This window comes from Andrographis paniculata, unplaced genomic scaffold (assembly GCF_009805555.1).
Source record: "Andrographis paniculata isolate CXL003 unplaced genomic scaffold, ASM980555v1 Contig71END, whole genome shotgun sequence".
Lineage (NCBI taxonomy): Eukaryota > Viridiplantae > Streptophyta > Magnoliopsida > Lamiales > Acanthaceae > Andrographis > Andrographis paniculata.
Genome location: NW_026137608.1, coordinates 3,685,294 through 3,828,574, shown reverse-complemented (window position 1 = coordinate 3,828,574; position 143,281 = coordinate 3,685,294). Strand labels below are relative to the sequence as shown.

Genomic DNA, 143,281 nt, shown 5'->3' with positions numbered 1-143,281 from the left:
CTGACATAGCTCATGTGGTTCATGTTGCTGCTCAATTCATGACTAATCTCCGGAGAGTTCACTATGCTGCTATGTTGCACATCCTTCGTTATGTCAAGGGAACACTCCTATATGGTCTTTCACTTTTATGTTGACTCTCCATTTGTTCTTGCTGGTTTCTCTAATACTGATTGGGCAGGTGATCCGATTGATCGTCGCTCCATCATAGGTTATTGTTTTTTTCTTGGGAGCTCCCTTGTTTCTTGGCACAACAAGAAACAAACTCTCATTTTTCACTTCATTACAGAGTCTGAATATCGTGTTATTGCGGATTCGACTTCAGAACTCATTTGACTTCATCGGCTTCTTTCTGATCTCGGGGTTCCTCAGCCTTCTTCCACTTTCCTCCATTGTAACAACACGAACGCAATCCAGATCTCTCATAATGATGTGTTTCACGAGCGCACTAAACATATTGAGTTGACCGCCACTTTGTTCGTCAGCATGTTCGTGCAAGTACTGTTCATCTATCTCTTGTCTCTTCCGATGATCAAACTACTGATATCTTCACCAAATCTCTCTCCCTAGGCCGGTTCTCCACATTGTTGAACAAACTCAAATTGATTTCTACTTTATCCCTTGAGTTTGAGATGAGCATTAACATATTTTTATATATTGTCATTTGAGGCTCATATATATGCGTGGATATATGCACATTGAAACTTTTTTTTCATTATTATTAATATGCAATTTCTATTTTTCCGTAATATTCAAACAAGAACCAATATAATAGTACAAATATACATTAAATTTTGAAAAATATATATATACATTTTAAAAATATATATTCAATTTTGATACAAAATTTTAAAAATAATAATAGTATTTTAATTGTAGTAGATACTTAAAAATAATACAAAAATAATTTTATTTGCCTTTTAATTTAAAATAATTATGTGATCGTGAAATAAAAATATTTGTATAAAGAAAAATAAAAAAAGCTAGGCTCACGGTTAAAGAAAATTCCCTCCAAAGGGGGAAGAATAGCAATTGGCCCTCCATTCAAAATTGCAACTCCCAACCAACCCAAATCTTAACCTGGAACTGAAATTGCGCGGCAGAATGAACTCAGGCGACAACGGAACGGAAGGATTTAGCGGCGGCATCCACTACAATTGATCGTCTTTACTGGGGTATGCTTGGTATGGTATGGTATGGTATGGTATGGATTTCTTTCTCTAGATTGTCTCTTTTACAGAGTGAGAATTCGCACGCACGCACGCTGGCTAGGACGTTTGTATCCCGTTTAGTTTGGCTGCATTGAAACCTGTTAATTACTACAAACGTACGCCTGCCTGCATCGTTGATCTTTTGTTTTGTTTTCTTTAATCGATCCATGCTGAATTGAATTGATGTTGCTTGGTTTCAAGTCCGTTTCTGTAGAGACCCTTGATATTCTAATCTTTTTATATTGTAACGAACAAATATCCGAAAGGGAAGGAAGAAGGTGGCATTTGAAATGAAATTTACTCATTTTAGGGGATTCCAGTGGCTTTCCTAAACCTCTTAGCTACTATCCAATGATGTTAATGTATTACTACTATTTATTATTAGTCTTGAGTATTGTAGAACCTCAAGATATTCTTCTTGTTGTGCAAACCAAATGGAATGACTACTTTAGCTAGGTTTTAATTTCTCATTAGTTGGACACATTTTGTTCAAGGTTAACATTTGATCCTTTATTATATGTGGATTTGTAATCTATCATTTTTGTGTGATAGGACTGATAGCTGAAATAAATGTCTTCAAGGGTTTAAATTATTGTCAATAAACAAAACTAGCTTAGCTACCTGTGTTCACTAACAGTCAAAGAGAAATGCCAGTAATGGTAAATGAGAAGGTTGATTTGATTGTGGCAGTTGCTCGCATAGACATAGATAGTGGACTTTTCCATTGTATTGTACAAGAGTGCCCTTAGATTTTGAAACTTTGGGAACAAAATTTATACCTTTTAAATGAGATCGAGCAAAATGTGTTTGCATCCAAGACAAATATTATGATGTACACAAGGAACAATTAATGAATATTAAGTTTTTAGCACATTCCAGCACCTTCTCTTTTGTCATATTAAGTCAATCACTATTGTTTTAAATTTAACATTGTTTTTAAGTTGTTGAACTGATCATGTTGTTGGCAATATCACATATCTTAAAGCTGTCGTAGCTAGCTGAAGTTAAACTGTTCTGGCCGGGGTTTGTGGGGACCCTTTCTGTATCATATCGATCTGTCATTTCTTTCAGGAGTGCATGCACACACATACACATGTTCTTTGTATTGCAAGCTTACTCTAAGTTCAAAGTTTTATTATGTGATTCATTTGTTGATTGATTGGTACTTCCTAAATGCACTGGCACTTCATATGCTGGTTTGGAACATTATTAATTGTTTAGAGAGTGATCATCTGACTAATTTAATTTGTTTAGGGATACTATTAAGCGATAATTTTGCTTTCTCTGATACTGAATGGGCTTTTGTCATTTCTAGAAACCAATGGCTGGAACTACAAATCCGAATCAAGAGGGAGTTGACTGTGACAATGACTCTTCATCAAATGAAAATTTAATCGTAGAAGCTGATAATACACTGGGGACGCTGCTCCCAGAAATGCAGAGGAATATAATGTCTCTACTCCCTACAACAGATGCGGCAAAAGTGGGATTAATGTCCAAATCTTTGAGGCAAGCATGGCTTTCAGTTCCTATCCTCATTTTCGACTATTCTAGTGAAACACAGAGGATGAAGGATTGTTATGAAGAGTTCATCAATAACACACTTGCTCGCCACGACGACTCACACGTTAAAATCTTTGAAATCCGTCTTTGGCCCATCCAGCGTTGTCGCATCCCTATTAGGAATGAGTGGATTGGATTTGCCGCGGGGCATCATTCCAGAACTCTTGTCCTTTATGGAATCATGACTAAAGACGAAATTCGTATGCTTCCCAAGTCCATATTTTCATGCGAACATCTTGTTAACTTAGAAGTGGCAGTAATGGATCTTGTGCTGACTTGGCCTGACAAATCCAAACTCCCCAACCTCAGGAAGTTAAACGTGAAATTTGCTGACATTCCCGCGTCATTTATGGATCAGCTATCGTCAACCTTTCCTGCACTGATAAAGCTGTCTATGATCTTCTGCAATATTATCTTTACCGGAGTTATCTCTGTTTCTTCAACTGGATTAACAGAACTCATAATGTGCGATTGCCTTGAGATGGATAAATGCTCGGTTGTGCTTCAGAATGTTCCCAACCTTGCTGCATTTACGTATATACACAGTAACTCAGAAAGAAAGGAGTTGGTCGTGCCTTCTACGGCCGTTCAGTTGGTTATCAACGGCAATAATTCTTATGTGCATGCTCAAACGCTCAATGATTTGAGTCGAGCAGTGATTAAAGTCACAAAGAAGCTTTTATGCAGCGGTTTTCATCCACTGAAAGCATGGCTCGTCGAGGTAAAGTTGGTTAATTAACCACCTTGCCACTTGTAGACAATCATTTGCAAGAGAGGAGCTAATTATTACAAGATTTAGTTACGATTTCTTTCTTTGTTTGGTTCAGCATCTTGCCATGTTTCGAAATCTTCAAGGACTATTGTTTTTACCTAAGTTGGTGGTTTTGGAGATATGTATGTGGCCAGTGACAGAGCATGTTCGAGTGCTGATGCAGCTCATTAGCCAATGTCCGAATATCTCCAGATTGCATGTTCTTATTGAGGTAAAAAGCTACACCTAACACACTGTGATATTTAGCTTCTTTCGGTTCTAGGCTCGACTGTTTTTTTCTTTCTTCTTTTTTGTCAGAGACCGGCACAAAGAGAAGATGCGGAGGTGGGCAATGGTGATCAAGTCTTTCTGAATTGTAAACGCGATGGATTTTTTCAGAACTTAGAACGTGTCCTTATTGATGATTTTAAGGGAGATGAAGCAGATATGCTTCTTGCAAGGTGTTTGCTTGCAAACTCTCCTACATTGCGTGACCTTATGATTTCAGTGAATCGTCTTTCTGAGATGGTTTCGACGTGGATGAGCATTCTTCAGTTCGAGAGTGCTTCTCAGGAAATCGTTGTATGCTTAACCGGGTGGTGAGTTTTTTTTTTTTTTTTTTTTTTTTTTTTTAGTTTGTTTGATAGTTTGAATTTTTTAATTGAAATTTGAATAAATAAAAGTTTTGAATTGAAATAATTAAGCGAAAGTATCAGATCAGACTCTATCCCTTTTATCTCCACATACATAATTTATGTCAGTATAAATAGGTTACACAAATTTATAAATAAGCCAGACTTTGATTTTATAATCTTTTTATTACAAACTAATAGGCCAGGTTCAAGTTTTAGGATGTTTGACAATTATTCAGTTAGTTGGTTTGCCTAACTTAATATATTAGTTGTTTGAGCTAAAATATCTGATAAAATAGCGGTTTTGTATTAGATGTTTATACGTACGAACTTTACATAATAGGTGGGTAGTTTTTATCTGTTAATTGATTCGATTCACGGTTAGTTTTTAACTAACTAATTAAATTAGTTATTTGTATTGACATATTTGATAAAACAACGATTTGTTATTAACTCTTTACAGATAAAATGACAATGGATGGCATTTATTTAAAAATATTCAATTATATTATTTGGAATTTAGAATTTTAATGATTTTTGTTGTTTATTATTGAAAATTGTAAAAATATTATTAATATATTTATTTTTAAAATTTTTTAAGTTATTTTATTTTTAAAAAATAATTTACTTTTACGGAAAAGTATAATAAATTATTTATCGAAAATAATATAAAATATAAAAATATAAATTTCTAGTATATGGATTTTAATTATATTAATTATTAAATAATTTATTATTATAACTTTTAGTAAATTTTATCTATTTATTTTTTAAATATAAAATAGATATAATATATTAATAATATTTTTATTTTTCTTAATTTAATAAATTAAAAAAATATATATATAAAATAATTGATAATTTTAATTACTTAGAAATTTAAAACATAAAATCATAATATACCATAAATATATATTAAAATAATAAATAAAAATATATGTGAAAAAATAATTAATATTTAATGATAAATATGAAATTAAGATAATTAAAGTGAAAATACGGATAAAACAGCTTTTAACTACGCCACTAAGTATCCCTTACTGGACAAAGTCAACCCTTTTTCGCATATACCAAACATAGACAAACAAGACAATTCATATAAACTAAATACTAATAGCATATACAATGATGTAAGTTTAGATGCCATTAATTTTGATATCATATTTCTTTTATAAAACTAAGCACACAATGATATAATAATAGAGATCCAAAAGTAAGGATAGTTTAAGGGTGTGTTTGTTTGGAGGTTTGGATTTTGAGTTGGAATTTGAATAGTAAAAATTTTGAATTTGAATAGTTGTATAATGTGATATAAATAGGTATTGATGTGATGTTTTGAATGTAAAATTGATTTTTTGTATAATATAAAAAATAAAAAATAAGTGTTTAATTTGATATTTTTGTGGAAAAAAAATAAGATAGAATAGTAAATTTAAAATTTAATCTTCCAAACAAACACACCCTAAAAAAACTTGGTTACAGTATGCAATACCCATTGTGTGATTTTATTAAATATATTTAAAAAGAATGTGTCTCGTAACACGTAAGTAAACTCAGGCTATTTAATACATTTGTAATTGTGTATGCTCGAAGACCCAAAATTCAAGAAAATTTTATTTACTTTTCGTAATAAAAATTGTTGGGTGCAAATTCAAGTCTTCTATTAGAAAATATGAGAAAAATTTAACATGTTTCACATGAACTCCACGAGATTTTTTGGAGAAAGTCAAAAAATAAATTCGTACGGACTCAGTCCAAAACGGATAATATCGTAATAGTCTTGAGTTGATCAAATTTCAACAAGTGATATTAGAGCCCGATTTGGATTGGATGCTATTGGGCATTGGTTGCGCAGGGCTGCCTTGCATCAAAAGTCTCATGGCATTGGTTGGTTGGACGGTCGGTCCCGACAGTTGTAATTTGTCAGACATGATGCAAGATAGACAAAGAAGGTCTATGCTATGTTTGATCTATAGACAAAGAAGGTCTATGCTATGTTGATCTTTGATTTGAGTGGAGGACTGTTGATTGAGTATTTAAGATATAAAAAAATAAATAAAAAAGAATATAAAAATAAATTAAAATATAATCAATATTTTAAGTCTTACATTAACTAGTCCACGACCTTTTGGAAGAAGTCAAAAACAAATCCGACTGGCCCTAAGTGAACAATATCTTAAGTTGACCCAATCAAAACAAAAATCATCACAAAATATTTTGTAGAAACGGTAGATGCAAGACGAGGATGAACTGAGTAAAATAAACAGAGTCAATTAGGCTCTGTTTAAAAAAATAAAATTCAAAAAATGAATAAATTAGGCTCCGTTTGTTTGGAAACCGGCAGTTTAAAAGATGAACAAAGATAATAATAATAATAATAATAATAATAATAATAATAATAAAAGACTTAACGGCGGTCCGAGCTGCCGGTTGGAAACCGCATGTCAAGATTGGCGGGTCTTTTGGAGCAGGTCGGGTTTAAATTTGTTTTGTTGGGGCGGGTTCAGATCCCAAATGTGTATATGTAGAGAAACGGTACAATGCGAAGCAATAGGATATAACAGATCCGCAAAGAAAAATGATTTACCGGAAATGGAGTTTGCTGACCGGACCGGTCACCATTCTGGCCGGAATCTGCGGGATTGTAGTTGCTGCTCAGCTTATCCTCTTTGACAACGTCAATTTTTACATCCTATTTTTCTAGTTTTTGGCTCTATTAATAATCGGTTGCTCTATTTCGGTTGCCTAATTTGTTTAAAATTATCGTTTTTATGTTGAGTTTTGTTTATTCGAAATTGAAATCGTGTGATGGCGTAGAGCATTTGGCAAATTTCTTCATGTGTTGATGTATACAAATCTCTATTGGATCTCAAGAAAATAACAGGTGTAGAATTGGCGATCTTACCATGTATACTGTTGGGACTGGGACAACTCAACAGTAGTATGATATTGTCCACTTTGGGCTGAGCCCGCACGGATTTGTTTTTGGATATTCTTCAAAAGGCCTCATACTAGTGAAGTTCACTTGGGACTTATAAGGTGTGGAATTTTCTTCACAACTTCCGATGTGGGACTTGGGTTTGCACCACAACAATTCTCTCCTCAAACCAAGGACCAATCGATGACCTTCCGTGTCCACCTTGTACCGTCTATCACAAAGGGACCCGCTGCCTGACCACCTCAATCGGGATCGACCCAATACCGCCAGGAAACTTTCGACACAAGGTACATCCGCAGGTCACGAGGGCGAGCCCACCCCCACAACCAATGCCCAATGCCACCCAGTCCACTTCACCATCTAACTGGGCTCTGATACCACTGTTGGGACTGGGACAACTCAACACTTGTATGATATTGTCTGCTTTGGGCTGAGCCCGCACGGATTTGTTTTTGAATATTCTCCAAAAGGCATCATACTAGTGAAGTTCACTTGGGACTTATAAGGTGTGGAATTTTCTTCACAACTTCCTATGTGGGACTTGGGTTTGCACCACAACAATTACTGCATATTTGATTAAGGTCTCCCTCTGTGCCACTTAAGGGTAAGTGTCCTGAATCTGTATGGTCGGGTAAGAAACTTGATTTTTCCAATTTAAAAGTATTTGGGTGTACAACATATGCTTTATATAAAGGTGATAAACTTGAACCTAGAGCTGTGAAATGCGTTTTCTTAGGTTATCCTTTAGGAGTAAAAAGATATAGGCTATGGTTAAAAGATGAACCAGGTTTCAAAGTGCTAATTAGTAGAGATGTCACCTTTAATGAAAATGAACCGGGTCGTATTCTGGATCGGGTCGGGTCGGGTCGGGTCGGTTTTGGTACATTCATTTGAAGTCAAATCTATTTCAGTATTTGGTACATTCAGACAGGGCATCTCATTTTCATTAAAGGTGACATCTCTACTAATTAGCACTTTGAAACCTGGTTCATCTTTTAACCATAGCCTATATCCTTTTACTCCTAAAGGATAACCTAAGAAAACGCATTTCACATTTCACAGCTCTAGGTTCAAGTTTAATACTTTTATATAAAGTATATATTTGTATTTAAATTTAAATCTATTTAAAATTGACAATATTGTTATAAACTTATCTATACTATTAGAATTAAAATACAAAAATACATTGTATAGACAACAAATTACATTGATCAAATACAAATTATATGAAATATTAAAATAGACTAATTTAATATGGAATATCAGTATTTTTATCTCCACCAATATCACTTAAATAACGACAAAACATATTTGAAGAAGATTGAAGATATGATTCCTGAAATTTTATTGTTCTTTATAAAGATGTGGAACAACGGGAGATTCGATCTCATAAAGTTCAATTCCCGTTCTCAATCCATGATCGACTGATTCTACCATAGAGGCCAACGATAGACAATAACCTAAAAATAGACAATTCCCGTTCTCAACGATTGAAAAAAATAGGATTTATTTAAAATAATTATTGATCAATTATTTATTTATTTATTTTATTTAAAAAAATTATTAAAAATATTTTATATATTTTTATTTGTATAAATTTGCGATAACGTAAAAATTCTATATTAATACAAAGGTTGTACGCACGGTGTTATATAATTTATTTATTTATTTATTTTTTCTGCGATCAGCTGCTGTGTTCGGATTTCGGACACGTGCTGTTCATGTACGTGCCTCACACGTCGTCGTTTTACGGTACCCTGATGTGGCACCTGAATATTATAGGCTTGTGCGTATGTATGTATATCTGTGTGTAACGCTCGGAGTCGGTCGTTGATCGATTTGACAGAATTTGAAGATAAACTCCTACCGAAGCTGTCCTTGCCTCCTAAGAAACCTGTAGAATTTTGAATTCGTTTGGAGGTTTGATTGGATTTATGATTTTGTTTCGATAATGGCGTTGTTTCGGAAGCTGTTCTACCGGAAGCCGCCTGATGGACTTCTCGAGATCTGTGAGAGAGTTTACGGTGCGCCTTTCACACTCCAGCTTTGTACTATTGGGATTTTTGTTCGTAGATGTTTTCCTTTTTCGCTAGGTGGAGCTGTGTTCCGAGAAATTCTGTGACAGCGTTGAATTTTTTTGAATTGTTGGGGGGAGAAAATTGGTGTAATTGGAGCTACTGGTTGTTGATTAGCTTCTCTGTTTGTAGCTGTGTCTTATCGAAGTTTGTGGCTTTGGGATGAGTTTCGGTTAGTAATATAAACAGGGTGTCGAATTTGTTACCTATTGAAAAAATTTGTTTGCTAGAAAGTGCTGAAATACTTCAAACAGATGGAAGTGTGATGTACAAGGCAATATGTGTTGCTATTGATTTATGGATTGGTGTTCAACAGTTGCAATGGCTGTGTCCACATGATTAGAATAGTTAATTGATGAATCACCTGTTGATATTTCAGTGGAGTTAGCCACAGGCCTTGGGTTTGAAAATTGATAGGCTGATTCTTGAAGTTTATTAAAACAAGCTTGGATGTGGCTGAGGGGATTTGTAAGGATCAAACTTGGTTATATGACAAATTTTGCATCCTTCTTTTTCATCATATAATGGGAATCGAACCTGTCCACCCACAGAGAAGTCGGCATCTTGTTGCCCGTAGTTAAACGTTGTGATACTAATTAGTACAGTTGCTTAAAAGTACCTCAAATTGATTTCCTAATGTGTACATTACTAGAAGAGGAAGCATGGAATTAATTGTCTTAACCTTTAGATGTAAGCACATGTTTATGGGGACATTAGAAGTCAACATTTTGAATATGTGTCTAGTCTAAATAGGTGAGGATTATTAGTATTTTATTTGGATTTTGGGTTAGTTACCCAAGAAGCATTTGTCAAACATTAGAAATTTAATGTTCAGTGGCGTTCTGGATTAGTTTTACTTGAACTTTTAGTGTATCTCAACTTCATATTACATATAGTGTGTGCCCTTATTCATTCTATTGAAGACACGTGATCCTTATTTCTAACAATCATCACTTATGCTTTTTAGAATATATTTACTACTTGTCACAGTATTTTTTTATTAATTAGTTTAGCAACAATAATTGGGGAAGTATAGCAAAGTATCACTAGCTAACTTAGCCAGCTGAACCAATCTAATCAGATTGACTAAGTTGCGTTGACTGTCTTGTGCAAAGTTATTGGTAGTTTTGTTTAAGTTGAACAAAATTATCCAGAGGGCTGGTTTTATTCCTCATCTTTGAGCATGATTAAGTAGTCATCAAGACCATCATTTTTTAATTTCCCTTTCCAAGTTGAATGAGTTCATCCTCCCCAGGTTTATGGGAAGTTGTCTTGGGAACTAGAGTTCATTATATTTATGCATAACATGATATTTAATTGACTTGTTTATATTTAGTAGGATTTCAATTATGTGATGGAAATCTGTTCCCAGCTATTCATCTTAGGATTTTAATTTAATTTCCATGTTTTTTAATGTAATTGTGTTCTATGAAATGAGCGTTGATTTTGTTTGTTCAACTGGAAAGTCATATTCTAATTATGAACACTTCTTATTATGGATTGTTTCATGTCTTTTTTAGATTTAGTTTGATAATTGAATAAAAATAAAAAATAAAAGAAAACCTTGTCCGTAACCTCCTCATATTGATGATAGGCTTGATTATTCTTTATTTCCACAGTCTTTGATAGTTGTTTCACGACTGAGGCCTTTGAAGAACAAGATTGCAAAGGCTATGTGGGACGGATAATATCTCAACTGAAGGAGCACTATCCTGATGCTGCAATATTAGCATTTAATTTCCGAGATGGAGAAATGCAGAGTGAAATGGGAAATGCCTTGACAGAATATGACACAACCATAATGGAGTACCCCCGGCAATACGAAGGATGCCCATTGCTCCCAATGGAAGTGCTACACCATTTCTTAAGATCAAGTGAAAGCTGGCTAACACTTGGGTCACAGAACGTGCTTTTCATGCATTGTGAACGTGGTGGTTGGCCAGTTTTGGCATTCATGTTGGCTGCATTGCTGATCTATCGGAAGTACTACAGCGGAGAGCTAAGGACCTTGGACATGGTTTATAAACAAGCTCCTCGTGAACTTTTGGAATTGTTTTCCCCTCTGAATCCTATTCCTTCTCAATTGAGGTACTTGCAGTATGTATCAAGGAGGAATGTGGCCTCCGAATGGCCCCCAGTAGACAGAGCACTCACTTTGGATTGTGTCATTATTAGAACAATACCTAATTTTGATGGAGAGGGTGGTTGCCAGCCAATATTCCGTATATATGGACAAGATCCTCTACATGTTTCTGATCGCTCACCGAAGGTTCTATTTTCAACTCCAAAGAAAAGTAAAGCAGTTCGAAACTACAAGCAGGTGCATATGTTATAGTGTTTCTCAAAAAATCATCTACTTCATTTGTGCAAGGATTGGTCTTTGTTATATTCTAAGTTTTCCATAATGTCTGTGATTAAGCCACATAACTAGTGCACATGTCATTCGTAAACAACTTTAGGCTCATGTGAGTACTAGAGAATAGCGTTGCTACTGCTTCCTGAAAATTTCTGTACAATACTTGGGTAATGATAGTCTTCTATACTTATATTCCTTAAGGAAGTTATCTTAAACCACTTATAGATTGCTTTCTGCTAAGGGAAAAAAGACATGTCAATGGTGACTACCCTCCATGGATTCACCTATATAAGGTGCAGAGTAATGAAGCCATCACTTGGATTGGAATGTTAATTAAAATAATGCTTGGTACAAAATTTTTGGTGAGGAAAGGTAAAAGAACTTATGATTATTATACAGTTGTTTATTTTGAAATTCACAGAATAATCTTGGATTACCTGCTGATTCACAGATATTCTGTAAAATTTATAAATCAAGGAAAGTTCTACCTGAATTAGCAAGAGAAGATATGTTGCATATGTACCATGACAGACTGCTGGCTGGATTCAGAATATATGAGTGCTTCTTTACATTTCATAATTTTTTTTCATTCAAGAGCGTTGGTTAAAAAGACAAACTATAAATTTCAAGAGTGTTTTCTAGTTTAATGAAATTAATAGGAAATATATGTGGACCTAGAGGTGATAAAATTCTTTCTAAAATTTGATTTATATGTAAATTCAATGTAATGGATTATTATGTGCCCTCTAACTTGTGTTGGGACATGGGTGTTCTCTATATTTTCATTCTGAATAAGCTTCGCGTTTTATTTCCAAAGGTAATGTTCGATGTTCATTTTTGCATTAGGGCATATTGGTGTGATTTTGTCTCCCCACCATTGGATTTTCCCCGAATTAAACCAATTAACCAAGTGCATGCATGAGTATTGATTGTGCTTCTCAATATATAGAAGTCACTAATTTTTAGGTATTAAGCCTGTGTTTTAGATGCCCTGCTGTCCCTATATTAACAGTTTCTGCTGCAATGTTTGTTGGAATATTCAGGCAGAATGCCAGTTACTAAAGATTGACATTAGTTGCCACACTCAAGGTGATGTTGTGATGGAATGTATTGACTTACGTGATGACACAGAGCGGGAACAAATGATATTTCGTGTTATGTTTAACACGGCTTTTATTAGGTCAAATATCCTAATACTCAACCGGGATGAAATTGACATATTATGGGATGCAAAAGATCAATTTCTAAAGGACTTCAGGGCAGAGGTACTTTTGTAAAATTTTTGAGAGGTTTAATATGTTGTTATCACTTTACCGGAGATGTGAGGATAATCACAGAACTGTATATCAATGAAGGTTCTTTTTTCGGAGATGGATACTGCTACTTCTGTAGCTCCTGTGGACTATTTCCACTTCGAAGAGAAGGATGGCCTTCCATTAGAGGCATTTGGTAAAGTTCAGGAAATGTTTAGCGGTGTGGATTGGCTAGTTCCTAAGGGAAATACTGTTGTTGAAGTTAGTGAACAGCCTCATGCTGAGATGTCTCAGAAGAACCAGAGCCCTTCAGCTACAGATGGTAAATGTGTTGATAAGATCCCAGAAGATTTAAATTTTGAGCACGCATCTAATCTCTGACAAATTTTGTCTTCAATACAGATGTGGGTAGGAAGCAGGCTTATGCTGAACCTTCACCTAGTGGAATAGGGGCAATTATATCCCCAGAGAACACACCCAGTCCTACTGATAATCACATTCTATCATCATCAACTTTGCCACCACATCAAAGTTCGGATAGAACAGTTTCTAACTTCTCAACCAAACTACCGTTAGATTCTGATGGTCATTTGGCTAAAGATGATTCCACTCAAAGTGACTCTAACCCATCACATCCTAAAACCTACCCTCCAACACCTCCACCTTTGCCAACAAAAGATACTGTTGATGGCCCTGGACAGCCTCTTACACCTCCTGCAAAGGATAAGATTAGTGCTCAAAGTGGGATCTCTCATGCCTCCCTTCTGCCTGAAGAGACTCCTATTTCTTCAACCTCCTCTTTGATGGATGAAAGTTCTAGGAGTCATGGTAAAATAATCAGGGATAAATATCCTAAGTCAGGAGCTCCTCCTTCGAAAGATATCATGGAAAATTCAGTTTCTACAGGTAGTGTAACTTCATGCATTTCTTCTCCAACCCCCTCCTCTCCTTTAAAAGATAAATCAATTTATGGAGCTGAACCTACTCTTGGCACTTTGCATTCAGAAGATAGTGGAGCTAATAAGTCTGGACCTTATCCAGCTCCACCTCCACCTCCTCCTGACCAAAGTTCATCTGTAACAGAAGTGGGGATTCTTCCCCCAGCGGTGCCAGAACCACCTTCTACTTCTCCTTTAAAGGGGCAATTTAATTCTGAAGCAACACCTCCACCTCCATCAACCCCACCTTTAAGGGATACCTCTGTTACCAAAGATGCACCATCTCCACCTCAACCTCCCCCAGAGTCTCTTAAGAAAAGTTCTAATCAAGAAAATCCTTCGCTTCCTCAAGTTTCTACTTATTATGGGATGAGTGCTCCTCCTCCTCTTCCTCCACCTCCTGTGGATCCACATTTGAGAGATACTTCGGCCATCAGACTTGCTCCACATCCTCCAACACCCCCACCCCAACCTCTACCTCCTCCAATACCCACAAAGTCCTCAACTTCATCACCACCCCCCGCACCTCCTCTGCAACCCATAAATTCCCCAAGTTTAGCACCTCCAGCCCCACCTCCTCCAGCATCCACAAAGTCACCAACCCTAACACCACCACCACCACCACCGCCTCCTCCTGGAACCGGAGAATCAACCACTGTAGCACCACCACCCACACCCCCTCCTGGCCAAACAGCCCCACCTCCACCCCCACCTCCTGCCCTTGCCAATGCCTCCAATACAAGCAGTTCTCCATCTGTTCCTTCAGCCCCCCCTCCTCCATTTCCTTCCACTAAACAACCTGGAAGTCTTCCTGGAGTTCCATCCCCTCCTCCTCCTGCTATCCCTCCACCAGGGGCAAAAGGGAAAAGCGCATTATCTCGTAGTGCTCTTTCGAAGAATAGCCAAACAAAGAAACTAAAGCCATTACATTGGTTAAAAATATCAAGGGCAGTTTCAGGAAGCTTGTGGGCAGAGGCACAAAAATCTGGAGAAGCAGCTAAGTTAGTGCTTTTAAATTAAATTGTTATTACTTCTTATTTTTTTGTAGGTATATTTGTAATTCCTAGGCTTTCATGCAGTTTTATATGCCTTTATTTGTGTCAGGGCACCAGAGATTGACATGTCAGAACTGGAATCTTTGTTCTCTGCTGCAGCTCCGAATGCTGATCAAGGGAGAAAGCCTGGCTCACGAGCTTCAGGGGGTCAAAAATCTGAAAAAGTGCAATTGGTGATTTATTGTGCCTTTTTTTTTTTTTCCGATAAATTAATGCACACATCATTTTAGTTGTAAATTTCATTATTGGACAGTATGCATATAATTGCGCCTATTTTACTCTTTTCCCAAAGAATTCTTATCATATTTAGTTTTTTTTTAGAATTTTGTTATATTTCAGAAAATTGTGTTCAAAGATTAAGCACTTATTTTTATGTTGAAATCTTTATTTTAAGCTTCTCTAATATTGTAGAGTGAAAAAAAAAAAAAATAATTATAATAATAAAGTAGCATTATACTTATATTGATAGGGACCTGCCTTGAGTGCCTTGCCTGGATTGATTTTATGCTAACCTGATTCTATCGTTCAGATATTTGTTGACTTCCAATAAGGAGCCAATGAGTCATCTTGTTTTGATTTCTTGTGTGACCTTTATAGAAAGTTTCATGCAATAGGATTGGGTTGTATTGTGCTGATGGAAAAAGTAAAAATTCATTTCCCCTTCCTTTTGTAGATAGATCACAGGCGTGCATACAATTGTGAAATCATGCTCTCTAAGGTGAAGGTACCATTGCATGAAATGCTGGTGAGTTCATTGTTTATCTATCTTAGTTGTTATAAGAGCTTCCATGTAATTTAGACTTACTGTTCGTGTTAAACCTTTTCAAATTTCAACATACCATAATCTTGCTTTTCTTTTTCTTACCTAAATTTGATTTTTGTTTTGTTTTTATTTTGCACGGTTGAACCTTTACTTTTTTTTTTCTCTCTTTCTTGGAGATTAGAAATATTTTTATTGATAGATAGTAATATTAGATACATGGAGCCTAGAGGAAATAATGGGAGAGATTGATGAATTAAAGTCAAACAGATAGGTTTGCGTTCCCACCCTCTTCCACTACACTTAGCAAAATAATCTACCACCTCTTTTGTAGCATAAGGTATGTGCTAAAAGGTGATAAAAGGGAATATTTTTGACAAAAAGGTTAAGTTTCTTTATGGCTATGTTCAGTTTCCAGGGTGGGGTTAGTACCAATAACCCGAGCAAGAGTGTTTGTTGAGTCTCATTCAATAACAATTCTAGGGAAAGAGGACCACATTGATAGTCTAAGACAGCTTCAAGGGTGCAAGAATCTTGGCTGCATTTGAATCCTTGATGCCGATAGATTTGGAAAGATGAAGAGTAAATAGCATAAGTGACCTCTAATAATTGCTCGAATTTAATCTGTCCTCGTTCACTAAAAACTGATTCATCTGTGTTGACTTTCCGTTAAGATGGATTTAGAAGATTCCAGAAGACAACTGGCTTAGTCTTTGTTGGTTTAGAGTTACCATAGACATACCCTGATGATTGTTTAAGAGATAGGAAAGAGATGCCCATGGCTGGAAATTGAGCTTGTACCATCCGTTAATAACTAGTTTCACTTTGATAATGATCCGTTCTAGTGACTTGTCAAAGAATGGCTTTGCACATTCTCTTCAAACCATGAAGTTTGGTGCGACAAACAATAAGAGTCTTCTGGGAGATGAGTGTTAAGAAGGGATGCAGGCATCCAATCTAAAACCAATTGGTGATAGGTGGAATGGCCCTTCACCTTTATATACTAGGGGAATTCCCACACATTTAGCAATGTGGGACATTATTCAACACTCTCCCCTCGAGATGATAAATCTCGAAAATTTATACAAGATCCAAACCCAATACGGGCACCATGGCTCTGATACTATGTCGGATGTTGAATGACCGTCTCACCTAAAAGCTCGAACTATTAGGGAAACGCAGCCATTAATCATATATCCGCAAACGGGAGTTCCCAACACGTTTGAGTCGGTTTTGTATTGTCTATATATAGGCCCCTTATTTTGATGATTAATAAGACAATTTCATTATTTTCCTTCAAAATTTCTAACAATGAGATCTTGGATCGAAGAACGTTAAACTTAGAAGAACTCCCAAAATGATGATAAAGGGAATCCAAATTTGAGACCCCAATGGAAAATGGCGGAAAAGATTATCTATTCTTGGTCGAGGTGGCAAAGAGGAAACTTTCTTCTAAAATCGAGCAACTCCAATAAGATAACACACATCTGATTGGCAGGTAACCGTAAAGAAGCTTCCAAACATAGGTATGAACTTTGTGAGGTGCATTGAAAAAACAGATAATGTAATAACAGTGCCAAGTTTGATGTTAATTTGAATCAAGAATCCAACAGTATAATCAACAAGAGAAGATTCCTTTTGGATTCGGCTTGTGAATGATCTTAATTAAATTGCAGTTCATAGGAGAATGTGAGTGAATAACCTCAGAAATTGAATCCCTGACTTGGACCTCCCAATTGGAAAGTTACATGTGGAGATTAATATGCCATTTCCAAACTTTTTTGTCCCAGTAACCAAGACTATTGTCTAAGAATCTTTCAATCCGCCTTTGGGAAGTTCTTCAGTTTGTCATAGGTCCACGACAGAGTGGGTTTATTAAAGGCAAACAGACAACAGATGGTATTTTCAGCGGTAATGAAATTGAAAACTCCCTTAAGCATTGTAAAGGAGGTTTGTGCATAAGCTGGACTTTGAAAAAAACCTTTGATAATAACAACTGGTGGGTCTTGCTTCACATCCGGAGCAAAATGGGCTTTCAACATAAATGGATCTCTCACATTTCAGCTTACATTTCTTCAGCTCACTCGCTTGTTCTGATTAATGGTTCTCCCTCTCCCCGAGCGCAACATTTAAAGGATCTTTGGCAGGGGATCCTCTATCACCTTACTTATTCGTAATTATTAGTGAGCTCTTTGGTAAGTTCCTAGAAAGGCTGTTTCTATGGACATTTTGAAAGGGATTATTTGTTGCATTGACGGGCCAAAAATCTCCCATTTACAGTTTGCAGATGACATGATTATTTTTAGCAAACTAACTTGGACTCTCTTTGATCATCAAGCACATTCTTATATAATTCTAGTAGGGATTGGTCTCTAAGTTCATTTTAATAAGTGCTTTATGCGGATTTCAGTTGCTACCTTCTCTTGTTGTGTCAGCAGCCGGCTCTATCATTGCATGGTGGGACAGCTGTGGTTCACTCATCTTGGTGCTCCTATTGGTAGTAGAAGCAATCAAAATTAGGTTTGTTCTCAATTTTGGAAGAAGTGTTGGAAGGGGAAGAACCTCACTTTCAGTGGCCGTGATACCCTGGTCCTTTCTGTTTTAGCAAGTCTTCCACTCCATTTCCTGTACCTTTTTGAGATTCCGCGCCGCATTTTTCACCATCTTGGATTTAAGTTTGAGCTTTCACCTGCGGTGACTCATACCAGGGTCAAAAAATGCAACTTACAAATTTGAATTCTCTGTCTGAGCAAGAAGTTTGGAGGTCTTGTCTCGATTTCCCTCCATTCATTACACAAATCTCTTCTTTCGAAATGGGCTTGGCATTTTCAAGATAACTCAAACCTTTGAAGAAGGTCATATGTGGGAATACGATCTCTCTTCCAATTCAATTTGGCCTGTGATATTTTCAGAGTTCATGCACTACCTGTGCCAAGTTCCGCTAAAACTTAACAGATGTGAAGGATGGATCATTATTTATTTAAATTTTTTAGTGGAAGTAATTTTTAAAAGGCTTAACTAAATAGATTGAACATTGAAGTCCAATTTTGAGAAGAATATAGGCAAAGTTTAACCATTCTAGAGCTTAACGTACCCAAAGTTGTGTTGAGAATTTTGAATTTTGATGAATGAATGCTTGCTTTTTGTCATTATGTATTATTATATTGTGTCCTGTTTTTGTTTTCTGACTTGATTTCATGATTATTGATTGTAGTTTTGAAATTGCTATTAAGATTATTTCTTAGGCTAGGTTGGTTATAATTACTGTCACACTTGTACTTTCTGTCACCTTCAGAGTTCAGTACTTGCCTTGGATGACTCTGCATTAGATGCTGATCAGGTTGATAACCTCATAAAGTTTTGTCCAACAAAAGAAGAGATGGAAATGCTTAAGGTGGGAATGGGATATTGAAAATTTTGCTTTACATTCCTATGCATTCAAGAAACTTAATTTCATGTGATCTATCAAACCATTTTACTAGCTAGTTATTCTGTTAGCAGGGTTACAAAGGGGAGAAAGACAAATTAGGAAAATGTGAACAGGTTTGTGTCACAGATTTTTCTTAGGAACTATGACCAAATCTTTTTTTTATGTTGATGATGATTGGCTCCTCTTAGTTTTAAACAATATGATGTTATTGTTTTGTCTTCCAATCTCAGTTCTTTTTGGAGCTGATGCAAGTACCGAGGATTGAATATAAATTGAGAGTTTTTTCATTTAAGATTCAGTTTCAGTCCCAGGTGAGAGCTTAAAAAATCTTATATGATAAGATTTTGTTCTGCTTTCTTTTTTCATGTTTTTGTTCTCTTTCAGGTTTCTGAACTCAGGAATAGTCTGAATATTGTTACTTCTGCCACAGATCAGGCAAATTTCTTTGTCTGTTTTTAATTTATTGTTTTATTGCATGAGCCTATATAATCAAGACCTTATGATTTTATCAATCTATGTTTTCAATCAGATCAAAGGTTCAGCTAAGTTGAAAAGAGTCATGCAAACAATTCTTTCCCTGGGTAATGCTTTAAACCAGGGAACTGCTAGAGGTAATGTTGAATTTTGACTCTGTATCTAAACATCTTGGTAATCTTCCATCCTTGTTTCCCGTTTCTTGTTCTTTATTATTACTATTATTAGCATTACGGTAGCACTGTAATGTCCAGCCAAGTAAATTAATTTCTGAAAATTACTTGCAGAATAGTAAAGCTTGATTTGGTATATTTTGAGGACCAACAGGGAATGAGGAATATAAGAACATTCAGTTTATGGAAACATATAAATCAGTGTATCAATGATGTGTCACCAGTAACTATTTGAATGACAAGACTAGTTCAGCTCTGGATATATTCTTATGTTTCTCAATTTATTCGTGAGGATTGAATTTCTGAAATTAATATGAAGTTTTTATATACGAGGTTATTTAGCATGTCAGCAGTTTCTGCTCTTGATATCATATGAATGAACCCCATTCTGCAGTTAGAAGTCATATAATTATGCTTTACTCCCTATTCCTGGTGGCAATTTTCCTTGTTTTGGATAGGGAATATAGATATGTGATTCACTGTGGTTGAGAATGTAATTAATATGCTTGAAATATGTTTTCAAGTCATAATAGTAGAATGGAAGATTTAGGATTTGTTCATATATATATATATATTTCCTATCTCTTTTACTATTTAATCTCTCAATTTCCCAAAACATATCACATCCAACATCCATTTACTATACAAAGCTTCACATCCGACAACTGTTTCATCTTAAAAATATCAAAAGATAAACACACACACAAAAAGAGACAGAAAGTAAGCAAGCTTAATTTTCTTAATTTAACAAATATATGTTCTATTATGGAAGTTATGCATTGATTGAAAATCTTTTACATGGTCGATATGCATTTTATAGCTGAATTTGCGGCAATAGTTACTTCAGTTTCTGGCACTACCAATTTTATTCTGCAGTTGGATATGTTCTCCAATTAGAATGTGATGTAATTCCCTAGCTCAGAGGATGCAAAATAAGTTTTTACATTTCCTTTTAATTAATTGTTATATTTGTATTGATAATATGTAAGGAAGTGAACATGAAAGAATACTTGAATCACTTTTCCTTTTCTGTGTTTCACCATTCTAAACTTAAAATCCACAACAAAATGGTTGAATATTGTAAGTTTCTAATGGACAATTGAATAGTTGAATTAACTATATATGCAAAAGGTTTACTTGATAAAGAAGTCTATTGTGACATTGTCAATATTGTTGGTTAACTCTCGTTTGTAGATAAATAAATAAAGGATGCAGTTTAAACTTTTAGGCGAGGGGTCATTTACATCATCTAATATGGTATCAGAGTCATAGGTCTCGTGTTCAAGTCCACCGTCCCCGTTCGTCGCCGTCCACGTGCAAGTTTCGTACGATGGCATATATTCCGCTTGCACGTGAGGGGGCCCGTTTGTAGATAAATTTATTTGACTCTCGTTTGTACATAAATTAATTATTTCTAGTAACTTAAGCTTTTAGGTGAGACAATCATTTACATCATCTAGCAAATGTTAATCACTCAATTAATGTGGTCATCAGTGCGCAATATAACCATAATGGTAACCTTGCTTGTGCACTCAATTTTTCTTATACGGGTAGCATTTGAGATTTGAATACAAGGCTTCTTGTTTGGCATGATAGGGATATTATGTTTAAATGGATGAATGCCAGGAATCTTAAGGTATTTGAGAAGTATATGTTTGGCATGATAGGGATATTATGTTTAAATGGATGAATGACAGGGTCTTAAGGTGTTTGAGAATTATATATCTCCATTTGCTGAGATGACAACACTTTATACATCCACTGATGTTGTTTGTTCGGTATAAACCATTATATATATATATATATTGACTAAATTATAAAATGAAGTTATGTATACAGAAAATGATTTGATTAATATTCTTGCATCTTAATTAAATCAATATGGATATATATGTCTATATATATATGAAGATTTGATACTTATAGTTACTATTTGTTCTTTTGTGATATCAAACTGAAATCATTACTATTCATTATGCACAGTTTCCAATTTGAAGAATATTTTGCCATGTTAAAATAACCATGGGTATTATGCTAGCATATTCACTATTTTGTGTGTGCTACAGTAATGACATATCCTATTTCCAAGATAGTAAATGTTGTAGTTATAATGCATGTTCTATTCTATTGGTACTTAAACCAGAAAATACACATTCCTGATGTTGCTGTGACAGGTTCTGCTGTTGGGTTTCGGTTGGATAGCCTCCTCAAACTTACTGAAACACGTGCCCGAAACAACAAGATGACATTAATGCATTATCTTTGCAAGGTGAGCATCAGGGTTTTTATCTGTTTGTTTCTTCTGAAAGTACAATAATTAAAGTGGATCGGATGTATTGCCAATGATATTGTGGGTGAAAATAACCATGTATGTTGTCTACCCGTGGAATCTTTGCACATCTGCAAATGATTATCTCCACATGCAACAAGTGAACTTGCTGCATATTGCAAACCACCAACTTTTGTTTGTTACATGTGCACACTGCACTTACCTGCACTTATTTCTTCCTCTTACAGTGGGAGCATGTTTGTATTAATATGTGATATCTGGTCAGCATAAAGTCCATGGATGTGATGTATTTCATCAATTTCAATTCTTGTATTAGATGCATCATTCTACAAAAATGTCATATTGCTTTTCAACCAGAATTTATAAATGTATGTCTTCAGTATGCAAAAATTTAAGGATTACTGTTGAATAGTAAGGTCCTGCCTTTCTTTCCATTTTGTCAAATGTCATGGCTTCTTTCCAAAGAGAGTTCCATTTTCTGGCGCCTATCATCTACGATAGATAAGCAAAACAGCTCAGAGATGGCTCACGCAGCTTAGAAGCCTTACAATCCAGGGGGATGGCTCACCGCAGCTTTAATGCGATTTAAAGCCATGTGTTTAGCGGAATTTAAGGATTAAATTGAACTCCTGAAATTTATGACTGTATAATTTTTAATCTCAGGTTCTTAATGATAAATTACCTGAGCTTCTTGACTTTTGGCGAGATCTTTCCAGCTTGGAACCTGCCTCGAAGGTAACTTTAGATTTTTTAATAGTGACCTCACATGGTCCATTTTTGGGAAAAATAATAGTATTTTATACAGTTGGGCCCTTTGAATACAGCGCTTGTTTTTCTTTTTAGGTACAACTGAAATTTTTGGCTGAGGAAATGCAAGCTATTAACAAAGGACTGGAAAAAATCGTCCAAGAATTATCCATGTCTGAAAATGATGGACCTGTGTCTGATAAGTTTCGCACGGTAAATTCTGAATGATAACAAAATGAGCTTGGACATTGCTTCTCCACCCATAGATATATTTCCTCCTTTTTTTATGCTCAATCCCTTGGTTTAAATCTCTAAAATTATTAAGTTAGCTGTTTTTTTTTTTTTTTCCCTCTTCCAACACAAATCTAATAACCTCATGAGGGAGACCTTTTCTTTGGGTGTCAAGTGCACACATGTTGTTTTTGTTTGATTCATGCTTGTGTGTTATGTTTCATGTGTATAGACTATAGATAATATGTTACTTAATGCTTACACTATTTTTTAAAATGTAACTTAATCATTCCCTCCATTTCAATTGTAGATTTCAATCATGTGCATCTTTCGAATTCGGAAAGGAGGCAATGGTTTTATGCATATATTTTATCACAATGGTTTGGAATAATTGAAATCAGAAAAAGTAAATGTTATCGGCAGTAACTGTGATGATGAAAAACTGGTGTTCTCCATCAAACCATTCCATTTCCTATCTTGGCTGACACCTTCTTGTTGATATGATGATAGCCTTCTGTTTCAGGCCTTGAAGGAGTTCCTTTGCTTTGCTGAAGGTGAAGTGAGGTCCTTGGCTTCACTCTATTCAGGAGTTGTACGTACTTATTGTCATTCGAATTGAGTAGCTATTTTTCTGAATATTATTCCATCTGTCATAATTATAGGATGTTTAAATCCAATTATGCAGGGCCGAAATGTAGATTTGTTGATTCTTTATTTTGGGGAAGACCCTGCACGCTGCCCATTTGAGCAAGGTAGTTTGTTACCTTACTATTTGCTGTAATATTAATTTCCCGGCACTATTAGCACTGTGAAACGTGTGTTCTATGTGCATTCAAAGCTATGGAAAATATACTGGTTGAAGATATCACAGTTCTGTATGCAAAGAAATGCATAAATACGCGGAGACATTGTATGTGGTCAACAGATGTTGTGCTTCTTGAAGCTGATTTACTCGATTAAATTTGAAATCATTTCTAGACAATTTTTACCACCCTTAAATAGTTGGTTTGTTGTTAACAGTTAAAAGCACTTCCTGTGATTTTGAAGGGCTTTCTTAATCTATTTCAGTGGTTTCGACTCTCGTGAACTTTGTGAGAATGTTCAAACAAGCCCATGAAGAAAACTTGAAGCAGCAAGAATTGGATAAGAAGAAGGCTGAGAAAGAAGCTTCGGAGAAGCCGAAGATGAATACTCCGGATAAGGAAATTTCGGAGAAGCTGAAGATGAATACTTCCAATAGGGAAGCTTCGGACAAGACGAAAATAGAGACTTCAGAGAAGGAAGCTTCAGATATATCGAATGTAAAGACTTCTGACAAGGAAGCCTCAGATAACCCGAAGGTAAATACTTCAGAAAACAAAGCTTCAGATAAGCCGAATATAAAGACTTCTGACAAGGAAGCCTCAGATAAGCCGAAGATGAATACTTCAGAGAATGAAGCTTCAGATAAGCCGAATACAAAGACTTCTGACAAGGAAACCTCAGATAAGCCGAAGATGAATACATCAGATAATGAAGCTTCAGATAAGCTGAATATAAAGACATCTGACAAGGAAACCTCAGATAAGCCGAAGATGAATACTTCAGATAATGAAGCTTCAGATAAGCTGAATATAAGGACATCTGACAAGGAAGCCTTAGATAAGCGGAAGATGAATACTTCAGACAAGAAGGAATCTCCACTTAAGTCGAAGATAAACACTGCAGACAAGGAAGCGTCAGATAAGCCAAAGATGAAGACTTCAGATACCAGGCAATTGCCCCAATCTCCAGGCCGTAGTGTCAAATGAACGGAATGCCACACAAGGTCAATGATCTCCTTAAACTCGAATAATACCATGAATTTTCAAAACCACATTCCCATTCATTACTGACGGCCAACAAATCCTTGGTTTCTTTTCTGCATTTGGAGCAGATGAATCCTACCATTGCTGCAGCATCCTATGAAATTGATACATACCCTCAGTCAGGTAATCAATTTCAGTTCTAGTTTGTCTTGGAAATTCATGAATTTTTCTTGTCTCTAATTTCCATTATGGTCTATGCCAAATTTGTGCTAACAGGATTCGGGAATCTACATGCTTTTTTTCAAGGTGGATTCTTGCAAGAGGATGAAAATGCACTGTATGTTTCCTACCTTTCTTTGTATGTATTTATATATAACAAAATAAAGGCATTAGATATGAATAATTGCTCTTACAACAGCATTACTATTGTGTGCCTTCTTTTGTTTTATAGTAATCATGGTCCTGAGATCCAAAGTTGAGGTTAGAATCAAAAGTTATTTTCAAATTTAATTGGGTTTTACTTTAAAAAAGAAATCTAAGATGTTTCTTTAGTTTAAATTTGAGTTTGAGATTTGAGAATGATATGGAATAGTGTTTGATGGTTTGGATTTGAATTTGGGTTTGGGTTTGGGTTTGGAAATAATATGAAATAGTGTTCTGATTGATATAAATGTGTTTAATGTAGTGGTTTGAATGAAAATTTTGATTTTATCAATGCTGTATCAAACCAAAAAAGAAAAAGAAAAAAAAAATGTTTAATTTAATGGTTTTGTAGAATACATATGACAAATATAGGGAAACAATGTCCGGACCTTGAAGAAACATGTAGGTGTGTTTGGTTGGGGGTTAGAGAGATGATTTGGCTTGTGGTTTTGGATTTTGAAGTAGTAACGTAGGGCATGTTTACTTGTGGTGTTTTGGTTTTTTATTTTGATTTTGAGATATTTTGGGGGATGATTTTTAAAGTGATTATTTGTAAGATTTGGTTTATTTGTAAGATTTGGTTTTAATGATTATATGAGGTGTAATGATTATAGTTTGATTGGACGGAAGAGATGAGATGGTATGTTTGTGTAAGTTTTATATAAAACGTATGCATATAGAATGTATTTGTATATGATTTATTAAAAATGCTTCTCTTGTTCTGTTTATTTACTCGAAATTCAATTTATTTATTTAGAAGATTTTGGTTTATATCTCTGTAATTCACGAAAAAATGGGTTATGTTGAAAAAAAGTGTTTTTTTTTTTTTTTTTTGTTTTTATTCATTAGGGAACATAAAATTTATCTATTTAAAAGGATTTGATTTATTTTCTTGAATTCTAAAAAAAAGTTGAATTTGTCGAAAAATAAAACGTGTATTATTTTATTTGCCATGACAAAATTAATTATTCATACATGTTGATTAAGACCTATTTTGTTGGCCATAAATCACGCAACAATTACCTGCTTAGAAATTAACGTAACACATACAATCGAAGCGGAAAATCCCAATAAAGAAATTCACGATTAAATGTAGATTATGAGGCCGTCCACTGGATAGGAATGACAAAAGGTTCACATGGAGTTGCAGAATTTTATTCGGATCCATGCGAGAAATAAACCAATCCATGTAGCGAAAACGAGACTGACATCAAACTTACGCTAAACTGCAATATCCGATAACGGCGAAGCCACGCCGATAGATGGAGCTTTACATTAGTTGATGCCCATAATCATACGACAAAAATAGTGGACGACATAGGCTAGTAGATACGTTAATGGTACCATGCATGTAAAGTAAAAGATAACCGAGGGCTTGCGATATAGTATCAAACAATCGCTTTCAGCGAAAGTGCAGCTTCATCCAATTAAGGGTGGTTGTCCGTCTGTGCAGGCGACGCCCTTGCACTAGTTCCTACACCTCTGTGCACGATTCAGAACTCCCCGTTGTGTAACATGTCCAACATCACCTTCACGTCCCCCTTGACTTTATGGATGTGACTCAGCATGTCACGGAGATCGCTCCGCATGACACCGACCTCCGTCTCAAACATGGCCAAGCTTTCAGAGTTGAACCGGTCGTTGATATCCTCCGATTGAGAGGCAGTGGTTGGCTTCTCGTAGGTCCCCAGGTCGTCCCGGCGTGGACGTTGTAGTATGCCCATGTAATACAACATCTCTATCCTGCAAGGAACAATTTTGGTGTCGGGTATACCCCCCAAAAGTGGTGTCAGTCCAAGTCCCCGGGCCAATTGCGTGACGTACGGACCAACCGGTATAGATTATACCTGAATGTCCGATGTGGTTGTAATGCAAAGTCGGGCCAACCAATATCCTAAATGGATAGACACCTATTCCTCCAAGCTCCATAACAAGTTCAAATCGAACTTACTACGGCGGTAGCCTCCTTCCGACCTGCGATAGTATGGGCAAGGATGTTGTGAATGTACCTGAGAGGAGCGAAACGCAACTTCGAAGCCTTTGAGCATCTAGGGTTGAAGCTTAAGCATGTGTTAATACGTGGCCAATACACCTATAGAGACAATGGTATGTCATGTAGCATAGTCCATACTCCGTCATTAGTGTAAAGTTCCTATCGTGAAGGCCTAGTGCTATCGAGAACTCTATCACCGACATCAAGAACTCCTTCCCTCATAAGCGAAAGTGAATGGTCCCCGCCTTATCATATTGGTGGATGTTTGGTTTGTCTCCTTCGAATGTGCATAAGAACTCCATTGTTAAATCTCGAAAGCTTGGCTCTTTGATCTCAAAGAATCTGCGCCAAGCTCCACATTGGAGGAACCTATCAATGTTCCCCATTGCCCTTATAGCTGCAACTGCATCGTCGTGAATGAAGCGGCCAACAAGGAACGGTATTTGCGAGAATCTTTCGTACTTATGATGAACAGAAGCATTACTGCATAGTAACTGCTCGAACGGTGTCATCACTACGTCGTTTGCTCCACACGCAGCCTTTTTTTCGAAAAGTGGACCGCAACCGTGATCCGGTAAGAGGTTTACGCACGACCTTGGAGCCCTTGATGTAACCTACAACAAAGCATTGTAAAAGCGATTGGCCGGAGTAGCACAAGAACATAGAAGAAAAACATCACGTGCAGTTAAGAAGCTCGCAAAGATTTCGGAAAAGGGTCACAACAACGAATCAAGTTTAAGGTCACCACGGGCTGTGCAACATTACGAGCAAATCGCTGGATATAACTCACATCGCCAACAATTACGATGTTTTTCCAGCGAAATACCCCGGCAACTGTGCAGCCTGCGCATGCTTACAGATAACTTGCAGGATTCAAGCCCTCATGCCATATGGGTCCAACCACTCAAAACTTGACTACGGGCTACGGGAGCGTACAAACTAAGGGAACACAACGGAAATATTAGAGTGCGATGTCTAGTTATTGAAGCATAAAGCAATAATAATGAACTACATTTGAAGGTGTCTCCTGAAGTTAAGGGGGCAACTACTCTGCCTGTTGGAGGGGCCGGTATTGCCTCCCCCGTGGTGCAAGTCTCATAACCAGTCGGTAAAGTGCATACGGAATTCAGCTTGCTCATCAATGTCATCCCGATCGGGGTTGGGAGTCACCTGGTTAAACTCTTGCAGGAATGGAGGCTCCTCCTCCTCGTCCGACTCATGCCCTTCCAGAGAGTGATCCGCTACATATTCATCGTGTCGTATCATGAAATTGTGCACAGCAGAGCAATCGACTACAAAGTTCACCTGTCGGGTGAAGTCATAGTTAGGCATGAGGCAGCGAAGTATTGCAAATCGTCGTTTAAGGCAACCAAATGCACGTTCAATGACGTTTCTCAGATGCGCGTGCCGATAGTTAAAGAACTCCTCATTTCCCCGTGGACCAGAACCTACCTGTCAAAATTGTGCAAGGTAGCGGCGGTGTTGTCGAAATGGAGTTAATATTTGAGGAACGTTCATATACCCTGAGTCTCCTATATAGTACTTCCCTGCAAATGCGCAGAGATGTACGGCCACGTAAGAAGGCGTACACATAACATAGAGGTACAAGAACGTGAAGAACTTAAAAATTACGGACACCTGGTGGGGGAAATGGGAAGTCTTCATGGTGGCTTATAGCATGGAGAAGCACTTGACTATCGTGAGCCCTTCCTTCGAAACCTGCTAACACGTAAGTAAATTGCATGTTGAAGTTGTATACTGCGAGACAAGCTTGATCCGTATCACCCTTCATCGAATGAAATTGCGGCTGCTGAGTAGCCAGGATTGAAGCGTGTATTAGTGTCCCATCTAGAGCTCCAACACAGTCCTACTCCAAAAAGTTGTAAAAGGTCAACGATAGCGCCTTACTCGGGATAGGTCATTTCCTTTTCCTAAAAGCGTTTACCTGGAACACATGCTAGAACACGGAAGACCCTCGGATCCTCTGCGGTATTCCCGTCATGTCACCGGATTTAATAAATTCAGGAGCCAACTTGCGGATCGCAACTGCAACTCTCGCCACATGCTGCCACACAATCTTCGTTAAATGTTGAAATTGTTCTGCGGTGGAACACTAACGGTTTGAGTGCGCTACCATATATAGGAACATCGCCATCTGCTCGTGCACTCTTAACACGTTGTTGCTGATGTACCTTAAGGAATCCCCGATCTATGAGTGTATGACAGAGATCATGAAATATGTCTGCCAGTTCTAACCAGGTGACTGTTAAGCAGCTCGTAAGTGAATGCAGCCCCGGTCAATTCAGAGTCGTAGCATCGCACTGGCCGTGGGTTCGAATATAGAAATGTCATAGCGGCAGCCCCTAAAGCAGTAACTATGACTAAGTTATCACGTGCGAGTGCATCATTCTCCTTCTGTTCGCCTAGCACCAGTGCAGCAACATACTACTCGTCACCGCTGCTATTACTACTCGAAGACATATTCCTGCACGTAAACCCGTCCGCAAGAAATACTTAGGAGGATAGGTGGTCGCATTGACAGAACGAGAACACATATTTTATTGACTCAGGCCAAAGCAGGTAAACAAATGGAACAATGATACAAAGTAACGACAAATTTCACTGGTTCGGAGTTAGATTCATAGGCTCGTCTCGACACATAGCACATCTTGGGAAAAACATGTCGGGGTTTTACAGACCACATCGTACGACCTAATGTTGCAGCACCTACAGACATATATCCCTCTCAATACGTTGCAACCGTGAAAAGGAACGTAACGGGTTCTTAACATGGACACATCCAAGTGCTTAAACTGTAGCACTAACACACACGTAACCAAACGTCAATCATTTCCGACTAGTGGGAAGGCTTGGGGCGAACTCCAAAACCCAATTACGGCGTCCCTCAGGCATCTGACGCAGGAAAAACTAGCGAACATTGGGTACGAGAAGATGCGTATGAGCTGTAGTAATGGCTCGCTCAGGGACGTCACTGATGGCATTTATCGTCTCCCTTGCAAGCTACACAATTTCCTCCCGTCTACGACCAATGGATCGCGTGTTCTCTTATACCCTATCAACGATAACAGTCATCTCCTTGCTAAGAACCTGCCGTAGCTCCTCAGTTTGTGAAGAGGTTCCCCCTCGTTGCACCGGGCGACGCGATGGTCCAGCTTATGTCGATGGCGACCCAATATCTGCGGAACCAGTGCTAGCATATTCCATTGCAAAATCTGATTCACTTGTATGACGTCCTCACCCGGTCCTTCCTCCACCATCATTGGTACCATCAACACTCGGACCGTTCATAGCACTTTGAAACCCAATAGTTACGGTTCCCTCCCCCGTGGGCTATGTGCCAAACATCTCGTGACAGTAGTCCAATGTTACTACGACGACTATTACGGAATCTATATGCACGCAACACAGTGAGCTTACTCGTGTGGTAGCCTACCACAAGTCACTGGGAAGGTGTATTAATGTTGTTTTTAAATGCGCCAAACAAATTTCTCACATACGCAACCACATCTAAAATGCTATGCACCATCTAGTTTCCCGATCGTCTGTTCTTGACATAATGCTCTCACGCCGCCTGCCGCGGCAATGTGGTCACGAATTCATAACCACTTAGAACAATAGGACCGTCTGATACCTAAGAGACAACTCGTCAATCCAATCCAACCTGCCCTCAAAATCTACCGGCATTAGATGTGAGAGGGGTCTCCCCCTATATATTCGAAGGCAACCAACCTTATATATTATCATCGTGCCTACGAAAGGTGCAGCTTAAGTCCTTCACCGGATCTACGGTAAGAGGAATTCAAAAAATTCACCCCCTTCGGGCAAAATCGGCGTCACACCGAACAAACCAACATCACCATCTATACCAAACTGTAATAGCCCTAACTGAGAGATACCTAAGGCCCTTGAGTTTGTTTCTTAAACTCCATATCAAATCCCACCAGAAATTTACATCACAAACACAGATCAGATAGTTTAACAAAAAAATCGATTGCCAAGAGAATAGTACCTAGTCTGTAGTCGCGAAGTTGGTCACGGCCCCTGTCGAGGAAGACTTCCCAAAAACCCGCCGAGAAATCGGAAAACCCAATCGCTAACCCCGAATCTCCGTCTCCGATTGCGGGATCTCCGTCGTCCCCAAACCCTTTCGCAACACCTGCTTCGAATGGAGAAATATATGAAGATGATAGAAAATTAGGTAGGGTATTAATATTCACTATTAATGAACTGCCTAGGAATCTGGCAGCCTTTACTGTTTGGTTTTCAAACAAAATCGAACAGTAAAATTAGATCAAAATCTAACAATTAAACACAATTATAATGATTATGGAAAGTGACGTAACAAGGAAAAAGAATAAATTAATGTGATTATATGAATAATTTTATAAATATTTGATAGTATATTAAAATAGATGTTAAATATGTAATGGAGTATAAAATAAAATGAATATTGTGATGAGTTATATTAAGTTGAATTTTATTAAATTTTTTTCATATAAAAACAAATAAATATGGGTCCATAGACTATATTATAGTAATAGACATGCAAAAAGATGATTCACAGCCATAGAAAGTATAATGTGTTAAATTGATTAATAATATTGTGGGTTGCTGGATATGCTAAATTGGTTTATTTTATTATTTATTTTACTTTGCACGACCAATTTATTTACCAATGAACACATGTGTTTACCATCGTTAGGGCTCTTTTATTTTTATATTATTATTATTAGTTTAAATTGCACAAAATTTATAGGTGGTTTCATAAAATGGTACCAAATTCTCCGTATTTTTAAAATTGCGTCAAACTTCCTCGTGGTTTCATAAACTTTACGTCTAACCTCCTCAACGGTCCTTACTTAACGGTATTTGACCTAAATGCGCTCAAACTGCGAATAAATTTTAGAATCTCAATTTTTAAATCCCTAAAATTGCAAATATATTTATTTTTTTATATATATTTAGCCTAAAAAAATAGTAAAAATAAACTCTTAAAACCCGAGAAAAATAACTATTTTTGAGTATATTTACTATTTTATTTGGGTAAATATACAAAAAAAATAAATATATTTGTAATTTTAGGGGTTTATAAATTAAAATTCTAAAATTTATTCGCAGTTTGAGCGCATTCAGGTCAAAAATACCGTTAAATAAGGACCACTGAGGGGGTTAAACGCAAAATTTATGAAACGACAATGGAGTTTGACGCAATTTTAGATATATAAAAAATTTGATGCAATTTCATAAAACTACAGTTGAATTTTGTGTAATTTAGCCTTATTATTATTATTATTATTATTATTATTATTATTTATCGGTGGTGAATAAATTTCCGTTCAACCTTCCAGAGCTTCCAAAATCACTGCTTTGGCATTAATGAAGCAGGCTCCACTCAAATAATTGAGATTTACTATTAATAATATATTTAAAACTCATTACAATTAAAAAGTATATATTTAATTTGAGGTGAAAATTTAAAAAATAATAATATTTTAATATATTTTAATTAAAATATAAGTAATATAAAAATAATTTTATTTTATTTAATTTTTTTTAAGTAATAATGTGATGGTAAAATAAGGATATTTGTAAAAAAAAATATGATATTATTAAAATGATTATTTTGTAATTTGAAATATATATACGTTGCGTGTAGACGGATGTAGTATATTATATTGTACTTCCTCTGTTTTTAATTAAATTGTGTAAGTAATTGTAAAAATAATTATATATTAAGATTAAGATAACTATATAGTTTAATTAAAATAAAACATATATATATATATATAAATTAAGAATTGTAAGATGAGATTAAAGTATATAATTATATTTTTTTTAAAAAAAATAACAAATTATATAGGATCGACAGAAATAAAAATATGAGACAAATTAAATGAGCCACAGAGTATAAAATATAATTATATAAATATATATTACATATATTCTATATTTTTTAAATTTATTTTATAGCAATAATAAAATAACATTTTTTTTTATTTTTTTATAGTATAAAATTTTATTATTTATAAAATGATATACATATTGAATATATTGATATTAATATATTTATAAAATCAAAGTTAATTTATTTTTCTATTAAATAAATATTTTATTTTTACATCGTCGTCAATTATATTATATATGTAGTATAATTCATCTGTCCCTTAAACCAAGTATCTTAATATTTTTATAATTTTTTAATATTAGTATAATATTGATATGCTGTATAAATTTAAAAAAGACAAAAATAATTATAATAGTATTATATGATATAAAATATTTGTATAATAGAACACTGCCCATCTAATATCTTAATTATTTTTCTAAAAATGTAAATTTACAAAAATGCAAATAAAGGTATTTTTACGAATAACAAGATTATTTACAATTTCAAACATATCAACTAATTTATATTCGATATGATGTTGCGATACAAAATCAAGGTAAAATAACCCGACATTGAAGCTTGTACAAACTTTGAGGCATAAATAAAATAGATTCGAGTACTGTCACAAACTCAAAATTATAAAACTAAAATACATCTACCAAAAATATAAAATTTTAACTTACTTTTTCAAATTTCGATTTGGGGTTAAATTTTTTTGGATATTTCGAGTGAGATCAAAGATTTTGGCAGTGGTGGAAGTTTCTTTGGAGAAATTAGATAGTGATTGATAGACTGAGTGAGGAGGTAAGAGTTTGAAATAAATAAATTCATTAGTAGATCTTATTATGATTTTCTTTTGTTTTGAAATTTATATTAAAAAAAAATTATAAAAAATATAGAGTTAATTTTTTTTTTTTAAAGTGATAATTAGAAATAATATTTTTTGAAATAAATCTTATAGTATAATGTATAGTTTATATAAGTATATAATTAATTAAATATATTTTACTTTAATAAATTTTACTTGTGTTTGTTCGGGGGATTGGATTTTGGAATTGGATTTTTAATGATTTTAAAGTATGGATTTGTAAGTTGTGCTTGTTCGGGGATTGAATTTTGTAATAATTATGTTGAAAGAAATTATTATTTTATTGAGAGAGATAATACGTTAATGTGATAGTTTAAATTAAATGATATTTAGATATAATTAAAAAATAATTTTGAAATTTGATGTGATGTTTAAAAATATATAAATATTTTATATTATTAAAATTGTGTATATATTGTCTCATGTACCACCAATCAGTCTATATCTTGTTGCATAATGAACTTGACGAATTGCAGAAAATTTCAACGGACTATCTTCAGCCTCCTTAGTAGGTTAGTAGGGTTTGAATTTAAAAAAAAGTTTGAATTTTAATTTTTAAAAGCGCAACAAAATGAACATTAAAAAATAGAAAGTTTAAAGTATAACGAAAAGAGGGAGTGAATAAAAACAAGACCCAACCCACAACACAATCGACACCGCCGCCTCTTTCAATTCTCTTTCTTTTTTCTTTTCCTTCTTCTCCTGCTTCTAAGTTGTTGCGCCTCTTTCTCCAGAAGACGACGTCCTCCGCCGGCGCCGCCGCTGATATATCAGGTGGGTTTTTATTTTATTTTATTTATAAGGAAATCGGGTATGTTGTAATATTTGGCCAAGTTTTTTCAATGGCGAAAAAAATAAATAAATAAATAAAATGAAAATTTATTTGTATCGGTGCAATACGATTAGCAGTAAGGAGTAGTAGGTAGTATTTGTATGTTGGGTTTTGAAGTAAATGCACAGTAAAATCAGGAGAAATTCGCTATAAGTAAACACTCCTATTACAATTTAATGTATATATATATATTATATCCACTCACGATAAAAGTAACAATTTAATCCAAAATATGGAGCTATTATTATATTACATCAAAACACTGCATTGCCATCAATGTTGATGACATGTATTTTGCTTGAAATTTTTTGAGAGCTGGTGATATGGAGAAGCATTTTTTGGTGATATTGTTTTTATGGTGCATATGCTTATATCTTATTTTTGATGAAATGTCGATTCTATGAGTAGCCCTTGTGAATTGGTTTAATGCTTGAAAATCCTGCTGAGTCTCTGCAAAGCTTTTTTGATAAAAAAGTTTAGTTTCTTTTTTATTCAGATAGAATTTATGATTTATCACTGTTGCATGTGTATCTGTTGATTAGGCAGGTAGGTTGATTTTTATTTATTAAATGGATGAGTTTGAGCTTGAAATGCAGTGAAATGATTGATACTGATTGCTTACTGACTAATGAATATGGGCTATGCTATGCTGGGCATTTGATCTGATGATCTGGTGTGTTTGTTTGGGAGTTTAGATTTTGGGTTTGGAATTTAAATAGTAAAAATTTTGAATTTGAATAGTTGTATGATGTGATATAAATAAATATTGATGAGATGTTTTGAATGTAAAATTAATTTTTAATATATTATGTAAAATAAAAAATAGGCATTTGATTTAATGTTCCAAAACCATCACTTGAATGATGTGTGAGTATGAAATCTATCTATTGTGTATGAACACGCGGGATATTTTTTGGTATTTTGCCCGTTCCTATTCCCTTGGCCAGTATCTATTTTATTTGTTTATTTGTTTTTGTTTGTGTTTTTTCTTTCGAAAAATGTGGGTATTGATTTTCTTTCAGCAATATTTACTTACTCTTGTTTGTTGTGGTGTGATATAAAGTTTGCTGAAGCTTGAAGCTTGTCGGTTTGCTAAAAAAATTATGATCCCACTAATTTTTTTTCCTTTTGATTATTCTTACTTGTCAAAGAATAGCTGAGTTATAATATTGTTCAGATATTTTAGATATTTAGTTTTAGATTTGTTAGATTTAGATTTAGATTTAGATTTGGTCATATCCATTATATTACATTATTTAGATTTGAGTCTATCGAGTTTGTTTTAGGCCCCTTATTTTGATTATCAAGAATGAAAGATTTAGAGTTTCCGCAAAATATTTTAACATGGAATAAGAGCTCTAGGAATTTTTCTAGGGTTTTGTAGTCTTCTTCAAGCAGCCTTCATCACTGTGTTTTGTTCTGGCCTTAATTGCTGTGAATTTTTCTTCTTCACTAATTCATGTCTGAAACCATCTTTAAGTGAAAAAATGATATGCCTAAAGGGAAAGAAAATAAAGACAATCTTTGGTGTACTTATTGCAAGAAATCCAGGCATACAAGGGAGAAGTGTTGGAAGCTGAATGGTAAACCTCCAAGCCGAAAGTGGCGCTACCGTGGGGGGCAGCAGCAAAGGCCTCAAGCGCATATGACAGAGCAGCCCAATATTGAGGAAAATCCAGCAATAGGGGGGTTCAATAGTGAAGAAATTGAGAGATTGAGAAGTTTGTTGGGGACTCTTGAGAAGCCTTCTGGAACATGTTCAATGGCTATTTCAGGACTGTGTGCACGAATGTCTTAGACAAATTTACCAACTCTTGGATCATGGACTCCGGTGCTACAGACCATATTACCCCCACATCTCAACTATTCCACACCTATACCCCATGTCCAAGTAATAGAAAAATTGTTGTGGCCAATGGTTCCTTAGCCACTGTTATAGGGATTGGAGATATACATATCACACCTAACTTTATCCTTAAAAATGTCCTCCATGTGCCCAAACTGTCAACAAGCCTTGTTTCCATTCAAAAGTTGACTCATGATCTTAAATGCTATGCTGTTTTTTGCTCTTTCTTATTGTGTTTTTCAGGACCAGGACTCGGGGAGGAGGATTGGACTTGCTAAGGAAAGGAACGGTCTTTACCACCTTAAATCATCTAAGAAACCTAAGAGTAACTTGCCTTCTTCTTTCCTTAGTTCCTCGAATAAAGATGCCATTTGGCTATATCACCTACGTGTTGGTCATCCTTCTTTTAGGATTTTAATAATGTTTCCTCATTTGTTCCAAGGATTAGATATTTTTGAATTTTATTGCGACATCTGTGAATTGGCAATACATATCCGTGCATCTTTTCCTATTAGCAATAAGAGAAGTTCTCATCATTTTCAGTTGATTCATAGTGACATATGGGGTCCTTCCACTGTACCTAATGTTTCTGCGGCTCGTTGGTTTGTGTCCTTAATTGATGATTGCACTCGGGTCACATGGCTCTTTCTTCTTAAACAAAAATTTGATGTTAGCACTGTTATACCTAATTTTCATTCAATGGTTCAAAATCAATTTGGGGTCAAAATAAAAAGCTTTAGGACAGACAATGCTAGAGATTATTTCAATCGGATTCTTTCACCTTACTTTCAATCACAAGGGATTATCCATGATTCATCATGTGTGGAGACACCCCAACAAAATGGGGTAGCTGAAAGAAAGAATAGGCATTTACTCAACACTACCCGAGCCTTACTGTTTCAAGGGAATGTTCCCAAGTCCTACTGGAGAGAAGCTGTTCTTACTGCCACATATATGATAAATAGACTTCCCTCCCATGTGTTAGAAAACAAAAGCCCCATAGAGGCCCTTCATAGCGTTTACCCTCACTTTAGAACCTCAAATGGCCTCACTCCTAGGGTATTTGGGTGTACCGCCTTTGTTCATGTCCACAAACAACATAGAGGGAAGCTAGACTCTAGAGCCATCAAATGTGTTTTCCTCGGTTACTCATCCACTCAAAAGGGATACAAATGTTACAACCCCTTGACCAAAAAATTTTACATCTCTGCGGATGTCACTTTTACAGAAAATAGACCTTTCAAGTCCTCTCTTCAGGGGGAGATTTCAATAGTACTTGTGAGTCTTTCGAACCACTTAAAACCCTTGACCTTCCGCATGTGCCACCCCGCAGTCACTCAGAACAAAACCCTCCTCATGTTCCGGTTGAACCTGAGTCCTCTGAACCAGTCACATCTGAGTCACCCGATCCTGTCATTGAACCCGTATCATCTCCTTCTCCAACCAGCATCACTCACAATTTTCCAAAGTTTCCTCAGGTGTATTCAAGGAGAAAGACCGTTCTTGAACTGACACAAGTCCAAGAATCCAATCCAAATTCTGAGAAAAAAATCACGGTAAGATCAGATCCACCTTTACACACACAATCTGTTGAACAGTCCACTGATTCAACTACTGTTATGGATCTTCCCATTGCTGTTAGAAAAGAAACCAGAGAATGCACTAAACGATCACTCTATCCTCTATCTCACTATGTCTCTTTTAAGCGTCTATCGTCAGCCCAAAAGGGATTCATTATGAGTTTGAACACCATTGCCATCCCTCACAATGTGTAACACCCCGGCCGGTTCAAACCAGAACGTCACCGCCACGCCACACCATAAGGCTCGTTCATCAACCAACTAGCCCTACGTTGTGGCGCTAAGGCTAAAATAACCATTACAAAACAATTATTTAGAAATTTATAATTAAAGCGCACCGGTTTATCATTTAAATAAATAATGTTCGAGTCAAAAGCATAAGTTGGAAATAGTTCAAAAGGCATTAGTTATTAAACATTAATAATGGATTTTAAAAGTATTTTAGAAGATAAAGTAGTTATAGTTTCCCCCGATGGATCATATGACATGGATGCATCATTTAGGTATAACAGAAATATGATCACCTACAAAAAGGTTGTAAGAAGAGGGTCAACACAACGGTTGAGTAAGCGCAATTAATCGAAGATAAATTAATACGATATAATGCCACAATCATTTGAAGAAGATAATTTGAATAAGATGACACATATCACATAAGGAAAACTCACACACACGAGTCTTTTAGCGCCTCCCTTATATCTCTTTTTCATTCTCAAATAAGAGTGATGAACACATCACGAAGAAAACTCCGCTAGGCCTTAATCAGGGCCGGTTCGACCCGATTTTCCAACCTTATTACTTCGTATGACACGTCACATAGTTTCACATAACAAGCATAGGGTCACAACCCTCAAAGGAAACTCCACAATGTGTACATAAGGGTTCGAAACCCAAAGTACATGTAAATCAATTTATTATTAGTTTGCGAGGGGCGCCAAACGACCCACAACCCTCTAGCTCCAATATAACATACCAAGAGGGGATTGTACGCAATCCAACCCTCTATCACGGATGACGGTCCAAAGACCTTTTCATCGTGAATGACGAGCACCTCGGAATCACCCAAAAAGGGAACCCGTCATCTCGATCCCTCGACCTAGCCCATTCGGGATCTAGTTCAAGGTTAGCTAGTTATCCTAAAATACCGGTATACCCTCACGTGTTTGCAAGGCACAGAGGTGGAAGGCTATGCCTTATCATCCAAACAATCGACGAGTTGATCGGACTCGACGGGTAGTTTCAATTACCAATTTGACCAAATACTCAACATGCTTTTAGGCAAATTTCAAAAAGAGTGTTCTAAACTCAAAATATTCCAATTGTCAACATTTAACCATGCAAAGTAGGATATTAGTCCCACCAAGTTCGTTATAATCTCACTTTATTTTGCCAAATAAACATTCGAAAAATATGTCAATCACAATAGGCATGGTCTAATTCCAAAAATCATAATATTTAAATATAATCGTAAATCTTTTTCCAAAAACCATAACTAGGTTAGGGCAAAACTAGGGTTTCAAACCCATCCCATAAATTCCACGATTTTCAATTTAAAATCCAATAATAACCTTCACATAAGCCTTAGGTGACATTATAATAAACTTTTTAGAAGAAATTGGCAAAACCTAACACTTTTAGGGCAAACCCATTTGACAAGAATATTGAAAAAGATATCAATAGAAGGGTCTAGGGATTAGAACATATGAATCTATCTAAGATTAATCCCACTTACCTTAAGAAAATAGACCAAAAGGAAAGAGTTTTTGAGAAAAAGGACTCTAAAGAAGAAGGGGGTTGGCTGGCAGGCGTGCTTTCTGCTGTGCTGCCTTTGTTCTTTTTATTTTATTTTATTAAACATAAAAGACTTGGACTCATCCTATATATATATATATATATAGGCACTCACCTGGATATGCTATATCTTAACAAAGTATGGATACGCTATATCTTATCAAATCTACACCTGAATATAATATATCTTAACAAATTATGGATAAAGATACCTAAATTAAGAGCTACGGATAAACTAAATCTAGTTTATTATTTATTTTACCCTAAATTCAATTTTACTCATAATTTAAAGCCAATTCCTTAATTTCTTATACCAAAAGCTCAAAATAAATTAGGCCTCATATAATATTTTCCGACTCTAGCGTCGAAGTCCGCAAGTTCCGGCAAACTTCCGGCGAGTATTTTTACGGGGTATTACACAATGTGTCTGAGGCATTGTCAAAAAGGGAATAGAGGGATGCTATGAGAGAAGAGATGAATGCATTAGAGAAAGATAAAACATGGGAGATCGTTGATAAACCAAAGGGAAAAAACATTGTTGATTGCAAATGGATTTTTACATTGAAGTACAAGGCTGATGGATCCCTTGAAAGATATAAAACAAGGTTAGTAGCCAAAGGATGCACTCAAACTTATGGGGTGGATTATCAAGAATCAGTTGCAAAAATGAACACAGTAAGAATTTTGTTATCATTGGCTGCTCACTTTAATTGGCAACTGCTGCAATATGATGTTAAGAACGCATTTCTCCATGGTGACTTAAATGAGGAAATCTATATGAACATTCCACTGAAGGGGACACTGGTAACAAGGTGTGCAAACTGAAAAAAGCCGTTTATGGGTTAAAACAATCTCCTAGAGCATCGTTTGACAGATTTGCATAAGTCATGAAGGAATTTGGGTACAAACAAAGCCAAGGTGACCACACGCTTTTCATTAAGCATTCAGCTGTAGGGGGAGTGACTGCTCTTTTAGTCTATGTGGACGACATCATAATGACTAGAAATGATGAAAAAGATAAGCATGAATTAAAGCTGAGACTAAGGAAAGAATTTGAAATAAAAGAACTAGGAAAATTGAAGTATTTCCTCGGTATTAAGGTGGCATATTCCAGACAAGGGATCTTCATATCTCAACAAAAGTATGTGCTTGATTTAGTGGCAGAAACAGGGAAGATTGGGTGTAAGTCGATTTCTACTCCAATAGATCCAAACTATAAATTGGGAGAAGCTAAAAAGAACCAGAAACAGAGGTTGGTTGGCAGACTTATATACCTTGCTCACACTCGACCAGACATAGCATATTCTGTAAGTTTGATCAACCAATTCATGCGTGATCCAAGAGAACCTCATCTTCAAGCTGCTTACAGGGTACTACACTACTTGAAAGGCAATCCAGGGAAAGGAATCTTGTTCAAAAGGAATGACACTCTTACTTTGGAACCCTACACCGATGCTGACTATGCTGGCTCCCTAGTGGATAGAAGATCAACTGCAGGGTATTGTACTTTTCTTGGAGGTAACCTAGTGACATGGAGGAGCAAGAAGCATAATGTAGTGGCAAAGTCATCAGCAGAATAAGAATTTAGGGCAATTGCTCAAGGATTATGCGAATTACTTTGGCTGAGGATCATTTTGGATGATTTGAGAGTCAAATGGGAGGTCCTATGAAGCTTTACTGTGACAATAAGTCAGCTATTAATATAGCTCATAATCCTATACAACATGATAGGACAAAGCATATTGAAATTAATATACATTTCATCAAAGAAAAACTGGATGAAGGGTTAGTATGTATGTCCTATGTTCCATCAGAGAGACAATTAGCCGATGTTCTAACAAAGGGGCTGAACAGTTCGAGTTTCCATGATCTTGTATCCAAGCTGGGAATAGAAGACATCTATTCCTCAGCTTGAGGGGGAGTGTCAAAGAATAGCTGAGTTATAATATTGTTGAGATATTTTAGATATTTAGTTTTAGATTTGTTAGATTTAGATTTAGATTTAGATTTGGTCATATCCATTAGATTACATTATTTAGATTTGATTCTATCGAGTTTGTTTTAGGCTGCCTATATATAGGCCCCTTATTTTGATTATCAAGAATGAAAGCTTTAGAGTTTCCGCAAAATATTTTAATATTACGATATATCATTTAGTCTGATTTCCCTTTTCCATTGTCGCTACGCCACTTCAGCAGTTGTCCAGCAGCTCGCCTTGGTCCTTCTTCATCATCTTCTTCTTCTTCGTCATTGTGACATAGTCACCCGGGTCGTTTCCTACAAGCTAGCTGCAGCTGCAAAATTGTATGTTCATTCCTTACTTTATTAATAATCTTTTATGCCTACAAGTATGACAATCTTTAAGCATTAACATTTAGGGTGTGTTCGTTTGATGGATTTGCAAGAGATTTCACTATTTATCCAAAATTTTCCCCCAAAAAACATCAAATCAAACACCTATTTTTCATTTTTTATATTATACTAAAAATCAATTTTACATTCAAAACATCACATCATCACCTATTTATATCACATCATACAACTATTCAAATTCAAAATTTTTACTATTCAAATCTCAAATCAAAATCCAAACCCCCAAACAAACACACCCTTAATAGCAATCTTGGGATGTTTTTATTTGTGTTCCATCCCTGAGTAGGCACTCCTTCAGCCAGCCTCATTTCCAATACCTGGTTATTTGGACTTCATTATTAATTTAAACTGCAACCTTACCGGATGGCGGCTGATTGGCCCCTTAACAAGAAGATTGTGAGGACCGGTCCAGTTTTATGACACTGATCGCCAGTTTCTCTCACTTTTCCATTCTCTCAGTTCCATCCGGCCCCTTACTCTATCTAAATTGCACCGGAGATGGAGTACGTCAACCCGGAAGGTCTTCGCTTGGATGGTCGCCGCCCAATGGAGGTTCGCATTCTCTTCATGTTTGGATTAAGTTTCTTAGCTGCTCTATGCTATCACCATATTATAGGGTTTAGGGTTTTACTCCAACTAACTATTTTCTTTTACATTTTAATATAACCAAAAACTCTCTGGACTCCAAAAAAGAAAGGTTCAAAACATATAAAAAACAACCTTATTTTTTGGTATTTTCTTTATACCACCTGACTGCACCGTATGTGTTTCTTCTTTGAGGGTTCAGATGAGGCAGCTTCGGGCAGAAATAGGCGTCGTTTCAAAAGCGGATGGGTAAACTTCACTATTATTTTGCACTGTTGAGCAATCTCTCTATGTTACATAATCGAACTCTTCTTCCTATAATTTAAATTGACACCTATAAATATAACTAACATGTGTTGTACATTGCTTCAATTAAATACAGCTCAGCATTATTTGAAATCGGAAACACTAAAGTCATTGCGGCAGTTTACGGTCCTCAAGAGGTATTCTGAAAAGGAGCAAAACATTCCTTAGAATGAACAATATGGCTTTTTTTTTTTTTTGCATTAATCTGGAATTGATTTTGGATTCTACTTTGTCTGAGTAATCTCAAATTTCGATGCATAGTAAAATATTGATTATGTAACAAAGCTAGAATCTTACGTTCTCTCACTCTTAGTTGGAATGAGTGAGTCAGTCATTGTTTCTCATTACTATGAGGTATCTCTGGCTTCTTTGAGCTAATGTATTTATTTTATTCATATTGAAACCTCACATCCACAGCTAATTATCTTTCAGGTCCAAAACAGGAGTCAACAACTTAACGACAAGGCATTGGTATTCATCCATGCAATAACCGACTTGCTATAATATATGCTGATATCGTGCTACTGCTTTTCTGAGTATGTACTTCTATGGTTTCCAGGTGAGATGCGAATACAGCATGGCAAATTTTAGTACTGGAGATCGTCATAGAAGACAGAAAGGTGACAGGTAATTTAACTTGATTGATGACTTGATAGTATTGCCTTTGTTGTGTTCTTGGATGACCATAATTGACAATTCAGCATACATACCAGTGCATCCATGGTGTCTTAATATTATTATTTTATTATATTGGTCAAGACTCAAGATTAGCTTGAAAGTAGTTTTCCAGTCTCTGTCTATCTACCTTATTTCATCATTTTTAGTAAGTTAGAAGTAAATATTTTGTCGACAAACAAAGAGAAGTGTTTTCTTCTGTTCCATCTGTATGGTATCTTATTTACTGTTCTTCTCACGTGCCATGTAGGCGATCCACAGAGATATCTCTGGTAATTCGGCAGACAATGGAAGCCTGCATATTGACACATCTAATGCCTCGTTCTCAGGTTCAATTTTAACAAAGTGGAAGTATTAATAATCGGAGAGGTGCTATTTATAATGAGCGTTCTTCTTTTTATCTGCAGATAGATATTTTTGTTCAAGTTCTTCAAGCAGATGGTGGTAAGATGAAATTCCCTGATTGCACTAGGGATATATATATATATATATATTATAGCTTGAGAACTAGCACAAATTGCTTTCTATTTCTGGATATTTATCCATTAACTGTGCATGTGTCTAATTCTACATTATCTAGGGACAAGATCAGCATGCATAAATGCAGCAACATTGGCCCTCGCTGATGCTGGTATTCCAATGCGTGATCTAGTTACCTCGTGTGCTGCTGGATACTTGAATGGAACTCCTCTGCTTGGTAATTAAGTAGTCCAATAAAATCTTGTAGAATATCTTTATCTTCTAGTTTCCATCATTTTAATTTAGTATACAAGAGAGAAAAATAAACTGAGTTTTCAAATTAAGCAGATCTAAACTATGTCGAAGATAGTGCTGGTGGCCCTGATGTCACGGTTGGGATTCTGCCTAAATTAGATAGAGTGACACTACTTCAGGTCCTCCCAAACATACTCAACTTTAGTTTTTATGATCACTATTACTTTTTCTGACCATTCTCTAAGTTAGAATCTTGCTTATATTTGAGCTAAAAGTGCTGATGTCTTACTTGTAGATGGATGCTAAATTACAATTGGATACTTTTGAGAATGTCATGCAATTAGCAATAGAAGGCTGCAAAGCGGTGGCAAGTTACATTAAGGAAGTAAGGGTTGATATTTATTCGACTAAGTTTACCTATATCATTATGCCCCGAATTGATTATTTTATTTAGTTATTGTGGGGGCTTTGTTACATTTTGTATTTGATGTCAAATCACAGATACTATTGGAGAACACTAAGCAATTGGAGTATCGCCGGGGAGTATGATTACATTTTGATTTTTCAATACTAGCATTAGAGGGAGACCCTAGCAGATCATTGATGAACAGGGGAAACTGAATATTTTGTTTTTCTTTAGCCCATGTAAACACTTACTATACATCTTATTGCAAATTTGTAGGACACTACTTATATTTGAGGAGTTAACTCATTTTATTGATATTCTTGTCACTAATACCTATTGAAACTAAGGTTCAAAAAAGATGTGCCACTTTTTGAACGGTGTGTAGATATGTATACAAATGTTTTCCCTGAGGATTTTTAATTTCCAACGAGTTATATGTGTTGAAATGAATTTGAGCTCAATTGTTGAAACTATTGGTTGCTTTGGAGATGCTATTCTTCAGGCATTTACCTAATTACTAATTTAAGCATCACTGGTTTGTAACTGCTCGAATGGGGTCATCACTATGTCATCTGCTCCACATGCAGCCCTTTTTCGAGAAGTGGACCGCAACCGTGATCCGGTAAAAGGTTTACGCATGACCTTGGGGACCATGATGTAACTTACAACAAAGCATTGTAAAAGCGATTAAGCGCGGTAGCACAAGAACATAGAAGAAAAACATCACGTGCAGTTAAGAAGTTAGCAAAGATTTAAGGGAAAGGGTCACAACAACGAATCAAGTTTAAGGTGACCACGAGCTGTGCAACATTACGGGCAAATCGCTGGATACACCTCACATCGCCAACAATTGCGATGTTTTTCCAGCGAAATACCCCGGCAACTATGCAGCCTGCGCATGCTTACATATAACTTGCAAGATTCAAGCCCTCATGCCATACGGATCCAACCACTCAGAACTTCACTATAGGTTACGGGAGTATAGATGAAACATTACGGCGATGAATGCTATGCCTGAAGTAGTCTTCAAACTAAGGGAACACAACGGAAACATTAGAGTGCGATGTCTAGTTGTTGAAGCATAAAGCAATAATAGTGAACTACAGTGACGAAAGGGGGCAACTACTCCTGCCCGTTGGAGGGGCAAGCATTGCCACCCCCATGGTGCAATTCCCATAACCAGACGATAAAGTGCATACGAAATTCAGCTTGCTCATTAATGTCATCCCGATCGGGGTTGGGAGTCACCTGGTTGAATCCTTGCAGGAATGGATGCTCCTCCTCCTCGTCTGACTCATGCCCTTCGAGAGAGTGATCCGCTACATCTTCTTCGTGTTGTAGTATGAAATTGTGCACCACAGCGCAAGTGACTACGAAGTTCGTCTGTCGGGCGAAGTCATAGTTAGGCATGGGGCAATGAAGTATTGCAAATCGCCGTTTAAGGCAACCAAATGCACGTTCAATGACGTTTCTCAGTTGCGCGTGCCGATAGTTAAAGAACTCCTCCTTGCCCCGTGGACCAGAACCTGCCTGTTGAAATTGTGCAAGGTGGCGGCGGTGTTGCCGAAATGGAGTTAATATTTGAGGAGCGTTCATATACTCTGAGTCTCCTAGATAGTACTTCCCTGCAAACGCTCAGGGATGTACGGCCATGTAAGACTGTAGAGGTTCAAGAACGTGTAGAACTTAAAAATTATAGACACCTACTGGGGGAAATGGGAAGTCTCCATGGTGGTTTATAGCGTGGCGAAGCACTCGACTATCATGAGCACTTCCTTCGAAACCCGCCAACACGTAAGTAAATCGCATGTCGAAATCGCACACTGCGGGACAAGCTTGATCTGTATCACCCGTCCTCGAACGAAATTGCGGCTGCTGAGCAGCCGGGATTTAAACGTGTATTAGTGTCCCATTTAGGGCTCCAACACAATCCTGCTCCAAAAAGTTGTAAAAGGTCAACGATACCGTCTTAGTCGGGATAGGTCACTTCCTTTTCCTAAAAGCGTTTACCTGGAACACAGGCCAGAACGCGGAGGACCCTCGGATCCTTTGCGGTATTCCCGTCATGTCACCGGGTTTAATAAATTCAGGAGCTAACTTGTGGATCGCAACTGCAACTCTCGCCATATGGTGCCACACTGTCTTCGTTGAATGTTGAAATCGTTTTGCGGTGGAACACTGACAGTTCGAGTGCGCTACCGTATATAGGAACATGGCCACCTGCTCGTGCACTCTAACGCGTTGTCTCCGATGTACCTTAAGGAATCCCCGATCAATGAGTGTATGACAGAGTTCCCAAAATGTGTCTGCCGACACACGCAATAAGTTCTTTATTTGCACCGGGTGACCGTTAAGCAGCTCGTAAGTGAATGCAGCCCCGGTCAATTCAGAGTCGTAGCATCGCACTGGCCGTGGGTTCGAACATAGAAATGTCTCTGCGGCAGCCCCTATAGCAGTAACTATGGCTAAGTCATCCCGTGCGCGTGCATTATCGTCCTTCTGCCCGCCTAGCACCAGTGCAACAACGCACTGCTCGTCACCGCTACTATTACTACTCAAAGACATATTCCTGCACGTAAACCCGTCCGAGGGAAATACTTAGGATGATAGGTAGTCGCATTGACAGAACGAGAACACAGATTTTATTGACGCAAACATCAATCGTTTCCGACTAGTGGGAAGGCCTGGGGCGAACTCCAGAACCCAATTACAGCGTCCCTCAGGCGTCTGGCGCAAAAAAAACTCGCGAACTTCGGGTACAAGGAGATGCGTACGAGCCGTAGTAATGGCTCGCTCAGGGACGTCAATCATGACATTTATCGCCTCCCTTGCAAGCTGCACAGTTTCCTCCCGCCTACTAACAATGGATCGTGTGTTCTCTTGTAACCTATCTACGATAACAGTCATCTCCTCGCTAAGAACCTGCCACAGCTCCTCATTTTGCGAAGAGGTTCCCCGGCATCGCACTGGGCGACGCGATGGTCCAGCCCCTGTTGAGGGCGACCCAATATCTGCGGAACCAGTGCCAGCAGAGCCCATTGCAAAATCTGATTCACTTGTACGACGTCTTCGCCCGCTCCTCCCTCCACCATCATTGGTACCAGCAACACTCGGACCGTTCATAGCACTATGAAACCCAGAAGTTACAGTTCCCTCACCCCGTGGGCTGTGTGCCAAACATCTCGTGACAGTAGTCCAAATGGGCAAATGGTTTGGTCAGCAGATGGTGGAACCTAGGCTTTTGCTGGATATTAATTCAAGTTACAAATGTAAGATTGGAAAAGGTGGAAATTGTAAGGAACCTTGTATGGAATGTGTATTGTAAATTCATTACCCTAATCCAATCGGCTTTACGCTCCTCATCAGCTGCGACCAACCCAGTGCTTGCATCCCACCCTAGGCCCGTTGTATGGACAATAAGTTTCTTCAGCTTGTTCTACGCATCCTTAGTCCGTCTTAGCTTCTCTTGTAGTTGGTCTATCGAGTACGGTGTATTAGTTTCTATGATGAACTCCGCCCTTATCATAGTCCATATAGGGGGTGCAAAGTTCGTGCCGGAAAGGTTTCCAGCATGAAATTGCTGCTATAGGATGTGCATGAAGGTCTCCTCCTGCTTGTAGGTCCAATTCGTTACTGCGACTCCCACGAGACATTCTCTGCAGCCCAATCGAAGCTGCCCTCAAAATCTACCGGCATTAGATGTGAGCGGGTTCTCCCCCTATATATTCCAAGGCAACCAACCTTATATACTATCATCGTGCCTACGGAAGGTGCGGCTTTAGGCCCTCACTGGATCTCCGGTAATAGCAATTCAAAAAATTCAACCCCTTCCGGCAAAATCGCCATCACACCGAACAAACCAACCTCGCCAGCTATACCAAAATGAAATAGCCCTAACCGAGAAATTCCCAAGGACCTCGAGTTCGTTTGTTAATATCCATATCAAATCCCACCAGAAATTTACATCACAAACACAGATATGAGGGTTTAACCAAAAAATCGACTGCCAAGAGATTAGTACCTGGTCTGTAGTAGCAAACGCTGGTTGCAGGGCGTGTCGCGGAAGACTTCCTAGAAACCTGCCGGGAAATCGGAAAATCCAGACGGTAACGACGAAACTCCTTCTCCAGTTGTGCGATCTCCATCGTCCCCAAGATTTTTCTCAACACCTGCAATGGATAAATAAAGGGAGAAAATAGAAAATTAGGTGGGGGAATTAATATTCACGATAAAAGAACTGCTCTCGTAGGAATCTTGCAGCCATTCCTTTGCAGTCCTATCAACCTACCAGTCAGCGTGAAGAGTAGCCTTAGGTCTAGGACTTGTAGGGTTTTGAGACAAAATCCAACAATAAAACATTTACAAAATCCAACGGGTAAACACACCCTTAATATTTTTGTAATTTCACGTTAATTTTTTATTTTATTTATTTTTTAAATTATTCTTTTTTTACATAAAAATAATCAAATTAAACAATTTTTTTATTATTATTATTATTATTATTATTATTATATTATTTTAAAAATTGCCTCGATAAAATAATTCAAATTTATTGATTTTTTTTTAAAAAAAATTATTATGTCAAAAAATAAAAACTAAATAAAAATTATGTAATTATTTAAAAATATAAACTATATGTGAAATATTTTTTTAAAAAAAAATATATAAGAAAAAAAGAGAATCAAATCGAAGCCATCTCCACCACTTTCAATCCCAATTCTCCTCCTCCTCTAATAAACGCCAACACAATGGCCTACCCATCAACTGCAAAAAATCGTGGAGGCTTCGCTGCCGCTTGATGCAGAAGGAGTGGCATGGCATCGATGGTCTTCTCTCCTCCGTTTATTTTCTTCTTTTTTTCTCCTCCCTCTCACTCTCTCTTAGACCTTCTTTTCTACCGGGGCGGCTATTGCGGGAGGAGGAGAGGGGCGACAGCGGCAAGATTGGGTGAAATCTGGTGGCGCTGGAAGAAATCAGACGAAATCCAACGAGTTGAGGCCATTGCAGAAGGTTTGGAGAGATTGTGATTCCATCTTCGACACGTCATCAGAGGCAACACGTCACATGTTGAGGGTTATTTTAGAGTATCAACAATGAATGCATCTACACTGTGATGTGTTATTGGATCAGGTCTGAAAATAGTTAAAAGTAAAAATAATTTTCGCTAAAATGGTTCTCTGGTGTCAGATTTGCCATGTTGGTCCGTCGTTGCTGATGTAGCGCTAACATGATTGATATGTCATCATAAATGTCGCGTTAGCGATACGTGGAATTTTTTTTATTTTACAAAATGTCTTGGTAAACTATTTTTTTAGTTCGTATATGACCTCATTTATCATTTTTAGGATATTTAAATGGACTCTGTCTGAAAATAATTTTCCAAGTAGAATTTTTTCGCTAAAATGGTCCTGCGACGTGGCACCTACGTGGCGATGACATGTCAGCCGCGTATGCGCCACGTCAACAACGGTAGCCAGCGTTGCTAGTTCGGCACCGGAGAACCATTTTAGCAAAAAAAAATTACTTACAAGACTATTTTCAGACATGGTTTACTTAAAGTCCTAAAATAATAAAATAGGTCAAATACGGGACTAAAAAAATAGTTTATTTTTTAAAAAAAAAATACTCCCTCTGTCCCAATACAATAGTCTTGTTTACTATTTTTGTCTTTCCCAAAACAATAGTCTTATTTCCATAAATAACCATATCACTATGTAACTACCCTTACTCTTTCATTATTATTATACAATTGCCACTACCTTTAACCTAATATACTCACCATGGCAAAAATGTTTTTTACCTATACTTTTTATTCACTATCAATATAATATCAATATTTCTTAAATCTCGTGTCCAACGCATCCAAGACAAACGGAGGAAGTAAAAGAAATGATAGATTTTTGCTCCAAAAAATGTTGGGAGATATTCTGTTTTTGTCATGTGACAGATATATAATGTGTATATTATATATTATGTTTTTAAAATTTATATTAAATGTATTATTATATTTTCATTTTGTAATATTTTATAATTTATAAAAAAAATTATTGTACAAGAATACCAATATTTAATATATTTTTATTAATTTAAATTTTAAAAATGCACATATTACTATATAACTTTATTAAATAAATCAATATTAACAAAATATTTAATTTATTAAATAAAATATAGTTATAAATTTCAACATAATTAAATAGTACTACTACTTTCGGCCCGCAACAAGATATTATTTTATGGATAAAAATTTGTAATGTATATATAAATATAAGAATAAAAATTAATAAAAAAAATTAGAGTGAGTTTGTTTATTGTGAATATAAAATAGAATAAACTATCGGCCAAGATACCTTAGCTTGTTTTAAAAAAAAAAAGATGTTTTCTCTCAAGCATATATGTATGATATATATTAAATATGTACATAAATTATTTTATTGATTTATATTAAGGGTGTATTTGTCTTGGAGATTTGATTAGATTTCAATTATTTATTCAATTTTTTTCCCCCAAAAATATCAAATCAAATATTTATTTTTTATTTTTTATATTATACTAAAAATCAATTTTACATTCAAAACATCACATCAACCCCTATTTATATCACATCATACAACTATTCAAATTCAAAATTTTTACTATTCAAATCCCAACTCAAAATTCAAATCCCCAAACAAACACACCCTTATATATTATTATATTATAAATTTATAATATTTTTATAATTTATAAAATTTTATATATACAAAATGATACTTTGGATATATTTATTAATTTAAATTTTAAAATATATAAATACATATATTATTTTTATTAAACAAATCAATATTGACAAAATAATATAATTTATTGAATAAAATATAATTATATATTTTAGCACAATTAAATAATATAAAATTATATTAAAAAATAAAATATATTTAAATTAAAAATCAAATTCTTTCATGCAGAGTGTTGGGTCGGTTACTTCTGCATGGTTGATGTAAAACTGTAACAGGGGTATAATTCTTGTCATGTGTTTCAATTAAATTGGAACACATGACAAAAAAATATATATTAATTTTTAGTTTTTTTTTATACACTTTATTTTTATTATATATATATATTTATTAATAATTTTTATATTTTATAAAATTTTATTCTTCACAAAATGATATATATTTTAGTTTAATAAAATTTTAATTAGATATAATTAATTAATAATAATAATAATTTAATTTTCTAATTATTTTATAATTTATTCATTAAATTACACAAATAATTAATATATATAATTACTGAATATATAATTGAAATTTAAAAAAAATAATAATATAAATTACAAGATCGGATGTGAAACACATCGTAATAATATTAAAATCGACAAACATAACAACATACATAATGACCTAGAAAATAAAATATGAAAATCAATAAACATAACAACTTAGATAATAACCTAGAAAATAGAATATTAAAAGCAATGAATATAACAACATAGATAATTAAACAGTTAATTAAACAATTTGCTGAATAATTTGGTCTTCAATTTTTTCTCGTCTGCATCCAAATTTTCACATTTTGCCAACAATATATTAAATGTTTCAAACTTTTTTGCTTGGATAAGATCAATATTCTTTTTCATTTTGTCTTATCTCATATCAGCAATACGACCCAAATGTTCTATAGCCTTTGCATTTTGAACTTTCATCTCTTCAAAATCCTCGTAGAAAATATGTTTTGAATCTTGCTTTTGTACTCGTTTTCTCTTATTTTTGCAAGCTTTGACACTAGGGGGACCAATAAGATGTGATTCATAAAAAATGTCATTTTATGGTGTTGGAGAATTTGAACCTGATGAATATCCACCAGCTTCGTTGATTTTGATTCTCTTCAAACCACCACTACTATCATGAGACGCTCTACCAACAATTTTAGTAGCCCAATAATTTGTATGCCATTTTCGTTACCACAATCGCCACAATATATTTCGTATGTCTTGTTTAAGACATCATTATTGGATTTGTTCACTCTGTTTTCTTTGGTCAGCTTGCTTGTAACAACCAAAAAATTTTGAAACAGCTTTACTAATTTTTTGCCAACAATTTTTACTATTATTTAAACTTCTTCGCGTACCTGTATCCAACTTGTTTTCCATGTAATACTCAGATATCCTTTTCCAAAACGCAAAAATTTTTTTTATCAGTGTTTGTTATGGCATGTTTGCTTGTGTTAAGCCATACACTGAGAAGAAGTAAATCTTCTTCCTGACTCCATTTTTTTCATCTCTCTAGTTTGAGTAACGATTTGCACATCATCAGTTTGTGTGCAAAATTCAGGAATGCCTTTTGGATGTGCATTTCGCATTAAACCAGGTGGTGGAGGATACGGTGAAACTCCAAATGCTTGAAAGTTTGTCGGGTAGAAATTTGGTGGAATGAAAGGGTATGATGAATTATATAAATTTGGAAGTGTTTGATCATTGAAAGTGGGATTTTGGTTTGACGATTTTTGTGAAGATTATTGATTTCCAAGCATATTCATAAAACTCGGAAACATAAAAGGATGTTGAGGATTTGAGGAGTTTTGAGAATTTGATCCTTGAAAGAAATATACGAAGAAATAAAAGAGATAGAGTTGATATGTTATCATACGAATAGAACACTCCTATTTATAATACAAATAATTGTACCATCAATTGAATTTTCACATTACACCAACTTTTGTCATTGAATTTTCACATCACATTAATTTAATTGTATTAGTTTCTTAAATAATTCTTATATTTATCATTGTAGTATCAAATCAATAGTATTTAATTTTTTTTTATTTAAAGACACATAAATCCAAAAAATTGTACCATAAAATTGAATTTCCACGTCATATTAATTTTATTGAATTGATTATTGTACTAGTTTCTTACACAAGTTCTTATATTTACCATTGTAGTATCAAATCAATAGTATTTATTTATTTTATTTAAAGACACATAAAAATACAAAAAATTGTGTAGTAAAATTGAATTTTCACATCACATTAATTTTATTGAATTGATTATTGTACTAGTTTCTTACATCATTCTTATATTTATCATTGTAGTATCAAATCAATAGTATATATATATTTTTATTTAAAGATACATAAATACAAAAACTTGTACCATAAAATTGAATTTTCACATCACATTAATTTTATTGAATTGATTATTGTATTAATTTCTTACATCATTCTTATATTTACTGTTGTAGTATCAAATCAATAATATTTATTTATTTTTTTATTTAAAGACACATAAATACAAACAATTGTACCATAAAATTGAATTTTCATATCACATTAATTTTATTGAATTAATTATTGTACTAATTTCTTACACTATTTTTATATTTATCATTGTAGTATCAAATCAATAGTATTTATTTTTTTATTATTTAAAGACACATAAATACAAAAAATTGTACCATAAAATTGAATTTTCACATCACAATAATTTTATTGAATTGGTTATTGTACTAGTTTCTAACAGATTTTGGACTATTTTTATTTGTAACATCAACTTACACTTATTACTATAACATGTACTACATTCTTAGAAAATTGACTATAAATAATCCATATTCTATTAGTTTTACAACATCCTCTATTTTAAAAATCACTTCTAAAAATCTATATTCCATCTAATCATCATTATTAAAAAAATGTCTAATTCATCTCAATCAAATACTAGGATTGATTCGGACGATGAGGTCAAAGGTACTTCTCATTGGTGGACAATACACCAAAATATTCAAACAATTGTGGGGAGATTTTTCACTAATGGTGCGGGAAGTTCTTCTCAAAATCAGAGAAGAATTTACATTGAGAGAAATCGTAAAGAAGATCACGATCGTTTATTTTACGATTACTTTGCCGAAAATCCTGTGTACACATATGATCAATTTCGTCGTAGATTTCGAATGAGAAAACATGTGTTTCTTCGTATTTTCAATCATCTTACAAATGAAGTGAAAGATTTTCAACAACGTCCGGATGCTACGGGAAAGTTTGGTCTATCACCAATACAAAAATGTACAGCAACCTTACGTATGTTGGCTTACGGCGTTGCTGCTGACAATGTAGATGACTATGTTCGTATTGGAGAAAACACTACAAGAAAGTGTTTACTTAAGTTTTTTTAAGGAGTTATTGTATTGTTTGGTGAAGAATATTTAAGAAAGCCAAACACTGTCGATCTACAACGATTTCTCCTTGTTGAGAAAAACGTGGTTTCCTAGGGATGATCGGTAGTATTGATTGCATGCATTGGGAATGAAAAAATTGTCCGGCTGCTTGGAAATGTCAGTTTTCACGTGGAGATCATAGCAAACCAACAATCTTTTAGAAGCGGTGGCATCGTATGATCTCTGGATTTGACATTCATTCTTTGGTACACCGGGTATATGCAATGATATTAATGTGCTTGATCGATCTCCAATATTTAACGATGTTTTGAATGGCAGAGCTCCGGAAATAAATTTTATTGTCAATGGTCACCATATAATATGGGATACTATCTTACGGATGATATTTATCCTCCATGGGCAACTTTTATCCAATCAATTCGTCTTCCACAAGGTTCTAAAGCAAAATTGTTTGCACAATATCAAGAAGCAGCTCGAAAATATGTGGAACATGCTTTTGGTGTATTACAGGCTCGATTTGCTATTATTCGTAACCCATCAGTTATTTGGGATATCAATTTAATTGGTAAGATCATAAGAGCATGTATCATCTCACATTCGTGGAAATGAAAAGAATACATACATACTTTATCATGATATATCTCAATTTGATCAAGAAGAAATGAATTGGTCATATTCAAGGGACAGACATGCTAGTATGACAGAGTATTTAGAAAATCAAATCAAAATTTGTGATCGTGAAACACATCATCAACTGAAATTAGATTTAGTTGAACACATATGGCAAAAGTTTGGTTCTCCAAATAATTAAATTATTCGATGTTATTTTAATTTAAATAATTGTATTGTTTTATTTGCAATTATTTTTTTTCTTCTTTGATATATAGATTATTATATTAAATATTTTTTTTATATTGAATTTTATTAAATATAAATCATTATAATTAAATAATAATATTAATATTGATCATAACAACAAGAAAATAATAATAATAATAACTATTGTAATAATAATAATAATAATAATACCTCCGTCCACCACCAATCTATCTATTTGCATTTGGCGTCATTGTTTTTAATATTAAAAATATCTTTATATTTGTATAATTTTTTGTACAAATTTTATTTCATTAGTATTATAAGATACCAATAGAAGTATTTTTGTCGTTTTTCTTTAATTTGTACTATGTTTTGATACAATAATTAATATTTAAATATTAACATGCAAAAATTAAATGGATAGATTGACAGTGAACGGAGATAATAATAAATATTTGTTATTGTTTATAAATTAAATTATTAAATAAATAAATACTAATAAATATGTATATTGAATAAAAGTTATTATTATTTAAATTTGTTGATGTATTTTTTCAATAAACAAAAAGTAAAATTCAAAGATATGGAAGATATCTTTAAACTTGATTAATTAGCGTATGAGATTAGGAATCTCTAAACACTGTACGGTACATAAAGAAATTAACTGGAAATTAAAATGCTAGAAATTTAAAGTGGTGATCCCTGAATCTGACTTGCTTTGTTGAAGTTGATTGAAGATCCCTTCTCCAGAAAAATCCAAATCCTTAAATACTCCCTGAGAAATTGTACTGGAAACCGTCGCCCGAACGGTTACAACGTCTCCTTTTCAACCGTCTGCCAACCCTTCTCCTGCTGACACGTGTCCTCAGCAGACCAAAATTATCACTCTATTTCACTCTTTGAGCCGACCACAGACCTCCCGCCCTTTTGGCCCGACTGCCAATCTACAACCGTATTGGTTCGACTGCCAATCCTCCCGACTTGCAAACCATCCGACTTGTTTGGTCCAGCCGCAAACCTCCCGACTAACAGACCATCCGACTTATTGGTCCAGCCGCAAACCTCCCGACTGACAAACCATCCGAGTTATTGATCCAGTCGCAGACCTCCCGACCTGAGGACCTCCCGACCTGTCCCGACCTGAGGACTTTCGGTCCTGAGGACTTTCCAACCTGCGGACTTCCCGACCTGAGGACATCCCGACCTGTCCCGTCCTGAGGGCTTTCCGTCCTGAGGACTTTCCGACCTGCGGACCTCCCGATCTGAGGACCTCCCGACCTGCGGACTTTCCGTCCTGATGACTTTCCGTCTTGAGGACCTCCCGACCTGCGGACCTCCCGACCTGAGGACCTCCCGACCTGAGGACTTTCCGTCCTGAGAACTTTTCGACCTGTGGACCTCCCGACCTGCATTTTCCTTAGAAATGAACCTATTTTCCCTGAGTTCCCCACGGTGCCCTTCAGCCAGTTCGATCGACTCTATTGCCAGGCCCATTATTTCTTTTACCTTGGGCTTTTTAACCTAATTCGAAATTTCATGCGTAACAAAATTATTTTAAAAATAAATAATTTAATAATATGAAGGAAAGAGAAATTAAAATTTGAGTAAGACCATCCGCATTATCACTATGTTTTTTTAAAATAAAAATAAAAACTGAGAGATTTGCCTCTCAGCATGCTGAGATGTTGAGAGATGTTATCTAATTGTCATGTGTCCCAATTTAATTGGGACACATAACACTTATGTATATATATATATGATATATATTATATATTTTGTTTTTGTAATTTATATTGAATTTATTGTTATATTTAAATTTTATAATATTTTTATAAATCATAGTAATATTTTGTATTTTACAAAATGATACCAATATTGAATATATTTTATCAATTTAAATTTTAAAATATATAAATATAAATATTATATAATTCTATTGAACAAATCAATATTAATAAATTTAATTTAATTTATTAAATAAAATATAATTATAATTTTTAAAGCAATTAAATGGAGTAATATAAAATTATACTCCATCCGTCCCATAACAAAGTATCTATTTTTTCATTTTAGTCTATCTCATAACAAAGTATCCATTTTCTTTTTTAATAACTGTACTATCTACCTAATATTACAAATACCCTTACAACTTACAATATATTACACAAATGTCATTACTTTTATATCACACATACCAACAAGGTTATTTTAGTCATTTCTACTTTATTCCTATTATATCCCAATATAATACTAATATTTCTAAAACTACGTGCAAAAAGCAAATGGATACTTCTTCTTGGGACAGAGGGAGTATTAAACAAGAAATATATTTGGTTTATAATTATATACATACATAATTAATAATAAGATATGGATATAAAATAAAAGACAAGATAATTTGAATAACATAGAACAAAATACATATAATTTAAACAATATTTTAAAGAATTCTTCGAACAATTTAGCCTTACAAGTATATCCTACTCTGTCAAATTATCTTTCTCCACTAGTGTTCGATAAAGTTTCATTTTGGCAATACGCTCATTGCTTTTGATTTTTTCTTCCTTCAGTTGTGTCGTACGAGCAAATTGTGATGCAACTTCTTTACTTTGCGCTCATAGTTCTTCAAAATCATTGGAGGAAAGTGAATTTGAATATTTGTTCAGTGCTCGTTTACCTTTATTTTTACATGCTTTCATACCCGGAGGACGAATTGAGGGAAATTCTTCTACTGCATCACTACGTGGTGTTGTTGGATTTGAATTAGATGAGTATCCACCATCTTCATTAATTTTAGTTTTCTTCGGGTCAACTCCACTCTCATAAGATGCTTCATTGACAATATTTGTACTACGATGACTGGTATTCCATTTTGGCTCAAGTTTTAATTCACGTTAACGCTAAGCGTGTTTATAAATCAATGTTTTCTTACAATCTGCTGAACATATTTGATGTGTCTTATTTAAGACATTATTAATAGATTCTCTGCTTTTTTTTTTTTTTTTTTTGTTAGCTTGTTGAAAGGGATTATTTTTTGCCAACCATTTTTGCATTAATTTATACTTTTTGATATCTTTGCTTCAAATTTGTTATCATTAAAATATTAAAAAAAAAATTTCCAAAAAATAATATCTTTTTTTATCAGAATGAGTATTTTTATTTCGAATATAAAATAAAAAACAATATCTCCTTGCTGTGGCAGAGAAAAAAAATGGTGTGAATAATAAAAAATAGTGAAAATACAAAAGAGAAATAGATTATCTTCATTGCCTATGGTCATAGACGCTAGCCGGTGTGTATTATTTAACCTCCACCACTCAACGCCTTCCTCCTTCCTCTTTCTTCATTCGTTGTCTCTCTCTCCTCTTCTTCGTCGTTCTTCTTCCTTTTCTCCCTGCGTTTCTGACGCTGCCGCCGCCGGTCGTGAAGCAATATTTCTGGTTTCTTTTACTTTTCTCTTCCATTCTCCTTTCCCTTCTTCTTTCTTTCTCTGCTGCTTCCACCGGTGATCCCTTTCGCCGTCGTTTCACTCCTCTTTGGCCGGCCGTGACGTTGGTTTCACCATCACTTATTCACCCTCGACAGCCTATTTCTTCTCCGGCTGTCAATTTCTAGCAGTTAAAGAAAAGAAAAAGTAAAAACGCTTTACTTGAAGGAACAAACAGAGCCTATTTGACTCTGTATTTTACAGTTTCCGAACGACGACGACGCTGATTATACAACCTACTATTCTCGTCGGAAAGCTACGCAATGGAGGTCGTACCGCCGCTGGCCTCTACTCCTCTTGCCTTGAATTCACTACAAATGAAGAATCTGTATAGATTTCCTGTGGAGTATCGAAATCCAGAAGAAACTATTTGCCGTATGGTATTATTATCCCTCTTTCAACTGTCGTTTCTTCCAAAATTTTGAGGTGATTTTGATTGCGAAGAAAAGTAAACAAAATTGCCTTGAGTTCTGTGTCTTAGATATAGTTTATATGAATTGTTTTGTCTGTCAGAAGTTTGATATCTGCAAGAAAGTGGTGATGCTGAGCAGGTTTTCTAGTGAAATTTCACTTTAGGAATTCCATTTGATTTTTCTCTAATTCGAGTTGGAAATAAAGTATTTACTTGAACTTTGAAATCAATGAATCAGTGTTTTGCAGTGAGAGTTGATGTTGTCCATTAGGCAGTGATTAATATTGATAATACATATTGCCATTATCATGCCATATAGAAGTTCACTGAGTCATCAAAGATTTGATGTAAATGAACTAAAACTGATATTGCTACTTTTTACTTTGGATAATACAATCGAACCGATCCTAGTAGATTTTGAGTCGACTAGTGGAAGGTTGATAAGAAGAGTTACTTTTCTTAATCAGTACTTGAAAATCCACACCAACTATTTCCATCTTGGTATGGCTAAATTTGACTGAATTGAAGGGATCAAATAATAGATATTGGCTGAATCGAGGGCATGCGGTAATCCTTCTATGAATCGATAATAGTCATAAGCATGGTAAACTTACCCTTCATGTATCCAATGGGTTCTATGGGTATTTTCATGCTGTGTTTTATTGTTAGTGTATATGCTAGCGTTTGATAGACAAATAGTATGCTAAGAACAGAACATTGTTTGCAGGACAACCAGAAGAATTGTGTGAAGAAGTTCGTCCCCTTCAGTTCCAATTTATCAATACATCACTCAAGTAGGGAAAGATTACCTTTGGTTAGTCAAGAAAATGTTCATGAGAATAAACCAGAAGGATTCTTGCCTTGGAGTGCTACCTTATCTGTTTTGCTCATGCATTATGCCCGTAATGGTTTTCTTTTCAAAGCCTTGGAAATTTGGGATGAAATGATGAACAGTTCATTTGTTCCTGACATTGAAGTAGTTTCTGAATTGATCGTTATATGTGGTAACACGGAAGATTCTGATACAGTTACAAGAATTCTGCACCAAATGCAGCTGAAGGATTCTAAGATGTTACCGGCTATTTGTTATCGAGCTATCTCTGAATATGGTAGAAGGGGACAACTTAATTGCATGGAGAATATGCTTAAACAGATGGTTTCAATGGGGTATAAAGTCGATTCCGCAACTGGAAATGCTTACGTGTCGTATTACAGTGCTTTTGGTTCAGTAGCTGACATGGAAGCTGCATATGGTCGGCTCAAGAGGTCAAGGATACTCATTGAAGAAGAGGCCATTCGATCCATGTCATTCGCTTATATCAAGGAGAAAAAATTTTATGCATTAGGTTGTTTCTTGCGCGATGTTGGTCTCGGTAGGAGAAATGTTGGCAATCTTCTTTGGAATCTTTTGCTGCTATCATATGCCGCGAATTTCAAAATGAAAAGCCTACAGCGGGAATTTGTGAGAATGGTGGAAGCAGGTTTTTATCCCGATCTAAATACATTTAACATTAGATTACTTGCCTTCTCTAGAATGTCTATGCTATGGGATCTGCATTTGAGCCTCGAACATATGAAACACGACGCAGTGGTTCCTGATCTCGTGACGTATGGTTGTGTTGTTGATGCCTATGTGGATAGGCGGCTTGGGAAGAATCTGAAATTTGGTTTGAGCAAATTCAACTGGGATGAGTTTGTTTCAGTATCGACTGATCCGCTTGTTTTCGAGGCTATGGGCAAAGGCGACTTCCATTTGAGCTCAGAAGGAGTTCTTGAGTATAGAAAGCAAAAAGATTGGACCTACAGAATGCTGGCCTCTGTTTATCTTAAGAAGTTACAAAGAGGAGATCAAATCTTTTGGAACTACTAATATAGTAATGAAGAGACAACACATTGAAGGTTCATTTCTGCGTTCTTCTGATTGATGTCTTGCCAAGATTTCCTGAATGGAACAAGGTATTTTGAAGGCAAAGAAGGAAGTAGGAAATGCATTTGGTTGAGAACAGAGAATCTGCTCCTGCTCTAGTTCTATATCGAAAAGGTTGATGATATATTATGTGGAGAAACATCAACATACACTGAGGATCGTTGTTGCCGCCCCACGAGTACGTGTGACCTGTTCTTTGCGACAGCTGCCTCGCCTATTGAATCACTGCCAAGAGCAAACCCTAAGACCATGTGCAATGCAGAAATACTAAGAGCAGCCGTTATTATATTTTTTTCCACTGCCACATCAGCTTAAAAATTACTCCCTTCGTCCCATGTATTATGGGCGTATTATTATAGATACGGGAAATAATTATTGTATAATAAAAATAAGATTAAGATAACTAAATAGTTTAATTAAGATTAAAAAAAATTATAAAAATTGAAATTTAAAATAAAATTAAAGAGTATAATTATATTTTCAAAAAAGATTGACAAATTATGTAAAACTTAAATTAGAAAATAGAGACAAATTATATGGACCGATGGAGAGAGTAATTAAGAATCCATCTTGTTTTTTTTTGACATTGTACAAAGGTTATTGAAATTTCTTTATATTCCAGGTCAATAAATTTATTATTTTAATGATAAAATGTATATAATATATATTTTTAAAATATATTTTCTATATATTATACTACTTTGTTTTAATAAAAAATTAATATAAATTATTTGATATTTAAGTAAATAATTTATTAAATAAAAATTATATATTAATTTATGCATGTATTTTTTATTAAATTCAATTATTTTATTGAAATCATACTATTCAGTATAATATACATTTAAAATTAAAAAAAAAACAAAAAATTAAATATATACATAGAGGAGGAGAGCGAAGATCAACAACGGTTCTCTTCCACAGCCATATTATTATTATTATTATTTTTTTTTTTTTTTTTGTATGATTTGGCAAAATGGTCATAATTCTTAGATGTAGAACGCTGTGCTCTGTGAGTGCTCTAAGACGAAGAACCCCTTCAGCTTGACCTATCAACTGCTGCCGATTGATTTGATTTCGTAAGCTGCGTCGATCGATTTCTATGCGTTTAAGTTGCGGTTCTTCTTTCAATATGATTTCAATTCTGCGCAGAAACATTACCTGCTGCTGCTTGTCCGCGGATTACGCTGCTCCCCACGGTATTTCTCGCTCCTTTTGTCTCCGCATCTTCTCTACTTCGAATGAAAGAGACGTAATTACTTCTGCTGCAATTTATGATTTACTACGGAACAAACACCAATTTTCGGCCAAAGTGGCTGCTAAAGCCGCCTCTGTTTTGGATCGGGTGAAAGTGAAACACCCGGAGAATTGCGAAGCGACACTCTCATTTCTTCGAGAGAGTGGCTTTTCAAATACTCAATTGGAAAAAATGGTAAATTCCGTGCCTACAGTGCTCTTTGGTAGCCTTGAGGGTTCCATTAAACCCAAAATTAAGGTTTTCCAGAATATAGGGTTTCGTTCTGAGGATATTCCCATAATAATCTCATCCAATCCTATCCTTTTGCGGTTAAATTTGAGCAATAGAGTAATTCCTTTATTATCTATGGCAAAAGGGTTATTGGGAAACGATGAAGCCTTTTCTCGATTCTGTAGGAGAAGTGGATGGGCTTTATCCAGAGATTTGGAGAAAACTATACTTCCGAATATCGAATTATTGAAGAGCTATGGTGTGCCTATGGAACGCATCATTAAATTTATGTGTACTTTTCCAAGGACTTTGATGTATAACCCAGAAAATTTTATGAAGTCTGTGGAAAAGGCTGAGGAAATGGGGGCTGATAGAAAGTCCCATATGTTTATTTACTCAGTTCGAGCTGTAAGCCAAATGTCTTGCAAGACTTTGGAGCTAAAACTGCAGGCTTTACGGCAATTTGGATTTTCGGAGAGTGACATACGTGCAACATTTCAGAAGTCACCATATGTGTTCTCTTCCTCAGTGGATAGATTAAAGAAAACAAAAGATTTTCTTCTTGCTACTGGAAAGTATGATATGTCTTCCATTGTGAAGAATCCTATGGCTCTGTTGTTCAGCATTGAACGGAGGTATAATCCGCGGTGTAAGACTTTACAACTTTTGGAAAGTAGGAATCTTATTGAAAAATGGCCTTCTCTCAGCGGACTTTTCCTGATGTCGGATAAAGCATTTTTTGATAAATTCGTCGGCCCTTATTTAAGCGAACTCAACAATGTGTATCCTACAGAGAGTTCTATGGGCGGTATTTACGAAAAAACTAAAGTTACTTAGAGCAATTGGTTCAAGAATGGAGATCTTTGTAGTCAATGGGTTACGAGTGATCAGGGGCTATTGTGATGACTGTTCTGGTACGTATTGTTAGATAAGTCTCTAATTTGTAACCTGGTGTATATTCTACACTTCAGACCATTCTTTCATTGTTAGGCATTGCTTTTAGCATCGGCTTTGTCCTGTCGCTTTAGGCTGCTCTGTTTACTTGTTGATTTTTTTTTTTTTTTTTTTTGCCCCAGATTTTTACTATGCTATCTTACTGTTCCTATTTAAAATATATTATTTGATTTCATAAAATATCCCATTCAGTCCTCTATTTCAATAAAAAAAACTAAACAAATCCTTAATTCTTTATATGATTGTTGAATACTCTGCAATTTGTTTGTTCCAACCTGTGATTGCCAACTCATAGTTCATCCTTATTCATTTTCGGATTTATGTTATCCTCCATCAAGTCTTGGGTTTCTTACTACGATAGAAATATAAAATATTGTCATTTCACTCCACAATACTTTGAATCCTGTGCCCTTTCGATATTTGATGTGTTCCTGAAACTTAGAAATTTTCTATAGACCTTACTCTCATAAATGTGCATGAAACCTCTACAATAACACGTGCGAAATGACTGATTGGATAGCCACCGTGGTTGGAGTTGTTGCTTTTTTAAACTATCTTGCTAGGCTGGGAAGATTCATGTACATGAAATAGTCAAAATAGTAGAGTGGCATTTAAACTCAACTCCTATTGGTACTTCTCTACTCTGTAATTAGACCCTAATTTGTTTCGTTTTATTTCTTTCCTCGTGACGTTCATGAATAAACCTAAAAACTACTGCCAATGGATATGCTGGGGAGAGATTCCATTGTTGTGTAATGTTGGGATGTTGATCAAGAATGATTTATTTTTTAAAGAGCCACCATATGTTGTATATGAATTGCTTGATTAGCTTAGTTGTACTCTATCTTCCTGTAACTTGGAATAATCCTCAAAATATTCCATCATACTTCCAATATTAATATAGGAAGAGAGTGCACAAGCACAACTTCACAATGCCACCTTATAGCAATTGGCAGCAGATTTTTCTATCATTCTTACAATATAATTTGACATGGAGCAGTAGTAGAAGGCTTGATCCGACAATAGCGCAGTTCATTTGAAAGTTCATGGTATTTTATTTTTCAATAGTTAGTCTGAATTCATGACTACTATGTTTGTCAACACAGTTTGATAATAATTGTTTTACGGTAATTAATTTTTGTTGAAGTAACGATTCTTCTTCTTATTCATTAAAGACATATGGGATGATGTAATATGGGGAACAATACTATTATTCTTCTTCACAAGCAGCTCCAAATCATATGGGATGATGTAGAAGGCAGGTGAGGTGAAGTTGGTGCAATGCAGCTCAGATCAGATTGCATACATATTCACTAAATCCTTCAGTGTTGGTCGGTTTGAAGTTCTTAAGAACAAATTAGGTGTTTGAAGTTTCATTCAGGAGGAATATGTTAGTGAGTCAATGTTGCATATTTAATTCTCTTTAATTGTTCGAATAAGTATTAGTTTGGTCATTATTTAGGAGTTTGGTAATTGATGTTAGTAGATGTTAAGGTGTGTTTGTTTGAAGGATTTTGGAGGATTTCCACTATTCATCCAATTTTTTCCCCCCAAAAACATCAAATCAAACACCTATTTTTCATTTTTTATATTATACTAAAAATCAATTTTATATTCAAAACATCACATCAAACTCTATTTATATCACATCATACAACTATTCAAATTCAAAATTTTTACTATTCAAATCCCAATCCAAAATCCAAACCCCCAAAAATGGAAATCTCCCATATTCACTTTTGGCATATGAACAAACCATCTTTTGCAGAACCACTGCCTTCAGACCATAAAAATAGTAAGTTATTGTGTAACACCTGTGTCTTTGTTGTGTATTGTCCATTTTGTTTCATCTCTTCAAATACTCATACAAGACAAATTGGTAGAATGAGAATAGTAAATGGAATGTCAGATTCATATGGAAAGACCGTGACATTTCATTTATGTGTTAAGGGAATTAATTGATCCTTAACAGGGGTCTTGGCCAATTTATTTGATACTGGAATTCATTTGAAGGCGTCTCTCTAGGCTTTTTGCATTGTTTTTCATGTCCTTCAAAATGTTCTTCATCGAAAAGTTACCAATTTTGTTGTATGTCTAAGCTAGAGGAAATATCAAAGCTCCAAAATCCGTCAAAGAATCCGTCAAAACCAAGGAAAAGCCTCCAAAACTCATCCTAAAATTTCAAGATGTTCGTTGCATTTTTCACGAAAAATCATCAAATCTGGTCCACTTCGATTTAAAAGTCAAAAGGACATGCCATAAAAAACTGTTGGAGTGCTAAATTCACCTTCTTAAAAATCAAAGTCCCAAATCCACCAAAATGAGTCTTTAAAGCCAAGTCGAATATCAAAATTGGTCGCACGAAGACGAAAGCCCTCTAAAAGTTGACAAAGTCAAACCGAAGACCAAATCTCTTCTGATAAAAAAAAACCATTCAAATCTAAGTTGAAAAATAAATCGACACAGAAAAAGAATCAGATGACTCATTTAGCGAATAGGATACGCATTGCTTTAAATTAAATATAATTTATACAAATATTTTTGTTTACAAAATTAACACAATTTTCCGTCTACATATTTTAGGACACGTGCAGTGGAACCTCTCTACCTTTCATCTCTCTTGTCGTTGAACTTTTAACAACCAATGGCTTCATACAAGATCAAAACTACCAATGATGCGTTGAAATTTGTTGTTTAAGCTGCAGCTACCAAAGGAGTCGTTGCATCTATTATATCAAGAACTTCAAGCACTTCAACGAATGCGTTGAAAGTTGTTGTTTAAGCTGCAGCTACCAAATGAGTCGTTGCATCTATTACATCAAGAACTTTAAGCACTTCAACGAATGTTGGAGTAATGATATGAAACATGATCAAAAAAGCATTGCTGTTCTCTAATGATACTCTTTAAAAAATCACAAAGCAAAACTCACTGAAAGCTTCGAGAGTACCGCTGCACCGTTCACTCCTCAACAAATTGCAAGTTATTCAGTCGTATCAAGCCATGTTCCAGTAATATTACCAATGCTTCAAATATAAAAAAACCTAAAGATCACGGATCAAAGCCCTGCTCTTGATTTTCTAATCCATTTAGGTAGTCTATGCATCCCCGAAACAATATTGGTGTGACTTCTACAGTCATGGATAATTCAAAATGTCAAATAAGTCTACCAGAATTTTATAATTGTTGTGCTCTTTAACCTTCGTAAATTCAATCATACAACTCTATAGGCTTAGGAACACATATTCAATGTCTTGGAAGATAAACTATCAAATTATAGTCGTACGGCATAAACCAATTGATCTATTGTATAACATTATTTTTCTATCTGAATTCTTTGGATAGCTTGAAATCAACCCAAATTATTGAGATATGGGGAATTCAAGGGTTGGTTATTTAAATGGATGTCAAACCCATCGCTCCCTGAAATCAATATTTTTATTGTGAACATGAGATTTAGCATTGTCATGTTGAATATAGTTTATACGACTAGAACATGCTGACCAACTTGAATATTCTGAAAGTACTAAATTTTATCATGTTATTTTTAATTTCAAAAAGATAATTATAAAATTATGTGAATCAATGTGTTACTTACTATACAACTTTTAATAATATCTTTTGTAATTGAGTCAATTGTTTTTATCTCCAAAGTACTAGCAAGTTTGTTTTTGTTCATTCTTTTAGCCGGTTATATCATCAGCCTTAAAGATAGGACAACTAACAATCCACGTAAACATAAGTTTTCAATAAATTTTTTATTTTGACAATTTCTATGTGATTCACCTCACAGTGGCCGAGGGAGAGGGGCTAAAAGGTGGCCTCCAATTAATTTAAATTTTTTATAATATATGTATAATTTTTAAATTTTGAATAATGACCCCTTATTAATTTAAATAAAAAAAATATTATAAATTTATTTAAAAATTATTGTTTAACTTTGATCAAAATATTTAAAATATATATTTTTCTAAAAAAATTATATAAAAATTATTTTAATCATACTTCAAATTAAAAAAAAAAAAAAATCTCAAATAAAAATCAAACAAACATTCCTTATTTTATTATAATAATAATAATTATTATTATTATTACTATTATTATATTATTTCTTTCATAAAATATAATAATATATTATATAATATTTTTTTTATTAAAAACGTTTTAAAGAAATAAGCAACCAAATTCATTCATAAAATATAATAATATAATAATTTTTATTAAAAACATTTTAAAGAAATAAACAACTCAGCCGTGAGTTGTTTATGGTATAATAAAATTATTTAAATAATCAAAACTCAAACCCAATAATAAAAAGCAACACACCCTAACTCATTTAAGATGTTAAATATGCGATTTTGCAAATGATTCTGCATCTGTTTCGATGAAATACTACAAAAGATGAACGATTGCTAACCCTATTTAGGGGTTCGAGGGTGCGCCTGCCCGTTGAATCACTGCCAAGACGAAGAGCCCCGGCTGCTTGGAGCTATCGATTCTGCTGCTGCCGATTGATTTGATTTCGTAAGCTGCGTCGATCGATTTCTATGCGTTTAAGTTGCGGTTCTTCTTTCAATATGATTTCAATTCTGCGCAGAAACATTACCTGCTGCTGCTTGTCCGCGGATTACGCTGCTCCCCACGGTATTTATCGCTCCTTTTGTCTCCGCATCTTCTCTACTTCGAATGAAAGAGACGTAATTACTTCTGCTGCAATTTATGATTTATTACGGAACAAACACCAATTTTCGGCCAAAGTGGCTGCTAAAGCTGCTTCTGTTTTGGATCGGGTGAAAGTGAAACACCCGGAGAATTGCGAAGCGATACTCTCATTTCTTCGAGAGTGTGGCTTTTCAAATACTCAATTAGAAAAAATGGTAAATTCCACACCTACAGTGCTCTTTGGTAGCCTTGAGGGTTCCATTAAACCCAAAATTAAGGTTTTCCAGAATATAGGGTTTCGTTCTGAGGATGTTGCCAGAATAATCTCTACCAGTCCTATCCTTTTGCAGTTAAATTTGAGCAGTAGAGTAATTCCTTTATTATCTATGGCAAAGGGGTTATTGGGAAATGACGAAGCCTTTGCTCGATTTGGTCGGAGAATTGGATGGTCTTTAGCCAAAGATATGGAGAAAACTATACTTCCGAATATCGAATTATTGAAGAGCTATGGTGTGCCTATGGAACGCATCATTAAATTCATATATACTTTTCCAAGGTCTTTGATGGTTAAGCCAGAAAACTTTATGAAGTTTGTGGAAAAGGCTGAGGAAATGGGGGCTGATAGAAAGTCCCAAATGTTTATTTACTCGGTTCGATCTGTAAGCCAAATGTCCTGCAAGACTTTGGAGCTGAAACTTCAGACTTTACGGCAATTTGGATTTTCGGAGAGTGACATACGTGCAACATTTCAGAAGTCACCATATGTGTTTTCTTCCTCTGTGGATAGATTAAAGAGAACAAAAGATTTTCTTCTTGCTACCGGGAAGTATGATATGTCTTGCATTGCGAAGAATCATACGGCTCTGTTGTACAGCATTGAACAGAGGTATATGCCGCGGTGTAAGACTTTACAAGTTTTGGAAAGTAGGAACCTTCTTGAAAAATGGCCTTCTCTCAACATGCTTTCCCGGATGTCGGATGACAAGTTTTTTCTGAAATTTGTGTATCCTTATTTAAGCGAACTCAACAATTTGTATCCTACAGTGAGTTCTATGGGAGGTGTCAACGAAGACACTAAAGTTAGTTAGAGCATTGGTTCAAGAATTGGAGATCGTTGTAGTCAATAGCTTACGAGTGATCGGGGGCTATTGTGATGGCTGTTATGGTACGTATTGAAGGTAAATTAATGCTAATGGATATGTAGTTTTATTGTGTGCCATATCTATTGGTGTTTGAGATGTCTCTAATTTGATCACCTGATTTATGTAGATTCTTACACTTCAAAGCAGTTTTTCATAGTTAGAGATTGCTTTTAGCATCGACTTTTTCTTGTTACCTTAGGCTCTGTTTACTTGATGATTAATTTTCAGTTTCTTTACAATTTACTATCTTATTATTCCTTTTAAAATTATATATTTCGCAAAACATCACATTCAGCCCACTATTCTATTATAACAAAAAGAAATTTTTAAAAAAAAAAAGAAAAGATCAAGACCTCCTTGCGATCGTATTTCTTAATTTGTGGCAATCGGGGATCAGATCTTGTGTTTCTTACTATGATAGCAATATTGCCATTTCACACCACATAACTTTGAATCTTGTGGCTTTCGATATTTGATGTATTTATATAACTTAGGACTTTGCTATAGACCTTTCTCTCATAAATGTGCACGAAACTTTCAAACACGCAAAAGTGCGAAATGACTGATCGGATAGCCACGGTCTTGGGAGTTGTCGCTTTTAGGCTGGGAAGATTCATGAGTAGCAGCAGCATCTCATGTACATGAAATAGTCAAAATAGTAGAGTGCCATTTAAGTGAACTGAACTCCTATTGTTACTTCTCTACTCTGTAATTAGACCCTTTGTTTTGTTTTGTTTTGTTCTTTTCCTTCATGGTGATGTTCATGTCGCTAATGGATATGCTGGGGAGAGATTCCATAGTTGTAAGCATAATGTTGGGATGTTGATCGAGAATGATTTTTTCATAAAGAAACAAGGGGGTGTTTGGTAAAGGGAAATAAAGACCGAGAAATGGATTTATCTTGTTTGGTTGGGATTGAGAATTCAGGATTGAGAAATAAATTATTTTCTCTTCTCTAGTTTTATTTCTCACGTGAATGCATAGAATCGAAGAGAAATGATGCATAGATATAGAGAAAAATGAGACAAAAATAGTGCAGTGTATTTATATATTTATTTATTTTGTTCTTTTATACTCCCTTGTCCCAGTATTCATTTTCTTTCCATTTTTTTTTAAGTAACTGTACTGTCTACTTAACATTACAAATACCTTTACAACTTATAATATATTACACAAATCTCATTACTTATCATACATACTAATTAAAGTTATTTTAGTTATTTTTATTTTATTTTTACTATATCTCAATATAATATTAATACTTTTAAAACTACGCTCAAGGAATGGAAGTAGCAAATTGATATTTTTTATGGGACGGAGGGAACTTAATTTTTACGATTTAATTTCTGTTTATTTTTTATTTTCCTTATTATTATTTAATTTTTATATTATTTAAATCTCATAAAATATTATATCAAAATTATTATTAAAATAAACTATCAAACTAAAAATTTATTATATTTTAATGATATATTTTTTTCAACTAGCAATATGCCTTTTTTTTTTTTTTTTCAATTGAATTCTCCACTGTACCGCACAAAAGAATCAATTCTAATTTATTTTCTATAGCAATTTTATTTTCCATTCCAATCGCACCCAAGTGTTGTGAATGATTAGCTAAGTGGTACTCGATCTTCCTGTAACTTGGAATAATCCTCCCTAAAATATTGTATCCTACTTCCAAACTGTGTACTTCCTCCTGACCTACAAAATCGCAAGTTAAAACACCCAAGCCACGCACGGGATCCTTTGTCCCATTGTGGCCGTTGTTATCTGTCCCACCCATTGGCACCCTAGGTTGTTATGGCAAGATTTATTAAATTTAAATTAGCCGAAACTTTTATTAGATTTAAGGTGATTTATTTTCAATTAGCCGAAACTATTATTAAATTTAATATATTTAAAGAAATTTTGGTAAATAATAAAAAACAAAAAAAAAAAAACATTAACGTGAAAACACGTCAAAAATATCAACGGTAGTTCCTTTTTATAAATAAAAATAAATATTGGGTCAAAACCCTAGACGGACGGATCGAGCAGAATTATCCACTCCGCCCGCTACCCAGATTCGCTGCCGGCGGTGCCTCGATTCCTCACTTCAATTGCCAATTGCCTGCCTTATTCTGTGTCCGTTGTTCTGCTGATTTGATTTTTGGGAACTTTGGTGGGTGGCTGGGTGGGATGGAGCTGAATTCTGCCGGCGGCGGAGGGGGAAACGATGTAGAGTTGCTTAGCAAAACACTGCAGGTGGAGCACAAGCTGTTTTACTTTGACCTCAAGGAGAATCCGCGGGGGCGCTACCTCAAAATCTCTGAGAAGACTTCCGCCACCAGATCCACCATCATAGTTCCCTCCAATGGCGTCGCCTGGTTCCTCGATCTCTTTAATTACTACTTGAACTCCGACGACCAGGACGCCTTAAGCAAAGAGCTCCAGCTCGATTCCAAGGTATTCTATTTCGATGTTGGGGATAACAGAAGAGGTCGCTTTCTCAAAATATCTGAAGCTTCTGTGAGTCGAAACCGCAGCACTATTATCGTTCCTGCCGGCGCCGGCCGAGACGAAGGCTGGGCTGCCTTTAGAACTATTTTGGCTGAAATCAGTGAAGCAGCGAGGCTTTCCGATCTGCCGAATCAGCTGGAATCTGAACTTGCGGGGCTATCGGACGATGTAGGGGCTGGTTTTATCTCCAGCCGTAGCTCTCAAGCTGCTGCTGCTCCATCCATGGAGTTGAATGTTGATCGCTCTTCTGATCTGCCGCCACTCGATGACTCGACCGATTTGGGGGTCTCCAAAGTGATTCGAGCTGATCAGAAGAGGTTTTTCTTTGATCTCGGTAGTAATAACAGAGGCCATTTCTTGAGGATATCGGAGGTCACTGGTTCAGACCGCTCCTCCATCATTCTCCCGCTGTCTGGCTTAAAGCAGTTCTACGAAATGGTCGGCCATTTTGTTGAGGTTACAAAAGATCGAATTGAGGGGATGACTGGTGCAAATGTTCGAACAGTGGACCCTCCTCCAAGGTGAACTATGTCGTTAGGCAGTTTTTTTGGCACAATTGCGATCTGTGGCACCAAGGATTGTGGTCGGCTGCTTGAAAGTTGTTGGGCTGTGTTACATTTCGAAGAATGTGTTTGTTTCTTCAATCGGACACCATTTCTGAAAGCTTATCTGCTCCTTTATATATAGGATTGATATATATATAGGCATATATAAATGAATAAGTAGGCTCTGCGCCGAAAGAAGGTATATTCTCATGCATATCTCCTATTTTCTGATAGAATGCTAGTGTATTAATTTATTATCTTCTGTATTATCAACTACAAAAGGATATGAGCGTTGCGCTCTGCTTTTATATTCTTTTGAGCATGTATACGTGATTCGGCATACACCTTCTGGTCAGATTTAAAGTGGTATTGTGACACCATTTTTACTTATCTTATTTCTATTTAATTTGTCGGTATTATATTGTTGAATTACTAGCATTCAGCTTTGTTCTTCTGGTGAATTGACTGAATAATTACTTCCCATGAGGAAGATTGAAAAAATGCGGGAGAGGTAGATCAGTGATGACTACTTGATTATGGAGAAATGAAAATATTATCTTTGGTCCCGCTGAATCCTTGATAAAAACTCATTGGAAGTTCTACCTTTGGAAGAACCTATATATTTCTCAGCAACAGATTCATGGTGTTCGGAATATCAAATTAGTGGTGGCGAAATTGCTGAATATAATTTCTGAAAGGGTGCTTTCTGATGTGACTATTTCGAATTTCAGGTAAATTCTCATATTTCCTATAGTTCTTTATAATTTTATCATGATATGATGTGATTGATATGAAGCATTGATGTGTATTGCTTTTTGGGAACATTTCATTTTGTTATGCTATTGCCATGATGCGAATTTTGAGAATATCATAGTATCTTATGTTGATACGAAACCGAAATGGTAAATTTCTTAGTGTCTTGATGTGCATTAGAAGATTGATGTAAGGTTTGTGACAAAAATGAATGAAGAATAAATTGATGCTGTAATATGTAAGGGTTCTTAATAAGACTTCTGGAATATTCTATTTCCGGAAGTGGTAGAAAAGCTTTGATATTTGGCCTTTGCATAATGAAGATGGAATTGCCTCTGGTGCTCTTTTTGTTACGGCTGGTATATTTGTTCTACTTAAATTAGAGATGCAGCTGACCTTTCGTTTGGCTATTGATTCGAATTGGTTTCCCCAATTATGTTGAATTTGTAGTCTGCATAATTAATTTTGTTATAGTCTCTTTCATGAGCATAATATCGGGTCTTTTTCAGAAAACGGGGCTAATCTGATGGCTTGGAGAACAATTTTGTTTGGTTATAAGTACACATAACTCAATTACATGTTCTCGTGTTATTCAGGATGTTAAAATGAATTTGCACTTATGCCTAATGTTAGTGGCAAGTAAAGAGTGATGTTTGTACTTTGTAGTAACTAAATGGCAATGTTACACTCAGTTGGCCTTGCAGCAGAAAGGCGTGTAACTTCATACACGTAAGATGACATATGGAAGTGTTTTAGCCTCAAATACAGTGTCTGATACTAATTTAAAACTTCACCATCGAACACTCTTTCTCTCAGGCCATATCTTAAATATATAAGAACATTATAATTGAAGGTCGTAAGAAACTGCAATCTAGACATAGCAAAAAGAATTTAGAAGATCTTGGAGGGGAGCTTAACATGAAAATTAGAGTAGAGAAAGATTTATGGTTTGCATTATTATTATTATTATTATTATTATTATTTCATATATGTTTTGATGAAATAATTAATTAACACAATATTATGATTGTGGAATGGTATATGTATCTGGCAAAAAAATCATGAACTATCTAAAAGATAATCCAAATGAATCCATTGAATCCTTGCAAAGAAAGATCAGATGAGATGTTGACGTTGAGGTTAGTAAATTTAAAGTTTATTGTGCAAAACAACATGCCCTTGAATTACTTAAAGGAAATGTTAAGAAACAATACGCAAAACTCTACGACTAATGACATACAGTTGAAAAGTGTAACCCACAGAGTTCTTGTATTTTATATGTGATCGAAGCTTGAATCCACCAATTTTGCAAATGATGTATATGCGTTTGAAACCTTTGAGCGATGGTTTTAAGTCCGAGTGTAGGCCAATTATTAGTTTAGATGGTTGTTTTTTGAAAGGTATGTACAAAGGTCAGCTTCTTTGTGCAGTTGGAAAGAGATGAAAATGACAACATATATCCAATTGTTGTTGCTTTTGTTGAAATTGAAAGTACGATAGTTAAGAATGATTTTTGAACCTACTTGGGGATATTGGATAACCAAGTGTGGATGTTTGGACTTTCATCAATGACAAACAAAAGGGGCTAGTCGAGGCAAATAGCAAAGCATGCCCCAAACAGTGACCATTGTTTCTATCTTAGGCATATGTATAATTACCTTTAAAACACCGATTCAAAGGAGAATAGGTTGTTTTGGAAAGTTGCATCTACCTATAATATAAATGAACACAAGAAAATAATAAAATGAATTCTTAAATGTAACCCAAACGTTGGGGATGCAAAGAATGCTTTTGAGTAATTGATGGACATACCGGAGCATTAGTGGACCTGCGCAGATTTTTCTACAAGAACAAAATGTAATGTAGTGAATCATTTAATAATTACATTATGGAAGCATGGGACCTTCCTATCATTGACATATTTGAATGGATTCGAATGAAGTGTATGTCACGTATTCAAGTTAAGATGGAGGGCATGCAAAGATACACAGGTGCTATTTGTCCGAATATTTCAAGAAAGTGGAGATACAACGAAGAGAAGGTCGTCATTGTTATCCAAGTTGGGCTAGGGATGACGAATTTGAGGTGATGCATTGGCAATTCAATCATGCTAGTGCAACTTGCATCGAGACACTGTAGTTGTGGTATGTTTCAGTTGGTTGCGTATCATTGTTGTCGTGCAATTGCAACTCTTTCCATGAACATACATGACCCTCTTGAATATGTTGATACATATTTTAGCAAAGACACTTACACGAGACTCTATAGCCATATGATTAATCCAGCCTTGGGTATGCATGACTTTGAGCAATCATCATTTGGCCGTGTAGACCCCTCACAAGTAAAGAAACATACTGGAAGACCAAAAAAGGCTTATAGGTCTGATGTCAATGATATTTTAGATGGCATAAAGTCCTCAAAGAAAGGAGTTGACATATACATGTAGTATATGTTTACAACATGGTCACGATAAAAGTTGTAAAAATGTGTCACATCCCAATTCAAGATTTCAAAAGGTTTGTTGGGTTATATAATAAACATGTGTCACATCCCAATTCAAGATTTCAAAAGGTTTGTTGGGTTATATAATAATATATTCGTTCATGTTACTTAAAATTCTTAATGTTTTTCACAAATTTTATGTTCATATTTATAAATAATGCTTCGTGCGAAACAAATGAAGATGAGATACCTCAAAGATCTTTTGTGCATTTTCTTTCACAAAATAGCATTATTATTGAAAAACAGGTTATTACATTTTTATTTATTTTTTTGTTATTACATTCTATTTTTATTTTTTTTTTTACCAACTTCTATTCGTTATTATTATATTTTTATCTATACTAATTTTTTGTATGATTTAAAAGGAAATAAAAAAGAAGACCTCAAGGTGGTTCAGATAGACAATAGTTGTCTACTTTGTACAAGTTTGGAATGAAAGATGATCAAATATTTATTTATTTATTTTAAAAAGACTATTTAAGACATTTTGTATCTTTATTTTGTGTAACACTCTAAGTTTAGCACATGTTTTCATCAAAGAGGAAGTTTATTTTATTTAACATAGAGAGATTTTGTGCAATAAATAAAATACATAAATTTGGTACTTTTATAATAAAACACAAGGGTATATGATGCAATTTACCTTTAATTTAATGGAGTATAATTCATATAAGAAAATTTCTAAAACAAATCACAAAAAAACATGCCCTTAGTTGGGTCGCGGGGCTGTGAGTAGACTTGCTCAAAGAGTTCAATTCGTAGATTATGGTTTGTCGAAATGTCAAATCAAAATCGAACTTTAATGACGGTTTCAGTTACGATTTAACGGTTTATATAAATTTATATTTAGGGTGTGTTTGTTTGGGGGTTTGGATTTTGGATTGGGATTTGAATAGTAAAAATTTTGAATTTGAATAGTTGTATGATGTGATATAAATAGGGTTTGATGTGATGTTTTGAATGTAAAATTGAATTTTAGTATAATATAAAAAATGAAAAATAGGTGTTTGATTTGATGTTTTTGGGGGAAAAAAATTGGATGAATAGTGGAAATCCTCCAAAATCCTTCAAACAAACACACCCTTAATATATGTTTTTTTGAAAAAAATATTTAATTTTATTTTGATATTATTTATTTATTATATAAAAATTATATAAATACTTAAATTATTATAATATAAAATAATTAAAATAATAAATTTAATAAGTAATTAAACTAATTTTTAAATTAAAATAAATTATAAAAATATTAATATATTAGATAAATATAATAGTTTAAATTGAATATAATTATATAATAAAAAATTATAAAATTTAATATATAAATAAAAAATAATACTCCCTCCGTCCTAATACAATAGTTTTGCTTACTATTTTTGTCCGTCCTAAAACAATAGTCTCATTTTCATAAATACTCATATCACCATAAAATTATCTATATTTTCATTATTATTATTATATAAATGTCACTACTTTTATACTAATACACTTACTGGCAAAAAAATATTTTACTCATGATTTTTACCAATTATCAATATAATATCAATACTCCTTAAATCTCGTATCCGACCCAAATAAGATCATAGTTTTGAAACGGAAGAAGTATTATAGTATTATTATTTTTCAAATTATTAATAATTATTTATTTTAATTAATATTAATAATTTTTTATTTATATAAAATTTTAATATTAATATATTTGCTCCTCTGTCCCTGTTAATTTGTTCATTTTTTTTGTTTGCATTTGTCTAATAACAAAGTATTATTTTAAGTGTACTTTCTACTGATATAAAAAATATATTTAAATTTACAGTATATTATAAAAATATTATTATTTTTATATGATATAATATTAATAAAATTATTTTAGTTTTTTCTAATTTATTCCTGTTTACATCTTAATATAATATTAACACTTTTAAAATTCGTTATAAAAATTTGAAAGGTCCTTCTTTCTCCTTCTTCATCTATTCTGTTGCGCCTTCGCCCTGGACAGATTTAAACCGGCGGTTCACGAATTGAAACCGAAACAGTAACTGCCGGTTCGAACCGACGGTTCGGAACCGAATGGGCAAGGTAAGGGCGCCGCGGCCGATCCCAAGCCACAGTGGGTGGACTAAGCCGAATACCGAAATACCGAAATACCGATCACACCTATAGTGTTGGCACACTGACTTCCCGACTTCCCCAAGAACCGAAGCTGAGAGGCGATTCTGATTAAGGGCAGAGATGGGTGGAGGAATGGAGGCCAATAAAAATCGTTTTGTGGAGGATTGGGCTACTGCTAGGGAGAATCTTGAGTACAACTTCCGCTGGACCCGCCGCAATCTTGCCCTCGTCGGTATATTCGGCGTCGCCGTCCCCGTCCTCGTCTACAAAGGCATCATCAAAGAATTTGTAACTTCTCCTCCTCATCTTCGATCTCATATCCTCTCTCCCTGTTTTCAATTGAAATTATTTGATGTTGGGATTTTCTAGTTTCTTTCCTAAAAATTTGAAATTCGGAGTTTGCCTCTCGATTAAACGGATGAATTGAATTGTGGTGGCCATGTTTGGACTAACTATGCTTTTACTGTTCAAGGAAATGGAATGCAATGCGAACGCAACTAATCTAAGTCTTAGTTGGAGAGTGTTCTGTAGATCTTTTCAAGTTGATTCTTTGGTTGAATTGTTTGGACTAACTATACTTTTGCTGGTGTGAAAAACTCAAGAATTGATAAAAATGGCATTGGGCATCCAAGCCACTCCCTTTGTTGAATTTAGGTTTTACATCTTTTCTGTTTCCAAGTAGCTAGAAACAAGCAATCCAAAATGTCAGCTTATGCCACTAGATCTCTAGTTTTATTGAAGCTGATTTCGGTGGCCGGTATATATATTTAGTTTTGTTAACTTCAGATTGTGAGTTCAAGTGGCAACAATGCCCTTTTAACTCCTCAATGAATTGTTTAATGTAGTTTTAGTATCACGATGAATCGGTTGCAATAATTTGTGGACCTTAACTATTGTAACCCCTTCAAATATTGAGGTTGTTAAGACTGACAGAAGGAAGAAGTTAATGTTAAAAGTTTGTAGAGGTTTAAGCAACTTTGGCTTTTAATCTTACTACTGTAAATATTATACGATTGTATCTATTGAAAACTGGCCGGGCAACCTATTTTTGATTATGGGAGTTCTCTCATGAGATTTAAATTATAAAAATGCTTCTCATAGGACAAGAGTTTAAATTTACAGAGTTGGTAAAAATCCCATCCTCATAGTTAAACTATTAATTATATTTTTTATTTATATTTTTATCAAAATCATCTATATGGGTCATCCTGAAATACTTTTGGCGACTCTCTTGAGTCAAGCAGACAAATTTTCTAATAGAAAATAAAAGACGTGGAGATATTATATATCTTGTTCTCTATCTCTTGTGAATTACTTCGATCCTTGTTGTATCTATGATCCAACAATATATCAGTTTAGAATAATATCCGTTATATATTTACCTCCGGTTGGATATATGCAACATTCATCTGAAGTTTAGTTTTGATTATCTGATAATTTGTAAGTTGCACTTTTACATCTTCTAAAGTCTGGTACTGTGTGAGATGGATTGTGTTCTGTTCAAGATGTATATCGATTTACTTTTTACTGATGTGTTAGGAATAGTCCATCTCTCTTTTTCCCACGCACTTGATTTATACATCCATATAGAGTTCTGCTAATATTTAGATTTGATTTTTTTGTTTCATAACTCTTCACTCTACTTTGTTGACTCTTGAGTAGTAGAAACCGTGATATATCCATATGCGCCCTATTTTATTCATGCTGGTATGATGGATGCTACTTGAGATAATGTAATATAGTAGCTAATATTGGTTGTAGCTTTGCTAAGCAATTCCTCCCCTTTACTGGTTTCGAGTTTCTTTGCTGTGTGAATCACACTATTCCATTTATATTCACTATTTTTTTGCAGCATATGCAAGACGAGGATGCAGGAAGACCGTATAGGAAATTCTGGTTGTCGAAATGAAAGTAAGGAATCTTCAATTTATTTGTCCAATAAATGTGGCTCAACTTGAAGACGTGTACTCTTCAGACCCATTCGGTATCATTTTCCAAAATTCTAATCGTTTTTAACATCATGGGGCTTCTTCTTATCGACTTCTTTGGGTGACCTTGTATTAGATAAATAAACTGACTGTTGTTTTCAAAGTATCTGATTTGTCCTTTTGTCATTTTTACATTATCTCTTATATGAAGATAGCAAGCAGTACATGATTAAACTTCTGCTTGCAGTTTCATGGCCTGCGATGTGTGTAATAACATGATTTTCAATGTCCCTTCACAACCACACGACATTGATGTGTATTTCTTTCTGGGAACATTTCATTTTGTTATGCTATTGCCATGATGTGAATTTTGAGAATATCATAGTATCCTCTGTTTATATGATACCGAAAATGGTAAACTTCTTATTGTCTTGATGTGCATTGTTAAACAGCGTTAGAAGCCGTAGTTTTGGTGGCTTAGAAGATTGATGTAAGGTTTGTGAAAAAAATGAATGAAGAATAAATTGATGCTGTAATATGTAAGGGTTCTGAATAGGACTTCTGGAATATTCTATTTCCAGCAGTGGTAGAAAAGCTTTGATATTTTGGCCTTTGCATAATGAAGATGGAATTGCCTGTGGTGGTCTTTTGTGTTACGGTTGGTAGATTTGTTCTACTTAAATTAGAGATGCAGCTGACCTTTCGTTTGGCTATTGTTCAAATTGATTTCCCCATACTTGAAAATGTATTATATTGAATTTGTAGTCTGCATAATTAATTTTGTTATGGTCTCTTTCATGAGCATAATGTCGGGTCTTTTTCAGAAAACGGGGCCTAATCTGATGGCTTGGAGAACAATTTTGTTTGGTTGTAAGTATACATAACTCAATTACATGTTCTCGTGTTATTCAGGATGTTAAAATGAATATGTACTTATGCCTAATGTTAGTGGCAAGTAAAGAGTGATGTTTGTAGTAACTAAATGGATGTGTTACATTCAGTTGGCCTTGTAGCAGAAAGGTTATACATAAATCGTGTGTTTATATGAATTATCAGCGAAGTAAAAATGACATATATGGAAGTGTTTTAGCCTCAGATACAGTATCTAATACTAATTTTAAACTTCACCATCGAGCACTCTTCCTCTCAGGCCATATCTTAAATATATAAGAACATTATAATTGAAGGTCGTAAGAAACTGCAATCTAGACATAGAGAAAGAATTTAGAAGATCTTGGATGGGAGCTTAACATGAGAATTAGAGTAGCGAAAGAAGAATGGTTTGCAGAATGGATGAGAGAGCAATGTATTGCTCGAAAGCGGAGGAGAGATAGTTTATTGAAAACTGTTTAATTACAGTGGGGCAATTGATTTAATTCTCTACTCCAATTGCAAATGTTGGGCGTGTAGAACTTTTTACCACAGCATAATGAGAGTCAAGTCGATTCTGTCAATTTGGTTGTCTGATTGTTGCATTTCTTATACATTTTAGCAGTGGACAGAATTTGATAGTTAGGATTAGGTAAACCTGTTCTATGGCTTTTGCAAGTATGGTGTTTTTTTATTTCCAAGTACTGTAATGAAAGTGGTTAGTGCTAAATGTAAGCTTTGCTTTGAATTTGTTCTGCTAATTTTTTGCTAAGATACTTCACAAGACCTCCATACATTGTTTAGACAATTAGACCTTCCATTTTATGCCTGAGTTGTATAAGGATTTACTAGATTTTAGTTCCAAAGATTAGGGACTGTTTCTCTTTAGTATGGATTGAATTTGGTTATTTGATGTGAGATTGGTGTGTTTGTTTGGGGGATTGGATTTTGAGTTGGATTTGAATAGTAAAAATTTTGAATTTGAATAGTTGTATGATGTGATATAAATAGGTGCTGATGTGATATTTTGAATGTTAAATTAATTTTTAGTATAATATAAAAAATGAAAAATAGGTGTTTGATTTGATGTTTTTTGGGGGAAAATTTTGAATGAATAGTAGGATTTTGGTAAAATCCTTCAAACGAACAAACCCAATTATTATGAAAGAAAATAATGTAATTTTTCAGGTGAAATTTAGAGTTCTAATAGTAAAAGTTCCAATAATGCCTAAGAAAACAGAGTTGTTATTGTCAATGTTAATTAGTAGACTTACGTTTGGCCAAGGCGAACTGCTTCATGAACATACTTTTTTATTATTATTATTATTATTGATACTGAAAATCAATATTTTTTTTATATACTGTATTACTTTTTAAGCTTAGTTACAATTTCTAGTGTGCATTTAAAAGAAGCCACTGCAGTCCCATAACATTAATGGGTGTGTTTGTGAGTTTTAGAGAGATTCGGTAATAATAAAATCTAAAATTGAAATAATCATATAATCTAATAAACATAAATATTAATATAATATTTAAAATATAAAATTTAATTTAATTTAATTTAATAAAAAAATTAAATGAATAATAAAAATCCAGATTAAGAACACAAACAAACAGAAACTAAAAGAACACAAGTTGGTGTTGCGTGAGAAAGATACTAATATGGATGTTTGTTAAAGAGAAAGGAAAGGGATACAACACCATTTTATTCATTTGACACAACAAAATTACAAATTAGAATACAAGTAGAAGAAGAGAATCAGTACAAGGCAAAAGCAAAGCTCATAAATAGAAGCAGCCTGAACCACCAAAGTTGAGCTCCCTAGGCTAGGCTAGGATGATTAATAACAACAACATTAATAAATAATAAACCGAAAGCTCGCCGGAGCCGCTAGCCTAAGCCATTTCCGGGGGCAGAGCTACGGCAAGCTTGGTTGGCGATAACATTGTTCCCGATATCATCGAATCTCAAGCTCATTTGCTGCACCTCCTGCGGAGAAAGTATCTTGATGCATCGAACACAGTTCACGAAATCCCTGACCATGACCAACCACATATTAGATGATGAGGAATCACCTACATTATATCTCAAGAGGACTTGTCCCAACATATAACATTCTCCTCTCGAGATGATATCCATCTCAAAACCAAATCCTTAATCAGAATCAATACCCCATACAATGTTAAGTAAGGATCTGGATTTCCAACCTAAAATCAATTTGTGATAAGTGGAGTGGTCTCCCACATTTTTTCTAATGTGGGATAATATTCAACACTCCCCCCTTATATGATAATCTCGAAAATCCATTCAGGATTAATACCCAATACGAGCACCATGACTCTAATACAATGTTAAGAAGGGATTCGGGATTCCACCTATCACCAATAATGTTTTAGGTTCGAAGCCCGGATCTCTTCTTAACAGGAGTCTAGACCCAACATTTAACACTAGATCAAATAGTAGAGTAGAGTTAAAGAGACGTACTCCCAAGGATCATCCCCGACTAGCAACACATCATTCTCGTGATCAACATACACGAGCTTCCACCCTATCCTCTGCCCCTCCTCCAGCTGTCCCTCGATACCAAATCTACGAGCCAGATCTTGCTTAAGTTCATCGTAGCCTGAGTACCGTGTGATGTCAATGGACCTCCCGACAGCTCCCCGTTTGTACACCTTCAATAATAAGGCATTTGAATTAGTGATTAAGAGTATCCCGAAAGAAAATAAGAACATGGTTGTAACAATCCTTCCCAACCTTTTTGTAAGTCCGCATCCGAGGAATCTGCCAAGCGCCACTTCGATTCATGAAGTTACCATCGTTCATCGCAGCAGCAGAGTCGACGGAAGTGAATGTCGTCATGTCCGGAACTCCAAATGACTGAGAAAAAATGGTCGACGAGATCTGCGGTTGAGGTTCCCCGACATTCCCGTAGGCTGAAAGGATACCTGATCCCACCATGTTCATCACCCCCCCTAATTGGTCATCAATGTTAGCACCGTGAACCTGATCATCAAACAACATTGTCTGTGAATCGAAAGAGATCGGGTTGTTGGTTTGGGGTATCTCCACATCATTCTGCGAAAGAACTGATGTTGCCGAAGACGAGCTATCCAAATAATCTATCTGAGCTCCCGGAGCATTCGCATACGGAAAAATGATTCTGCTCTGACCATTGAATGTGTTCGACAAAGACTTGGCACTGGACGCAGTATCGAAACCATTCGAATTCGGCAAAGCAGCAGAAGGCTGAGCAATCTCATCTCCAAACGCCGGCATACTCTTGTTTGCAGACAGGGAAGTCGAACAAGATAGGACATCGTCGGTAACTACAGATTGGCATCCTCCGGCATGGTTAGGCGGACCCATATGTCCAGGCAATTCGAACCCCCCCGATCCAGATTGCCGGTGATGGCGCTTCGGCTGTGGCGCTGGTTGGGCGAACTGAAAGTCTGTGTGGCTGCTACTCCTGCCCATCTGCTCCGGATGAGTGCGCTTGGAGAAGGAGAAGATCGACGAATTATCTTGGGGCTGGCAAGGCTGCTGCTGCATTTGATTGTCTGACATCCGTAGCTGCTGGTTTACGAGATCAGCCTGCTCGGACTGCATGAGATTCTGCAGTGGCGGGAGATTTCTTGCGACAATAGGAGGAATCTGCGACATCAAGACTGGAGATCGAACCTGGTTTGATGCCGATGATGGGAGTTTCGGCAGGATGGGATCTATCTGCTCTGCAAGGGGTGTTTCCCTCTGGGCATTGAACTGAGAGCTGTTTTTCTGAGGGATTTCAGGGCCCGGAAGGTTTGGAAGAACAGAACCGGCGAAAGAAGGCGTATAGTTTGGCAGCTGCATTGAGGAGGTAGCCGAGGACGGGTGGTTTTGAGGGGTGTTCATCAACTGGGCTAGGCTCATGCCGGGTTGAGTTTGATTGTTGTCGCTGGAAAGCCACGGCATTGTGCTCCTCAATAGGCTGTCTAACTCGGACGAACAATTGTCTGCCAAGGAAGATAATTGCTGAAACATCGTCAACGATAAAAATGGCCCTTCATTTCAACAGTTAGGCTTCGAAATTGTGTTTACCTGGAATTCCCAGTTGCCGCGAGCCCGTCAAGCCGAACAACGGTGGGGTTGGGCAGATGAAAAATGGAGCTGTAATGGGTTCTATCTCCCATATGGAGACACGGGTGCGCCTTTCGCCACCGGTGGACTCATCCCATCCAACCTGGTTGTAGGAAACACAAGTCAGCATCGAGTTAAGGATGTGTGCGATTGAGAAATGGATTGGAACGAACTTGTAGGTTACGCCATTGTGAGTTCGTCCATTTTACTGGATCCAGGTCGCTGATGCCCGTTATTGTTCCCATATATCTGCAGAATGGCGGAGCATTATATAGTTCAGAAAAAAAGAGTACGAGCCTTAAAGGTCTGTAGACTGCACTACCTTCTTGTGCTCGAGTCTTCGGTTTCAAACATCATCCGGAAGCGCATTCCAAGGGAGATGTGGTTACTGCACACTGCCTTGTAGTACTTGGCTAAAGGTACGACGAATTCTGATGGACTAGCCCTAACCATAGTGACACAGAAAGAAAATAAATAAAACAAGAGATTCCCGATACAAATCATTGTTAATCACATTATACAAAACAATTACAATTACCTCGGATTGTAGAATACCGTAAATTGGGTGTTGTTTGAAGCTGCTTGGGCAGCTGCAGCTAGAATTCCAATATGCATGCTGTCACTCGACAATACTGATGATGATAAGTTGTTTGGTTGTCTGTTGGCACGTCTTATGCCTAAAAGGAGCTGCTGCTTATCGTCCCTGCGTGCAAATGCTTGTCATGTAACAATGATGGTTTTTGTTTTACCTTAATTTAGTCGACAAAAGAAGACATTAACTACTTCATTACCTAATGAATAAGACAGAGTCACCAGCAAACAGCCTCTTTCCGCTGACAAAGAGACTCCACCCCGTTGTAAGTAAGTGGCGCTTTGGTTTTCCTAAAATGTCAATTTGGAATCATACAGAGTCGAACGTACTCGAAGAGTAATCATGGAAGCTGCAGTGTATAATCTTACCCCGGAAAATATGGCGAAATTTCCAGACATTGTCGTGCAAATCTCTAGCCGTAAGTTCTTGTGCAGGTGGTTCCATTGTGAAGTCCTACAAAACAAATGATTGTTAGGAGAAAAAAAAAGGAAAGATAATAACTTAAAATCAGTACAATATAGAGATGAAATTATGTTGTGCAAACCAGCGGAGGGAAAATCTTTTCTGCAGCACGGCGAGGCACAGAAAATCCTCCGTGCGTGCTTGTATCACTTGCCGTCAAGGTTTTACAGAAAAACTCAGTTTGAGGTTTATTTAGTTTCATCGAGAAATCCGATTTGAGCAAAGCATCTTTGTCAAACTGCCCATTAATTACATAGAGTCAACACACTTTTGTTAATATCAGAATGTACAAGTTTTCAGTAATTGTTGTTTTTCCATTAAAGTACAAACTAACCGACGGCACAGGCTGGAGTGTCATCTGAGCATACACTTCATCTGTCTCTGGATCAGCCTAACAGTCAGTAATAAGAATTACATTCAGTTACACGTATTCGAAGAAAAGATAAAGGGATAATAATTAAATAACTCATACATGCAAAGTGATGTCATGAAGGAGGCAAAGTAATTTCGACGGAAGATTAGGGTAGTTTGGCACTTGAGCATCCACATTCTTTTTCATGGATGCAGCAACCTGGAAAGGAAATTCAAGATTATTTATAATTAGAAAGGAAAGATGTGCATAAAACATATCCATGATCTAAACAAACTATAATTTTTACCAAATTAAGCATCAATCAAGTACATGTATACGTGTAATAGGATAAATTGTACAAGTTTAAATCAATTCCAAAGCAATGCAAATTTTTTATCGGCTTTAGAATGGGATGGCGTCACCATTTTCAAAAAGCAAAAGCTTATTCCATCACCATTTGACTAGTACAACATCATGCTTGCTAAAAACCAAAAGCTAATGTCATCAATTTTTTACTAGGATAGCATGGTGCCCACCCAAACTCAAAAACTCATCAACTTGCCAACTTTTGACACAGATTAAATTTACAAACCATCAAAAAATATGATAATCAAATCTATTTAGTTCAAATTTAAATTAGCTCATATAATCATGTACTAACCGGAGAAATTTCTATCTGGTTCAAATTTAGGACAAAGATCCTTCTACAACGACTTGTTTAGAAGAGGAATTACAATATCCTTGTGGATATTCAATCGGTCTTGACAATAATGAATTCAATTTATAGGGCTCTATAGACATCCATAACCTTCTCTAATAGTTGGCATGGTGTTATGAGTGAGTGAGACTTGAGAATCATAAATTATCGAGATATTTTTACATAATATCTCTCGTACTCTCCTTTTCATCTACATAATGAAATTATCACTTTACCATGCATCTAATTGAATGGAACTAGTAAATCTCTTCAAATCTTCTTATTTTGCTTTAAGCTTTGGTTGAAATTTATTGATCATCTTTTTTATTTCTGCTTTCAACATTCCCCAAAACAATAATTCAACCATTGCATTTTATGCCTCTGTAAATAATGGAAACGGTTTCTTATATAAATTATATTTTATTTTTAAATTAGATGTATATTGCTGCAAGATTTCCTGTTATTTGATCTTGATTTAGGGAAAATTTTAGATTTTAGCTATGATTCTTATTACATTTGTTTGAATATCCAATATATTCATTCAGTCATAAATCTAAAAACAAAACGAACTTTTCCATTGTCATTTTTAAGGAACAGAACATTTAGACCCTGCTTAGTAATGTTATTTATTGCCTAATGATTAGATACCTAATTTCATTAAATTTGTAAATAACCCAAACATACATTAACTTATTCATTAGATGTTGTTAAACTTTTGGGATAAAATTAAAACCATGATTATGTGGTAGATGAATATCTAATTTAGTTAACGCTACTAAAACACACACATATACGCTCGTAATCGTGAGGTCATGGTTCAACCCCCGACGCTTTCCGAGTCTTGTCTGTCATACATAGTTTGCCTAATGTAATTTGCCTTGTTAGTTTAATTTGCATGCTGTTAAGTTTGTCTTATCGGCTTAATTTGCAGGCTATAAATTCGATCGGGAGTTTACCACATTATACTACTCAACAAAATTGTGTATCTTACAATAGGAACAAAATACTCAATTACTCATATTACTAAATGAAATTCAATTTTGTTGAGCACTGTAATTATTTTATGGAAAAATATTTTGTTTGTTGATCATGCAGTTCTGGCATGCAATGTGATTGTTTTATCGTTACAATGGAAAAAAAATATGATTTAACATCCAATCACAAATCCCTATATATATGCCGTGAAAAGGGTGAAAAATAGTAAGTAACATCTAAAAACTCCAAAAGGAAAAAAATTACTAAATAGACTATTTAACAAATTAGCAACATGATTACTTGTTCCTTTTTACTTTTAATGTTTTCTAGGCGAAATAATCGGTAAATATGACATTTTAAATGAAAAATAGGTATTGGATATAAAACTAAGGATCGTAACTCCATAAAACACCTCACAAAATAAGAATTCAAAATGCATTATCGTCGTCAAGAACTTAAAAAGGAAAAGAACTCCAAAAGAAAAATCATTCAACAATAGGCCGAGAAGCGCATAATGCCGTAAAGAAGGTACTTTACAAATCATGGGAGAGTTAGGAGTAAAGTTAAAAGACATCTAATCTAATTTGAACTGTTAAAAATAATGAATCTTAAGAATAACATTTGTAAAAATTTTGCTCAAATTTTATATAGAATGACACATAGAGTTATCATATATTCATCATTTATATCAGGATCACAATTTAGGAAACATAATTATCAAAGAAACCTTTATTTAGGAAAAGTATAATCCTCAAAGTCAAAACTAATAGCAACTAAATGACATCAAGGTCCCTAAAGAAAGCCTTCCCCACCCTCAGTCCCATCCAAACTATGAAGAAAAATCATGTCCACCAATAATCAACCACTTGCCAATGTTGGCATCATCCACTTGACATTGTCCTTTTCTGACATCCATCCAACCCTTTATTCCAACTCTTAAGATTATTAATCCATCCAAGTTTTTCCAACCTTCCCACATCTACAACTCTATTGATCACCAATTATATATATCTAAGTATTATGGAAGCGGGGGCCACGGCATGGCAACAGTTTTGATCATTAACTAGAACTGCTAAAATCAATCATGGAATTCTTACATTGAACCAAGTAATATATGAACAAGATGATAATGGTGATGATTATAAAGCAGCATATGACAGGCAAATTAACAGCTGATGCAAAATGAGGATGTAATACCAATAGGCTAGGTTAGTGTGAGAATGAACCTGCTCACTATGTCCTTGAGGGAAGTAGATGACGTGGGTCCCGGCCGCCGGGAGATTCACCAGAGGGCCGGCGCAAGCCTGCCAGAGCTCCACGTTTATGTTCTTCCTCTCAACTGTCGTTGGCCAAAAGGGAAAATTCAAAATATGTTAGAATTGAGTTTCTTAATCGAAAATCAATTTCCTATAAATAGGATGCAAGGGTTTTCAATGTTCAATTTTCAGAAGATCAATAAGAAAGAAAAGAAAAAGAGTCATATGCTTATGTATAAATTTGGAGCAACGATGGAATGAAACAATAACCACCACCTTCGCCGCCACCGCCGCCGCCGCCGGCTGTCGGTATCCTCATTTTGTTCTGTGTAGAACTCTTCCTTTAATTTTTGCGCGCCGGAGCTGCTCGCCGGATTCTCATTCCGACGGGGAATAATCGGGAGAAATGGAAAGGATGGGCATCCCCAACAAATTAATAAAGTGAAAACCTAAGAAGGTTCAAACAATTTCCGATTGAAATTAAAGGCGCGGCTGTGAATGTGAAGTTGAAGGAAGATGTTTTGTCAGCTAGGATGAAGAAACACAAAAGGAGGGGTGGAGATGGAGATGGAGATGGAGAGAAAAGGGATGGAAAAGACGACGACAATAGAGAGAAGAAAGGAGGTTAGGTTTGAGAAATGAATGAACGAATGAATGGCAGAGAGAAATCCACTTTTGACGAGTTGCCCCCCTTAGTCCGTACACACTGCTTTTCCAAACACAGATAGCGCCGCCATAGGATAGGATATGAGCTCAATACACACCACCACCACCACCCCCACCACCAGTCCTTTCTTCAATTCCTCTATATATATATATATGTATGTATGTATATAAGAATAGTTGATAGAGGAGCAGTGCAGAAGGTTGGATTTCTTTTTGTTCTGAAATCCCTTTTGCAGGCGGGCAATCTAATAAGGTTGATTTATTAGCTTCAACTTTGGCTGCCTGCTCTTTCTTTCTTTCTACTCAAAGCCCTTTCATCTTCTTCGTCTTCACAGCTTCATCATTCTTATTTTGGGTATATCTATTTCTTCGATAATCAATCAACAGTTGAATATTTTAATCCTCTTTGATCTGCCAAACAAACACTTACACAACCGTCCGTGAGGTATAAGCGACACTTTTGACTCTTGCCTCATTGACTTCACTCCCTCCAAAATCCCAATCAGCCTAATTTACTCATTTCATCTAGGACTTGCAAAGGAATCATATCAGTTCGGGTTTGGGGTTCGGGTTCGGGTTCCGATCAAATATAAAAAAATTAAAAATTTTTTGATAATATGATTTGTATAAATTATTTAAGTCTAATATTTTTAATTTTTAACTTAAAAATATAATTTTTATTAACAAAAAATTTAAATACATAAAATATATATATTGAAGCAAAAACTATTTATTTCTTCAAAGTGAAGAGAGTCTGATTGGAATGGCGTAAAAAATAAGTAAAAGCAGAAGTATTCGATTTTTGTTTGGATGAATCATTATAAAAGTAATTTTTGATAAATAAAAAAACTATTTGAATGTAATAGAATTGAAAGTGCTTTTTTAACCGTTAAAAAGGACATGCTGTGAATATAATTGTAGTTTTTATAAAAATTATATATATATTAATTTTTTAAAAATATATTTAAATATTTTAAATAAAAATATAGAAAACATATTTTTTAAATTTTAACTTAAAGAAAATATATAAATTACAAATAAAATTACAATATAATAGGAGTATTAAATTAATCGTAATTTTCAATTTATTTTAAAATTTTAGAATTTATATTTAATAATTTTAGTATAATTAAAAAAATTATATGCTTTTATTTAAATTTGGAATTTAAATTATAATTTTAAATCTAATTCAAATATAACATATATAAATTAAAAATAATAATATAATTATATTTTTAATTTTTTAAAATTTAATATATAAATTAATTTATTTTTATAATTTTTAATAGTATTGTATTTATTATTATTATTATTATTATTATTATTATTAAAGATAAAACAATAATTTTAGTTGAAAAGTGCTTCTATTTATTTCAAAAACTATTCTCAATGTGCTTTTGAAAAAATTACTTTTCAGCCTCAAAAATTGCTTCTACTTTTGGACAGAAGTCCATCCAAACAGTTACAAAGTACTTCTTTTAGAAGTAGAAATCAAAAGCAGCTGCCAGAAGCCAATTCAAACGGGGCTTAGGTCATCTCCAACTTATTACTTCATTTTTGCAGCAGCTCCATCAGTTGATCTAGATTAATTTTACTTCAATCATAAACTTCAATTTTTACTATATTCCCTATATATTTCTCTTTTGTATTATTTTATTATAATTTTTCATATTTATAAATTACACTCTAACTTTAATTTGTTTTTACATTATCACTAGAAAAATATATAATTCATATTTTATTTATAAAATTATCACTTTTTTAAAAAATAGATTATATATTATTTTTAAAAAAATTAAAATTACACATCACTTTTAAAATATAAAATTATATGTCACTTATAAAAAATAAATTATATACTAGCTCCGTCGGACTCTAAAAGTCTCATTTACTTTTTACGTATTGATATTCAAATATTAATTATTATATCAAAACTTAGTACAAATTAAGAAAAAATTATAAAAATACTTTCATTACTGTCTTATAATACTACTACAAGGACATTTATACAAAAAAATTATACAAATATAAAAATATTTTTAATATTAAGTATAATGATGCAAAACGTAAATGTGACCCTTAGAAGCGGACGGATAAAGTATAATTTTTTTTAAAAAAAAAAATTGTATATCACTTTCCAAAAAATAAAATTATATAGTAGTATCACTTTTAAAACAAATAAAATTACAACACCCTACAATAACTAAAATACATAAAATACTCTACTAAAAAAATGAAGTGCTATCCCCACAAAAAATAATTTTGGTAATAATATGTTTTTTATGTCTCAATTAAATATATTTTTTATTTTTTAATAAATTAAAAAATAATAATATTTTATTAATAAGTGAAAATGTATAAGAAAGTTTTAAAAATTTTGGCCTTGCAAATACAAAGAAAATAAATGTGTTTGTAAAAATTAAATGTATTTGATATTTGTATATTAATTATTTGTATTATAATAAGAAATATGTCAACGTGACATACGAAAATGATAAAAATAAAAAATTGAGGTAGGACGAAAAAATTATATCTTATTAATCAATTTTGATTTAATTTTATTCAAAATAAAATTAATCAATTTTAGTTCTACTATTAATTTTCCAACAAAATGTATTGATACGACAGTTGATCATATAGATTAAACATGGACCGTAATAGATAAAGTATTATCCTATTGGTTACGGCCATGTGCAATATATTCAACATGGCAATGTTTGAATACGTTCGACAAGATCTTGTTCAAACATAGTCATGTTTTATTCGTTCTTATAAACTATTTTCTTTTTTATCTAAAATATTTATAAAATGTAAATTCTGATGGAATATATTGTGAGAATAATAATATAAAAATATTATCAAAAATAATTTTTAAATCACGCCGAATCAAAGTAAAATAAGTCAGATCAAACTTTTATTAACCAACCAAATCTATGTTAAAAAAATTATGGCCTAAGTCAGCCTTATTATCATCGAAACAAAAAGATTGTAAGACCTAAATTTAAGACCTAACTTCATGTTTTAAAATCTAACTTAAGCTATCAACCATTTAAAAATTTATATAAAAATATAGATACAATTATTTATATAAAATTTATATAACAATAATTTTTAAATTTAGTATTAGTAAAAAAAAATATATATAGATACAATTATTTTTTTTATGTATATATATAATTATATAGTTAAAATAAATTAATTTTATATTTAATTATTATACTTAAATCTATTTTTCTAAAAAAAAATTATAAATACTAAAAAATATACAAATTATATATATTAAATTAAAATTATATATATGTAGATTTATATTATATGAAATATTACAAAATGAGGAAGGGGAATGCATTAAAATAACAAAAAATGATACAACAATATTTTTTCATTATGTATCGTTAGCTGGATCAAAGAAAATTATCATATGCGTGATATTATCATTAAGTATATCATCAAATGTATTATTGTGGGCTGATTTGTTTCGACAACAATTCTTCCTTATTTTTCTTTTAAGATCTTATATAATTTAGCAAAGTGACTGGTTGTCCGATAAACATGACTCAATGAACTTTAATGCTACACTGGGTGCATTCTTTATCATTATTTATGTTTCTCCTGGTGTAAACCTCTATTGAGGTTTATATATGACCTTATATCATTGTAGTTTTGATTCGGCTCATATCGAGATCTGTTCAGATAATTGTTATGATCGCATGAGTTAGTCCTACCCCGTCTGAAATTTTACTTTCGGTTGCTAATCAATTTTTTGATTTCTAGTATATTCATTATCACATACCGAATTTTTCGATTGTGTTGTATTTGCCTTTGAAAATGATTTTGCACATTTGGACTGAGATTCATGATTTTAAACAGCAATCCGTTATTTGTTCGGCCAACAAAAGACAATAATCAGCTCATGATATTTGTGAAAACCTTTTTGGCAATAATGTTTCTGCAAAAGCATGTTAGATGCATAAAAAATGAAGAAAGTTTTCTCCATCGTATCACTTTTAAATATATTTTAATTACAGTATCGCAGTTGTGATGTAATTTTAAACATGACAGAATTATATTATTGGACAGTTTTAAAGTTATGAAACCGCAAACTTTGCAATTCTCTTCGTGCTTTTGACAACAAAGTTAGTCTTGTGTAATCGTATCTATTTTTTCAATCTCTCCTATAGTTCGAGTGGGGATTCCAACATCATATATTATATTTTTCGTATCTTATCAATGTAATGATACAAAAAGATGGTGACATTTGCACAATTTTGATTCGTGGGATTTATATCATGGATAATGGTATTTTTTAAGCCCATTGAGGCTAAAATGTATTTTAATACGGTGAACCTATACCATACAGTTTTGGCAAGATATTAGAAAAAAGAAAAATTCTGTGTTTGGTAAAATTTAGTCATAATAAACAGGTAAAATATTACCTTTGCAAAAATTAAAAACAAACAATTGTATTGATAATGTATTGTAATATTATTATAGAGATAGTAAACAAATATTATTATCTTTTAACACTATTTATATGTTTCTTCAATTAAATTTCTTCAAATTTTATTATTTGGACTTTGTATTTTCGGGAAAAAAAAAATATTATTTTTTTTCTTACGAAACATTCAAACAAACATTATTTTTATACTTAAACCCAAACCAATTTTTTTTTTAAATTCAACCTAAAGAAACAAATCCTATATGTTATTTTGTATATATTTAAATATAATATATATATAAGTGCAATGTGCTCTGTGTTATATGTATATATGACCCGTTCTATATATACCAGTGTATAATAGTGTGTGTAAGTGTAAATATATGTATATATATATATATAATATGTATGAAATGTAATGTATGATAGAGAGGTTATCGAGAGAGAATTGAAGGTTTGTTTCTTTAACTAAATTTCTATATATTTTATTATTTCAATTCTGTGTTTTTTTAAAAAAATAATTTTTTTCTTTTTATAAAATATTCCATCAAATATTATTTTAATGCTAAATTTAAATCAATTTTTTTCAAATTTAACCAAAAGAAACATACCTGAAGTAAACTAGGGTGAAATAATGTATGAAAGAGAGGGGCTAATCATACAACATTGATATCTATAGACAATGATATGGTGGTAGAATTTGGATATTATGCATTCACATATATATTGCGTAGTGTTTTAATTTGATTTGAATTTAATAATAAAATAATATATGATATGATGTTGTAAAAGAAAAAAATATATTTTTTTTGCAAAAATACAAAATTCAAATAGTAAAAACTTAATATTTAGAGGCAAAAAAACAAACTCACATGCTTCAACATTTAAGCATATTTTTACAAAAGTTTATAATATTTTTATATTTAATTAATTTATTTTTAATTACTGTAATAGTTACAAGAATGGAATATAAATGTAATTTAATGTAATACATATAAGAAAAATTCTATAAAAAAATTACAAGAAAACATGGCCTTAGTTTTATTTTATCTTTTTGAAAATACAATGTGTCTGACTCCGTTGCAAGGTTGCGAGCTGTGAAAAAATTTGTCTACGGTTCAAATTGTTGATTACGATTTGTCAAAATTTTAAACCGAAATCAAACTTTTCAAACGATGATTTCAGTTATAAACCACCGATTTAGATAAATTTATGTTTAATAGTTTTTTATTTTCTATTTTTTCTAAATCTTAATTTTATCTAAAAATAATTAATTTTAAAATTTGATATTATTTATTTATTATATAAAATTATAAATAAAATTAATTAAATTATTATAATATAAAAATAATTAAAATAATAAATTTAGTCATATCAATTTTAATATATAATATTTTTTATCATATTATAATTATTTTTACTAATATATTTTTTAATTACTAGCTAATAGCCAAATTAAATGGACTTTACACATCTATAGCCGCACCGGCCACCAGGTTTTTGCTCTTTTTTCTTCTTCTCAATTCTTCCTTCGTCCTTCTCCTCTTCTTTTCCTTTCTTTCGAACCGGCGGTTCGATTTGTGTACAATTTGAAATCGCAACAGCCGGTTCGAAAACTAGCGAACCGCCGGTTCGAACCGAGCTGTGAGGTATTGGCTCGGCCGATCCCAAGCGACAGTGGATCCAAACTAAGCCAAATACCAAAATTCTTACCAATCACACCCATAGCCGTAGCGTTGGCACACTGACTTCCCGGAGAACCGAAGCTGAGAGAAGAGGAGGCGATTCTGATTTGATTCAAGGGCAGGCAGAGATGGGCGGAGGAATGGAGGCCAATAAAAATCGTTTTGTGGAGGATTGGGCTACTGCAAGGGAGAATCTCGAGTACAACTTCCGCTGGACCCGCCGCAACCTTGCCCTCGTCGGTATCTTCGCCGTCGCCGTCCCCGTCCTCGTCTACAAAGGCATCATCAAAGAATTTGTAACTTTTCTTCCTTGATCTCATATCCTCTCCCTGTTTTCAATGAAATGATTTCATGTTGGGATTTTCTAGTTTCTTTCCTAAACAATTGAAATTCGGAGTTTGCCTACCGATTAAACGGATGAATTGATTTGTGGTGGCCATGTTTGGACTAACTATGCTTTTACTGTTCAAGGAAATGGAAATGCAATGCGAACGCAACTAATCTAAGTCTTAGTTGGAGAGTGTTCTGTAGATCTCTTCAAGTTGATTCTTTGGTTGAATTGTTTCAACTAACTATGCTTTTGCTTGTGTGAAAAACTCAAGAATTGATAAAAATGGCATTGGGCATCCAAGCCACTCCCTTTGTTGAATTTAGGTTTTACATCTTTTTCTATTCCCATGCAGCTAGAAACAAACAGTCCAAACTTCACCATATGCCACTAGATCTCTAGTTTTATTGAAGCTGATTTCGGTGGCTGGTATTTTGTATGTATATTTAGTTTTGTTAACTGCAGATTGTGAGTTCAATTGGCAACAATGCTCTTTAACTCCTCAATGAATTGTTTATATGTAGTTTTAGTATCACGATGAATCGGATGCAATAATTTGTGGACCTTAACTATTGTAACCCCTTAAAATATTGAGGTTGTTAAGATTGACACAGAAAATTTTGTAGAGGTTTAAGTTACTTTTTGCTGTTAATCTTGCTATTGTAAATATTATACGATTGTATCTATTAAAAAGTGGCTGGGCAATCTATCTTTTTATTATGGGAGTACTGTCGTGAGATTTGAATTATAAATGAATGCTTCTCATTGGACGAGAGTTTAAATTTACGAGTTAAAAGTGGTAATATTATAATCCCATCCTCATAGTATAACTATTTATTTTATTTTTATTTATATTTTTATCAAAATCATCTATATGGGTCATCATGAAATACTTTTGGCGACTCCCTTGATCCCAACAGACAAATTTCTAATAGAAAATAAAAGCCCTGGAGAGATTATATATCTTGTTCTCAATCTCTTGTGAATTCGTTAGATCCTTGTTGTATCTATTATCCAACAATATATCAGTTTATAGTTACACCTCTGGTTGGATATATTTCATCTTCTGAAGCCTGGTATTGTGTTGAGATGGATCATGTTCTGCTCTGTTCAAGATGTATATCGATTTACTTTTACAGATGTGTTAGGAATAGGCAAATCTCTCTTTTTCCCCACACTTGATTTATACATCCACCTAGAATTCTGCTAATATTTAGACTTGATTTTTTATTTCATTACTCTTTGCACTACTTTGTTCACTCTTATGTAATGGAAACAGTACAAAGATATATCGATGCGCGCCCTATTTTATTCACGCTGATATGATGAATGCTACTTGAGATAATTGTAGCTTTGCTAAGCAATTCCTCCCCTGGCCTGTACTGGTTTCGATTTTCTTTGCTGTGTGAATCACACTATTCCATTTATATTTCACTACAGCATATGCAAGACGAGGATGCAGGAAGACCCTATAGGAAGTTCTGGTTGTCGAAATGAAAAGTAAGGAATCATCATCCATTTATCCATCTAATAAATGTGGCTCAACTTGAAGACATGTACTCTTCAGACCCATTCGGTATCATTTTCCAAAATTTCAATCGTTTTTAACATTATTATCGACTTGTTTGGGTGATCTTGTATTAGATAATTAAACTGACTGTTGTTTTCAAAGCATCTCCGTTGTATTAGACAATCTCCAACCACATATTAACACTGTGGGTTTGTTTGCTTAGTATTTTTGAATGAATTTGGTTTTTCATTTTTTTTATACGTTAGATTAGAGAATTGTATGGGTAATATAAAAATAATATTTTGTATTAAATTACTAAATTTTTATTAATAAATAAAAAGTATATATTATATATTATTATTGTAGAAAAATCACCATCAATGGCTTAATCAGAAAAGCTCATTGGAATCGATTTAATCATAAGTTCTCCTGTCCCCTTAAGAAAAGATCCGGACACTCAAATAATTGATGTAAAGAGAGGAAAAAATAAGGCTAATAAAAAACTGGATAAAACTTTATCCAAAATTTCTCTCTTACTTCCACTCTTTTCTCAACTTCCCTTGATTGGACACTTCCACTTCAACTGGGCTGCCTACACCTTATACTGGATCTTCCTGCACAATGGGCCAAGCTGTCAGTAGACCCATTTATTAGTTTGGGCCATATATAATCAAATGTTGGGCCGTGGATGACTCGGGTCGGAGGTCACTTCATTTTCGCTATACTTGCACCGGACTGACTCAATTCATTTTGGTGTGTATATATATGTTGTGTTAATATAAATATATATATTGTATTTTTTATAATGTTTATAGAAAATTGTATCATTAAAAATGTTGGGTGTTTCTCTATTTTTTTTTTTTCGAAACTCATTTCCAGCTATATCTTTTTATTTTTTGTATGGTTAAAGTGTTATAGTATTTAGGATTTGTTTGCTCAATTTTTCTTTTTTAATATAACTTGTAATATATATACTCTTTTCGTCCACGACGTATATATCCATTTTATCATTTTAATCTGTGCATCGTAAATGTACGTACTTTCTACTAAAATATAATAATATCATCGCCTTTCTTATGGCATTACACAAATACCATAAAATAATAATACCATTTAAATTAACAAATAAACACATCTATTTGTGAAATTACAATATTATCCCTAAAATAATAATACCATTTCCCTTCCCCATCCACCCACCACTCAATCCTCTTCTTTTCTCATATTTGGGTTTTAAACAATACCTTGGGTGTGTTTTTTAGAGGGGTTTGAAGGAATTTATGATTGTGTTTTATTTTTATTTGAATTTTGGGATGAATTTGAATTTTGTTGTTTCGTTTGTGTTTAAATTTGGTTGGAATTTTGGGAGTTTTGATGGATAATGAATAAAATAATATAAACGTGTATTAAATTTAATTGATAAACTTTATATTGTATGAGTTGATTATGAATTTATAATGTACCCAATATATATTTAAATTTTTATTTATTTGTATTATAAAAAAATTTATTCTCTACAAAATGACATATATATTATATATATTTTATTAAATTATAATATAAATAAATATCAAATAATTATAATTACAGGTTCCTGTGCACGGCAGTGCACAAGACTGCTGAACTTTTCTAATTTAAATAAAAAAAAATAAAAGACCGCTGAACTTTTCGAATTTAAATAAAAAAAATAAAAAAACTGTAGCATGTCAGAAACTGTTGGACAAAAGAAAATTGGATGAGTTTCGCGCCACTTTCCAAACCTATAGTAATCGCACACGAGGTTTGGCCAAACCTCATTTGAAGAAATATACCCCTAATTTTCATTCCTCTTATCTCGCTGTCGTCAATCCTAATCGCCGATTATGTCCCTTTAACCATAGTCTCCGCCGCTGGTAGAAGGTTATTTGCCGTTAAAATCCTAACGTTTGTGCTGAATGAAGAGTTTTGAGGGTGGAAATACAATTTTGGCCAGTCAGACGAAATCGACCGATGGCGGCACCTCGTCAACCATGAATCCTGGATCTGGGGTTGCCGTCATCGTTGTTGACCTCACCACCATTCTATATCAAATTGCCCAATTAATACATATATCGTATGAAAAAATATCAAAATTATTGAATACCGTAGTTTTGATATGATATGATACCGTAACAAATTTTTGCATTACGGTAATTATATATACTTTTAGTATTTTTGATGTTATATACCAAAAATTGTCATTTTCAATTTTGATATTTATTATTTAATATATCGGTATATATTTAAAATTCCGTAATTGATACTAAAATTGTTAATTTTTTAATATATTTTTGTAAAAATTATAAATTATTTTTAATTTCGTTATTCGGCATAAAAAATTATACTATTACAGTTAGAAATAATTTGGCACGGTATACCAAAAATACCAAACCATATTGTACAACGTATCAATTTTTTTTTGGTATGTTTAAAAAACATATGGATGCCAAATCAAAAATTCGATATATACCAAAATACCCAAAAATTAAAATTTTTGGTATATACTAAAAAATGTCAAACTAAGGGCGTATATTCAATTTAGACTTTGTAGGATTTTGTTGGACTTTCAAAATCTAGGTGTATTCAATCCAAACTTTTAAAAATCCATTAAAATTTGGAGGTATCAAGACTTTTAAAAATCTTTTAAAATTTTGATGTATTCAATACAGACTTTTAAAGTCTTTTAGATATTCAACCATTGAAAGTCTATAGATTTTAATGAAAAATCGTAAAAATTTTGTATATGATAGAACCTCTCCTGATCAGCTGAATAGATTCTTAAAATTATTATTATTATTATATACGTTATTTATTTTTTATGTAAAAAAATTATATAAATAATAATAATAATAAAGAAATATAAAACTAATTTGATATATTAAATGATAATATAATACTAAAATTATTAAATTAGAATTAATAATCTACAATATAGTAGTGTTACAGATGTTACAATATTTCTACATTATTAATAATTATATATTATATTTATAAAATTCGCGTTGGAGATAAATTTATATAATTAATATATATTCATACAAACATTATTTTACAATCCTACCAAATCCATATAAATCCATAAAGAATTCAATAAAATTTGTAGAAATCCATCTAAATTAATTACTAAAATTCATCAAACTCAGCGTGGATTTTATAAATTCACATAAATCCATAAACTTTTTAAAATCCAAAAAAATCCATTAAAATATCAATTGAATACTATCCCTAAATGTCATTTGTTTTGGGTCGGAGGTGAGAGGGAATATATTTATATTTTTAAAAAAATATAGTATTATCTCTATCCCAAAATATATGATTCATTTTTTTAGTCCGTTTCAAAACAGATAATCCATTTATATTTTTAGTAAATTTATTTATTTTAGAAATAAGTAACAAATATAAATTAATTTAATTAAATTTCTAACATAATAATAACAATTCAAAGTCCCTGTATTTTTGTTTTTAATTTTCTCATCAATAAATAAATATTTCTATTTATATTTAAAACTATTTTTGTAATAAAACTAGTTTAAATTAGTTTATATATATATAATATTATTATTTATAAAATAATATCTATATTATATATTTTTATTAAGATATAATGCTAAAAGTATTTAGACATATATTCTAAATTTCTTATAATTATATATATTTATTTATATTTTTAAAATATAACAATACTATTCATATAAAAAAATACAAAAATAATATCACAACTTACTAATTTACCGTACTTAAATAACCGTGTCTGAAACAAATGAGTCATTTGTTTCGGATAAAAGAAATATAATATACTATACATATTTTTATTATAGCTGTTAACGAGTTGAGTCGAACAAAATTTTAAGTGTTCGTGTTCATTCGTTAACATTCGCGTACGAGACTCGTGTTCGTTCGCTAAGCTTTTGAACTCATTCGTAGTATTCAAGCTTGGCTCGTTAAAAATATTTATGGTTTGAGCCCGCGTTCGTGTTCGGCTCGATTAGGCTCAATTAAACTCGTTCAAGCTCATTTGTCTCACTTTTTTTAATTTATATATAAATTAAAAAAAATTAAAATTGATATTTTATTTATTTATAAATTATAATTATAATTATATACTCCCTCTGTCCGGCTATAAAGTATACATATTTCTATTTTGGGACGTTCAATTACTACCCTTACTTTACATCACATCATTAGTAAGGGCAAAAATATCATTACACTATTTTTACCTACCTACTATAATTACAATACTATTATTTCTTAAATTTTGCACGAAAAGTAAATGTATACTTATTGTTTGAACGGACGGAGTAATATTTATAGTAAATATATTATTTTAACGAACGTTCGCAAATATTTGCGAACAAAATTCATGCTCGTTCGTTAACTAAATGTATTTGTTTATATTATTCGACTCGACTCGTTAATATACGTAAACGAGCTTCAACTGTACGAATCGAACAGAGTTCACGAATAGCTCGATTCGTTTAACTGTTCAAATTTTATTAAGAAGTACAGTACCATCCTCTTAATTAGTTAATTTTATTTTATACTAATATGATAGTATAAATTATTCTAAAACGTCTTCAATATTCGATGCATGACAGAGTATCGAGTAATTAACAACTAATCTCCACGTACGAATAGGTACAAATAAAGCTTAAAAAAGTACAAGGGGTATTATAGTAAATGCACCTCGGATTCCAAAGGCAAGAGAGAAAACTCACAACTCATTAGTCAATCAATATATCACTGCAACATTCCACTAAGAATCCCTTTTCTCTCTCTCTCTCTCTCTCTCTCTACTCTCACTCTAACTACATCATCGTCTTCTTCATCTTTTCTTAACCAACCCTAAATCCAATCCAGATTCCTATTTCCCATTTCCAGCGCGGACATGGCCTCAGCCATCAAGAAAGTGAACATGATCACCCAAATCGTACGGCTGAGGCAAGTGGTCCGCCGCTGGAAAGCCAAGAGCCTCACGCGCCACCCCCCCGCCGCCGCCGTTGGATCCAACCGCCGGCCCACGCCTTCCGGCTCACTCGCCGTCTACGTTGGCCCGGACCGGCTCCGGTTTGTGATCCCCACCCGGTTCCTCAACCTACCGGTTTTCGTCGCCCTCCTCCGGCAGGCGGAGGAGGAGTTCGGATTCCAGAGCTCCGGCGGGCTGGTCCTCCCCTGCGACCCGGCCTTCTTCACCGAAATGCTCCGCTTCCTCCACCGCGACGAGGACAGATTCCGGTCGGCGGGGCTCGACGAGTTCCTCAACGTCGTCTCCTCCTCCGATCAGTTTTCGTGCAAAGAAACGACGTCGTCCCACGCCTTCGCTCCATTGCTGCCCGTCTGAGTCTGAAAATTAAACACACTCATTACCTTATTCCTCACTCTCCCTCTCTCTTTAGATCTTCTTTAACGACTATTTTTTTTTTAAATAAAATTATTTCTGTATTCCTTCCCCCAAGCTTTTTTTTAAAGGGGTTTGGATTCCATTACCCCTTTTCTGACTTTGATGCTTGAAACTGGAATTTAGGGTTTTCTTCTTTTTTTTTCATCGTTTTTGTGAAATGAAGACATGGATGAAGCCAGATTTTTTGAAGTAATGGTGCTTTTCTGGCTCATGTCTCATTATTATGATGATGTATCTGTAATCTGTAATGTATTTATTTTCGTCGACAGAGCAGAGCAGACAATGGTTGGAATTAATTATTGATGGATAATTCATAATTCTGTATTTGTGGTCTGAATTCTGTGGAAAAGTGTGTGTCGAGAGACGTGATGTTGTTTTCCAAAGAGTTCTGAAACCATTGGGGAGCAAATTACGGTTTGTAGTAGGGACTTATTATTATTATTTATTTATTATTATTTTTTTCTTGATTCCCCACGCAGTTGGATTAAATTAATTAACGACTTTAAAAGTGCGATTGGCATTAACGTTAGCCTGCTGCTGCCAAATAAGTTAAATCCCTTTTTTTTTTGTTGTAAGGTGTCAAAAGTAAACCCGATCCGAAAAATCGAACCCGTTCGACCTGAAATTTTTTAGGTTCGAGTTTGGGTATTTCGGGTTTGAAAAAATTCAGGTCGACCCGAACCTGAAATAAAAAAAATTCGTGTCGTGTTTCGGGTTGACCTGATAACCTGAAATATAAAAATCAGGTTAGGTTTTGAGTTTCGCGTTTTGGGTTGACCTGAAATTTTTATTATTATTATTTTAATTTATAATATTTATATTATTTTAAATATAAATTAATATAAAAATTAAAATAAAAATGATATTTTTTAGGTCAATTTAATTTTTTTTAAAAATTTTCGGGTTTGTTCGGGTTTCGGGTGACATGAAACTAATTCAGGTCAACCTGAACCCGACCTGAAAGAATTCGTGTCGTATTTGGGTCTAGGGTTTCAGGTCAGATTTCGGGTTCGGGTCGTGTTCGGGTTGACTCGACACGAACACGACCCAAAAACATGAATTGACACCCCTACTTTTTTATTCCATATACAAATTAAGGCAGTGTCTTCGAATTTAATGTTACTTCCGTCACCCGCGAATCTATCCATTTATTTTTTTTCATGTTAACCTTTGAATATTAATTATTATATCAAAACATAGTACAAATTAAGAAAAAATATCAAAAATACTTTTATTGGTATATTATAATACTAATGTAATGATATTTGTACAAAAAATTATACAAATATAAATATATTTTTAATGTTAAAAACTATGACGGACAAATATGGACGGAGGTAATACATAGAGTGTATCAAATTAAATTAGTTTCTCATAGAGTGAAAACACACTAATTTTTTTTTTATTATTATATTTTTATAATTAGTAACCCGCACTGTACGAAGTATGTGTGACAGACAAGACTGAGAGGCATCAGGTTTGAACTCATGATCTCACGATTACAAATTCATCCTCATATCATCAAACCATCCTTTACGGGATGTGAAAATCACTATTTTTTTTTTTTTGGATGACATAGGAACTCGCAGCCGCTACCCGAAAGTGCGCATTGGGTAAACCCTCGATCGAACCTAATACCCTGCAAACCAGGCCCGACAAGAAAGTCACACTAGGACGGATGAAATATTAATTTTATTTATGATGAAAGAGCTAAATTTAAAGTGAACAATGTGAGAGTTTGAAAAATATTATCATATATGAACATTTGGCAAGTCAACTTGCTCGTTACAATATCCGTAGTATACCAAATATGATTTATCAAATTTTTTAGAATATTATACTATTTTCTATTTTGGGATATAATACAAAAGTTAATATCCATTATCAGGACTTACGACTCGACACTAAAGAGAAAAAGCTATGAAGTTATTCTTGAACATCTATGAAGCTTAGGAAATGATTCGAAGGAAGAAATTTCAGTGTTTCAATTGGAGAAGAAAATAAGTTGATCTACTAGTGTCATGTTCAGTGTAGAGATATGTTGATGTGCACTCACCAATAACTCAAATTGACACATATTTTGTGATTATACATGCATATATATAGGTGCCTCAATTAGAGTATCCGGTCACAATGAGCTAGGTGTGTCTGTTGTAATAGATTTTAAATGTCTAATGGGAGTTAAGAAAGCAAATATCGGTAACAATTTAAACTTAAAATAAAATAACACCGAAAGTCTCAAGCCTCGGTAACTAAGACTATTAATGCAGGTTTGATGGTGCTTGATTTATCGAACAATGAAAGATAGTCTAAAATAGATGAGAATGATCAAATAAAAAAGAAAAAGAGGAATGAACGATATAAAATCATGTCTAAAAGAGCATGCAAAACGTTAATTATATGAGGCGTTATAAAGATATCATAACATTCGCTAAGATGACTAGTGAAATTGAGCTACTAACTAAAGAGATAACAAACATTGGTGATGATATCATAGTTGTGTTACAACAAATTTAAGAACTTGGGATCTAACTCTTAGGCGAGAGATTTCTCACCGCTTGATCTACAAGGATTTGACATATCTTAAATGTAAGTTGTATATATAAAGTCGTGTATACATAATCAGATAATGAATAATATAGAAAATAAACTAATTTTTCTCCACAATCTCTCTTTCTCTTTTTATTCTATGCTTTTATTTTTTCTCTGTTCTTATTTCAGATTTGTTATCTGTCGGAAATGTCCGTAGCTAAAACAATATTTTTATTTTGTATTTCTTTTACTTTTAGCATTTATTTTTAGTTTTTATTTTAGCTTATATATATTTAAACTCAATGTGAATTGACGAGTGTGCTTCTTTTGGGTGAGTTCGAAAAACAATTGATTTGAATTTAGTATTAAAATAAATTTCATGTAATGTTTTGCGATAAAAAATTTTATTTCTTTAAAAAAAAATATAAAATCTAAATAGTAAAAGTTGAAAAAAAAATTGACAAAAAAAACGACAAACACACCTTACCTTAATTAAAAATATATTGCTTTCCATATCAAATTCAAGGAGAATCATAGAAAACAGTTGAGTGTGTGATTATAGTCTTGTAGTAGTGGTAATATATAATAATTAATTACACAAAATAGGGGCAGTTTAAAAAAAAATTAAAATTAAAATTAAAATTTAAAAAAAAAAAAAAAAAAAAAGAAAAAAAAAAAGAAAAAGAGAGAGATCAACGGAGATCCTTCCATAATGGCGTAGTCCATACGAATAGGTCCATAAATTAATTGAATGTGAGTGATGACTATTATTTAAATTTATATTTATAATTGTGACACCATTAATTAAAGTTGTCATTATTTATGGAGCGAATTAAAGTCGCATGCAATTATTTATTCTCAATTATTGAAATCGCTAATCAAAGTTTGTTTGGATCTGTTTGTTTGTTTGTTCCCAAATCGCATGCTGACTGATTCTGCGTAATCTCAGGATTTGATTGATTAGCTAGGGGGATTAAATAAATTATAATACTTTATAATTATTTGTTGGGGTTAGTGTATTGAGTAACTGTTAGAAAACTGTATTTAATTGAAAATTATCATACACACTTAATAATAATATGAAGGCAAAGTTGTTTTTTTTTTTTAATTATTATTATTATTATTATTATTTTAGAACTATAATTGGATATTATATTGTATTTATCTCACAATTTTAAAAAAAAAAATCGCAAAAATAGTCCTGAGACGCTGGCGTTGTTGACATGGCAGCATTGTGGCATTTCAAATATTGTATGAATGATACATAAAAAGTACCTGAGAATCATTTTAGAACAATAACTAGACTCTTATATGGAATTAGTATCATAACTAAAAACCTCTAACATAAATAATCCTCAAACGTTGTCTACTTATTATTTACATAATTTTCGGCGTATCACAATATTGTCACGTCAGCAACTCCGACGTCTGAGTATTATTTCTACTATTTTTATTATTATTATTGTGTGACTAATTCAATACAAAATTTAAGTACAATTTTAAAATAATAAAGATAAATAATTTACCAATAATTGTTTGATTGTAAAAGTGAGAATATGAATAACTTTATGTTAAAGCAGCTACCTCTAGTATATGTGTGTTTCACATAGATAAAATGTATAATGCTTTTATATTCTTTCAAAGTGAAGTACTTACACCTATAAAAAGCCGAAGGATGGGGCGCCTTCTACATTAGATTTAAAATAATGACAATAATAAGGAAAACAATAATTTTTGTTATATTGTACTTTTGATGTCTAGTTCGAATGTATTTTATTTTTTATTTTAGTAAATTTAAAAATAATACTCCCTTAGTTTCATGAATCGTGTCCGGGTTACTGCAATTTCAACAAGAGACAAAAAAGTTCTAACAAAAGATGAGATCGACTATTGACAAATTACAAGGTTAGATCAATCAAGTGTCAGAGGAGCTAAGACAATTACGTGAAAGAGGAAAGTGGCCCGCTCAGCCTAAAGCTGGCAAAAATTAACCCGACACGAAATAATTGGGTTTGAGTCAAGAGTTTCGACCAAATTATGTATGCGGGTCAACACGAACCCGACACGATAATAAACGGATCGGATTAGGTTGAAACTTTCAACTCAAAATTGACCCGACAACCCGTTTATCATATATTAATATTAATTAATATATTTATTATATATAAAAAATATTATTAATTTAATAAACTTTTTTTTAAAAAAAATACATTTAAACTAAATTGAGCTCAATAAAAAAGACCAATTCAAAAGTCCAATTCCAAATGTATTAATATAATATAATTAATAATTTTTACCTTTTCTTTTAAAGCAAACACATCAGAACACATCGCACCACATGTTTTTTACTCAATCAAATCCAAAATTCATTTCCTTCATTTGTGCTCAGTAAACTCGCGTCTCCAACCGAGCTTCGAAGAAAAGAAAGAAACCCTAATCGACTTCACTCTTAGGTCTCGCCTTTGTTGCACCGTTGTCACAACGCCCACCTCCGTTGCGCAGCCGCGCGAACTCGGCCTCAGGTGCAAGTTTGCTCGCCTAGTTTATTATCTGTAAGTATGTCGCCCATTCTTGCCTATATTGTTTTTTTTAAGTATAAATTAGTTCTTTTTTATTTTTTCTAGTATTTTTAATTTTTATTCATATTCTACTTCAGGTTTTATTTTTATTTTATTTTATTTTTAATATTCCAGTATATAATGGAAGAACACATAATATCTGGCGAATCCCCTATTAAGCCACTTGAATCAAGTGAGGAGGTTAAGGAAGTCAATAGTAATCAAGCAGCACAAGTTGCACTCAAACAAAAACAGAAAGTTAAGCGACAGACAACACAAACTACATTAAAAATATATAAACCCACTGGATTAAGTAATCCCGTCAAACGCCAAAGGAAATGTACTTCTATTGTATGAGATTTTTTTGATATTGTTGATAAAGCTGATGATCAAGGGCATATGATGGCTAAATGCAAAAAATATGTTGCTGAAAGTACCCATGGAACCGGTAATCTGCTTAGGCATCTAAAGATTTGTAAAAAATCTTTTGTTAGAGATATTGGGCAATTACTCTTGAAATCTAATGCTTCAAGTTCAGTAGATTCTGAAGGGTTTAAGTTTCAACCTGAGGTCTTCCGTGAATTACTTGCGATAGCTATTGCTAGGCACAATCTCCCTCTTCAATTTGTTGAGTACGAAGGTGTTCGAAATTGTTTCACTTATTTGTGCCCTGAAGCTAAGATCATTTCAAGAAATACCATAAAACCTGACATACTAAAGATGTATGCAAAATAAAAATCAAAACTTTCTGATGTGTTGCAACAAGCTCCTGGTAGAATAGCACTTACTTCTGATTGTTGGACTTCTATTACTACTGATGGCTACATTTTATTAACTGATCACTTTGTTGATGTTGATTGGTGTTTGAGAAAAAAGATCTTGATTTTAACTTTTATGCCTCCTTCCCATACCGGTGTTGATTTAGCTGAAAAGGTATGCAATCTATTGAAAGAATGACGCATTAAAAAGAAAATTGTGTCTATTACCTTGGACAATGCTTCTTATAATGATTCTTTAGTGGATGGGTTAAAGTTTGATTTGGATTTATTATCTGATGGTGAGCATTTCTATGTTCGTTGTTGTGCACACATATTAAATTTGATTGTACATGATGGATTGAAATATGTAGATGAAGCTGTTGTTAAAGTAAGGAAAAATGTCAAATATTGCAAAGGATGTCAAGGTAGAAAACAAAGATTTTTTCATTGTGTGCAATATGTTGCACTTGAATATATTAAAGGTCTAAGGCAAGATGTTCCTACACGTTGGAACTCCACTTATCAGATGTTAAATAGTGTGTTGTATTACAGGAAAACCTTTATACATTTGCAAAAGACTGATGCAAATTTTGTTCATTGTCCAAGTGTTGATGAATGGATGAGGATTGAAAAAATTTGCAAGTTCTTAAAAGTTTTTCATGAAGTTACCTGTGTCTTTTCGGGTTCTAACTATCCAACAGTTAACTTATACTTTCCAAACATAGTACCAGAACTGGCTGAGGCTTGGCATTAGAAGACGATAAAGTCAATGGAAGGAAGGAAGGTGAGACTACTTTTGAATAAGGAGATGAAAAGTAAAGATACATTTATGAAGAATATGTCCGTGAAAATGTTTGGAAAGTTTGAGAAGTATTGAGCTCAGTTTAGTACTATTATGGGCATTGCTGTTATTTTTGATCCTCGGTATAAATATCAAGTTATTGATTGGGCATTTAAGAAGATTTTTGAGGTGGATTATGACATTAAGTTGGAGTTGTTCAAGGATAAACTTTTCAGATTGTTCAATGAATATTCATCTTCAACTAGTGATATTCAAAATGCTCATGGGTCTTATTCTCGTATGTCGGATGAACAAGTTGTTGATGATGGTTTTATGAAGGTAATTCTATTATTTATTTTTATACTTATCTATTTCAAATTTATATTATAGCTCATATTTATAAAATATATTTTTAATTTTTGTTGCATGCAGGATTTTGATTCTTTTTATAGCGAGGAATTCACTTGTTGTGGTAAATCAGAGCTGGAAAAATATTTGGAAGAGCCAAGATTAGCCCACACAAGTGACATAAATGTTCTGGAATATTGGAAAACTTGTCAAATGACTTATCCAATCCTAGCTCGGATGGCTAGAGACATTTTGGCTATCCCAATCTCCACTGTGGCTTCGGAATCAACTTTTAGTATTGGTGGGAGGGTACTTTATGCCTATAGAAGTTCATTAAACCCATCTACAGTGGAATCACTGACTTGTCTTACGGATTGGCTATTTGAACAAGGTAACTATTATAGATATAATTTATATAATTAAGTAATTTTGTATTCATTTTTATTGATATATTAACATTTATTAATTGTTAGATAACATCATTTGAACCTGATATGGAAGAATTGTGTGGAGAAGTGGAAAATTCTATTGATGATGATGATGTCTTAGATATTTCGGATGATAGAAGCAAAGTTTCTAAAAATTAGCATTCAAGGTTAGTGAGTTAAGTATATTCATTCTTCTAATTTGTATCTTGTATTGATTATTGTTAGTCATAATTCAATAAAATATTGTTACTTTCAATCATCGTTAATATATATTTCTTATCTTGCATTACAGGAGATTGGCATGCTTTGGGAAGAATTTAAGTTGGTGTTTCCACGATTACACATGTGATGTGGTTCTATTGTTTGAATTGAATTTTAGTAGCAATTTTGCATTGTCATTGGTGTTTTGTTGAATTATGGCGTAATATTTATGTTTTAATATTTATTGAATTGTGGAGCATTTGTCATTGTTTGAGTTTGACATACTTTGGGAAGAATTTCAATTGGTATTTCCACAGATTAGACATATGCTGTGGATTTTATTGTCTGAATTGAACTTCAGTATCAATTTTGCATTGTTGTTGGTGTTCTGTTGAATTATTGCATAATATTTATGTTTTTAATGTTTATTGAATTTTGGAGCATGTGTATGTTTATTGAATTGTGGAACATTTGTCGTTGTTCATTTATATCTTATTCAATTATCTTTAATTATTATTTAATTTGTGTAATTTTAATTTTAGAATTTTTTTAATAGGTAAACATTTAGATTTTGTGTTAAATGGGTTAACAGGTCATTTTCGGGTCGGGTCGAGTCACCTGACCCATTTAAAAAATTATTAAACGGGTTAGTAGGTCATTTCAGATCATGTCGGGTTTTACGGAATCGGGTTCGTGTCATGTGGTCTGACCTGTTTACATAAGCGGGTCGATTTCGGGTTGGCCTAATCAACCCGTTTAACAAATCAACCCGACCCATTGCCACCTCTAGCTCAGCCTGAGCCAAATCCAGCAAATGTCAGCGCCATCACTATTTGCAGTGATACAATGATTGAATGTTCCTCCCGGCCTAATCCAAAGAATACGAGTGTTATAACCCTTCGTAGCAGAAAGGAATTGGAAGGTCAACATCCTATCTCAAAGGAACATAATGAGGATCATATTGAGATGGAGATTGAAAAAGAAGTTGAACTTTACGAAAAGGTACCTTCTAACTCTGTTCCTCCTATTGAAGCTAAATCAGCTCATTTTCCTGACAGGTTAAAGAAACTACAAAAGACAAACAAACAAAAAGAGATTATGGAAATATTTAAAAAGGTGGAATTTAATATCCCGCTCTTGGAGGCTATCAACCAAATCCCCAAGTACGCGAAGTTTTTCAAAGAACTGTGCACCAACAAAGGAAAATTGTGAGGGGACGAGTATATTATAGCGTGTGAGAATGTTTCTGCTGTTCTCAAAAGAAAGGTACTACCGAAAACATGTGATCCAGGTATGTTTTCTATCCCTTGTAAGATTGGAAAAATTGAGATAACTAAGGCTATGCTAGATATAGGAGCTGCTATTAATGTCATGCCTCGATTAATATACGACTCTTTAACTCTAGGGCTTCTAAAAGAAACATGAATTATTATTCGACTTGCTGATCGAACCAATGCTTATCCTGATGGTATGATAAAATATGTACTAGTTCAAGTGAATAAATGAATTTTTTCCTGTTGATTTTTATATTCTGGATATACATGATGCATACTGCTTTAATCAACCGCCTCTTTTATTAGGAAGACCTTTTATGTGCACTGCAGAAAAAAAATAGATGTTAAAAGGGGCACACTCAGCTTGGAGTTTGATGGAGAAGAATTTCATTTCAATATTTTTAATCTAATCAAATGTCCTGTTGAATCTGAATCGTGCAATTAATGTTATTAATTATGTGGTGCAAGAAACTTATGAAGTTAGTAATGAGAATAAACGAAGAACTGTGTTGACAAAACAGTTAGAGAAAAGACCAACTGGAGAGAGTAAGAGAAGAAAAAAGATTGTTGAAAAGTTGAGATGGATTCCCAAGGGATTACCATTGTTGGCAACAAAAAAGTGTCATAAGGAGAATCAAAATTTTAAGCCGAAAAAAAGTGTGTGGCCAATAGACATTGCTTCAAATCATACCACGGGGGACCCTCACTTGATCCTATAAAGTTGGCACCCGTTTCCAATTTTAATGTTCAGAATTGATGCGAGACGAAGTCTAGCTCAAAGACTATAAAGAAAAGCGCTTTTTGGAAGACAACCCAAACCATTTAATTGCTTTATTTAATTTTAATTTTTTTTTTGTTTAATTGCTAATAATACTTTTGATGGTTTTGTTTGATTTGGTGTAGATTTTTTGAAAAATAATTGCTACTTTTTTGCGAAGGCGCGATCGACTTTTCCCAAAAAAAAAAAAAATAATAATAATAATATCAAGAGGTGACTTTTAGTCATGGTCATGACTAATTGACACCTCACATTCTGATTTTTTTTTACCCAATATTTCTAGACCTATCCAATTTCCAGAATGATAGATAGTATTTAATCATGACCATAACTAATACTCCCCTATCACTAGAGCTGTTAAACGAACTGAACCGTTCGTGAACACGGTTTGGTTCGGCTCGGTTAAAGCTTGTTGGCGAATGTTAACGAGCCGAACCGAACAACATAAATAGGCTCGTTTACTTAACGAACGAGCCCGAACCATGTTCGCAAACGTTTGTTAAAATAAGGAAAAATTGATTGTCAGAGCTTATTGATCACTATAACCAATTTATTGATACTTTAATTAGAACTAACTTTATTGAATCAATGATAAGACATAAGTGCCATAATTGCATCATCCATTGAGCCAGACATTCCCTTGATAGCTAGTTCTCCGTTAATTTAATTGTTTTGTTATTTTGTCTTCATTAAATAATAAAAGAAAATTCCCCCCATTTTTTTACTGCATTAGAACACGAAAGAATAAATCACGCAATCCATGTGGAGACGATCTATTCTCCTGTATTACATTAAATTGTGATCACGGAATATGTGAAATATTTGATTGACCGCGCAACAGGTCAAACCCGTAACCTCACGGTCATAAGTCTACCCCCACACCACCAGGTCATCACTTACGGGACAAGAATGAAATGAAAGACCTTTATATAGGCACCTCCACTAAGTAAATATGACAAGGGACATGATTAACAGCATAATGACGACCTTAATTGGAGCATAGTTAACGTCTTTAATTACTGACATAATTGATGGTTGTAATTAAAGTTAATCTCAAACATTTTTTTTGAGATTAAACGGATATATTCACCGGACAATATTTTATCTAGATAATCTTACGACTTGGACCATATGCTTGTGTTTAACTTTGGGCTTCACAATTAGGTTCATCTTGGACTTGTTTCGAGACAAACAAAATTAGCCAAGCATTTACCAAGCACATGGCTAGTAGATATAATATATATTTAATCTAAATTAATTCAATTAATTTGGTTTATCGTAGTTTTACTAACCGATTAGTCAATTTCAAATTTTCAAAATTTAATTTTACAAAATTAAATCTTATAGATTGAATAATTAACTCATTATCCAAAAATTCCCCGCATAAGTGAAAATGTTCATAATTAGGACAAGATACAACTCACCACTCCCGTGACCGTGTTTCGGGCTGTAGCTTTACAGTCCACAATTCCACACTTGATTTTTTTTGCTGAAAGACTAGCTGAAGCTATAGCTTAAATGATAGGTTGTGGGTGCCTGCGCCACGAATACAAAGGGCGGAAATAAGGGAAGGGAATAGGCAGACGGGGATCAAACCCCCGAACTAAAGGTCAAGGGGTTAAAGGCTTCACCAATTGGACTACATCCTCATTCCCTACTTACAATTGTCTTTTTTTTTTTTTTTTTTTTATCGGAACTTACAATTGTCTTTTCTTTTTTTTTTTTTTATCGGAACTTACAATTGTCTTTTTTTTTATCGGAACTTACACTTCTCTTTTCATATTATATGGTATGTAGGTTTAGGCTTTGCAAACGAGTCAACTTGTTGGGATAAGACGCAAGACGGGTCAATTATTTGAGTTCAGTCACTTTCACATTCTTTGTCATCTGTCCTTTTTAGATACAATTTCCTCTTCTCCTTCCGGTTATCATTGGCACCTTCTGATAGGACATGTGTGTACAAACAAACTCCGTTCTCTCGTCAATAAAATTGTTTTAGGTCCTATGCGTCTTGAATTTTTTTATTGTACGCACTGCAAACTTGAAAAATAATCTACTATTTCATTTTCTCAAAATGCTTTAGTTGTTGATAAACCTTTTTCTTCGGTACATTTGGATATTTTGGGCCCTTCACCGATAAGATTTATGAATGGGTATAAATATTGTGTGATTTTTGTTGATAAAGTTTTTATTTTTACCTAAGTTTACTTTACGAAACAATGCTCTGAAATTGTATCAATTTATATCATATTCGCCAAAATAATACACACTCAGTTTTCTTGTACTAACCAATTTTTATAGACTAATAATGCCCTTGAGTATAATGACGATGTGTTTATCGGCTTTCTTTTTGCTCAGGGTACTTTAATTCAATGGTCTTGCCCATACACAATACCCTAACAAAATAGTTGGATGGAGTGTAAATATCGTTATATCCTTGATACAATTTGCGCGCTCCTTTTATCTGCCTTTTTTCCTAATTGCTTATGGAAAGAAGCCGCTCTTCCACGTATTTTGGATTAGCACCGTATATAATAATAATAATAATTAAATAAATACAAAATAAATATATTTAATTTATTGAATCATATAAATTAAATTATTACATCATTTAAAGGTTGTATAACTTTTATTTATTTGCTACACACCAATATATATAGCCCATATATAAATTGAAAAACAAAACCAGACAATATATTAATAATCTAATATATTAAATTAAATCCGCTGCAAAACAGCGAATAATTGAACACCAATCTCATGTCCGACGTCGTACAACATGTCCGAAAACCTTTGCTTGTGCTGGAGAGCCTTCGCAAAGAGGGGTTCGACGATTTCACGGCCCATGTGGCTAGCGACGGTTGCCTCTGTGAATGCTCGAAGGTGCATTATTGCGCTCCCTATGTCGACGGGAGCCTCCTTGTTCGGCCTCGCATTTCGCAGCTCCATTTTCACTATTCGGAAACTCCCATTATCCTCCACAAATCTTCTCATTTGCGTCATACTTGGATATACATGAGGAATGTTGAATGAGTCCACTTGATATTGCTTCAACATTCCCTATCCATAACAAAATAATAAAACAAAATGAAATAAATACCTATTCATTGATATATGCGGCGGTTAAGATATTATTCGGGTCAAATCAGACTGACTCAATTAAAATATATTTCCTTCGTTCCGACTACGGTATCCTATTTACTGTTGACACGGAAATTTAAAAGGGGTATAATTAGTAAATAATTAAAAATATATTAGGGAAAATAATTATCTTATAATAAAAATAACTTTAGATTAAGATTAAAAAAACTAATTAGTTTAATTAAAATTAAAAAAATTAAAAAGAGATTAGAGCCTATAATTCTTTTTCAAATAAAGAAAGTGACAAAATAAGTTGGATAGAAGAAAATGAAAAAATTGACACATAAGTGCGGATAGAGGCGGCAGACAATTTATGATTTTATATAGGACAACCTAACGTTGTATTAAAGCATGTGCTATGCTGTTTATATATTGCAGTACTGTACCATATAAATATACTTATTATGTTAAAATCAATAATATATAATAATATTATTGTACCATGTTGAATTATATAATATAGTGTTAAAAATATATCTTGTATATTATATTATTATATGATGTCAAAGTTAATATATATTTACTTATTGGATTTAATCAACATGAATTGATTAATATATAGACATGTATGCATTTACTAATAAGAAATGCTGTATTTATATATATATATATATATATTTAAGTTTTGACAATATTTATTCATAATAAATTTTTAAAATATTATTGTAAATATTTATATTTTCTTGCAAAAAATTGTATTTAATATTTAACCTTTTTCTATGTTTATTAAAAATTTTAGAATTTTAAAACTAAGAGAAATTTATCTAAATGAAAGCCGAAATTTTTTATATACACACGCTGAAATTTGATTAATTTTCATAGTTGTTTATAAAAGTATTGAAGTCAACTAAGAAGCATTTTGTTTTTTTTTTTTTTTTTTTTTTTTTTTTTTTTTGTGGCGGTTCAAATTTGATTAATATATTTATTATTTTTCTTTGACTTTTATAAGTCGACAAAGTTTGAATCGATATATTAGTCAAAGCAACAACCACTTTTCGTCATAATATATTTAAAAAATTAAATCATATATTTATAAAAATCTAATTACATTATATACCTATTTTATACTATTAAATAAATACAGATATTATGTACTATTTATTTTGTAAAATGTTATTTTTAAGAAACAAAAATTTTACACTAACCTAATACGTACATATGTTGTAAAATTAAACAAATTCAACAATATATATATATATATATATGTAGAATTCAAACTGACAAATTTTTGTTCACTACCAAATCAAATATATATTAATAATAGACATTGATCAACTGCTGGTTCGGTCAAATCAGCATGACGTTGATTTGATTGGATCAGTATATGTGATATAAGTGAATAACATATATTTATACATATTTCAACGTATTTATCATACAACATATATTATATTATAATACAACATATGGTATTTTATAATACAACATATATTATATTATGTATAAATATATGCTGATCACACACGCAAGACATATAATGATTCGGTCAAATCAGTACCATAATTACTTAACCGGATTAGCACAAAATCTACCGCCTTTATAATAAAAATAGACAATATATGTTATATATGATATACTATGTTATAATAGCACATATATTGTATTATATAGAACCATATATTGTCGATCAAATCAACACAAATTCACGTATTAGATATATAGATAGTTTAATTAACAGAACTTGTTACCTCTCTAACCATGTCCATAAGGATGGATCCGAGGAAGTCAATAGCTATACCAACATCATGTTTTAGTACGCCGTCGCGCACACCTGGCATCACCACGACAATCACCCCTCCCGGCACCATCTCCTTTGCTCGTGCCCTCAAGAACGCATCCATGTCCTTTTCATATTGCTTAGCATATGCTTTTACAACTGGCTCGGGGGCATTCGTGTAGTGAATCCTACCCTTATTCCAAGCAGGAGAATTTTCATCTTCCAACTCCTCAGGCACCCTCGACAACCAATGAAGTGAAGATGCAGAGTATGCGATGTGGACGGAGGAAGAAGGGAACAATCTATCGTAGAAAGAACCGGGAAATCCGGCTGCAAAGTAGTTTTTATCGCCAGGCATGGAAGCGAAGAGCGTGTTGAAGTCATTGGTGGTTTGGTCATTATAGAATACTTGGAATTCAATATTTTTCGGGTCAACCCCTTGTAAGTGGCACTTTGTGGTGACTATGTCGATTATCGCTTGCATGGCGATGTGTGTGTTAGGTCCAACGGAGCATCCTAAGTCGGCAATGGTGACTAAGTTTGTCGATCCATTTGATAAAAGTGTCGGCATGTCTAAGAATTCTATGAGCGCCTCAGACATGGCTTGTTTTGCGGCAGTCACAGCATCTCTCTACATAACGGGCAACAAAATTTATCATTTTAGTTTAAATTTTAATTTTGATTTAAATAGTATTTCAATATAATAAGTTACGACAAAAATATGATATTATTATTAGGAAAAATGTATGATTAAATAGTGGTGATAAACCAAACACACTCCATGTATGTATGACCATTTTTAATAAATTAAAGAAAAAATAATTTTCTTAGTTTGGCTTTTCGAAGCTATTCTCACAACATATACATTTTTCAAGATTATCAATTTTAACGGATTTACTGTTTAATCACCAAATTATTTTATTTTCCCCAAATAAATAGCTTCGTTGTCGCATTCACAAAATATTTCAAATAAAATATGCTTTCCAAATCCAAACCCTATCTAAACAAACTACATACATATATGAAGCTATTCAGCAAAAATGAAATTAGTATTTGTATTGGAATAAAAATGTGTTTATAATATGGTATCTGAAAAACACATTGTATGTTTGACAGGACACAGTATTATTAAAGATAACACATTGTATATGTTAATATAATACAAATACGAACACATGAACTAATAATATATGTTATTGTCGCATATAATATACACAACAGTTAATTTTAGCACATGACATACTCTCATACAACACGCATGTAATTATGAACAAACAACGCATATCTTTATTATACACAAGATATGCTATGTGCAATCAAAACATGTGTTGTTTGTATATATTTAAATCAGCACGACGCTAAATTTTTCAAATCAGCACCGTAATCACTCCCGCGTGTCTTAGTATAGGTAGGATTTGGTTTGATTCATAAATGAAGTTAATATAATTAATTAAGGATGTAAATGAAATGAAATGAAATGAAATTAAACCTGAATAGTGGAGTTGTTGGCATAGCTGTTGGCGCCGGCGCCGCCGACCATCGCCGATGACTGTGCCATCGGAAAATAAATTAATTAAAGATTAATGGATGGATGGATCTGTAATATATGTATATGTTCTCTTTGCTTAAAAAGACAAGTATGGTTTACTTATTTATAGGAACCGCTCCCTCATTCATGTCACAACGTACGTACACAAGGGGCAATAATATTTAATATTAATATTCTTTAATTGGACAGTCAATCGCCGCCTGTCCTAATAATTAATTCTACGAAGTCTGCGGCTGGATAATGTCCTGAGGATTGACTTTACACCCAGCAGCCTATACGCGGGGTAGAAATTAAGTTACGGAGTTGAGTCATCAAGGGTGTGTTTGTTTGCGGTTTTGCGTTTTTTGGTTTAAATTTTTTAATAATAAAAAATTAAATTTAAATAATTATATCAAAAAAATTAAATTTAAATTATTATTTAATTTGATGTATTATGAATATAAGTTGATTTAATATTTTTAATATAAAATAAATTTATACTGTAGAATATATCAAAAAAAATAATAATAATTACTTGAAAGTGGAAGTAGTCAAATCAACATTCTGATAAAAGTTCATTTTTAAATAGAGGATTATTTAGTGATAATATAATACTCCGGTTTTATAAATCCAAATTAATATTGTGAGTTCTTTTATAATATATTAAAAAATAATATTCTCTCTGTCCAAAAATATAGTTTTATTGTGTTAGATATGAGATTTAAGAAATATTAATGTTATATTGGTAATTGGTAAAAAATAAAAATAAATAATTTTTCCGTCCTTGTGAGTATACTAGTATAAAAAGTAGTGATAATTGTGTAATAATAATGAAAAAATATGAATAGTTTTATGGTGATATAGTTGTTTATGGAAATGAAACTATTATTTTGAAACGAACAAAAATGGTAAACAAAACTATTATATTGGATTAGCTAGTATACTATGATTATAATATTTTTTGTTATTTATTTAATATATAAATAAATTGTATGTGTAATAATATATTTATAATTTATATAAAAATTAAAAGAATATTTTAGTATTAATATACTATATTTTTTACTATAACAAAAAAGTGATAATTTAGAGTGAGATAATAAAAATAATAAAAATGATACATTTAGTTGGAACAATAAAATATTAATTTACTTGTGGTTTGAAATTAACTTGAATTTATATTTAAATAATAATTTGATATGATATTTAATGAGATAAAATATTACTCCCTCCGTCCATACATAAAGAAAATATTTATTTTTGGCGCGGTGTTTAAAAAATAATAATATTTTAATTATATTGGGTAGTTAAAAGTAGTAAAATGATTTTTTTTTCCTTAATTTTTGTGTAAAAGTAATGATGTGATGTAAAGTAAAGAGTATTTGTGAAAAAAGTGAGCTATTTAATGAAATATTTACTTTGTAATTGGATGCCCAAAAATAAAAATATGTATACTTTCTAACTTGATGGAATGAGTATATTTTTATTAAAAATAATGTAAAATATATAATTTTAATTTTTAAATTTAAAATCACAATCAAACATACTATTTTGTTAATCCTCAATGTATTTTTTCTTTTATTAGTTAATATGTAAGGGGAAAAACTCTTCAATGTATTTTTTCTATTATTTCTCAGTCACATTTAATTTGTCAATTCTTTTTATTTTTGTTTGTTCCACGTAATGTGTTTTTTTTAAATATAATTATAAACTTTAGTTACATTTAAAAATTCATAAATTATATTTTTTTATTTTAATTAAACTATTTAGTTATTTTAATTTTAATCTATAATTTTTTTATTAAATCATAATTATTTTTACTAATATATTTTTTAATTACTTACTAATTATTCAATACCTAAAACTCCATACCTAACATAAAGTGGACAATTTAAATAGAACGAGAGAGTATTTAATATATAAGGGAAAAAAATATACTATTGAAATTATTTATTTATACAATGCATTATATTAATAAATCATTTCAGCTAAAATTTATTCAAATTTCTAGTGAGTACTGGGTAAATCCCGGTCGAACTTAATATTCTGCAAATTAGGCCCGACATACAAGACACATTAGGCAAACCATGTGTGACAGTTAACCTGAAGTGTTGGGGGTTTGAACCCATGACCTCACGGTCACATGCCCAACCCCTACACCGAGTCATCTCTTAGTTGACGAGAAATTTGGATTATTTTGGTGGTGCTGGACGTGTATGGAGCTTCGTGTTAGGTAGCTCAATTTTAGGGAGAAACAATAGTAAATTGATAAAGCAAAATAAGCAAATAGTTGGGATTATAGTGTTATGCGATCTTTTCTGACCTACTTTAAATAGAGATTCATTATTTATTTATGTTATATATAATATTTATATATATAAATTATTTTATTATAATTTATTAATACCTTCGAGATTAAAAAAAAAATGTTAGAAATTTTATATATTTTATTTAATTATTTATATTTTACTATAGATAAAAATATATATATATTATTTATATATATTTAGGGGCTCTAATTTTTGTTTTAAGATTGTTTAGACAAAATTAATACTTCATTCGTCATATTGAAATGTTGTTATTTTTCATTTTCGTCCGTCCCAAAACAAAGTTACCATTTCCTAATTTAGTAATTGTACTATCTACCTAACATAATAAATACCCTTACAACTTACACTATATTACACAAATACCATCACTTTTATATTACACCATACTAATAGGGGTATTTTCATCTTTTTCACTAAAATCCATTATAATACTAATATTAAAAAATTTACGTATAAAAAGCAAACACCACTTGTTCCGGGACGGGGGGAGTATTAATATTATTATTGATATTTTATCTAATAATGCTAGAAAAATTATTTTATTTAATTTTTTATATTTTTTATAGGTAAAAAAATGAAGTATATCATTTATATATTTTTTTAGGGGTCTTTTATTTTTTCTTAATATATTTTCTTTTTTTTTGTATTAAAAAGAAAATAAGTATTAGATAAAATTATAATAATTATTAGGCAAAATTGCCTATAACTATCCCTATGGTTTCGAAACTCAATGTTTGTTAAAGTATAAGGGGCATCACGCAATTTTTAAACTATATAGGAAAATTATAGTAAATTTCGAAACTACATGTGAGTTACGGACAATTTTGCCTTATTATTATTATTGATATTTTTTGCATAAAAAATACTAGAAAAAATATTTTTTCATTATATATTTTTTATTATAGATAAAAAATATTATATATATATATATATATTTAAGAGCACCTAATTTTTATTTCGCCGCCCTGAATCCTTCAAAAGTCTAAGACTAGCCATGTTCCAAGCTTTCCTCTTTTGTATCCCTTAGAGCAGTAGCAATGGTCTTAATTTGGAAGACTTGGATGGGCCGCTCGACGTGGGCCTGTCAGAAAATCGAAATCTATCCAACACAATGACAGTGTTTTCAACCTTATGATCTCGATGTCGCGTCGTGGTGACCTTGGTGCAGGCGAAGGCCCGTTGAGGAGGAGGATCTTCTTTCATTTTTCATCCATCTTTCTCTTCTTCTCTATGCAGCACTTTTTCTTGTTCTACTCTCCCGAATTCTGCTTCTTTTCCCTCCTTCTCATAGACGCGAAAATCACTATTTTTCCCACTTTTTAGAAAATAATCGCCAAATCGGTTCGGGATAGCTACCCCGGAACAGATCTCCACCATTGAAGGGTTTATTCCAAGAGGGTTCAACACAGATAAGAAATTCGGAATAAATTGCGATGCTATAGTTCCCATAGTATTTTCAGCGTGTGGTGCAGACGGTTTTATTTAAGATAAGGAAACTGGGAAGAAACTTGACTCCTTGATTTGGGACTGTGTCGATTTCTTTAACAGAAAAATGAGATTGTTGAATAGACCGGAGAAATCACCTACCGAAGAGGCGGAAATACCAAGTCACTCACCGAAAATTCAGACGCGTGGTCGATCCAAGGCCACCGTCTCCGACGCTGACGACGTGCAAGGTGCCCTAGAACCTGCAGTAGAAATTTTGGAGCGGAGGAAGGTGGAATTAAATTAAATTTTATTAATTAAAATAAGCCTTACTCAATGGGCCTGTAAAAAGGCCATTGTGGGTTCATCTCACTTCCATCTATCCCGTGAGCTTGCAATGTCACCGTCACCCTTGACACGTAAGTCTGTCGAAGCCAAAATTAAAAAAGGTCATTGCAATCGCTCTTAGTTCGCTTTTTCATCCAATGCTAATCGGAAGTTGTTTTCATGATCCAAAACATAATTCTTTTAACTTTCTTGCAACCACAAGTGTATAACTATTGACCAAAATTCATTTCCTTCATTTTTTTGTCTCATTTACCCTACACCGTGAATGAATAAAATTTGACCAAAATCTTGAATGAAATTATTTTGTGGGTTTGATTTTGGCTTCTTGGATTTGATTTGGCCGAGCTCTTTAGCCCAGATGTGACAGACTATTTGGGCTTTTTAGAGTAGATTTGGGCTTATCTCTAAGTTGGATACGTGGTTTTCTGAAGCTGTTGGATCAATGAAAAATTATTATATTTTTCCTAATAATGAATATCTATCATAAAAAGTATTTGAGCAAAAAATTTGCATGAAATGACGAACTTTTTTAAGCCCATTATGTTTGTATAAAATTTTGGCGGTACCTGCGTTCTAGCTTCACGCGGCACTCCTACTTCGGCAGCTTTTTTTTTTCCAAATTCTGTAAGAAATTGATCCGAATCGTCGTAGCATCACGTTTGTCTCCAAAGAAGGACGGCGATTGAGCTTAAAGTGTTTCAAATTTCTTGATAAAAATTCAACCGGATTGACCTCAAATGATTCACAGTCATTTTTGTACTGTAAAACTTGTTCCGAATCCCCGTCACTTGTTATTACGTCGAAACTGGCCACAAAGGTCCCATCACCATCAACGACCTCGATGATGGGTTTGTCCTCAGATCAAGCACATCCTTGTCGTCCGTAAATATCCGCTTCGGCCTTCATTTATAATGCGTCTCAAATTGGGGTCGTAAATTATTTTTGTCTAATGCAGTATTACTTGGGGTTGCGTGCATATAACTTGTCGAATATATATATGTATAAAAAGAAATGACAAAAATATGTTGGAAGAGATTTTGATTGTATTTATTTGTAAGATTTTTATTTTAAATTTTCTTTTAAATAAAATATTTTAAATTAAAATAATTGTTTGATGACAAATGACAATAATATATCGAGAGAGATTTTGAGTGTGCTTATTTGTAAAATTTTCATTTTGGATTTAATTTTAAATACAAAAGTTTTGAATTAAAATAATTATTTAACATGATATAAGTATATGTTCTTTGATATTTTAAAACTAAAAATAAATTTTAATATATTATAATAAATAAATAAAAAATAAAAAATTAATATTTTATATATTTAAAATTAATTACTCTCTCCGTTCCAGGTGGTCACTTTTCATTTTAGTTCGTTCCAAAATAAGGTTACCGATTTTCTATAATTGTACTATCTGCCATAATAAATACCCTTCAACTTACATTGTATTACACAAATATCATTACTTTACATCTAATAAAAATATTTTTATTTTTTTTACTATAATATATTATAATATTAATATTAAAAAATCTACTGAACCAAAAGAATATAATAATAATAATAATAAAACATTAAAACCTCGCCCAAAACAAGAAATCTTACACCCTTTGTAAGTTGTAACCCTAGGCAAGAAATCAGGACACAGTGGGGCGGTGCGTGTGGCTACCCACCGTTGCCGTCTTCACGCCCATTCTCTCTCTCTCCCTCGATTTCTCGTATCGCCCATACCTTCTTTCCCTCTTCTTGTCATCAAATCTAAGGGTTAGGGTTTTGAATTTCATCGATACCACCTGAAATTGAGAGCGATGTCGGATCAGAAGTTGACTCGTATTGCAATTGTGAGCTCCGACAAGTGCAAGCCCAAAAAATGTCGTCAGGAGTGCAAAAAGAGCTGCCCTGTCGTCAAAACAGGTAAACTTCCCAATCTGCGAATCTATGTCGGCGGTTTCGTTGCGTAATCCATTGATTTTGTGGAGTAAAATCTATGTTTGTATTGGTCGAATCAATTATTTCACTGCCTCCATGATGTGATTGCACACAGTCTTCGGTTTCCTGTACTGTCCAATTAAGGAACGTGTAGAAAGGATATTTTTGGTTGAATTGGTGATTCAAGTTAGAACTAATATGTATTGATCTTATGGATTGCTGCAATGAAATATATGTTACTTATTGCTATGAAGTTAATCAATTCCTTTCCTATTCTTCTGCGCTGTACGGCTGTATGTTTCCAGGTAAGCTTTGCATTGAGGTGACTCCTGCAGCTAAGATTGCTTTCATCTCGGAGGAATTGTGCATTGGATGTGGTATCTGTGTCAAGGTACGTTCAAATTCAAACATTCATTAAGGGTGTGTTTGTTTGGGAGTTTGGGTTTTGGTTTGGGATTTGAATATTAAAAATTTTGAATTGTAATAGTTATATGATGTGATATAATTATAAATAGCTGTTGATTAGATATTTTGAAGGTAAAATTGATTTAAAAAATGAAAAATAGTTGATTGATTTGATTTGATGTGTTAGGGGAGGAGATTTTGGTGAATAGTAGAAATTTTATGAAGTTTGATAAAAGAACACACCTAGCATATTATTCAAACTCACCTAGATATGATGTTAACTGGCATTTTTGCAACGAATCATTGGTTTTTCAGAAATGTCCATTTGAAGCTATTCAGATTATCAATCTACCCAAAGACTTGGATAAGGACACTACCCATCGATATGGTCCGAACACCTTTAAATTGCACAGGTTGGATCAAACTGCAGTTTTCCTTAGTGATCGTTGTATTGTTGCTTAGTTTTTGGATTGTCATAAGTACTTCTTATCAGGTTACCTGTTCCGAGACCTGGGCAAGTTCTTGGCTTGGTTGGAACAAATGGCATTGGAAAATCAACTGCACTCAAAGTTCTGGCTGGAAAGTTGAAACCAAACTTGGGACGCTTCAATGTAATTTCTTCGACCTAGTAAGTGTATAGCAATATCTTTTGATGGGGGACACTATTGCTGAATCCTGAACCTCTTCTGAATATTCTTCTTCTCCAGAATCCTCCTGATTGGCAAGAGATTTTGACATACTTTCGAGGATCTGAGCTGCAAAACTACTTTACTCGTATCCTTGAAGATAATTTGAAGGTAATTTTTTATAGAACTGTTGAGGCAGAATCCCTCATCATATTTTCAAGCATTTGGTGCTTTATCGGTTGTATATCTAGAAAATTCTTTTTGATATGTTTAGTTTGGTTGTTTAGCTAATAAAACTGAGATTCGAACCTTGTGATGAGAAAGCCAAGGCTAAAAGTGGGCCTGCTAAAATTTGACCTCTTATCTTGTTGGCTGTTCCTGTATATTGCAATCATCATTGTCTGTAATATGTTAAGGTGAAATGGGATGGTAAAATATGCGCCAAAAATAAAAACTTTTTTTTGTTATTTTTAGCTTATCTTCAAGCTCAATTTAATCTTTTTAATCTCCGTCCACATAAAATTTATACTTTCCATAGACTACTGCTTGTAGTTTCTTTGTTACCTATCCTGTTATACCACACAGGCAATCATCAAGCCACAGTATGTTGACCATATCCCAAAAGCTGTTCAAGGCAATGTTGGTCAAGTCCTTTCACAGAAAGATGAGAGAGAGATGAAAGAAGAACTTGCTGCTGATCTTGAGCTGAATCAAGTTATGGATCGGAATGTCGGAGATTTATCCGGTGGAGAGCTTCAGAGATTCGCAATAGCTGTTGTCGCTGTCCAGAATGCAGAGATATACATGTTTGATGAACCGTCCAGCTATCTTGATGTGAAGCAGAGGCTTAAAGCTGCCCAAGTCGTGAGATCATTGCTCCGGCCTAATAGGTTTGCGACATCCCTAAGTTCCTGATTCTAACATTTAAAGCTTCAGCATCATCTGAATCTGGCCTTACCATGTTTGTTGTTGACATTTTCAGCTATGTAATAGTCGTGGAGCATGACCTTAGTGTGCTCGATTATTTGTCTGACTTCATCTGCTGCCTTTATGGGAAACCTGGTGTGTATGGGGTGGTAACCCTTCCTTTCTCTGTTAGAGAAGGTATTAATATATTTCTTGCTGGATTTGTCCCGACCGAGAATCTAAGATTTCGGGATGAATCACTTACATTTAAGGTAAATCCAATTTATATTATCAATTGCATTTGGTGGAAAGAACCAGCTGATTGAGATTTTGACAATAACTAGCTTCCTTTTCCAGGTTGCTGAGACTCCCCAAGAAAGTGCTGAAGAAATCGAGACATATGCAAGGTACAAGTATCCAACCATGACGAAAACCCAGGGCAACTTCAAGCTTAAGGTCATGGAGGGGGAATTCACCGACTCTCAAATAATTGTGATGCTTGGTGAAAATGGGACAGGGAAGACAACGTTTATCAGAATGCTGGTATATATATATATTATATATAATATAATATATATATGTTTGATAATCTGTTTGTTTTAAAAATTACTAATGCTCGTCTTAATGGTAGGCTGGCCTTTTGAAACCTGACTCAGTCGAAGGATCTGATGTTGAAGTCCCCGAGTTCAATGTCTCTTACAAGCCACAGAAGATCAGCCCCAAGTTTCAGTCTACTGTTAGAATGCTGTTACATCAAAAAATCCGAGATTCGTACATGCATCCTCAGTTTGTCTCGGATGTGATGAAGCCTCTCTTAATGGAACAATTGATGGATCAAGAGGTTGTGAATCTTTCTGGTGGAGAATTGCAAAGGGTTGCCCTGACTCTCTGTCTCGGAAAGGTTAACATGTCTTTTCATATAAATATTCTCGTCTTGCCAATTCCTTCATTAGTAATAACAGGATTTTGTTTGTTACGATTCTTACAATATTTTTAAGAAAATGAATGATAAATGATATATATATATATGTATAAAGATGTTGATAGTTAGTTTCGATTTGTGCTATATTATTATTATTAAGCAAAATTGCCTATGACACCTTTGTGGTTTCAAAATTCAGCGTAAATTTTCACTCTTCTTAAAAATTGCACAACGACTCTTTATACTTTAAAAAATATTCTATGAAATCCCTTTGTGGTTTCGAAAATCAGTGTAAATCTCTACTCTATTTTAAAAAATTGCACGGCGCTCCCTTATACTTTCAAAAATATTGCATGAACCCCCCGCTATACAAAACATATAGATATGAAATCTTCTCATCACACAAGGGAGGTTACATGGTGGTGGAGTTTCATACAATGTTTTTGAAAATATAAAGGGATGTCATACAATTTTTAAAGTATAAGGAGATTTTATACAGAATTTCGAAACGACAGGAGAGTTATGAGCAATTTTATCTTATTATTATTCACTAATATCAACTTTCACTGGCTTGGTGTCTTGCAGCCGGCCGACATATATTTAATAGACGAACCAAGTGCATATCTCGACTCTGAGCAACGTATCGTCGCATCAAAAGTTATAAAAAGATTTATCCTCCACGCAAAGAAGACGGCATTTGTTGTCGAGCACGATTTCATCATGGCAACATATCTCGCCGACAGAGTGATTGTGTACGAAGGGCAGCCGTCCTTAGATTGCATTGCCAATTCACCGCAGTCGCTACTAACCGGAATGAATCTTTTCTTATCCGTAAGCATCAGCTTCTAATTCCAATTCGTTAGTTCTTACGTCGTATTTGATTTGATTTGATTTCGACGCAGCACCTGGATATAACATTCAGACGGGACCCAACTAATTACCGCCCCCGAATCAACAAACTGGATTCAACCAAGGATCGCGAGCAGAAGACCGCCGGATCGTATTATTATTTGGATGACTAACAGTTTGTTAAAAATGTCAGGACCGGACCAGCGAAAATGTTTTGTCGCCGAGCTTTCCGGTGAGTTCTTTTGTGTTATTTCTCGCCCAGTTTTGGCTGTTTTTATATGATGGGTAGTAATTTATTACAGCGGATTCGGCTTTTCGCGATATAGTTGTAAAGTTTTGTTTACTTTCCTACTAAAAGTATTGGTTTTTATTTTTGATCGGAACTTGATTTTTTAAGTATTGTAAATATGGAAAAAAAAAATAGTTAGTTTTTCTTTGAATATCATTCGTTCCAAAGGTACAAAATGGTCCAAATAATTAAGTATTGGTTTTTATTTGATTTTGTGAATTGAGGACTACAGCTCGTGTAAATGCCATTCCGAATATGTTTGAGATCTTTTTAGAATTTTACTATTTATTTATTTTTTTAAAAAAAAAATATTAATTTGAATAATAATTTTTATATTATACTAATAAAAGTTTATTTTACGTTAAAATGTATTTATATCATATAAACAATTATTTAATTTAAAACACAAATCTACAAACACTCGTGAGCATTGAACTTGGGGAGATGATGTGTTGAATTTTTTATTTTTGAATTTTTTATTTTTCTAGCATAATATCATATTATTGCATTCATGTTTATAACTTGAATATACGAGCGGAAGTTTTGGTTTGAGCTCATTATTATTTATTAATTAATTTGACTTAACATTATTTGTCCACAAGTAAAGCGAGAATATTATTTTATGACAATTCAAAAGAAAAAAAAAAGAAAGAATAAACTTGAATAAAAGATAAAATATTATATAAAAAATTAATTTAATATAAAATTTAAATTATATATTCTTAATGCGTCAAACTTTTGTTAGTTTTAACTATTTTTCATTTTTCGTCATTTAATTATATATCCGTTTGTTTTTACACATAATTTAAATTATATTATTATACTGATATGATATAAAATAACTTTATTAATAGTGTATGATATAACAATATTAATATTTGTGTAAAAATATTATAAATTGTAATGAAAAAATGCATAATTTGTTAAGGGACAGAGGAAGTATAATTTTTGTTTTATATTTGGATTTCAAAAGTAATATTTCAAACTTATTGAACACATAATATTTTCAACTTTCAATTTCTTTTGTTGTTATTGAGTTTGCACCGGATTTTCATCGGCCCGATGCGGTCGGTGCCTTTATTTTTGTTTGGTTTTGAGCCCATCAAAAGTCAAGACCAACCCTAGTTATTACTCGGAAGTATATGATCCCATTTGCTCGTGGCATGGGCTTCATCTCAAATGAACTCTACAAGGTTGTCTGGCATGGCATAGTCATACTCATCTTGTAGAGGGAATTACAGAAATGTTAATAGCAGCAATTAATGCTCTGTGCTTGAAGGATGTTCAGACTTTTTGAGAAGGCAAGATATTTAGGTTCTTACAACTGTTAAATTAATCGAATAGCTCACGAGCCAAAGTCGATTGGACTCATTTATAGAAATAAGCAAGCTAAGCTTACGGATAACTCAATTGAACTTATTAGTGATAATATATTTTTATAATATATACTACGTCCGTCCCTTAACAATCTATCTATTTTTCTATTTTGTCCGTACCATAACAAAATATTTTTTTTTAAGTCCTTTTATATCATACAATACTAACGGGATTAATTTAGTCATTTTACCTTTATTTATACTTTATCCCTCTGTCTAAAAAAACAAATGAATAACTAAAAAAAATAAAATAGTTAAAATGTATGTATACTTTTTTTTTTTATATATTTTATAACTCAATTGAATTTATTAGTGATAATATATTTTTATATATTGTTTTATAACTCAATTGAATTTATTAGCGATAATATATATTTTTTACTAAAATAAAAAAAAAATTAGAAAAAAAACAAATGAAATTAAATCAAAACATACCAACAGGTGAAAATCGTTGTCTTTGATTTTTACTTCTCTAAAATACTGAGCCAAAAATTATAGAGGCTATATATGCAAATTTTTATATTTTCATACGAAATATAACACAATCACTAAGACTACAAAAATGAAATTTAACTTTTTATAAAAAAAATTGAAAAAAAAAACATCACGTCATTTTAAACAATTATCCAAAGTTCAACTATTGATTAATTTCGCTTTTTTATATCATATAACAATGATATAAAAATTTTATACTCCCTCAGTCCTAAACACCCTGAAATATTTCTTTTTTTTTTAATATCCCAAACACCCTGCAATATTCCAAAATAGGAAATAATTAATCATATTTAATCCTTATTCCACACTTTATCCTCTACATCATCCAAATAAAAAAAAATATATATACATTTCTCTCTCCATCACATTACTTAATTTCTAAATTATCCTACTTAATATTGTCCACCTAAAAACTCATGCTAAAAGTAAATATTGCACCTTCTTTGAGAAGGAAGAGTACTATATTCTTTGAAAGAAATAAACTAAATACAACTTCATATATAAACCTAAATCATTATGATTTTACTAAAAAACCAGAAAATTATAACAAATTTAGAGTACACGGCTGAAGAAAAAATAACACTCCCTCCGTTCCAAACACCTGCAACATTTTTTTTTTGGTATGTCCCGAACACTCCGTAAAATTTCTAAAATAAGAAATAATTAATTATACTTAATCTCTACCCATATTTTATATCATCGTATCATCCAAATAAAAAAAAATAAAATATATATTTCTCTCTCCATCACATCACATAATTTCTAAATTATCCTACTTAATACTACCCACCTAAAAATCTGTGCTAAAAACAAATATTGCACCTTGTTTGAGACGAAGAAAGTACAAAATAATTTACCCAATCAAATTGTACAATTAATAAAAATGCAAAATAGTTACAATTAATCCAAAAATAAAAATAAAAAATTCAAAATTACTCAAAATTCTTGTTTTACATTTCGTTGAATTTAAGTTCAAAACTACCCCCCTTCTTCCCATGTAATATGAGCGCATTATTATCGTAGATACTAGAATTTAGGTAAAATATAATTACGAAATAAAATATTAGTAAAAATATTGTAACAATAATTATATATTAAAATTAAAATAACTAAATAGAATTAAATTTTTTAATAATTTAAAATTTAAAATATAATTATAGTGTATAATTATATATATTTTTTTTAAAAAAACAAATTATATGTAACAAATATGAAAAAAATGATGTGGGAAAGGAGGGAATAAATTCTATATACACTAGGGGCATGGCCATCGGGCAGCCTTCGCTATAGTAATCTCCCGGCGCGCGTTAGCTACAGCCCCTCTCTTTCTAGACTTCGATTTTTGCCCTAGGTTATATTATCACGCAATTGCGCGCTGGGATTTCTTCACCGAATTTTCATCAAACCCTATCGCCTTGACGCCATCGGTTCAGATCCGTAGTCGTTTTCAGATCCTCGCTCCGTGGCTCTGATTTTGGTGGTTCCTTGATTTTGAGGTAATCTTATTCGATTTCCGCGAAGTTTTACTTTTTTTTTTTTCTTTTTTCGGATTGTCATCGGGGAAAATGGCGTTCTCGCGATTTTCACCGTATATGCATCATTGTTGAAGATCGTTAGGAATATTGGCGAATTTCCTCGTCGAATGGCAAACATCAGTGGGTTGGTTTGGTTTTGATTTGAGATTGAGTTTTGGTTTTAATATTATCTTGATTTGATCGTTAGAGTATTTTTATCTGAAATCGTGGAGGGCGAATAGTGATGAAATGCGTTTGAAATTAAAATCAAGCAAAACCCAATTGTTCGCGATAAAGAATTTGAAGTTTCCAATATATATGAGCAAATGTTTTTGCGTAAAGATTGATACATTTTTATTAAAGAAATATATTCTACTATTGAATTCGAAGTAATTATGATTTTGGTTGTCTTTTAGATGAATGACTGCAAAGAAAAAAAAATTTCTGAAGGACATATAATTTATGGCTTTTGTAATGATTCCATCAGGTTTTTGGACTTGGTTTCTTTGCAACCACTGTCCATATCTCCCGCTCTTGTCTAAGGATTATGACTGCAATGCGGGGATATGCAAGAGATGTAAGCAACCATTAAACTCACAAATTTTAATTGTTTGTGTAACAGAATCTCTTTTGAGTTTTGACACTTTAACCTCTTCAATTCTCATCTTGTGTTTTTTTCTTTTTGATGCATGACAGGAGTATGAAAACTGGGATGAGTATGAAGAGGATGGTGATGAGTATGAAGAAGAAGGTGGTGATGATGGATATGAAGAACCTGAGCAGCCTACACAGGAGCAGCTAGAATATCTTGCATTAAGGCAAAAGCTAAAAGAGTCGATCAGAAAGCAGATGAAGAAGGAAGCGGGGGTGACCAATGCAAGTTATCGTGACAAAACAAGTACATTGCGCAAAGACAAGTGAGTTCTATAATTCTATTGCAATATGGCTATTTATGAAAGTTTAAAGTTTGTTTCTGATAACGTCTTGTGTAATTGCAGCTATGGTTCCTTTTTTGGTCCTTCACAACCTGTTATTGCTCAGAGAGTGATTCAAGAAAGCAGATCCTTGCTGGAGAATCCTGATTTGGCAGCAAAAATTACTAAATCTCATACTACTGTACGTAAGGAATAGTAATTTTGAGTTTATTTTGTAGATATGTCAATTCTCTTAGGGTGTGTTCGTTTGTAGGATTTAGAGAAAATCTTACTATTCATCCAAAATTTTCCCTAAAAAAATATCAAATCAAACACCTATTTTTCATTTTTTATATTATATTAAAAATCAATTTTACATTCAAAACATCACATCAACACCTATTTATATCACATCATACAACTATTCAAATTCAAAATTTTTACTATTCAAATCCCAACTCAAAATCCAAACCCCCAAACAAACACACCCTTAATGTCTCGTATTTTGCACACCACCAATGCCTTGATTTTGATCTGGTTGGGTGATTTAAAGCTTGTAGCTCCATTTTTAATGTTGTTAGTGCAATTGGATTTAATAATAATATTGATAATAGTTCTGGTAGTATTAATTTTAGTAGTAGTAGCAGTAGTATATTGTTTGTATAAAAATTCATCTTTGAGGTATCCTGAACACTTGGGACACTTCTTTGTACCGTCCTTTTGAATCTTTGGTTGAAATGATCATTGTTCTAAATTTGATTTACATTTTTATTTTTTGCAGAAGAAGAAGAGCTCTGGGTCAGCTGCCTATGCCCCGTCTAAACCTCAATCGAACTCTCGGCCAACGGTTGTGAATGGGGTAAGTATAGATGACTTAACTTGTCTATATATCTGATTGTTTTTATTAATATTGATCTCAATCGTTGATGCAGGTGAAGAAAAAAGTCCAAATGCTAAAAGATACAAGGGACTATTCATTTCTATTATCTGAAGATGCAGATTTTCCTGCCCCCTCTAAAAATCCTCCTCCTAGAACTGTATCGACCCCCAAGTCTGGTGTGAATCTGCTCTATGCTCTCTGGTTTGTTACCACAACTATTCGATGCAGTTATATTTTTATTGAGGAAACTTATACAGGTTTTTTGGTGGCGTTGAAGATGCACGACCTGCTCAAGTTCCGCCAAAAACAAAACAGTTTGTCAATGATCGTGGAAGAGAAATTCCTCACGCCTCTCATTCTCGTGACGTAAGGAAACCAATGGTTCCAAGCATCCAAAACAAGCCTAAAGTCGGGATGCAGAGATCTAATGGCAAGTTACCAGTAGAACCTAGGAAGCAGCAGTTGGTTAACAATAATGGAAGCGGGCCCGGTCGGCCATTGCCCCCCAAAGGTGCTCCTTCGAAGACTTCTGTACCTGCTACAAGGAAGGTCACCCCTCCAGTTGCCAAACACACTGTGGCTGGTTCACAGAGGCCAATCCCTTCATCCCAACAACATGCTGCTGTTCGTAGACAACCGTCGTCGCAATTGCAGCATGGCTTGCAAAGACGGAGTCCTCCTCGTGGCCAGTCCTCTGTTGTGAATAAATCATCAGTACAAAGAAAGGAGTATCATGAAACGAGCAGGCCAAAGGCCTTGACCAAACAGCCATTGCCGCCTTCTAGAGATCAGGTACGAACTATCGTCATTATTTGTTAGCTTCTTAAAATTCTAGCTTGTAAACTCCGTTTTGTAGATTTAAGTTGCTTATACTATGTGGCTACAGCAGATGAGGAGACCACTTACGAAACCTTCGGCTCCTCGACATGAAGAGAGGCCCAAACCGAAACCTAAGAGGAGGCTTGACGATGATTCTGACGATGAAAATGCCATAAATATGATCAGAAAGATGTTTGGGTAATTATTTATATCTAAAACCCGAAAGCATTAGATCACTATATTTCCACAGTGTCGGAGCTCACTTTCTCGTTATTTTTTGTTTTGTAGGTATAATCCTAACAAATTCCGAGATGATGATGATGTTAGCGACATGGAGGCCGGTTTTGATGATATTATGAGGGAGGAAAAACGAAGGTCAGTTCAATTGTTCAAATTTTTTGTGTGTATCAACATATTAGGATAAAAACTTTTATTTGGATTTATGGTTCCTTTTTTTGTGCTTAGTTATACTTCGGAAATTCATTGTTTACTCACTCTTAGGTCTTTGGTCGTTTGCCATTTAAGTGTCAACTATTCTTGTATTAGTTTCTCTTTATATAGTTACTGTTACAACATTTTTTAAAGACGCGTGATATTAAAATCTTGCTGCCCTGCTTTGGTTTTTTTTAGTGCAAAAATCGCTCGAAAGGAAGATGAAGAACAGCTGCGATTGATTGAAGAAGAGGAAAGACGGGAAAGAATGAGATCAGCTAAGAAGAAGCAGAAGGTTAGTCGATGACAATCCGGTAACAATTGAACTTAACTGCAAATAAAATTCCGAGTTCCTCCTCTTCCTCCCTCTGTTTTCTCAACTTAACTCTTATTTGCCAAGAAGGTAGTAGGTAGGTGGTCTTGTGGTAGGGGGGTAACATAGATACATGCATGCATACATACATAACATACATGAAATTTGGATTGAGAAATTTGCAGAGATGGTTGTAGTGTTTGTTTTGTTTGATTCAATCCACCCCCAATTGTTTTTATTTTTGGGTGTCTGTTTGTATGTATGTGTAAACAATTCATAATTGCAGTAAGCTTTCACAATGGAAAGTTTGGGGATGCACAAGTAGCTCTTAAGTTTTTAGTTTCTTTCTACTTTTGATTATTTTTCAAGTCGAGTAGTAGTTAGATGATGGGAATTCCTTTTTGTTGTGGGACAATTATGATATTTTTAAAGGTAAGTTATATAATACCTCCTCGTGCAAATTTTATTTTAACACAAGAGGTTTTACGCAATGCAATTTTTACTAAAGTACAATGAAATAATTTATCCTAATTTTAAGGAGCTTTTGAATTTTTTTCTATGTATAACAAATTAAAGTTCTTTTTCTTCCGCTAAAATTTAAGTCCAAATACTTCTTCCGTCTCACTAAAAGTTTGCTATTTTTCATTTTCGTTCGTCTTCAAACAAGGTTACCATTTTCTAATTTAGTAATTGTACTACTTATCTAGCATAATAAATATTTTTTCAACTTACACTGTATCACACAAATGCTATTATTTTTATATTACACAATGCTAATAGGAGTATTTTTGTTTTTTTCACTATAATTCATTATAATACTAATATTCAAAAATTTACTTCAAAAAAGTAAATGACAACTTTACATCGTGACGGAAGGAGTGTTTAAATTTAAATCTAAGGAGGTATTGAGAATTTTCTTTTAATATAACATATTAAAACGTTTTTTTTCCCTTTCATTCCTACTAAAAATATCTTATTATGTAATATAAGATGATATATTGGTAAGTATATATATATGTATGTATATATTAGTGTAATATTTATATATTAATGTATTATAATATAGCAGAGAGAGAAAGTACAATAGAGAGATAGCTGGATGGGAGGGTGAGAGAGAGATTGAGTGAATTGATTGTATTTTTTACATTAATTGATTGAAGGTATGCCTATTTATATACAAATGAAAGATACAATATGTGGCATATCAAAAAATAAGTAGCATCCACGTATTACTTACACCGTATATCTGCACACTGCCGGAACTAGGATTTCTAGTAAGGGACATGTTTCGTCGTACAAAGTAAATATTAAATACTAAAAATAAAAAATTCTAATGCAAGTTATATTAAATATTGTTCCAACTTAAATTATACATGAGGCAAATGAAATATTTGATTTGTCAATATTCTGAAAACGTTGCAAAAATTTATCTTCTGATATAACATTGTAAACTATTCGTGTGAAACTCATCACCCATTTTGTTATGCAAATCATTCTTAATAATTTTCATTGCCGAGAAAGATTTTTCCCGATACTCAGAAGATCGGAAAACAAAACGCACGTCTCAAATGTTTTTACTATTGCAATGTACTGCTTAAGTTCTTATGTTAACAAAACTTTATCATCAAAATCCTCCGGATATAGTTCAGCAAGGCGGAACAACTTATCAACATCAAAGCTAGCAAATGAATCTCGGATCAAGGCATACAATGCTAGCAAAAAATTCTGAACTTGATTCCGCAAAATGATTATCAATTTCTTATGCAATGAGATCAACAACCTTCCATAGTAATAAAGAACAAAAAAAAAACTAAATATTTATAAAATAAATAAATGATCAAAACATGTTTAATTAGAAAAAAAATATATTTATATACAAGTTCCTGAAAGAAAATATCTCATTAAAAAAATTTAAAATAAGTCTTTGGTTGGCCATCAAATTTCCTTTCAAATCGTGCCCGATCGGGTATAGGATCTTACAAATTCGGTACAAAAATGGGTTTTTCAAAGAAAAATACTTTTATAGTTTCCAACAAATCATTTCAACCATCTCCCCTGTACAACTTTAAGTCATCTTTCAACGTTGTAATCAAAACTACCGTATTACCAATGTTCTGACGACATTTTTTTTTTTTATTTTTCGAAGGGCCACTGACAATATACTTGTTTTTTCTAGTAATTTCAATATAAAATGAGCATTGAAAACAAATTTAAAACTCATCATTTTACCAATTAAACCCGCGGCAGTGCCGCAAGTTTTTTGATCCGATTCATCCTTTGAAATATTATTAAGAACATCTTATACTGCATCCCACATCTTTAAAATTCAGTCTATTGTCCTATAATGAGACCCCCAACGAGTATCACCTGGACGAGCCAAACTTGTTTATTTATTTTTCCCTTTTCCTTTAACAACTTCACCACACTTAATGCGACATACAAGATCTTCGTGGTGTTTTTGTCGCATAGCATCTCTTCTTTTACATGAAGCTCGAACAAAGTTCACAATACGAATTAAATGATAAAAAAAGTTGTTAACTACGACATGATCATTTGAAGTTGTTACAACCACTAATAGAAGTTGGTGAGCATAGCAATGGACATAGTATGCTTGATTATTTTCATTTAAAATTAGTGCTTTAAGACTATGAAACTCACATCGCATATTAGAAGATCCACCATAACCTTGACCTCTAAGGTTAAAAAGTGATAAAGCCATTCTTTGCACAAAAATCATCAATGGTACTTTTCAAGAAGTCTGAAGTAGTGTCACTGACATGTACTAGTCCAACAAATCGCTAATTCACTTATCTACTATTGTTCACATATCTCAAACTACAAACATTTGTTCCTTCACAGAACTATTTCGAGATTCCTCAATCAAAATTGTGAAGAATTTATCTCTAATTTCTTCAAAAATAGTTTTTTTTTTTTTTTTCACTTCCATAGCACAATCATTAATAATATCCTTCTGAATTTTAAGAGAGGTCAACTGATTATTTTCCGGAGCATTTAAGTTCATCATTTTCTTAACTTCTTCATTATGCTCGTAATTCCAATTCAAAATTTCAAAAAATTTACCCAATTACAAAGATGTTTATGCCATTATGCCCAAGAAAAGCAAAATCTGTCGCAAAATCAATCAAACTACGTTCACAACTGTTGTTAATCGGACATGGTATTCAAGCTCAATTTCCTTACTTCTTTAAGATAACACATAATCAATATTATTTCTTTGATCATTAAATGACGAAGCTTGGATTTTAGCACCATGATGTGCACTCATTGTACCCCCTAACATGCTCTTTAATTTTGTCTAAAGCCCGTTTCTAATTTTTGAATCCAACTTGGGTAAAAATAGTATCTTCACCATGTTTGTAAATTTTATTAAACAAGTAGCATACCAAACAAAATGCAACATTTTTTTTTTTTTCTAAACTATATTCAAGCCAATCAAATTGATCAAATCATGCTACTTGAAACATTCTCATAAATTTACCCGAGCTACTTTTTGAAAAATTGCAATCATGTTGTCAATATGGACTTTTAACCAAATATCGTCCCCTCAATTCATCGCTAATATTGACAGGATAAATATCAATAGACTTACGTAATCCTGGATCACCAGCTATGTCATACTCCGGAGGCAATTCAACTTATATAAGTGGAATCTTAGCTTGTTCAAAGCCTCTTATCATTTCTAGTCACATCAATTGGTCCATATGAACTTAGAGTTGCCCTCTTTGATTTCATGAAAAATTTATCTATAATTTAATACCTAAATAAAAATAAAAATAATTCATCAATTTGATTAAATAATAAATTTTCATTCAAATCAAAATTACAGATTATTATCAAATTAAATTTTCATAACATTCAAATTCTAATTCAAAAAATAATAAAGAAATCAAACCCCATGATCCAAACCAAGTCTTCCAATAACTTTAATACATAGCAAATTTAAAAATAAGCTCCAATTGAATTTAGAATTTAAACCAAATAAGTTGTGCAATTAAAAGAAAGTGCAACTATGTAAGTATTGAATTTGAAAGTAATTTTCAATTCTAATCATCCCATAACACATAACACTCAAATTCAACCAAAAAACTAATAAATGAAAAAATCAATTAAAAGAAAGTGAAATGTTGAACTTACAAAGTTGTGCAAATCGCCAAATCTAAATATGCTTGTAGAAAATACACAATCAACTCCAAAATTTGACTGCATAAACCAATAAACCACATCAATTCCTTATTTATTTTTCCCTTCAAACCAATTAACAAAACACTAAAAAAAGAAATGACAAGTTGACAACCGTATACATTATTATAAAAATCGTAATACTATTAAAATTAAAAGCAACAAATAAATAAATTAAAAATTTGAATTTAAAGTCTGTGAAGACGGAGAAGAGAGCAGAGTGGCAACAATAAAGATTAAAGAAGAATTACAACGCTCGGGAAGAATATGGCGAGGATGCGGGCGAACGTCAGGCAGGCGCAGGAAGAAGACGAAGATGGTTGAAAACTTGAATCGCGCAGACGCATAGGAAAGAAGAAGAAAGAATGAATTGCGTGACTAGGGCTAATGAATACCAATTTTATTATTATTTTTTTAAAAATTAATCTACATATTGGCTGAATAACTAATTTGAAAGAACATTATTTGAATGAAAAACTGCTGTCACCGGACATTTTTTTGAACCGATAGGCAAACACCAATGTCCAAATAATTATTCTTTCAACCGTTGCGCTAGTGATTCTACCCGTCTGATACATCTTTTTAATCGGGATTAAATTCGGGTCACAACTAAACAGGTCAACAAGGCTTCAACGTACTTAGCTGCTACAAACCACCTAAATCTCTATTAATGAATACAACGCGATCATATGCATGGATAGTTAAACCTTCTACCGCCCTTCCACAACCTTGTCGAAAGTCTAGTTTGAACAACTCAAGTGCAAACATGAATTTTTTTGGTGAAAGTGAGGTGGAGAAGTATGATATGAGCTTTCATTAGCTAAAACAAAATGCAAAAATTAAAAGAAATGAGGGAAAATATCAGCTTGCTCATGAATCAAAACTGAAAATCTTGTATTATTAAACTACATAAAAATATGAGAGAAAACAAATAGAAAAAATATAATGTATGGAATGATGGGTTATGTGTACAATAATGTGTATACAACGAGAGAGAATATTTATAGGGCAGAAGATCTTTTAAAAGTTTGGCGGTTACTTTCACCTATAAATAACTTCTTCTAAAATAACTGCTAATAACGGTTTATATTCTAGAAAGTTCTCAAATAAAAAAAACATAAAAAAAACTAAAAATTGGCTAGGTGTAATGCAAGAATTTAAAATGGAGCCATTAGGAGAAATTTGACAATAAATGCAGCAGCTGGGGGTGCATAAGTTTAATGCAGTAGAATAAATGCTAAAACAGTAAATGCAGCGAGAATAAATGCGTTGCTGGTTTTTGTGTTGTGTTAATGTGGCGGCCACTTACTTCCGCGTTGATTGAATGCTCACCGACTTAATGCTCATCAATGCGCCGCTACGCTGAAAGTGAAGTAGAATTAATGCTTATAAATATTATGTTTGCTTTCCGTGCTGATCATTGCAACCGCTGCTTAGCTCAATTCTAGGCACAGAATTCTCCTGCCCTCAGTTCCATGCACGAAATTTTCGATTGTGTTGACTTTTTCACCATTGGTGTTGACTTTGTTGTTTATTTCGCTCCAAAAGCTTTTTTTTTTTAGGCCAAATTTGGGCTTCTAGATCAGGTTTAAAGCATTAATCACCTAATATAGAAAGTAAACATTCGATCATTAATCATTTAAATAAAAACATCAATTTATAAATATTAATTATTTAAATTAGCCAAAATTAAATATTTATATAACACATAAATAATGACTAAAAATATAATTCAAGAAACACATCAATTAAATTAATTTATACATCAAAATAATTATAAAATATACATACAAACTAATAAATTTATATATTACACACAAGTTGCAATAAATACAATTATTGGAATAAATTAATATAAATAATACCAAAAATTGCTATAAATAAATAAATAAATAAATATAGGACTTGCACATGCGGGATGTTTCAAATTTGTGAGTACCTATGCTACTATGCCATCATAGGCATCGATCACAATCGCCTGAATATGGATAACTTTGTGGATATCTGCTTCCGATAGGAGACGTATGAATAGGTGTACAACCACAGTATTAACCCCGTCCGAGGAAAGCCATCTTGTTGCGCTTGTTACCTCAAAGATAAATATTCACACCGAAAGATCAAAGAAAAGAAGAAGGTATGATAAAAATGACGAGAAGAGCCCGGAGAAAGTTTCATGGAAAAGATTGAAACGACATGCTCGAAGTGTTTGTAACAAGAACATAATAGAAAATGATGCAAGAACGTCTCATTCCCTCAAAAGGTTCTTTGAGACTAGTAAAAAATCCCTATAAGCAAAATATTAATATAAAAAGACTAGGATGATTTATGTTTTCTGCCGCAGGTGCCTACGCAGAATTCAAATGCCGAAACAATAGCCAATTATGAAAATTTGGCCGATCCAGCCTCCTTTCAGGTATTGTATTGACTCACTCGGTTGGGATATCAAAAACTTTATCGTAGATATTTTGGTCAATTGGATTGACCGTTGATAAGTTTTTCAAAAGAAATTGTGAGCAAAATAAAGATTCCATGAATGATCGAACCATTGCAAAAACTTAATCATAGGCAC

The 143,281-nt window shown here is 33.5% G+C and overlaps 15 protein-coding genes across 33 annotated transcripts in view; 13 read left to right on the top strand and 2 right to left on the bottom strand.

The window, feature by feature from the left end:
• LOC127264823 (uncharacterized) overlaps window positions 1–4,125 on the top strand; it is a 10,489-nt gene extending 6,364 nt beyond the window's left edge. The window contains exons 3-5 of the mRNA XM_051294369.1: window positions 2,524–3,492; window positions 3,599–3,754; window positions 3,841–4,125. Coding sequence (XP_051150326.1) covers window positions 2,524–3,492; window positions 3,599–3,754; window positions 3,841–4,125 — 1,410 coding nt within the window. The remainder of the gene's footprint in view (window positions 1–2,523; window positions 3,493–3,598; window positions 3,755–3,840) is intronic.
• Window positions 4,126–8,785: 4,660 nt separating this feature from the next.
• On the top strand, window positions 8,786–25,812 carry LOC127264889 (formin-like protein 13). Of its 8 annotated transcripts, none has more exons than XM_051294460.1 (21): window positions 8,792–9,116; window positions 10,787–11,487; window positions 12,567–12,788; window positions 12,879–13,098; window positions 13,179–13,682; window positions 13,785–14,715; window positions 14,819–14,942; window positions 15,443–15,514; window positions 18,825–18,923; window positions 19,031–19,072; window positions 19,190–19,270; window positions 19,344–19,394; window positions 19,489–19,570; window positions 21,781–21,875; window positions 22,560–22,631; window positions 22,740–22,856; window positions 23,398–23,466; window positions 23,560–23,626; window positions 23,943–24,681; window positions 24,790–24,844; window positions 24,938–25,812. In XM_051294460.1, exons 1-19 carry the CDS (start codon window positions 9,044–9,046, stop codon window positions 24,662–24,664), a joined length of 4,344 nt encoding a protein of 1,447 aa, XP_051150417.1. In that variant the 5' UTR covers window positions 8,792–9,043; the 3' UTR covers window positions 24,665–24,681; window positions 24,790–24,844; window positions 24,938–25,812. The 8 variants fall into 8 exon arrangements, with proteins under 8 accessions (XP_051150422.1, XP_051150421.1, XP_051150420.1 ...); XM_051294459.1 differs by having other exon boundaries at window positions 13,782–14,715; XM_051294458.1 differs by having other exon boundaries at window positions 13,179–14,715.
• Window positions 25,813–34,477: 8,665 nt separating this feature from the next.
• LOC127264910 (exosome complex component RRP41 homolog) lies at window positions 34,478–45,276 on the top strand. 7 transcript variants are annotated; one of them, XM_051294505.1, is made up of 14 exons: window positions 34,478–34,627; window positions 36,237–36,856; window positions 42,101–42,206; window positions 42,735–42,827; window positions 43,063–43,109; window positions 43,243–43,303; window positions 43,599–43,637; window positions 43,726–43,793; window positions 44,092–44,170; window positions 44,249–44,285; window positions 44,422–44,538; window positions 44,649–44,734; window positions 44,851–44,940; window positions 45,057–45,276. In XM_051294505.1, exons 4-14 carry the CDS (start codon window positions 42,774–42,776, stop codon window positions 45,102–45,104), a joined length of 726 nt encoding a protein of 241 aa, XP_051150462.1. In that variant the 5' UTR covers window positions 34,478–34,627; window positions 36,237–36,856; window positions 42,101–42,206; window positions 42,735–42,773; the 3' UTR covers window positions 45,105–45,276. The 7 variants fall into 7 exon arrangements, with proteins under 7 accessions (XP_051150462.1, XP_051150459.1, XP_051150460.1 ...); XM_051294502.1 differs by having other exon boundaries at window positions 42,098–42,206; XM_051294504.1 differs by having other exon boundaries at window positions 34,480–34,627; window positions 36,229–36,856; window positions 42,098–42,206.
• A 13,956-nt stretch (window positions 45,277–59,232) lies between these two features.
• On the top strand, window positions 59,233–62,380 carry LOC127264773 (pentatricopeptide repeat-containing protein At3g42630). Its single transcript, XM_051294292.1, has 2 exons — window positions 59,233–59,804; window positions 60,564–62,380. The coding sequence occupies exons 1-2, from the start codon at window positions 59,688–59,690 to the stop codon at window positions 61,704–61,706; spliced, it is 1,260 nt and encodes a 419-aa protein (XP_051150249.1). The 5' UTR covers window positions 59,233–59,687; the 3' UTR covers window positions 61,707–62,380.
• A 455-nt stretch (window positions 62,381–62,835) lies between these two features.
• LOC127264774 (transcription termination factor MTERF5, chloroplastic-like) lies at window positions 62,836–65,751 on the top strand. The gene is made up of 2 exons (XM_051294293.1): window positions 62,836–64,145; window positions 65,361–65,751. The coding sequence occupies exon 1, from the start codon at window positions 62,866–62,868 to the stop codon at window positions 64,066–64,068; it is 1,203 nt and encodes a 400-aa protein (XP_051150250.1). The 5' UTR covers window positions 62,836–62,865; the 3' UTR covers window positions 64,069–64,145; window positions 65,361–65,751.
• LOC127264776 (uncharacterized) lies at window positions 62,922–70,820 on the top strand. The gene is made up of 2 exons (XM_051294296.1): window positions 62,922–62,962; window positions 69,196–70,820. Exon 2 carries the CDS (start codon window positions 69,232–69,234, stop codon window positions 69,931–69,933), a length of 702 nt encoding a protein of 233 aa, XP_051150253.1. The 5' UTR covers window positions 62,922–62,962; window positions 69,196–69,231; the 3' UTR covers window positions 69,934–70,820.
• Window positions 70,821–71,991: 1,171 nt separating this feature from the next.
• Window positions 71,992–73,424, top strand: LOC127264775 (transcription factor Pur-alpha 1-like). The gene has a single exon (XM_051294295.1). The coding sequence runs from the start codon at window positions 72,169–72,171 to the stop codon at window positions 73,012–73,014; it is 846 nt and encodes a 281-aa protein (XP_051150252.1). The 5' UTR covers window positions 71,992–72,168; the 3' UTR covers window positions 73,015–73,424.
• Window positions 73,425–78,382: 4,958 nt separating this feature from the next.
• LOC127264777 (uncharacterized) lies at window positions 78,383–80,726 on the top strand. Its single transcript, XM_051294297.1, has 2 exons — window positions 78,383–78,686; window positions 80,251–80,726. The coding sequence occupies exons 1-2, from the start codon at window positions 78,519–78,521 to the stop codon at window positions 80,305–80,307; spliced, it is 225 nt and encodes a 74-aa protein (XP_051150254.1). The 5' UTR covers window positions 78,383–78,518; the 3' UTR covers window positions 80,308–80,726.
• A 2,111-nt stretch (window positions 80,727–82,837) lies between these two features.
• LOC127264772 (auxin response factor 17-like) lies at window positions 82,838–90,782 on the bottom strand. The gene is made up of 14 exons (XM_051294291.1): window positions 89,924–90,782; window positions 89,621–89,733; window positions 86,843–86,941; window positions 86,705–86,761; window positions 86,453–86,608; window positions 86,277–86,361; window positions 86,108–86,198; window positions 85,855–86,019; window positions 85,639–85,761; window positions 85,490–85,565; window positions 85,278–85,419; window positions 83,955–85,192; window positions 83,682–83,872; window positions 82,838–83,232 (listed from the first exon to the last, which is right to left on the bottom strand). The coding sequence occupies exons 1-14, from the start codon at window positions 89,967–89,969 to the stop codon at window positions 83,088–83,090; spliced, it is 2,727 nt and encodes a 908-aa protein (XP_051150248.1). The 5' UTR covers window positions 89,970–90,782; the 3' UTR covers window positions 82,838–83,087.
• Window positions 90,783–96,450: 5,668 nt separating this feature from the next.
• Window positions 96,451–98,533, top strand: LOC127264778 (uncharacterized). The gene is made up of 2 exons (XM_051294298.1): window positions 96,451–96,735; window positions 98,208–98,533. Exons 1-2 carry the CDS (start codon window positions 96,568–96,570, stop codon window positions 98,262–98,264), a joined length of 225 nt encoding a protein of 74 aa, XP_051150255.1. The 5' UTR covers window positions 96,451–96,567; the 3' UTR covers window positions 98,265–98,533.
• Window positions 98,534–102,948: 4,415 nt separating this feature from the next.
• LOC127264915 (protein SMALL AUXIN UP-REGULATED RNA 51-like) lies at window positions 102,949–103,989 on the top strand. The gene has a single exon (XM_051294512.1). It carries the CDS (start codon window positions 103,181–103,183, stop codon window positions 103,631–103,633), a length of 453 nt encoding a protein of 150 aa, XP_051150469.1. The 5' UTR covers window positions 102,949–103,180; the 3' UTR covers window positions 103,634–103,989.
• Window positions 103,990–108,581: 4,592 nt separating this feature from the next.
• Window positions 108,582–111,587, top strand: LOC127265004 (zinc finger BED domain-containing protein DAYSLEEPER-like). Of its 3 annotated transcripts, none has more exons than XM_051294640.1 (5): window positions 108,582–108,777; window positions 110,267–110,661; window positions 110,755–111,061; window positions 111,144–111,265; window positions 111,391–111,587. In XM_051294640.1, exons 2-4 carry the CDS (start codon window positions 110,437–110,439, stop codon window positions 111,155–111,157), a joined length of 546 nt encoding a protein of 181 aa, XP_051150597.1. In that variant the 5' UTR covers window positions 108,582–108,777; window positions 110,267–110,436; the 3' UTR covers window positions 111,158–111,265; window positions 111,391–111,587. The 3 variants fall into 3 exon arrangements, with proteins under 3 accessions (XP_051150597.1, XP_051150596.1, XP_051150598.1); XM_051294639.1 differs by having other exon boundaries at window positions 108,919–110,661; XM_051294641.1 differs by having other exon boundaries at window positions 108,582–108,781; window positions 110,273–110,661.
• A 4,373-nt stretch (window positions 111,588–115,960) lies between these two features.
• LOC127264728 (loganic acid O-methyltransferase-like) lies at window positions 115,961–119,830 on the bottom strand. Its single transcript, XM_051294228.1, has 3 exons — window positions 119,699–119,830; window positions 118,181–118,840; window positions 115,961–116,411 (listed from the first exon to the last, which is right to left on the bottom strand). The coding sequence occupies exons 1-3, from the start codon at window positions 119,765–119,767 to the stop codon at window positions 116,070–116,072; spliced, it is 1,071 nt and encodes a 356-aa protein (XP_051150185.1). The 5' UTR covers window positions 119,768–119,830; the 3' UTR covers window positions 115,961–116,069.
• Window positions 119,831–125,447: 5,617 nt separating this feature from the next.
• Window positions 125,448–129,876, top strand: LOC127265012 (ABC transporter E family member 2-like). Of its 2 annotated transcripts, none has more exons than XM_051294649.1 (11): window positions 125,448–125,757; window positions 126,078–126,163; window positions 126,493–126,590; window positions 126,671–126,788; window positions 126,885–126,974; window positions 127,389–127,693; window positions 127,786–127,981; window positions 128,067–128,252; window positions 128,341–128,610; window positions 129,217–129,462; window positions 129,554–129,876. In XM_051294649.1, exons 1-11 carry the CDS (start codon window positions 125,652–125,654, stop codon window positions 129,566–129,568), a joined length of 1,716 nt encoding a protein of 571 aa, XP_051150606.1. In that variant the 5' UTR covers window positions 125,448–125,651; the 3' UTR covers window positions 129,569–129,876. The 2 variants fall into 2 exon arrangements, with proteins under 2 accessions (XP_051150606.1, XP_051150605.1); XM_051294648.1 differs by having other exon boundaries at window positions 125,449–125,757; window positions 129,534–129,876.
• A 3,034-nt stretch (window positions 129,877–132,910) lies between these two features.
• LOC127265052 (uncharacterized) lies at window positions 132,911–136,817 on the top strand. Of its 3 annotated transcripts, none has more exons than XM_051294716.1 (10): window positions 132,911–133,136; window positions 133,642–133,731; window positions 133,851–134,071; window positions 134,153–134,270; window positions 134,850–134,927; window positions 135,001–135,124; window positions 135,226–135,740; window positions 135,838–135,965; window positions 136,056–136,142; window positions 136,398–136,817. In XM_051294716.1, exons 2-10 carry the CDS (start codon window positions 133,702–133,704, stop codon window positions 136,504–136,506), a joined length of 1,410 nt encoding a protein of 469 aa, XP_051150673.1. In that variant the 5' UTR covers window positions 132,911–133,136; window positions 133,642–133,701; the 3' UTR covers window positions 136,507–136,817. The 3 variants fall into 3 exon arrangements, with proteins under 3 accessions (XP_051150673.1, XP_051150672.1, XP_051150674.1); XM_051294715.1 differs by having other exon boundaries at window positions 135,835–135,965; XM_051294717.1 differs by lacking the exon at window positions 133,642–133,731 and having other exon boundaries at window positions 135,835–135,965.
• The last annotated feature ends 6,464 nt before the right edge of the window (window positions 136,818–143,281 follow it).

Excerpts from the sequence above, each read along its gene's own strand:
- LOC127264889 (XM_051294458.1), top strand. The coding sequence starts at position 9,044 with ATGGCGTTGTTTCGGAAGCTGTTCTACCGGAAGCCGCCTGATGGACTT. Across the intron at positions 14,943-15,442 it reads AATCTGAAAAAGTGCAATTG|ATAGATCACAGGCGTGCATA; the intron begins GTGATTTATTGT and ends TTCCTTTTGTAG. Across the intron at positions 18,924-19,030 it reads AAGAGATGGAAATGCTTAAG|GGTTACAAAGGGGAGAAAGA; the intron begins GTGGGAATGGGA and ends TTCTGTTAGCAG.
- LOC127264910 (XM_051294507.1), top strand. The coding sequence starts at position 42,774 with ATGGAGTACGTCAACCCGGAAGGTCTTCGCTTGGATGGTCGCCGCCCA. Across the intron at positions 43,794-44,091 it reads AGAAGACAGAAAGGTGACAG|GCGATCCACAGAGATATCTC; the intron begins GTAATTTAACTT and ends CGTGCCATGTAG. Across the intron at positions 44,735-44,850 it reads ATAGAGTGACACTACTTCAG|ATGGATGCTAAATTACAATT; the intron begins GTCCTCCCAAAC and ends TCTTACTTGTAG.
- LOC127264773 (XM_051294292.1), top strand. The coding sequence starts at position 59,688 with ATGGAGGTCGTACCGCCGCTGGCCTCTACTCCTCTTGCCTTGAATTCA. Across the intron at positions 59,805-60,563 it reads AAGAAACTATTTGCCGTATG|GACAACCAGAAGAATTGTGT; the intron begins GTATTATTATCC and ends CATTGTTTGCAG.
- LOC127264774 (XM_051294293.1), top strand. The coding sequence starts at position 62,866 with ATGCGTTTAAGTTGCGGTTCTTCTTTCAATATGATTTCAATTCTGCGC.
- LOC127264776 (XM_051294296.1), top strand. The coding sequence starts at position 69,232 with ATGGCAAAGGGGTTATTGGGAAATGACGAAGCCTTTGCTCGATTTGGT.
- LOC127264775 (XM_051294295.1), top strand. The coding sequence starts at position 72,169 with ATGGAGCTGAATTCTGCCGGCGGCGGAGGGGGAAACGATGTAGAGTTG.
- LOC127264777 (XM_051294297.1), top strand. The coding sequence starts at position 78,519 with ATGGGTGGAGGAATGGAGGCCAATAAAAATCGTTTTGTGGAGGATTGG. Across the intron at positions 78,687-80,250 it reads AAGGCATCATCAAAGAATTT|CATATGCAAGACGAGGATGC; the intron begins GTAACTTCTCCT and ends ATTTTTTTGCAG.
- LOC127264772 (XM_051294291.1), bottom strand. The coding sequence starts at position 89,969 with ATGAGGATACCGACAGCCGGCGGCGGCGGCGGTGGCGGCGAAGGTG. Across the intron at positions 85,566-85,638 it reads GAAGACTCGAGCACAAGAAG|ATATATGGGAACAATAACGG; the intron begins GTAGTGCAGTCT and ends GCCATTCTGCAG. Across the intron at positions 85,193-85,277 it reads GCGGCAACTGGGAATTCCAG|ACAATTGTTCGTCCGAGTTA; the intron begins GTAAACACAATT and ends CTTCCTTGGCAG.
- LOC127264778 (XM_051294298.1), top strand. The coding sequence starts at position 96,568 with ATGGGCGGAGGAATGGAGGCCAATAAAAATCGTTTTGTGGAGGATTGG. Across the intron at positions 96,736-98,207 it reads AAGGCATCATCAAAGAATTT|CATATGCAAGACGAGGATGC; the intron begins GTAACTTTTCTT and ends ATTTCACTACAG.
- LOC127264915 (XM_051294512.1), top strand. The coding sequence starts at position 103,181 with ATGGCCTCAGCCATCAAGAAAGTGAACATGATCACCCAAATCGTACGG.
- LOC127265004 (XM_051294640.1), top strand. The coding sequence starts at position 110,437 with ATGGGCATTGCTGTTATTTTTGATCCTCGGTATAAATATCAAGTTATT. Across the intron at positions 110,662-110,754 it reads TTGATGATGGTTTTATGAAG|GATTTTGATTCTTTTTATAG; the intron begins GTAATTCTATTA and ends TGTTGCATGCAG.
- LOC127264728 (XM_051294228.1), bottom strand. The coding sequence starts at position 119,767 with ATGGCACAGTCATCGGCGATGGTCGGCGGCGCCGGCGCCAACAGCTAT. Across the intron at positions 118,841-119,698 it reads CCAACAACTCCACTATTCAG|AGAGATGCTGTGACTGCCGC; the intron begins GTTTAATTTCAT and ends CCCGTTATGTAG. Across the intron at positions 116,412-118,180 it reads TTATGGACATGGTTAGAGAG|GGAATGTTGAAGCAATATCA; the intron begins GTAACAAGTTCT and ends TGTTATGGATAG.
- LOC127265012 (XM_051294648.1), top strand. The coding sequence starts at position 125,652 with ATGTCGGATCAGAAGTTGACTCGTATTGCAATTGTGAGCTCCGACAAG. Across the intron at positions 126,164-126,492 it reads GATGTGGTATCTGTGTCAAG|AAATGTCCATTTGAAGCTAT; the intron begins GTACGTTCAAAT and ends TTGGTTTTTCAG. Across the intron at positions 126,789-126,884 it reads CAAACTTGGGACGCTTCAAT|AATCCTCCTGATTGGCAAGA; the intron begins GTAATTTCTTCG and ends CTTCTTCTCCAG.
- LOC127265052 (XM_051294715.1), top strand. The coding sequence starts at position 133,702 with ATGACTGCAATGCGGGGATATGCAAGAGAT. Across the intron at positions 133,732-133,850 it reads TGCGGGGATATGCAAGAGAT|GAGTATGAAAACTGGGATGA; the intron begins GTAAGCAACCAT and ends GATGCATGACAG. Across the intron at positions 135,741-135,834 it reads TGCCGCCTTCTAGAGATCAG|CAGATGAGGAGACCACTTAC; the intron begins GTACGAACTATC and ends ATGTGGCTACAG.